The sequence below is a fragment of the Crotalus tigris genome, unplaced genomic scaffold, assembly GCF_016545835.1.
Source record: "Crotalus tigris isolate CLP2741 ecotype Arizona unplaced genomic scaffold, ASM1654583v1 scf7180000017850.1813134, whole genome shotgun sequence".
Classification (NCBI taxonomy): Eukaryota; Metazoa; Chordata; class Lepidosauria; order Squamata; family Viperidae; genus Crotalus; species Crotalus tigris.
In genome coordinates, this window is record NW_024096672.1 from 1,057,864 (window position 1) to 1,162,621 (window position 104,758).

Below are 104,758 nucleotides of genomic sequence, written 5' to 3' on the forward strand. Positions count from 1 at the left end.
TATCCTATCTTGCTTTTCATTCCTCAAGAGGTCTTTAGACTCTCTGTTTCTGACTCTTTAATTAAATCTCAAGGGAAGGCATCCTAACTGAACGTTTCCCACAGGCCTTTTTCAGTGGTGAGTCTACATTCAGCAGAGATGCTATTCTTCCCTTGAGAAATTCTTGGCAAAACTTTTCTTTCCTTAGAAAAGTTCAGAGAAACCATCCCACCAATTTCCTCACCTACATATTGGTCGAAGAATTTCAAAAGGTCATTTACATCCATCTCTAATATTTATTACAAAAAACACAAATCACAAGGATGCCAAAATTATGCTAGCTGAACAGTGATGTCATAACATTGCATTTCTCTGCCAATGTCTATGAACATACCCTATTATGAGAACAATCCTCAAGTGATTTGCAACATAATTTGAAGATGTTTTTTAAAAAATAAAATTTTATTTTTATATAACTATGTATGTTTGCTGCAACATATATATCTACCTAATTGAATATTTTATTCTGAACACGTATTTCAAGTATTTATTTTTCACTTTTTTATTTAACTGTAGCCATGCTTATGCTCCATTGTTCTGCTTACTATTTTTTAATTCCATTACACATTAGCCTCTTGCTTCTAAGTTGTCAAACATTTCCTCAGGATTGATTTTTTTTTAAAAAAAAAAAAAGTATATTTCCCCTTAACTTCAGTGTAATAACTTTTAGGCCAACTAAAAAGTTAAATATAGGTCTGTACTGCAGTATGATCATATGTTTCCTAGGAAGTCAGTTTCATTTAGTTCAATGGACTTGCCTCCAGGTATCAACTTCAGTGACATGAAATACCAATTATTTTTAAACAAAACCAGCTACAAGATTAGCTTCTGCAAATCAAATCATTTTGTTGTTTATGTTCTAGCATTGCCATTATATGCCTGAAGATATGACTGAAAATTCTTATGTGTGCATATTTAGCAGTAAATCCATTGCACTGAATGGATCTGTAAGTAATAGTTGAATATGAAGTTAATGGGACTTGTTAAACATCTTAGGATGACTAAAATAAATGCAATCTACCATAAAGTTGTAAAATACATAATTCCTGGTTCTGCACTGTATTTTAGCTGTTCCTAGCACTGCACTCATTCTCCCAGCTTAGGAGTCACAGCCCCAAATGCTCCTACTACCACCAGGGCTACTTGGGCCTTTACATTCCACATACTCTACAGTTTCTCTTTCAGGTCCTGATATTTCTCCAGTTTTTCATACTTCTTCCTCCTGACGTTGCTGTCACTTGGCACTGCTACATCTATTACCACCGCTGTATTTTTATCTTTGTCTACTAACAATGTCTGGTTGGCCAGTATCTGCCTGTAAGACTGGATCTGGAAATCTCACAGGATCTTAACCCTCTTATTTTCCATAACCTTTTCCATAATCTAGACTCAGGAGGGTCTAAGCCATATTCTATGCAGATATTCCTGTCACAGTACTAGCTACTCGATTGTGCTGTTCAGTGATAGTTCATCTTACACTACGCTGCTATGTCTCTGAGGCCTTTCTGAATAGTCTGCAGTTTGGATCCTGTGTAGAATGGTAGATTCTTGCTTCTATGGATCTGGTGCTTAGTGCCTGTTCTTGTGCTTTTATGATCAGTGCCTCAATGTTGTTTTTTAGTCCATGCCGTTTCAGCTACTGGTAAGATTTTCAAGTATCTGCCACCTCAGGTATCTGTCAATGGCACATCCTATGCAGAACCTTGTCTTGCCATGGCACTTCCTTTGCTTGATCTTTCTCCCACATCTATTGCTGCTTCAGGCATTCTCTCAACAGTTTGTCTTTGGGTGCCATTTTATAGATCTATTCTGGATGCTCTGGATTTCATCCATGACAGTGGCTTGACACCCACAAAACCCTGACTGCGCTCTTTCCATTTCAGGGTATTGGACTTAAGGTAGAAATTTTCATACATTGTAAAGAGCTTCTAGGTCCTCACATCAGCAACTTCCATGTTCTTCTTTGGCTAGCTCACTATACCTGCAAGGTATCTGATGACTGGCAGAGCATATATGCTGATTGCATGGATTTTGTTCTTTTCATTGAGCTGGCTCTTCAGGATCTATCTGATCTTTTTGATGATATTTGGATGTTGCTGTCTTCCTTGCTGTCCTCCTCATGGTTCCCATATAACTGTGGGATACCAAGGTACTTGTAACTGGTCTGTGTGACTTGCTGGTAGTTCAACCCCATAAGTCTTAACTATTTTCCCTTTCTTGACTACCATCCAACTACACTTTTGTAATAAGAAGGACGAGGGGGGACATGACAGCTGTGTTCCAATATCTCAGGGGCTGCCACAAAGAAGAGAGAGTCAAGCTATTTTCCAAAGCACCTGAAGGCAGGACAAGAAGCAACGGGTGGAAACTAACCAAAGACAGAAGCAACCTAGAACTAAGGAGAAACTTCCTGACAGTTAGAACAATTAACCAGTGGAACAACCTGCCTCCAGAAGCGGTGAATGCTCCAACACTGGACGTTTTTAAGAAGAAACTGGACAGCCATTTGTCCAAAATGGTATAGGGTTTCCTGTCTGAGCAGGGGGTTGGACTAGATGACCTCCAAGGTCCCATCCAACATTATTATTATTATTATTATTATTATTATTATTATTATTATTATTATTATTATTAGAATTATATTGCGATGCGATGTCCCCACTGTAGTTCTGTGTCAGTGAGTCAATGTCTCATTCATTCTTTGCAGACAACTTGATGTCATTCATGTAGAAGAGGTGGACTGATGGTTGTTCCACTCTTGAGCTTGTATCCATTTCCAGTTTTTGTGGGGTTCTGGCTGAAGGAGTTCAAGCCTATGCAGAACAGCAGTGGGGACATACCTGATAAGACTGCTGTTGGATGTCTACTACTATGATAGTGACTGGTTCTATTCTAGGAGATTGATGTGGTTTGGTCTCCAGTCCTGCAGCCACTTTGCACTGTTATGTGTCTTATTTTTCTCCCCCATGTGCTTTCAGTATTGTTCAGTTTTGCTATTTCTGGCTCTGCTGGTATTGTGTTTTGCACTGCAACTGGGAGTACACCTTGGAAGGTTCTTTAGAGATCTTGGCTTCTGTTTTTCTAATATATCACCTTAGCCTGGTAGCTAGTGCCATGAGATTTTATTTACCAGTCTCAAGGGAGACGGAGGAAGGAAGTCTTCAGAGGGAGTCAGGGCCTTGTATTTTTTTTTTCAGTAGCCAAGTCTTATCCCTACTCTTCACACTTTCTGTAATTCCACCATCTGACTCACCTCTCACTGAGTTGCCTTGATCTTAGCTTCTAACCTCATTTTCCAGGGTGGTTATGTACTGCTATTCTTCTTAATTGTATAGTCAAGCATTTTCAGGATTACAACAGCTGTGCATATACCAGTTCATTGGTTTGAGTTATTATAGTAGTAAGGATTGTTGTGAGGACTCTAGTATACCATCTGATGGTGTTTCTCTACTGAGCCTTGGTAATTGGTCTCAAGGGTTAATTGTAGCTAGTTTACCCATGATCTTATATCAACAGCTGTACTCTGTAATGGAGAAGATGGTAATGATGTTCCAGCTTCAGGTGTTGGCTGCACATTCAGTTGTTCTTCTGGGTCTTCTTAAGTGTATGGGATGTAATATGTCGTTGATCTATCTCCAATTGTGATAGCAGCTTCATCTTATATTGCAGCATTGGGTAACTGCTTCTCAGTTAGTGCAGATATCATCTTTTGTCCATTCATAGTTCTCTCATACACTTCATATATCCTTCTCATTCCAATAATTTCAAGTTCTCTTGTCCAATCCATGTATGACTTGTTCCAGTAGCCTATTTATCATATAATTGATGCCTCTGACATCAAAAGAGACACTTTAATAACTACACTATCCAGCCACTATGTGTATGGGTGTATGTGCCTGTATATGTATATATAGTATACATATGTGCAGTGGATATACATACATAGATTCTACGAATTTAAGGAGAAGGAATTTCCTGACCATGACAGCTATTAAGCAGTGGAAAAGTTCTGCTTCCTGAAGTCATGGGTGCTTCATTACTAGAAGTTGAATGCACAGGTTGGACAGGTTGGAGTGGAGTAAGCATCTCTATTCTTGCCAGCCATTGGATCAAGACACCACTGCCTTGCTCCACTATCAGAATCAAGTGGCAACGCAGATTGCACTAATTAACTCAGAGGCTGAATCATTTGCTTAGCAGATGGAACAGAATCTATCACAACCAGTGAGCGTGATCTCAAACCCTGAAGCTTTTGCTAAAGCAACTGCAGTCCTTTTCAGTGACTACCACTTGCTTGCCTGACAAATATGACAAGAATTCAAGGAAAGTCATTGCCTTCCTGATTGAGTGTGAATTATTTTTTCCCCGAGTCCCAACAATTTTCTTATCAACCAAACTAAAATATGATTTACAACTAGCCTAATAAGGAGGAAATCATAAAATGGGTAACCCATCTTCTGATTCATAATACCCTGGACTTTGGCAATGCTGTACACAAGGGAGCACCAACAGTGAAATCTGTTACCTCCAAAGGATAAGCATTTGGCATAACACTATACTGCTGAGATACAGCTGTAAACTCTGGAAGGGGCTGGAATAAACACAGCTTAATCTATTCAATGAAATATAGGACTAACTCATTAATCAGAGCATGCCATAATTATATCAGCATAAAACTCTGCCTGGATATTAATGGAAAACTCAAGGAATTCTGGCTGGGTATTGACATGAACATGTAATTACTTTGACTTTCATTGTGGAAAAATTGAATATATGCTAATAAGTTATGGATTGATAAGAAACTGCCTTGATCTTTCAAAGAATTATAAATCGTATCTTCCATGAGTTTTCAACACGTTTTTTCTATTTTGTATCTAAATGGTTTACTGTTTATCTAAATAATTTGTTTTTCTTTACAAGAATCAGTTACATCAATGTCTGTTTAAACTCCAGGGCTTAATCAAAGAGAAGTGGACTTGTGTTTGGATTTGGACCATAACTTTACAGCCATCATCTCAGCACAACTAATGATACACAACAAAAATTGGTACATTTCCAAAATGCAAAAATGGAGCAAACAGTAGTGATTGGTTGAGAGATTTTCAGGCAAAAAAATATAGTTCAACAGCAAGAAATATGCAGAGCAGAAACAGGCAGCTGAAGAAATAAAATTCCTAACATAACTTTTGTAACTGGATCTTTGATATGCTTGATTATTCTGAAAGGTCTTTCTGAATAAAACCGTCTTCAAACTGTTTTATGACTTCTAAAGCTGACCTTAATTTAAGAGCAGGACTAAGCTAATTATCCTGAACATCAAATAGTGTGTAGAAATCTATTCATTAAGCATTTTTGCTTTTCTTCCTTTGTAAAGTAACTCTGGCTTTATTGGCACAGCTTCCCACTTTAATTGGGTACTAATGATGGCGCCTTTCCACAAGAATTTTCGCTGCAGCTATCTTGGGGCAAGTAAACATCTAAATAGAATTAGAATCTCAGGTTAAAGAAATCATTATTAAAAGGAAATATAGTTACAATGTCAGGCACTTGGTTAAGTCAACCTTGTAGCTTCACATTTCAGAGAACATCACAACAATTAGCATTAGAATCCTCCGCATCCCCCCACCCAATGTTTTGCAATGGCTTTCTTGCACTATTTGCTAAAATCCAAGTCCAAAATTTCATAGTGCTGCATTATTTATTTCTAGCAACATCAGCTTCCCTTTTATTTTTAATTTACTGGAAAAAAATACTGAATAAGACCTGCAAAGAACATTATCTGCTTTTGACTGTTCATTGCCAAAACACTAGGGCCTGGGTTGATAAAACACTTTTCTTCACAAATTTAAGTAAGAAAGACACCCAGCATCTCTGGAAGAGAATTTTCTCTGTGTCTTGCATAATCACTTAACAGTTATATGAAATGTCACTGTTTTTATTATTATCATTATTCAAGTGTTTTTGTCAGTCATTACAAGATTATAGCAATACAGATCTCTAGGCTTTTTTTTATTTTCACTTAATGTTCTTGAAATTTAGAGTGTTTATATTGCCACTTTACTACATAGTTGCTGTAAAGATACTTTCAGGATTATTGTCCTATTTGGGAAGCAGGAAAGGCCCTTATTTAATACTAGCTGTTTGTAGTAGATTCCATTCACAATTATTAAGTTCAGATATCACACTAAGCCAGGGATGTTAACTGCAAGCCCACAAGCTGGAAGCGTCACCAGGAAACTGCGCCCACCCAATTGCCGGCAATGGAGAAAAAGCTCCAATACATCTTGCGACATCACATGACATCACGAGTTTGACATGTCTGCACTAAGCCATAATATGGTTTGATTGCTTTTGGCTTAACGTGCAATTTTTAACTCAGACATTAACATTAACTCAGTTTAACTTGGTGTTTGAACCCAGATACTACTTCACTGAAAAAAATAATAAAGTTTCAGCTTATGAATCTAGAGAGCTGTTATGAATTTAAGAAGGCACTATTGTATCCAGACTAGTTTGATTTTGTATAAAGAAACTTGTATATATGTGTCATTGAGTCAGCATCAACTCTTGACGATTAGTCCTTGGCAAAAATTTGTGAGTAGTTTGCCACTGCCTTTTTTCCTAGAGCTGAGAGAGAATGACTGGTCCAAGGTCCATCCAGCTGGCTTCCTGCTGGATTAGAAGCCACAGTCTATGAATTTCTAGTTTTAACCACTACCCTAAACTGCCTCTCATGAGCAAACATATTCTGATCCCATTTATAGGTAGTCCTCAACTGACAACCATTCTTTAGTGACCATTTGAAATTACAACGGCACTGAAAAAAAGTGATTTATGGCCATGGTGGGATTCAAATATGTGAACAACCAGTTCTCTGTGTGGATGCCGCTTCTGAAAGTCCATTCTGGGCTTCAGCAACAAAAAAGTAACTATCAGTTCTGCCAAAGTGGTGCAAACAGGCTGAATCCCACCACTACTTATGGCCAATCCAGAATCTGTTTGACAACCATGGCAAAAAAGTTGTAAAACCAGGCATGACTCATTAATAGCCATATTGCTTAGCTATGGAAATTCTGATTCCAGTTGTGATCTTTAAGTTGAGGACTACCTGTATTTGTTCCTGCTTCTCATGATCCTGGGTGTTAAGATATTTGAAATTTAATAGCTGGAGCAGTGAAGGGTTGGGCAATGAGTAAGATCACACACTTATAGCTAATTAGTTAAAGAGAGCTGAAAATCTGATAGAATCTGAGCTGTAATTGGTTGCTGTGAGAGTAAAAGGGGAGTTTCCTTGTTTCCTGCCTTTTTTCTCCCTCTGTGTGCCATGTATGCTCTCTGTGATTTTACCTCATGTTCCTGCTGTGTTGATTTACCTGACGATGCTCCTATTTGCCAATCTCATTTACTGTAAATATATTTATTTATATAAAACTGGTTTATGCCAATGTCTCTGATTCTATTTGGACACCGGCTGCACAATTCCCTGACACTGAGTTTCTTTCTATTATTTAAAACAGAGTTTTGAAATTTTAGAAGCAAAACTCTGGATATATCTGGATACTATCCCATTCTTTTTGCCTGACCAAATTCTATAAATGTGGGAAACTGTTATACAGGAAAAATGTAATCAGAAAATGTATTCAACCTTTGAAGAACTGCCCATATTTTCCAAACTTGGGCTAGATAATTTATTATTGCTATGTTCCAGATTTAAATTCAGTCTGGTTTTCCAGATTTACCACATGTTGCAAAGAATGGCAATATTGCAGTTTTACATCCAAAGACCTATTAGCCCAATAATGCAAATGGAAAGTGCCTGATTTTTTTTTAAATGGGTGAAGTTTGTGTAACTGATTTAGTTATGACAGGTCTGTCTTCAAATTATGAGGACATTATGACCACACCATGTTTGGTTGCCCCAAACATACTATTTGTGCAAGATATAAATAGGTTTTTAGTTTTCCCATTTGTTCCCTCTCACCAATGCTCAAACTCTTCTAATAAACTACATGACAATTTTTTGTCATGCAAAAAAATTTATCTCAGTTTCTTAAACTGTGGCCCTAGAGTCCCTGGGGTTCTCCCAAGACCCTCTTAGGAGTCCATGAAATCAATATAATTTGCCATTCTATGTTGAAATATAACACAATATTATAAATCCATCACATAATTGTGAGAACCAGTAGTGAAACCATCAATTTTAATTTTTAATAGGGTAAATATTGATAAATGCAACCCAGAAAAAAAATACAAGTCTTTTAGGTGTTCCATAATTTTTAAAAGTTCTTATTGATTAAGAACTTCATTTTTTAGAAGACACAGTTATTTTATGTATGTTTTCATAGAACAGAATGAAGATGGTGCTTGCAGGGAAATGGCAGATAAAAACAAGTAGTTTAGCAATCCAATATGAAAAGCATTGTTATAAGATATGATGCAAATTCACAAAAATGTGTTACTTCTGCAATGTCAAATATGGAAATACAATTTTGTAATGTTCAGAAATGTTCAGTCTCATTATTGTGGCCACCATCTTCACCCCTCTTTTAGAGAATCTTTTAAAAATAGTTATTTTCCTTTTCAGTTTCTTATTTTGCATAAAAGTTCCAACTGCTGTTGATTTTGGTGTGTACAACATCTGCTTCAGTCAGTAGGAGTTGCATTCAATGGTTTATTTCATAGCTGTTGAAGGAACACATGGTCTTAGACAGACCTGAGTGGGAATAAAGTTGAGGTCATGCTAAATGTAACATATTTCGCTCTAGGGCTGTTATTAAATCCCACCAGAATTGTTTTTAATGCTTATACAATAAACTGTAAAGTTAGTCTCTGAGACAAATAGCTTATATTCGGTCAGGATACATAGAGATGATGGTATTTCATCATTTGTAATTTCTTCTGTGAACATATTAAAATATGTACATTATAGTGTGTGCTATCGTTCTAATTCATATGGACACTTCCTAAGGAGTTGTATTTTTTTCTAAAATATAAAAGTTCAACTGTTCATACATATGATGTTAGAATTAACAAGCAAAAAACTCTGCAATTAAAGTATTAAAATAAAGCAATATTACTGTTTTATTTACAATATTTCTAAAAATCCATAACTTGAGTTGCCAGATTTATATACATTTGCACAGTTCAAAAATAAGTAATAAGTTCTTTGATAGGATTTCCAGATCTTGTTTGTAAAAATCAAGGCACCCAGTAGGTGAGAAGAAAAGAAGCTCAAAGCAATAATTCCTTACTAACATCTTTGGCTTATATGAATATTTTTGGCCCAAGTCTAATAGCTTTAGTATTCAGATCATTTAATCTTAAAATGAATTCTAGGAAAATGGACATAAAACTACATATAATAAAAATATAGTACAAAGCCGAGCACCTTAGCAGAATATCAGGGTCTGGAGCACTCTCTAAAAAGACCATAATATTAAATAATTGTTTTGCACTAGTTCTTAATTTAATTAAACCTTAAACCTTAATTTGGATTTAAGAGGAAACATGTAAAGCAATAATTCGTAGTAAATTAGCAGTCACTCTTTATTTCACAGCTAGAATAGCAAAACTGATTACAATAATGCATTAAAGAAAGGCATAGAATAACAGAATACCTGAAAACATACATGTATCATTATGTGAAAAAAGTGAGCTTCTCATTTCTATTTCAGAGAGATCCTAGTTCTCTGATATAGTGATTTTGAGATGCAAGATACAAAATTGAGACAAACATTTCAAACATATTGCACCAATTTCCACTAACGCAAAATTACATCATCCCACAGTGAAGTCAGGGACCAGAAATAAACTGATTTTATTTTATCTTATTACAGAAGATGAACAGTAGGGTGTAAAGTGTGGGACTAAGAAAAAGTACAAGTAGAGACAAAATACCAAGAAATAATAAAACCAAAGCATGGGGCGAGAAGAAACCCAAAAAATCAACTTGCATTGAGATTAAGCATGAAGCAATCCTTTTAAAAAAATCTGATGCATTCCAGAGCTCTATCACACCCACCTCATAATTTTTAAGTAGCAAAAATAAAACACAACAAAATAAAAACCTAAAATTAGATTATGCCAAAGTATCAATACAATGCTGCCATCTAGTGGGCATGTTGGTTGGCAAAAGACTATATTGGAGGCTTTTTATATCTACAGTGTTTCGAAGCATTCCCATCTTTTAGGTATACTGAGAATACAGTTTCTGAAACCTCATGTGACACAGCAAGTCAAAAAAGATTAAGGTTGCCTTAAAATTTAGTATTATGCATAAACAATACATGATACTACATATCTGGAATATAGGCAATCATTTTCACTAATATCGTTAGAAGTCTTTAAGAAAAACTTTCTATTTTCTATCTTTCCTCACTCATGGCAACTATAAAATATATAATATTTTATATTTCATATCATTTTCTGTATCATGGAGCATCTTAAATTAAAGAGTTTAATTTAATGGATTGTAATTTTATACATGAAAAAATAACTGAAATATTTTAAGGGAATATTGCTTGTTAAGAGGAGAGAATCTGTTATTTCAATAGACAACCACCCAGTTGTTTTCTTTTGAAAGTAATATTGTAGTTGTGGTTACTGAATCATTTATTAGAAATCCAGATTAATAAGCATAACAGATCAGGCCGTTTTTTGTGCAACACCTGCTTGAGTTTTAAGAAAAGTAGTTGTGGGGGGGGGGAAGTAGAATCATGCTTTGAAAATATGTAAGTCTGGTGTTTCTATGAGGATCATGCAAATCCATTTTGAAGAAGTAACATTTATTCATGCTGACTATACACTGGTACCTCGGTACTATCATTAATTGGTTCTGGGAGGCTGGATGAGTATCAAACAATTTTTTCCCATAAGGAATAATGTAGTGAGTCACAAGGCAGCTGACACTGACAAATTCTAGCTTGCTCATCAGTACCAAAACAAATGATGAGTAGCAGAACAAAATGTTTGTGTCAAAATGCTTTGATTATCAAATTTGATGAATTTCAAAACAGTAGCAGGATACTACTGTATCAGCTTGTAAGACCATATCTAATTCTATTTAATAGTACAGTAACACCCTATTTTCCTAGCGATGAAAGGAATGTAAGTATTCACCATATGCACCAAAGCACTGTTTTGGTTACATTCTTGTTGTTTTCTTCTCTGGTAAGGAACTCTGGAATTTGCTCTGGTGTAGTGAGAAGACAATGCAAAATCTACTGTCCATTGCTCAGCTAAAAATATGTAAGGATGGTGAACCAGAACAAGCTGATTTATGTGATCAAGAATGAAGTGAATGACATTTGAAAGCAACCAATAAGTGTCATGGGAGGAAGCTTGAGGAAATTATTTAGGGAAGTCAGCAGATCACTCAAAGGGAAATTGCTGTGAATCTTAGCATTTAATAGGAACATGTGGGTCACATTACTGTTGTTCTTCAATAGTTTATATAAGATGGACTCCTCGCTTGCTGAAGTAGAGATCAAAGAGTTGACATTTGCCAGCAATTGTGATGTTACAAGATTTAAAGTGAGGAATTACTTCACAGCATCATAATAGCCAATGAAATAGCCAATGAAATAGTCAATAGTTAATTTTTGAGTCAATTATGACTCAGAAATGAAACATCAGCCCGTATAAGATTATTTCACCTTTGCTGGGGAGACTTCATAAATTACCATTTTTACAGATGCAGATGACATTATTCACATAGATTTCCTTGAAACTGGTAGCAAACTATCAACTCAATGCACTTCCTTTTAACACTTAAGACTGCAATTAAGTTAGCAACTAAACAGAATTGGAAACACAATAAATTTGTCTGGAATGTAAGGTCTTCTGCCTGAGTAGGTGGTTGGACCAGAAGACCTCCAAGGTCTCTTCCATCTCTGTTATTCTGCATTCTGTATGAGAGCATTTGTGAGAGGGACAAAAAAAAAAAAAAAAAAAAGACAATTTAGGCTGTTAATCCTTCAGAATAGTATGTTACTGAAAGGTCTTGAGAGATGGAAGGACAGCAAAAAGAGTTCTAAAAGTGAAATGATCTATACAGCTAGAACCAAGAGATGGAAACATGGATATGGACTGGCTCTCAAAACTGGATCCCATGCCACAAGATCTCTTTTCCATGCATAATGAGATGGAAGAATAAAAGCAGCAGCTGAACATGACATATGCCCAAACATCTTAGTGCCACACCCCAAATGAAAACCAAAGAAGGACTTCCGGTTTTGCTTCATGGCAAGACAGATGCAGGAAGACAGGGCTCTGCTTCCGCGCCCGATTTCACCCTGCTGGAGGCCCTAAAAGAGCCTGAAGTTGCCTCGAAGAGGTGATGAAGAAGGAGGGGTGCCTCATCAATCATGGAGAGATGGTGGTCTTTCTGTTTGATCTGAGGAAAGCCCTCCAAACTGGCAGGGGAAAGACTGGCTACATTCCTGTGGCCAGCTATTAGCTGCTGACAACTGAAGAAGGAAAAAGCACCAATTAACACAGGGGTGTCAAACTGCTGGCCTGCGGGCCAGATGCGTCACGTGGAAGCTGCGCCCACCCCATTGCCAGCAATGGCAAAACCGGCCCAATACATTGCGCAACATCACGTGACATCACGAGTTTGACATGCCTGAATTAGCAGATTGTAAACAGCATGTTTGAAACTGGGTGAGAACATTGATCCTTTCTTTACTATTTTACAATTGAATTTCCTGGGAAAGTCTCCCAAGAAGCTAAAACCTCCGAAAGTGAATGGAAGCAGCATTTTAATTTTTTTATGAGGGACAAAAATACATAATACTGAAGTGGAAGTAACATAAAGCTACAGCTTTGATAAATTTGAGAACTGAGATAATCGTTAACATTTTCACTTTGAAAAAAAAATTCTCTTCGGGGAAAAAAATTAATCCTTTGTCTTAAGAGTGGAAAATGGATTTTGAATGACATCTAGTGGAGAATTTGAGTATAGCACTACAACTGGCTGCTTGGTGACTCCTAGCTTAATGGAGAACAGCTGGCAATAAAGGAAAATATTTTGGCATACGTATCACCCTAACCTTCTTGGACTATAAACACCTACTGAGCTTGGACTTTTAATCTTAAGAACTACTGGGAGAGAAAGAAAAAAAATGACCTTTGACTACATCTAGCTGGGAAAGCCTTTTGAGATGTTTTCAGGGTGGTTGAACATTTTGAACACTTTGAAACATTGTGGATTACAACCTTGCCTGACTAACAATTCTTGGACACCTGAGACAAAAGATTACTACAAAATATTGCTTTTAGGATTGGTTCTACTCTTATGAAGATTGGTGATGCCAGAGGATCTCCAGGAATGATGCCTCAAGAAAAACAAACACCTTTCAAAAGGAAATATACTCTGCTATAACTAATTCACCAAACAATTGTCGCACACAAAGAGGACACAAAAAGAAACCATAATCACCACGATGTAAAAAAGATGTTGAGACTCTAGAAAGAGTACAGAGAAGAGCAACAAAGATGATTAGGGGACTGGAGGCTAAAACATATAAGGAACGGTTGCTGGAATTGGGTATGTCTAGTTTAACGAAGAAAAGGACGAGGGGGGACATGATAGCAGTATTCCAATAACTCAGGGGCTGCCCTAAAGAAGAGGGAGTCACGCTATTCTCCAAAGTACCTGAAGGCAGGACAAGAAGCAACGGGTGGAAACTAAGCAAGGAGAGAAGCAACCTAGAACTAAGGAGAAACTTCCTGACAGTTAGAACCATTAACCAGTGGAACAACCTGCTTCCAGAAGCGGGGAATGCTCCGACACTGGAAGTTTTAAAGAAGAGACTGGACACCCATTTGTCCGAAATGGTATAGGGTTTCCTGCCTGAGCACGGGGGTTGGATTAGATGACCTCCAAGGTCCCTTCCAACATTATTATTATTATTATTATTATTATTATTATTATTATTATTATTATTATTGTTATTATTATTATTATTATTTAGATAATATAAATGAGCAAATCTCCAAACTAAATCTGCAACTAGAAAATTCCCAGACAACGACTACAAAGTATGAACAAATAAACCGGAAATCAGAAGATGAAGCAGAGGAAATGGACCTAGAGACAGAAGAAATAAAAGAAGGGAAATATAAACTACCATATACATATAAAATACTGCAAGACTTATCCATAACAACGAAAATGGAAAAGATGTTTTACCTTTAGGTCTGCAAAACATACCTGAAGATAAGGAAGAAGATTTTTAAAAATGGAATATAGAGCTGTCAGGGAAAATGTCACAATTTGGAAGACAAAAAATGAAAAGAGAAATCGAGGGAGAAGGAAAGTGCTTAAGGAATATAAATGGATGGAATTCCCCCCCCCCCAAAAAAAATACCCTATCTAAATTGTCTTTCTCATGCCAAGCAACTTTTACAAAAATAGAGAGAAAATGCCTCAGGGCGAAAATGGAAAAAAATATGGGGAAGAAAGGAGAAGCAGGGAAAAAATACTGGATTGTGTAGTACTGAACAGATTTCTATTGAAGAAGTTAATGTTAAATATGTGAACTCAGACAACATGTTGTTTACTAAGCACTAAAGACTGTAATTTTTAAATATCAATAAAACATTTTTAAAAAAGAAAGACAACTGAGGAAGCTTGTGCAACATAAAACCCTTGAATTCACTGCTGGTTATCCCATCACCATAATAAGCAGGCAACCATTTCTGGGGGTGCAGAAGCAGAAGATATTGTAATCTATTAATCTCCCACTCACTTTCTAAGTGACCTCAGACTGTGTTTCTCTGCTTGACTTGCAAATTATATTTTTTTCATGTTCTGTAGCATCAAAAAAAATCCTCCCTGCTTGGAATGGAGCATTTCAGTTTGCTGCAGGCCAACTTCAGTAGTTTAGTGGCTATTCTGCAGAGAAATATTACTCCTAAATTAATGCTTATAGACAGTTTAAAGGATGCACATCTTGGAATATCCAACCAAATAAGCAAATAGATCAGCCACTGCTTTCATGCAGTACAGAATTATCCAATGGGGGTGGTAGCCTCCAGTCGTATTTTATAAGGAATTGCAAAAATTTATCAGTCTGGACAAGATTTTTCCAGCATAGGACAGGAGCAGTTTAAATGCTAAACACGAATAGGTCTTAAGATTAATCAATAAAAACCTTCTAACTAAATAGACTTGAGTGAAGTAAACATAAATGATCATAACATTATGATTAAATAAAATATGTTTATTGATTTGTTAATTCATTATTTTTGCTCTTCTGTTTTTATTGTTCATTAGTCCTTTTTATTGACTCTTCAGAACAAACTTGGATGCAGCCTTGAGATTTTTTTTAAAAAAATGAACAAATTATTTGATCTTGCCAATCTGAGCTCTTTTCCCCCCAAATGTATTTTATTAGCCCATTTCATCCGCAATGTTGTGGTCCCAAGAAAGAGAGGATCATCTGTTGCCCCTCTTCTATTTTCACCCAGCCTGCATTTTTCCATGCTTGCAAAATAAGTAAAACAAATTATGAAAAAGATTTTAAGGGGGGATAGGAAGTGAGTAAATATGCATCCAGGGAAAAATTATAAACTTCCTGTTTGATCATTGAGAGAAAGATACGTTTTTTCAATGTACTTTTTAATGAAGAGAAGCAAATATTTCTTTATTCTCATTTTCACTTTGTATGTGTAGTTTCCATTTTTTTCCTTCCTTCTATCCATTTTGTAATACAGCCAATATACACGACATTTTAAAGAATAATTTGGAAAAAAAAAGTAGATTGGTTCCTTGAGAAATTATCCTTAATACTTAAGAGAAGTCTGAAAAAGATTACATACCTTTATTACTTTCCAGCCCTGGGGTATTCAAAGAACAAAAACTCTAATAAGCAGAGCTTAAAGGCTGGTATGGTGAAACTTATTTGAATTCCTTATGAAGAGAAAATGTTTCAATATACCCAGGTTCTAAATCCAGTTCCATTTAAATGGGGACAAAACCTTCCTTCACTTGTGTAGCCCAAGGAACTTGTCATTTCATTTGAAATATAACCACTATTTTTTTGTCAACATGAGTACTGAATCTCAGCAATAAAGACCACTACCTATCTAGAATGAAAAAAATTTCTCCATATCTTCCTTTTGATCAAGAGGCAATATTAAATTCTCCATCCGCACAAAGGTCTAAGAGTATTTTTGGTGTTAGGTTGATGTGATATCCATGACCATTTAGATTTATTTTAATCAGCAGTAGTTCATGCCAGTATAAAAATATCCCTGTCCTTTTAACAGAGTTCAATAAAAATGACTAAATGAGGCATGCATGGAGAGGAGAGCATGGATAACCATGGGTGAGCACAAAGAGTTTCTATCAATATTCTTTACAGTATTTCAATTTCACCCTGCTGGGGACACTGGAAAGGGCCAAAAGTCATCCTGTAGAGGCAACAAGAAGGGGATCCTCGTTGATCGCAGGAGGGCAGCGGCCCTTCTGTTTGATCTGAGGAAGTCCTCCAAACTGGGCGGGGGAAAGACTGGCTACATTCACGTAGCCAGTCAGAAGCTGCTGACAACAGAATAAGCACTAACAAGCAAACTTTCAGCAGTGTGGATGAAACTGGGTGAGACTCTATCCTCTCTTTGTGACTCTAAGACCTCTTCCTGGAAAAAATTGCCCAAATCACCCTCCCTGATGAGAGAGGGAAGGGGAATTTCCACCCCATTCCTTCAGGAAAAGAAAAGCAGCAAACTAATTATTTGGGGGAAACAGAGAAAATTACAAGATTAATTTGGAATTAATACATGTGTATGGCTTTGAAATTTGGGGATTAAAAGTGCTTTTGAGACTTTTTTTAAAGAAATTTGAAAAGCTTGTAATATAAGTTTGGATTTAAAAATCTGGAAAATGGTGCTAATGACGCCTAGTGGCGAATTATGGCACTACAGTTTGTTATGCCTAAAGGAAACTTGGCTTGAAGCCCAGATTTAGATAAGACTCTTGCTGATCTTGAGAAATTTCACTTTTGAAGACTGCAGCTGGGAAAAGGGGAAAAAAAACTTTGGAGCTGCTTATTGGTGTGGTAGAGATGATGAACTACTTTGAAACCAGCCTGCCTGAACTATGAATATAAATATTAACTGACTTTCAGAGTTGTGTTGTGGAACTATTTACCTGCAGGAGAAACACACATCATTGCTTGAGATGATGGAATATTTTGAATTACAAATTTTTGATTGATGAACAATTTTTATTATAAAGATCAACTACAAAAAATGAAACGGAAGTCCCATACTCAGTTTTAAATGGTAAAAAAAACCAATATCTAACACCAGTCTCCAAAGTCTTCAGTTTGATATACCACCAAAAAAATATGAAGATCAGAAAGAAATTCTCTCCATGTTGAAATCAATACAAGAGACTATTGCTTTAGCTTGTGATGAGACTAGAAATAACACAAAGGAGATAAAAGAACAATTTTCTAATCTAAATTTACAAACCCAGTACATGACTACAAAGAAGGAACTAGCAACTCAGAAAATAGAAAGAAAACTGGATTAAGCAGATCCAAAGATAGAGGATCTAAAGGAAGGAACTAACCAACAGATTCAGACAACTGAAAAACTAGAAGACGGAGCGATAATATCGGAAATGGAAAAGACATCTTACCAACCAAGAATTCAGAACACATTTGAGGAAAAGGAAGAAGAACTGATTGAATGGAAAATAGAGCTGTTAGGAGAACTGTGGGGAATTGGAGAAGGAGGGAGGCTATTTAATCAGTATCAATGGGTTCGTTCTTCCAAAGTACTTTAATCAAATGATCTTTCTTATTCCAAACAATATACACAAAAACAGAGGAAAAAATACTTCATGATTCAAATGCATTGACTTGGAAAGTTAATTGGCAAAGGAAGAAATCTAAAGTAAGACTGAAGAAAATAGAGTTTTTGACGCATTAGATGGGATATTATATTTAGATGTTTGAAGATGGTGGCAGGTAGATAATTGCTAGAAATAAAAGTATTATCATAACTAGAAAGGTAAGATTTGTAATTAGAATATTAGATTTTGATATGAAAAGGGAAACAGGAAAATGCTAAGTTTGAATAAGGGAAGCTTTTGGTTACCCAAATATAACTTACTTTGAAATTTTAAACAATAGAGACATTTTGAACACTGAGGGGAAATTAAAATTAAAAAAAGCAAAAACAGGGATACTGATTGAATATATGGATATTAAGTGCAAATGCAATTAAGATATGTTTTGGTTAGAAAAGTGTTCTAAAACTGACATTATTGCTATTATGAGAAAAATATAACAAAGATGTTAATATTCAATTCTATATTTAATAATAAGAATTGTATTTGCCTAGTGTGGGAAAACAGGTACTACTGCAAAAAGAGAGGAAACATTTGATGGTGTAATATTGGTTCTAGATTGAAAAAGTTAATATACACCACTGAATTACTAATGGATGCAGACAGCACATTATCTATTAAGTATTTGACTGTAAAATTAGAAAATTAATAAAATATTTACAAAAAAATCACAGAAAATAGGAACACACTATGTATATCATCCAGAAAGATTTATAGTTGACTGTAACTGTTCAGTTTTCAGGGAGTTGCCCTGCTGATAGACAGAGAAATAGACAGATGACATCCAATGTTCCTTTAAATATTTTCATTCCAAGATTCCATAGGATGCAGAGAAAAAAAAAGAGTAAAAACCAAATTGGAGTTTAGTTTTACAAAGTCAGGTTCTTGGTTCAGCCAATCACTGAATTGTTACTATCATGAACTTCGTGAAACCTTTAGTTGGACATTATGCTGCTATTTCATCCTGAGTTGTAGAAATGTGCCACTAAACACTGAGCCATAGGTGACAATAACCCAATGACAATTACAAATTCAGGACTTTGAGATGCATACATGATCTTTATGGGGGATTATAATCACTGTATTATTGGGTGGTATTATTGGGTGGTTGTTGGGCAAATAATACTTCTTTCTCATCTAAATTGAAGGACAACTTGTCTCTATCAAATTTTTAAGATCCTACTGTATTTGTGTACTGAAGGCAACTCACTCCATGCCCTAGATCAGAGGAATTCTGTCTAGGGAATTCTAGAAGTTGAAATGTACATATCTCAAAGTTGCCCAGGTTGAGAAACATTGTCCTAGATAATTTACTCCAATGGTTGCATGTGAATGTTAAATAACAGAGTTGTAAAACTGAGCAATCCAATGATGGAATTGCCAGTAAGAGTCATGTTCCCCCAATTCATCCTTTGGAGATGGCCATCAGTAGGAAGAAAATCAATGCCTTCTTTTCTGGTGTAAAACTGCCAGTCTTACCTAATGCACTACTGCACCTTCTCCAACTTGATCATCCTTGAAACATGTGGACGTGAAGTTGCAGAATACTTTTGAGTAAGGGATGTTTTTGGTTGCCTAAATATAACTTGTTTTGAAATTATAAATGATTGGGATACTTTGAACATGGATGGGAAATTAAAATTGAAAAAAACAAAAATAGGATATGGATTAAATAAGTGGAAATTGACTGCAAATGCAATTAAGATATGCTTTGGTTAGAAAAGATATTTTAAATTGATATTATTGATACTATTAAAAATATAACAAATGTTGATATGCAATTGTATGTTTATTAAAAAAAATAAGAATTGTATTTGCTTAGTGCGGAAATGGTTATTACCAGAAGAGGATGTACTGGCGGGTGTAATATTGGACTTAGTTGGAGGAAGCTTATATGTACCACAGAATCACTAATGGATTCAGTCATCACGTTATCTATTGAGCACTTGTTTGTGAAAAAATAAAAATAAAACGTGTGTATAAATAAACCATCCCAATGTAACTGCTTCAAAAGTTCTTGGGTGTGTCTAGCGGTGTGCGGGCGAGAATTATCGTGAACCAACACACCAGAAGTCAGCATGCCCCAATGCTTGTTATGGATGGCTCATCTGAGTTTTTGTAACATTTCACAGATGTCTTAATTGATGGTCGAACCATGCTCCATGAACTTCATTAGCAGTACTCCTTTGGCATCTTCACATTTGGCTGGATTTTCTATGACACTACTTCCAGTGTGGCGTTGGTTCATGATAATGCTCGCCCGCATATCACTAGATGCACCCAATAACTTTTGGAGCAATTCCGTTGGGATGTTTTTTATCACCTCCCCTTATAGCCCAGATTTGGCACCGAGTGACTACTAAGGAATTTCAAACCTTGTAAGACGTTATGACAAATGCCTCAATTTGAATGGTGGTTTATGTTGAAAAGTAATGTTGTAGTTTTCTAATGTGAATAATAAATGTTCTATATCTGCGAGTGTCTATTCTTGATAACCAAACGGAGGTTTATTTCTGAATTGCCCTTATATACACAGGGAGATTGATGGAAAACCAAGCTGGCAAAATTCAGTAAACCATAACCATAATGTATCAGTTCATTATCTAAACTATTTTGTATGATCAATTAGTGAGTTCCAATATGTAGAAACCCAGTCACAGTATTCTAACATACCAGAACATATCTGCATGATGTACAGGTAGCTGCAAAGGAAAATAAAAGGTTTCCAGTGCATGACAAAATTGCATTCTCATTAAAATATCATCATATAGATAAAACAGTGCCTTTTTTTCATTCATCCTGTAATGTGTCAAAGAGGAAAATCAGCTTTTATTATAACTGTGAACAGCATTTTTTTTAAAAAGAAAAACTTACCTTCAACAAAATGCTAGCATCTTTTTAAAAAATTAATTCTTCTGCTAAGAGGTTGAGGCATTCTAAGTGACACTTAGTATCAACAAATTAAACAGTTTTGAAGTATTTGTGAAAGATATATCTGAATTGATGTAGCAGTACACTCATTCTGACTGGATAGACTTATCACTGGTAATATGGGTTTATTTAGTATGACTTAGTAAAAACTCTAGCAAGAATGAAGTAGGTATTGTATATAAATAAACTCAAAATGTGCATTAGTCAAAAAGATTTTGAAAATATAATTTCTAACCTAGTTAATTTCTGCACCTTTTGCAGGATCTAATCTGGGTCAGTCACCGGGACCAGAGGTTTAGTCTTCTGAGATTTTGGGACTCATGCTGGAGCCCATCCTCTGCATCTTTTATACAGCTAATTTCTTAATATTTATATTCATTTATAGCTGAAGTTTTGAATTCTTGTTATCAAAGGAAACTTCAAATACTTCCAAGATCCTTCTAGCAATCACACTCGAATATTAGATAACATATACATACAAAACTTGGGTTGTAGCAACTATATGTTTGAAATATTATGAAATATTGCCTAGAGCCTATGAATGTATACATTCTTTATTCAGATCCTTATGCTAAAATGAACTCTTAAGAAGTTGGAAGAATTTCCATCATGATGACTAGGATTCAATGGAAATTCAACAATTCTGGATATTTGGAAAACACTTTAAGGGGCCAAATGCATGACAAAAGTATCATTTGAGAAAGGAATTTTATTTCAAGCTTCTAAGGGGAGGGGGAATTACAAACCATAGGGAATAAAAACATTAGAAACTATTCCAAAATTGGCTGTAGCTTTAAAATAAAGATTCAAGCAGGTTTTACAATGAAGAATACCCAATGAAACGGTTTTAAAAGGTTTTAAAAGTATTGGCTTTACCATATTTGCTAACCCATTATTTTAAAAAAAAGCTGGGCATAAATATTCCGTGCATTCGTATGCATTATTTGGTGTTGCATATTATATATCTTGGTACAGTATTTAAATTATCAACGAAGAGTCCAACGCAGTGCACTTATAAATAACGTAGTCATTATAAATCACATTGAAAACATTGCTATTTTCATTGTTACAAATTCAGTATCCCAGTGAACATAGAAAGAAAGTAGCTACAACAATCAATAGTTGACTTTATTTTTTAATATAAAAGATATTAATGGAAACCCCCCTACCACTTCCTTCCCTAAATGTAATGCTTTACCTCTTTGAAATAAAAATAAAGTACTAATTCTATATACATCACATGTACCATACAAAAATGTATCCAAATTTTCTATTGCTACCAAAGTGTTCTAAAATTAAAAGTTACATAAATCCCCTCACTGAAGCAAAGATTACAAGTTACAAAAAAAGTCAAATTACACACAACCCATCAAATTATTTTATACAACCATTTTCAAGACAACTTTTTCTCTCAAAGCAAATTGTCTTATGTGCCTGTATAAAAATGTATATCAATATACTTTATTTATTTCTCTTTATAAAGCAAAGTAATACATTTTCTATAATAAATATAACACAGGGAGGCACATAAAATCCAGGGGAAATAGATGAGATACGGGTTTGTGAGAAATAATACATTTAACAAGTTTAAGCGTTGTGTAAACACAACAAATGTCTAAAATGGTATCTTGGGCAACAATGGAGTGTTTTTAAAGATTTTTTCAACTGATGTATATAGCATAATTTTATTTTCGTTATATTTCTCACAAAGTACCCTCCAAAATAATGTAATTCCTTATTTAAAATATTTATTTGTTGTCATAAATTTACAGTTTAGGTATGTGGTACTTTGTGCAAAGAGTAATGATTTTTTGCGAAGTCAAACATTCAGAGGCCTTGTTAAAAACTATGGATCACAAAAAAGTTACATAAGCAGCACCGCGTCATAATATATGATCTACTAAACCAATCTGATGTTATTTCCTTAAAAAGTTCCTTAGCACCTAATGCTGGATAGTGGTGCCTATGTATTTTTTTTTAAAGTGAAAACAAATGGAAGCGACAATCTATCTTTTTCCCAAATAAAAGAAAGAAATTTTTAAAAAGCTACATCTAAAATCAGAATAAGTTAAGAGCTGACTATACATATATATACATTTTATGAACACTATGAACAAGATATATTTTAATGGAAATGCTTGAAACAGCAACATAATGATAAAACTTTAAATCAATATGGCAATGGTGATTCAGAGAAGCTGCTCAACCAGTTTAGTCTGCAGAATTCTGCCACTGGATCAATGATTACTGAGCTGTATCTTCAATACATTCTTGTAGACAAAAAGGTTAATTTGTAGTTCTCTATACAAGGTTGTTTTATATCTTGGTGACAACCTATGTTAGTCAATATCACTGAAGTCACTGACTGGCTCTCCATGAACTCTATTTAAATGGTTCATAGCACGATCAAAAGCAACTCTTACAGCTTTACGAATACTTGAGTTTCGACCTTCCATCATTTTTAATTTATCTATTGTTTCGTCGATCCCAAGTGGAATCATTTTGGATTTTGGAAGCCACTGCCTGTAAACAGATTAAAGAAAAGGTTTTAAAAATGATACAAAATAATTAAATACTGAGTGCTTATCCAGCAATCCTTTTTTAAAATGTCTCTCTTATCATTTTAACTAACGGTGTATATCTTTTGGGGGATGGTGAAGCACTGAGTCTTTGCTACAGTTCCAAGTGTGATGGGGCCAAGACAAGAACAAGGTTTAATTTAAACTTTATTTCATTTTAAGCTTGAAAAAATATAATCTGACAATCCATTCAAATTTAGTGGCAACTTTTAGAAGAAATATGGGAAACATAATAATCAATGTTATTTATGGATTATTATTTATTTAACAAATTTATACGAGTCCCCATCCCATTGAAAGTGTCTCTGGGCATTATACTGTACAATTAAAACATATATCATAATATCACAACTGTTGAAAACTTAAAAATAAATAAAAAGAGCATCTAAACACACGGGATATTCCCAAGATTGCTGAAAAAAACACATTTTCAGGAACTTCAGAAAGGCAAACAGAGATAGGACTATCCTCATATGGAGGGGAGGAATCACATTCTAGACAGCAGGAGCTGCACAGAAAAGCGAAGTGAAACAAATGTCAGGGGTGATAAGTTATACATGTCTGAACTTGTCTGGAAGGAGAGGAAAGGAATCTTACACATAAGCATACAGACACAAACACATATTTCTTTTTCTCTGTACTTTTTTTGTATTCTTCTTTATTTGTATCAGTTTGTTAACTTGTACAGGTAGTCCTTGACTTACAACCACAACTAAGCCCAAGATTTCTTTTCTTTTTTAAATAATATTTTATTGATTTTCTAATTTTACAATTAAACGTTTAAAAAGCAACGTGGTGACTGGGTAATCAATGATTCCATAACATACATAAATTTTAGCAAAAATCTCAAGTTACAACAGCAGATATTTCCTCTCTTTATCCCTTAATATCTACTATCTCATATTAAATTAATATTCAACTTAACATTAACTACAACTTAACTATAACATTTGGTATGTTATATTTTCTAAACTTTAGGTAACTAGAGTTTCCCTTATCTCAACTTCTACATTTCCCCTTTTTTTAATAACAAAATCTAATATTCTAAATATACATCTTATCTATTTGTATATAATCTTATTCTATTTTAAAAATTCTTTTTTTCACCATATTAAACCAAAAATCTATTGATCTTATTACACATCTTACCTATTCAGTTATAATATTACTTTATTTTCTAAAAAAATATCTATATTCGACCATCTTCAACCTTCTAATCAACTGTATAAAATCCCCCCTAATAAATCAAAACCCTAAAACAGTTCTCCCTCTATTATTGTATTATTTGAGTTAAGAAAAACCATTTAATTACAATTTTTTTGGAAGAACTACCGTATTTTCCAGCGTACAAGACGACTTTCTAAAGCATGCAAATCGGCGCCGAAGTCGGGGGACGTCTTATACGCTGTTTTATATGCCGGAAATTATGGTAGTTTCTGGCATATAAGACAACTTTCTAGGTATGCAAATCAGCGCCGGTCGGGGGTCATCTTATACACCGAGTCGTCTTATACGCCGGAAATTACAGTAGCCCCATTATTTCTTTGATCGCCTCCCCAGTTTCCAGTTTCCCACAGTTGTCCTAATAAGTTTATCTTCCATTCAGTCTGTTCTTCTTCCTTTTCCTCAAGTTTCTTCTGGTTTATGAAAAAAATCTTTTCCATTTTCAATGTTGTCATTCTCTTTTCTAATTTCCCCGTTGGCTGAATCTGTTGGTCAGTTGGGTTCTCTGTCTTAATATTTAGTTGTTCCATTTCTTCTGTTGCTTTCTGCATTGTTGGGTCTTTGGTTGTAGTCAAAATCTGGGTTTGTATATTTAAGCTAGCATCTTGTTCCTTTATGTTGCCTCTCATTTTGTTAACATGCTGAAATAATGGTTTCATGCATTGATTTCAACATAGAAAGGATTTTTTCCTGATCTTCATCCATATTCTCTTGATAATGTATTAAATTAAGGATTTTAAAATCAAATGTTAAAAGTAGTTTTTATAGCTAGATGTGTGACATCTATTTCACGTGTTGCAAATAGTCTTATACTTAAAATTTGGCAGGTAAGAATTTATAGTCCAAAGTATTCCATCACCTTGTGTAGTAAAAAAGACTTCTTATGTAAAGAAATAGGAAAAGTTTCCCACATATAATTCTGAAAGTAAATAAAGGTTTATCTTCATAGTTCAAACAGGCCAGATAAACCGCCTTGCAGTTCCTTCTTTTATGGTATGTCAAGGTTAAGAGGGTTTTTTCTAATTTCTGGGCTTCCAGCCAAGTCTCTTTTAGTCAATAACAAATTGTAATGACATATTTCACCACAGGATGTCATCAATGCCATTTAAAACTTTTTAAATTCCAAGTTTTAGTAATAGTTTTTCAAGATTTGTTTCTTTTTAAATAAAAGCCAATAACTCCAGTAAGAATAGGAAAACTTTTAGTTTCCAAATTTCAAAGATATATGCATCCAATTAAATATAATTGCTCTTCTCACCTAGGTAGTCAATCGCCACTGTTCTTAAGGGGGTTGGGTAAGAATTCCCTTCCCTTTCTCCTCACAGGGGGAAAAATACTTTGGGCAGCTTTTGCAGGAAAAATATTTAAAGTCTTAAGGAGAACTTCAGATCTCATCCAGTTTCATCCGCGTTGCTTTAAAAGTGCTTGTTTGTAGTTTTGACTTCAGCTGTCAGCAGCTTAATGACGAGCCATATTGCTGTAGCCGGTCTTTTCCCCGCTGGTTTGGAGAGCTGTCCCAGATCAAGCGGAAGAGCTACTGCCCTTCCACGATCAAGCAGGGGTCCTCTCCTTACTCGTCACCCCTACAGTGTGACTTTCGACCCTTTCCAGGGTCCCCAAGCAGGATAAAACCGGATGCTGAAGACAGAGCTTGCCTCCATGCGTCTGCCAGAGCCGGGATGGCAAACTGGAAGCCGAGCTCAAGATTTCTGTTGCTAAGCGAAAGTTATGAAATGAATTTTCCCAATTTTATGGCCTTTCTTGCCACAGTTGTTAAATAAATCACTGCAGTTGTTTAGGAAGTAATATGGTTGTTCAGTGAATCTTGTTTCCACATTGACTTTGCTTGTCAAAAGGCTGCAAAAGCTGGTCACATGACCTCAGGACACTACAACCCTCATAAACATCAATCAGTTGCAAGCATCTGGATTTTGATCAAGTGACCATGGGGATGCTGCAATGGTTATAAGTGTGATACATGGTCACAGGTCACTTGTTTCAGTGCTGTTGTAACTTCAAATGGTCACTAAATGGTTATAAGTCAAGGACTATCTTATAAACTTTATACTTTAATAAAAATTATTATATAAAAAGAAAAGTATCTCAATTTTATGATGTTTCCTTCAGCTGCCCTTTGCTTTTCAGATCTGTGAAAGTTGTAAAGGCAAGGACTGGTTGCAAAACTACTTTTTCATCAAAGTCATAACTGCAGATGGTTACTAAACAAGGCTGTCCTTACATACAAAGTCTGTTTATATTTACAAATAACACACTGCTCCTCTAATACAGCATTTGGAGCAATCTTTTCCTATCAAAGAGTATTTCCAATAAATATCTATTTGTCTTACAAAGAAAAATATTTTAAGGTGAGAGAAAAATTACTTACCAACTTCTTTTATTATCAAAAAATAAAACCAAAAAAAGTTTTTCATCTGATTTGGTCTGCATTTGTTCACCAATTTTCAATACATCAAGGGGTGGCACTGGTATTGTAACACCATTGTGATGACCAGCAACACGAGGCATTTTAGGGTCAATTATCTATAAAATAAAGAGGCAAATAATGCTAAATAACTAGCAATATTTTAAAGATCCAAAATATTTAAAAATTAATATTACTATGAACTTATGAATAAGTGAAATCTGGAGAAGCGTACCAACATTTCTCTCCTGAGATATTCTAACTCAGAATCTAATTTCCATATTAACTTCTCCATTCCCTCCTAATCACAGCATTTCCTCAAGCACTTCCAAATGCTCCAATGGAAATCAAGAGACTGTCACATTAAAGTCTGCTTTTGTAAAGGGATTCTCTGGAAGAAATTTTCTCCAATACTAGACGTAAATTAATTCTGTACAGACTTAATATTCAGTCCAGTAGACATAAACTTAAATACATTACAGGTGTGTAGAATTTGGGATTCAAAGGCAAAATTTGCTACTATCTGGAACTTTCGAACTATTCTCTGTAGTTAGAGAAATTCTGGTAAAATGTATTGATTAATAGAGTTGCAGAAGGTGCTACATGCGTTTTGCCTTTGAATCTGAAGTTCTATAGCAGGGGTGTCAAACTCAATTCCATTGGGGGCTGCAATGAAAAGAGCCGAGGTGGCGCAGCAGTTAGAGTGTAGTACTGCAGGCCACTTTAGCTGACTGTGTTCAGCAGGTCAGCGGTTCAAATCTCACCGGCTCAAGGTTGACTCAGCCTTCCATCCTCCCGAGGTAGGTAAAATGAGGACCCAGATTGTTGGGGGCAATGTAAATATATATATACATTGCTTACTGGTGTACACCGCTTAGAGAGTGCTTGCACTTGAAGCGGTATATAAGTCTCATAAATAAATAAATAAATCAGCATTGCGGTTACCCTCGAGGGACCGGGTGGCCAGGGTGGGTGTGGCCTATTGGGTAGGCATGGAGAGCTCTACATCGTTCGTGTCAAGGGTGCCTGTGGGGGCCTGGGCAGGAGTGGGACAGATCTGGGGGTCCCTGGCAGAAGGGGGTGGGACTAGGACAAGTGCCAAGGCATGGTCCACTGGAGGAGGCTCACTGCCTGCTGAAACCCCTCTGCCAGAGCCCATCAAGCTGGATATGTGAAGTAGGCAAGGGCCATTTGCTAGTCACTTCCAGGAGGTGATGCATTTCTTCATTCCTCACAAAGGGCGACACCTCCCCAGCATGCACCCCGGGGGTGGGGCCAACACGGCAGGGCTGGTTCCTTGCTGTTTCCAGACAGCCTTGTGGAGCTAAGACTGAATGTGTTTCAGCATAGATGGCCACCACAAAATTGTACATTGGCTCCTGGCTGGCTTGGGCCAGGGCCGAGGCAGTGGGGGCCATTCCCTCACTGTTTCCAGGATGGCTTCACGGGCCACATGAAACCACTTCACGGGCCGCATCCGGCCCCCGGGCCTTGTGTTTGACATGTCTGTTCTATAGTATACAATCCTAAAATTCAATTTATTGTAGTTCTTAAAAAATAGCATGTGAAGAAATTATCATATAACAGATTGCATTACTTTCCAGACTGTTGATCTCATATTTAGTAACAAGATATGAAATATAGATGTATATGAATGTGTATACACACATACATATCTAAAGAGTTTCAAATACGTTTATGGGTTTATCATTTAAAGTCAGTGTTTAGCTATGCAATGTATTCCAAAGAGATTCAGAAAGTTTTGGCTTTTTAAAACTTATGTTTGCCTGTAACTGAACAATCAGATATAAACTTGTTATTTCATTAAGCACTGTATTTCCTCCTATGAGTGCAAGTTGGCTTATTTTTATGATATGCAAAATACATATTGTTAAATGTTTGTATAACTGAATCTACATGGCAAACAGAGCTACATCCTGACAACTTCAAAAAACAAGTTATTTTATCATATTAAGAATTAAGAAATTACATACTACATTTAGATGTGAGTAACAGGATAGTTGGTTTTATCCCTAATGAAAGTTGATTCCTATATACAGATCCTTACTTTATAAATTTGGTTTTCCCCAAAAGATTTTGTTGCGGAGTGCTAACTTACCAGTGCTGGATAGGAAGGATAGCCACTACATTTGGCCCACACAACTTGTAGAGGTTCAAGGACAGAATTGGAAGCATCCGTTGAAATCCACATGTTATTGTGTCCAACTTCTAAAATGAAGAAAGTTATTTTAGAAAATAATTCATTGTGATCTGTATACTTAAGCTGATGGAAAGGTAAATTCAGGATGCTTTTTTGAGAATAAAAGGATGAAGAAACTGATAAGCAACTTTAATCAACAACATCTTCCCTTGTCCTATATCAAGCAGGTCAAATTGTCAGCCCACAGGCCGGATGTGTCACGGCGAAACCGCGCCCACCCCATTGCCGGCAATAGGGAAAAAGTCCCGATATGTCACGCAACATCACGTGACGTCGCGAGTTTGACATGCCTGTCCTATATGAACTAAGATCTAGAGATGTAGTGGTTAAAGTGCAGTATTGCCAGCAAACTCTGCCCACAGCCTGGAGTTCAGTTCTAACGGGGCTCAAGATTGACTCAGTCTTCCATTCTTCTGACGTTGATAAAATGAGGACCCAGATCCTTGGGGGCAATGTGTAAATTATGCTTCTACATTGCAGACTGCCCAGAGAGTGCTGTAAAGCACTAGGAGGTGCAATTTAAGCCTAAATGCTATTGCTATTGTTGTCTGGCATGATTAAAAATCAATTTGGTTTAGAAGCTGCCTTAAACCAAATCTTTGCAAGCAATCCTCAACTTACGACAATTGGGACAGGAATTTTGTTTTCCGAGTGAAGTGGTTATTAAGTGAGTTATAACATGACTGGACTTGATTTTACAACCATTTTTACCTGGTCATAAAATGAACCACTGCAGTGGTGAAGTAAATTTCAGCCATTAAATAATCTGGCTTCTCTCATTGACTTTGCATGTCAGAAGCCAGCTGAGAAGGACACAAATCTGGGATCACATGACCGCAAGATGTTGCTGCTGTTTTAAATGCAAGCAAATTGCGAAATGCCAGAATTGAGATGAGACCATGGTGCAATGTTTGTAACTTTGAAGTTAGGTTGTAGATCACTTTTTTCAGCACTATTCTAACTTTGAGCTATCGTTAAGGGAGTGGTCGTAAGTCGAGGGCTAATTGTAGTGCAATATTTGATATTTGAGAAAATAATCAAGGAAAGATCATTTGCTGACAGAAATTTTGCCAGCTGTACTATGGAGCATGAAAATACTCAGTGAACTGGATTCAAATTTTAGCACGCACAGATCATTTATTTACAATTATGTATACATTGATTTGTACAACTGTAGATGGTTCACAATAAAACAAAATTAATAAGCAACCATAAGCACTGAAATCAGAATCAACTGTACAAATGAAAGAGACCTGCCACTGAGAAAGCCTAATTTCTAGCTCCTTTCATCTCCTAATTTCTAGCTCTTTCTGAAAGGAAAGACTTTTATTTGCCCTATCTGCCTATGTAGATTAATGGGGCCATTTATAGGCAACATAGTCTCAAAAGTAGCAAGGCCCCCAAAGTAGATAACCCATAGTGGATTTGAAAGCCAACAGTAACCCCTGCAAATCTCACAAAATTGCTGTTACTCTGCACCAGCTGAAATTTCTGAATTGTCTTTAATAGTACCTGTATGTAAAGCAGAATTACAGTAATTCAAGCACAAAATGGGAAAGCACAAATTACTACAGCCAGAGCATCCTCAACCAGAAAAAAACACAATTGGGACACCTGTTAAAGCTGGGCCAAAGTCTTTTGGGCCATGGGCTTCACCTGAATCATCCCACAATGAAATATCCAAGAGCTTCACATCACCTCCTTTATCAATATCAACTAAAAATGTCCACTCAAGATGAAGCAACACAGCACCAACTTCCTTGCAGGTAACTGCAAAGGATATCATGGTCAAATGCCACTGAAAGAACATGCAGGACATAGAAGGGGATATTAAACCATACCTGGGCCCCATCACAATGAAGCTTTCATTCTATGACTAGGCCTGAACCCAGAGAGAAAAGAATCCAAAGAATCTATTTCATTCAATGCCCTTAGTAATTACCACTCAGCCATATTTTCAGAAACCCCAAATCCTTAAAAAAAAAAAGTGGTCAATAGCCATCTAAAATAATAGGTCTAATCTCTTAAAATGTGAGCACGCCAGTTTTAAAGTCATTTTGGTCTAATGGTTAAGTTCTCTCTAGGGGAGTCCAATTGTCAACTTCTGAAACAAACCTGGCTGAAGCCATCTTTGTCATTCTCAGTTGCCACACTGGCTGGGAGAGGGGGACTAGAAACCAGGAAACCCTGAGTTCTAATCCTACCTTCGGCATGAAAGGCAGCTGGGTGACTTTGGGACAGTCATTCTCTCTCAGCTCAACTTACCTCACAGATTTGTTGTGCGGAATATAGGGGGAGGAAGGAGTATTATTTATGTTTGTGTTATTTACAAAAATGATAAAAGATTAAAAAAAAATCTACCAAAAAAAAAGAGCAGCACTCCCTCTATCTCAGTCAGGTATACATGACTGTAAATCCAAATCCTTGTCCCCTAATGGCTTGCATAATTTCCTTTTTCTTCCTTCCTTTAATAAATGCTACAAAATGTCTGAGAAGAAAGGGAAAATATCATCAAATGATGATCTGATCTTAAATTCTCTTTAGGAATACTGTTCCCCTCCAACAGCTGGCACCACAGGTATTTATAAGAGCTCCCTGACATTTTTGGCTTATGTCAAATCTTCGTGTCTCTATTTAAATCCAACAAATAGGATTTACAGTATATCAAATGAGTGACAAATAGCCATTAAGAAAACTGAGAAAAATGTGGCAATATTAGCAAAACCTTATCACAAGACATCTTAAAAGGAAGGAAATGAAATTTATGAAAGCTGTTGAATGGGTTTACAAAGATAAGAAGTTGAAAATAATTTTGTTATATTTAAAATTTAAGGGAGCTTATGACCATAATTGAGCCCAGAATTAAGTCATAAGTTATGCCACTTATTTAGTGGATCACTACCTGACCACACTCAATTTTACAACCTTTTTTTTCAGCGGTCATTAAGTGAACATGGTGGTCGTTAGCCAAACCCACTGTTTCCAACAGGCATTTTTTGCTGTAAACTGTAAGTAAATACCGATTTCCAGAAAAATTTCATAGAGTGTGGTCACATGATGGGAATGCTGCAAAAGGCCATAAATGCAGGATGGATACCAAGTGACCAAACTATGATCCTGTGATCTGGAGGTGACCACTGTGATATTCAATGGTTGTTAAGAGACTGGCGTAAGTCAAAGAGTACATGTATGGTTATTAGTCAAAAGGAAGCATAAGTGAGGTTAAGAAAACACATGCATATTGAAAAGACTTTTACACACCATGGCATTAAGTGATATATATATATATAAATATACACATGAAGATATGTCAATTACCAGCTGCAATTCTTGCTGCTTTTGCGTAGTTTCCATTTTCAATGCATGATATCAACTCACTTCTGTCTTCTAAGGTGTGCCTTCGTATTCGCGCTGGTTTACCTTTTCCACATTTTGGCAGGCTAAAACTACACATATTTTAAAATGTATTAGAAATCACCAAAATATATTTTTCTCAGAGATCCAAAAATTATCTTAATAGGGCTGTGTTCACGCTACTATCCAGCAGCAAAAGTTGTAAGGGCAAAAGGAATTCTTTCAATTCTAATTCAGGAATTCAAAATAACACAGAGCATTTTTTAAAAATGCTGAAATTTCAAACTATGCCTGCAATCCCTGATGAGAAAATGGGGACAGTGTTCACTAATTTCTTATACACAGTTATGCCATTTCCCATATTGTTCCAATGCACCTGCCAACTGTTTAAAACATATTTTCATAATATAGCTAGCAAAAAGTTGCTTTCTTTGAGAACTAAAAATCCTGTGCTTTATATAAGGACTAAAATCCATCTCAGGGAATATTGCAAAGATCTCTTTCTGTCTGTTAGTACATAAATTCACGCGACATCAGAGGAATTTGATTTTCTAAATTTAACTTTTCAATCTCTCTCTCTCTCTCTCTCTCTCTCTCTCTCTCTCTCTCTCTCTCTCTCGTATGTGTGTTATGGATTACATCTAGAATATTGTAAGTTTCACACTGCTGATCCCTCCACTATATTTTGAGTATCCTTTCATTTAAGCAAACATATTTTTACCTTGAGTTACATAACAGACTGTTACTTGAAGATATGCTAGACTCTGATGCACAACGGCGACGAGGTTCAACTTTTCTTCCTGGAGTATCATCTATTTCTGACTCTTTATTGCCATCTCCAAAACCGTTTGAAAGGCCTGGCAGGTTAACAAAGAAAAAAAAAAGACGCCTAATTTGGAAGGATGCTGCAGTTTCATACAAGTTTATATATGTGTTAATTTGCATTTTTTACTTTCTCTATTAACAGAACTGTAGTATTTGAAAAGAAAGGATAAAATGTTAATTAAAAAAAACTCAGAAGATGTGTAGGCACCAGTGAAAAAAGGAGGTCCAGTCAAAGGAAATAATAATTGCAAGTCATATTAAACAGAAGTGCTCCTGAAATAAGATGCAGAATCAAATCACAGGAAGCAACACACAACTAAAATCCTTCATTCAGTTATCACTTTAGAAAACATGTAATCTCAAACTGTAACCATGTGAATGATATTCAGTATAAACCACCATAGCTGCAAAAGAAAGTATCATTATTCTTCCCCAGTGGCCAGAAGAAAATGAAGTCATTGTCCTCCACTTCTCACCTCATAATTGGATCAAAAGCAGTCAGCAAAGTGTTTATTTCCATAAATTTAAAATCGTCTTCTTCTTCTTCATCATCATCCAGCATTATTATTCTATACACATGCTATCCCATACAAAACAGTACAACACTCATTGAATCCAAACTTCTATAACCTAAACTATTCGATAATTCTAAATTTGAGAAAAGAGGCTGGCAAATCTAATATAGTAAGAAAATATTTGTAGGGTTATTGTGGACATGTTGAGAAAGTACTGAAAAGAATGATGGAATTTTTATGACTAATAATCAAGATACCAAAGTATGTATCATAAATGAAATATTTCCAATATTTTACTGTTAAACTATTTTAAAAGGATGTTACCATGTGGTACTCATACAACAAAATAATCCAAGAATATATGATCCTGCTGAATAAAATTCAGATGTCCACACTGTCTTCTATAATTTCCATATAACATACGCATGCCAAAAGAAATACTCATATATGAGGAAAAAGCAATACAGGAATATTTACCTACTACTATTAGCAAGATATTACTGTTTGGCTTGGTATTTAATACATATTAATGCATGACAGCAGGCAGCAGATACTATCCTCTCTATATTAAAGGAGTCATTTTCTCATAGCAAAATAAACATGTTTTGCTTGTTGCCTAAAAGGTTACCAGAGGTATTAACATCAAATATTTTATATCTATTTTATATCTACACCCATGCTCACTCTATACAACAGCATAAAGGTAAAGTTGTTCCCACTATCAATAACAGTTACCATGTGCATGCATTTTAGTAAAGATTATACTACTAGAAACAGCAATTATATTCCTATATCATCATTGAAATGGGAAAAATTCATATTATTATAATTTCTTCTTAATGCAAAACATGGTACATAACTCTGACCACTGTACAAATATACACATACAGAGAAGATGGAACTGTGGAGGACTGTATATTTCTCAGAAGCCTAGAAAGTAAATCTGCCAAATAAAACATTGTATTTTCAAGCATATATATGCATTTTTCCTATTTAGCCTATTTAGATAAATGAATCTAAATGCATAAAAAATATTTTATTGCCTATGTCTACATAGTATTCTCTACTCATATTATTTTATATAAAGACTGAGTTTCAAAAAAATGCAAAATATAAAACATACCAAATGCTTGAATATTGCTGGGAACAGATATAGTCTATCTATAGTTCCATTCATATTCTGGATTAGCTGACAGGCTATTTAAGAGATTGACTTAAAACAATGAAGAGGGAAAATAGTCTAGAAAATGCATACTGCTGACATTTCAAACAATTTTGGAAAATTTCAAGGACTGCCCTGACAGGAAATTGATGTACTTGCATATCTGAATTCAACTTCTGCCTATTAGATGTTCTGTCACATTTACCTAAAATATGTCCCAATACATAAGTTTTTGATTCAAAGGGTTATTTAACTCCCCATGATTTTTGCATGTATATATGTATGTGTCAATGTGTGTATATATTTTCACATGGTCATCTCAAACAATAGTTCAAGATCACTCCATTTTTTGGTACAGCTAGATAAAACAATATTCATAACAACAAAATCAACTATTAATTTGGTTTTAAGAAAAACAGTTTATGACATTTAAGTGAGATTATTATTATTCACGGTTAAAAATACCCATAGTTTATTTTCCTTCTAAAGAATCAGGCTTTTACTTCTGCAATATTAAAGGTTTATTTTTATATTACTACTGTTCCACATAGTAACTATATTAGCATATAGACATATAAAATTTAACTGGCAACGTATGCATGTGCATGTGAAATCAGGAGGTTGAAATAAGCAATTATATTCTCCTTATCATAGAATAACTGTATTTATTTTAACAAATTGTTTTATTGACATACAACACACACACACATGGAAGGAAATCATTATTTTTTTTTTACTTGAGAGGATGTTACCGTGAACATAACTGAATTGTATTGAAGATGAGAATATGGTGGAGAAGGTTTAACACTGCTAACAAAGCCTTTTGAAATGTATACAACTAAATCAACTTGTTATTACCAGAGTAGTGTTCTCTACTGATCCCTCTCGAAACAAATAAAAAAAGCAAAATAAATTTTAAAAAAATGCAAGCACAGCCACACAAGCAAGCATAAATAATATAGGAAACATAGAGGTAAAATTATTAACATTTGTAAAGTCAGACATGAGATACTGAATTTAGGAAAATTATGCCCATCTACTTTAAATAGCACAAAGCTACTTTACTTGTTTTCTGGCTAACTGAAACACACAGGATTAGGTTATCTTATGTAGACATTAGCTAAGTTATAAAATGTCAGCAATTTCAACAATTAATTTTTTACAACTCAAAAGTTTGTGTAAAAACGTGTATGCAAAAACATGTGTATGCATAAAACCATGCTTTATTTTTTAAAAAAAAAACTATTAGTGACTTTATTGTATGCTCTGTGGATATTCATACCTTAGGCAATGAATAAAGTGGAAAATTGTTACATTATTGGTGAGGTCTAAATCTGGGCCAATGGAAGACTGAATTAGTTTGTAGAGGAATGATAATGGAAAGGAACACTCTTAACCAATCAACCCACAAGTAAAATATCTAAGGTAAGAATTCTGGGGATTGGTAAACCTGCAGCCAATTTATGTCACATAGATTGCAACATACAATTTTATAACTTACGGAGATGGGAAAATATACTGAATGAAGAGCATAGGTTCATATATATCAAAGAGTTCCTCCAACAGTGTTCAAGATACTGATTTTGTTATAAGGATGGCTGATGTCTCCAACATGATCCAAAATAATTACTTGAAATGTAATTGTCTTTCTGCGTTCCAAAATTCATTACATTGAATTCCAGTCCGTGTTCAGGATAATAGAAAATAATTAGGATCCAAATAGATAAATAGTCAGCATATTAGTTAATATGAGAACCTGGAAGACAGTGAAAAAGCCATTTAGTCTCACTGAAAGGGAAAGAGCTTGATATAAATAAGCCCTCCTCCCAGCAGAATTCAGAGCAAGATTAGCAAAAACTACGCAAATTATCCATGTTACTACTTGTTTATTATATGTTTAATCTATCTATAGAGAGGAGTTCTGTGGGTAAATGATAAAGTTATTAAAATAATACAAAATAGTAAAAACAGATACAACGGACTGAAACAGTCTGTTTTGAATCTGCTGCTCATTATTGAAATTGGTATCAACAGAAAATGATAAAGTATTTTAATAAAAATCATGGGCTGATTTTGGAGGGCAGATTTCTTTTTCCAAAACAAAATTCAAATGATACTTGTGCACTTATTTCTATATTTAATAGTCAATATTAGTAATTTGCCTTATGCCAAAATAGTACAGAAAAAATATTAGTGATGAAAACCTAAGAAACTATCCTGAGTATATATGGTGTATTATGGTAACACATTTAAGATTATAGAAGCTACTAATTCATTCAGCATATATGAAGGCAAAACACAGTTGTCTTGAATTTAGCTAAAATTACTTTCTATTTAAAACTTATATAATATTTAAAAATGTTCAAAGAAAGCAGATTAAACCATAGAATGAATGTTGATAATGAACTTCCTAAGAATGTAAATAGATAAGAAAGTGAACCTAAAAAGCAGTTTAAATATATAGGAATGTACCTTGATAATGCATGATTTTAGATAGGATATTTTTTTAAAAAAAATACTATGGACTGATATTGTCAATTGTTCAAAGAGAAGGAAAGGTGCACTTTGTGCACATTTATCATTATTTGCAATTTTTTTTTACAAACGAAAGATGTCATTTTCTATATTAGACACATCATTTGCTAACACTATGTTTAATAACAATGAGTTCTGACAATCAGAACACAAAGATGTAGAACTTTTTATATAAAAATAGATTGCATAGATGCTGGAAATCCAGAGATTTTCATTTTTTTTTCAAGACAGCATGAATCACTGTTATTATATAACATAAATATTTCTTTAACAATCTTGTTTGATAAAAAAAAATGAGAATAGTTATGCTAAATTCATTTTCTTTATATGAGATAAGGTGCAATGGGTATAAACCTTGAAATCCTTTTACTTGAATGCAGATCACAAGCCCTGGACTTAATTTTTATTCATTTCTACATACAACTTAACAATTATGATGTCATTTAATTAATGGGTCTGTTTTAAAATATCTTCCTGTATTTTTTTTTTAATGTAATCAGTTTTAAATGTATTCAGTTTACTAAACTAGTTGAGCTAATCTATCTATACAGGAATGAATAGGAAAATGAAGCTACCTTTCAAGCATCAGAAAAGGTACCAATATTTGCATTCATAGACAATACATTAGCAGCACCCATCAGCAAAGCCTCTGCGCAAGCTCACACATATGGAGGCAAGCAGGGAAAGGAAAAGAAATAAGAATCCCTGGGAGACATGATCATTTTAACGCTTTAAGAATGGGGATTTTGCTTATATCAATGTGCTCTGCAATGTGCTCTGCCTTTCAAATGCTTTACTTTCGCTGATTGTTTTGTGAGCTTATCTCACTTCAAGGGTATTAGAATATTTTGTTTTTGTTTAAGTATCATTTTTCTAATCGTGTATTGTACAAAATAACCTTTCCTTTTAAAAATGTTGAACAAAACATTGCAAGAGACTGTTAGCTGTAACTGCACATATTGCTCTAAAGGATTAGTTTGTTAGTTGGAAGATTAAGTTATTAGAAAGCATTATTTATTAAAATGTCTGCCATAAAGTGTGTTGAGTCAAAAATGCTTATTTCACAAAAAGGCAAACTGATAAGGCTAAACACAAATCTGTTTCCAAAGATCCTGAACACAAAGCAGAATTGAGGTCTAGAAAGTAAATATATTTCATCTTTATCCAAATATATAGGGAATAACCCTACAGAAAACACATGAATGATTCATTAGTATTTATCCAATTCCAGGAGGCTAGTGCTTTATATTGAAGTACTCCCAAACCCTCAATTTTATGAATTTGTTTATATTATCTATCTCCGGATCATACAGTTTAGGTCTCAACTGCTGATGCATTTGTGAACACAGGGAAGCTGAAACTCACCCCGTCAATCTCTCCTCCTAAATGCCTTTTTGGTCCTTTGCCATCCTGTGCCCACCCCAGCTGACTTTTGCCACTGTCTTCTTGATCCTGTTGAAAAGATATGTCCAGTCTGATGTTGGGCCATATGGAGCCGGCTTCACCAGGGAAAAAGAAAAAAAAAGTAAAGCAGCTCCTCCCTGAGCCCACATGCACCAAAATGCCATTCTCCTGGGCTTATGGGGTTGGCTTTGCACTGTGAAAAAGGAAAAAAAAAAATAAAGGCACAAAGCAGCCTCTCCCTGAGCCAGAGTGGAACAAAGGGGTATTTCTTTGTAAAGAGTTTCTGGGCAGGGCTGAGGTTGGCTTTGCACTGGGGGGGGGGGGAACTTGCTTCCGATCCCTCCCGCCTGCAATCCAGCCAGATACAGCCAATATGGTACTAAGGCATTTTAGCACTATCCGGCTCAGGGAAAAACTGCTTTGGGTTTTTCTTTTCAAGCAATAGCATGGGTGCTATGAAATATGTGCTGGCCAAAGTGCCTGAACTGCAATCATGTGATGGGTCTGTGTGTGCTGTAATAGCAACAACTTTGAAAACAGGCGTAAGTTTCCTTTTGATCACTGAATGAATGGTCTGTGAACAAGGGCAACCTGATTTATTAAAGTTTTAGGATGCACTTTATAAATATATTAGAAAACTGAAGTTCTGAGAAAAATAAAATTCTCTTTTACTCCTAACTATATAGTTCATATACTTGAAATATAAATTATGGCTAAAAATATTGGTAATGATAGCAATAATAAGAGAACATTTAAAAAGAATATCTTTTCTCTACACTTCAGTGGAACATTTCTTGTAATTCTCACAAAACCATAGTGCCAAACAACAAAATTGCTTACTACAATATGCATTCCCAGAAACCAAATCCCTACATAAAGACACAATACATTAGAGTGGATTTAGAGTTGTATTTCATTCTAAAATATCATTGGTTCAATGGAATCAAAGCATGATTCAATCCAACATATTACTGGTTTAAATCCAGTATGGTGTCCTGATCACACTTGAGGACTTCTGTAGATTACAGATAAAAAAATGGATTAAAAATCATGTTACTCAAATCATTAACTGAAGCAATCCAATTCACTTAATATACACCATAGCACTGTGTTAGTTCAGAGAAAGATCATCACTCCCACTTGTGAACCTTCTAGAAGTATGTGGTCTGTTACTATCAGAAACACAACAGAACAGATCTTTGATGATTCAATACATGCAGATATGAAACATCAAATTTAAAAGCATTGCTCACCAAGTACAATTCTCCTGCTTTTATATTTTCACGAAGGCAGTGAAAGCTCTGATTATTTTTCACCTTTCTAAAATAGTAAAGCAATTTAAATAAGGAGTTGCATGAAATGTGAAAATTATAACTATATGCAAGAAGCTCATATATTTTAAAAGCTTACCTGAGCAGCTTTTTCAAAATCCTATTATATTAGGTCAAGATAATGCTCATGTGCCATGAAGTTATTATTTTTTAACCCACTTCTATGGCACTTGCAAGACAGTCAATACATGGATAGCCAGACCCCCCAAATTGCAGACAAACTCCAAATCTTACAACCCAGCATAGGAATACTTCTGGCACCAACTATTAATTGTGTTAAGTCCTTGAACAAGTGTAATACGTTCCAATAAAATAAAATAAAATCCCAAAATGGAAGATTAAAAAATGCACTCTTTTGTGTAGCACAACATCTTGTATCCTCTTTATATAGCAAGGTGGAAAAAACCCACTCTTTTCTCCACGTAATTACAGAAAGTGACTCACTCCTAGAGTAGAAATATTTTAACAGGAATTCTAAGAAACTCGTATCATTTATCTTTACAGTTCTGAATTCAATTCAACATGATTAATTCACACCAGATCTTTTGTTTTCTATTTCCTTTCTGTGAAAAACAGTGAAATAATTTAAGGGCACTTTTTGAATGGTTTCTACCTTCTTAAAAAATAGAGAGAGAGAGATGTCTAGATTTGTTGGGTATTTTTCTCTTCTTTTTAAAAAAAGTCTCTTCCTACTTATTTTTTTAACTTTTGGAGAGCAACTGAAACTCTTTTTATTTCAAGAGCTTTTATCTGAATTAGGTTTAAACAGACTAATACTTTCTAAGTTTGACATTATTTTTTTCTGTTAGATGCTGTGTTTCAGTTTGACATGTTTTATTCTGTCTTGTAAATTACTCTGAAATTCTGTTATGAAATTTCTTTTATAAATTCTGAAAATATATAAACTTTCATCTTTAAATAATTACAATGCTATTATCATGTACAACTTATGCTTGATCATTTTCATACAATTGTTCAAAGCAAAACCTTAAGTAAGATCCACAGATTTAGAAGGAACATTCAACCTGAAAATACATACAGTATAAAAACAGTGTAAAGGCAACAGTAGCTGCTGAACAATCAGCCAGTTATTACTATTTTAGTTCATAGCTCCAAATTCAAAGGTAGAATTCATGATTGCTAAACAGGAACTTATGTAAGTTTACATCCAGAAATAAAAAACATTAATCAACTATTTTATCCTATTTATTGAAACACAATATATTTTATATTGATTGGTAGACTTCGAATACTAAAATAAGTGATTTTCATGCTCTAAGTAATTTGTTTTCAGGAATAAAAAGTCAAAGAAATTTGTAGACAGCACATTCGTAGATAACAGTATCAAGAAAACCCATTATATACACACTGTTTCTAACCAAGCATTCTGACTTGAATGTGAGATAAAATTCTTGCTCTTACATCAATTTATATCACATTATCGGTTATGAACAGCGTAAGTTTAATTAATTATCTATGCTAAAATTAAACATAGTAATTAAGACGTTTGCTACCCACTCGTAGAGATTTCAGATTAGTGTTATCAATACTGAGAACACCTATCTTTTAGCTTTCATTAGAAGCACTGCATAAAACATACAGAAAATACAAAATATGAAAAGCACTTGTAGAAACATTTTATATATACCTATATCTAAATATAATAGATGTACACAGATACATATGTATACATTTTCAAATGCCATTTCATGGAATTCACCCCTCCCCCCCAAAAAGAAATAATTATTAAATTGTTACATGGAAATGGATATAATTTGCAGCTGAATTTTAAATAAAGTAATTTCTATTCATTAGAAACAAAGGTAACTATATATAGTCATGAAGCAACAAATTTCAACTGCAGACCAAAAATCCACTGTACCAAAAGCAGAGCTAGACATAAAAGAAATAAAATTAATCTGATAAAGATATACTAAGAAAATCACATTCTGTATTTATATTATTGATTTAGCATAAATTTATTTAATATATTTAATAGTTATCTAGGTTCTACTTCAAAAAGTAGTTAAAGGAAATGTTTACCTGTATCCAGACGCTTTACAGGGGACTCATCATCCAACTCAGAATCTCCACATGCACTCCTTGATCTTTTCCTGGGCTGCAGTAGTGTCTCCAACCTTGGAAGGACTACAGACAAAAAGGTTTTGGTCCCTAGCTGTGGAGAAGTTGGCTGGGTTTCAGTGTTCTTTGCAGACTTTGGGGGGCTTACACTTTTCGATTTGCAGAAGAGAATTGATGTACGTCTGTTTACATCAGTTGATGACTCAGCTACAGCAGAAACAGTCGACTCACTGAGATTACTGTCAAGTAAGTGTTCTGGAGTGTGTCCGTTTATTTCTTTCTGAATAGAAGTACTATACAATTCATTGTCAAATTTTACTCTTTTGTAAAACTTATTCTGCTCTGGATTGAGTTCTACTGGTTTGAGGGTTGGTGGCTCTGAATTAGTCTCCGAGTTTGAAGGAAGAGGTAATGCATCTGATGGTTCAAGTTTAGGGGGAGATTTATCTCCTGAAAAAATTAATAAAGTTTTTTTTTGAAAACTGATAATTATAAGAGCTACTACATAAAACTTAGTATCAAATAGGTAGCCCGCAGTAAATATTGTTTGATACAAAGTAAAGCATCTCATGTATGTAAACTTTAAACAAACTATCTGTCCTAGTTAATGCCTAAATTTATGTGGGAATGATGTAAAAGCAAAAAAGAGTGGCTTTAATATTCAATGTCATTATTTGGGAATAGAAACTCTCACTGGAACTAATATTATGAATTATTCTTGGAGTTATGGACTTCTTATGAATGATTTACATGTTTAAATATTAGATTTAAATATTAGATTTACATGTTTAAATATTAGATTTATACTGCAGTATTTGTGTCTTATGCTGTTATAAAAGTAGAATTCTACTGAATATGTATTTATATGTACTTTATGTATTTACCTTTTTCAACTGTTCTTAACTAAAATAATAGAGGTTAAATTAATGTATTTAGAAAGCAATATTATAATTATGATAAATTTTCACTTTGATTAAATTAAAATACTTTGGAAGAAAACATTAAAATATTTCAGAGAACTAATTCTTATCAATTTCTCTTTTATCTTCTATTTGTTTGTTTATTTATTTATTTAAGTGATATTTTAGAGATTCTTTTCAGAAGTTTTGTAATCAGGATTTTAGAATATTTTAGAATTTTCTTACTTAAGTTTCAAAATACAGGTATTCCTCTCTACCTTTGGTAGAGAACTTCATCACTAAGTGACCCATGCATAAGGTGTGACATTACATGACCATCTGACAGGAGTTCCAGCAATCCGAGTTCTCATTGTTAGGTGAATACCATATTGTACCACAGTCCTGTGATTGCCATTTGTTATCTCCTGCCAGCTTCTCATTGACTTTGCTTGTTAGAAGGAGGTAGTAGATATCACAAATGGCAACCACATGATTGCAGGAATGCTACAATAGCCACAATTACAAGGATCCATCTTAAATCCCCCTCATTCAGTGCATCAAAATTTTGAGTGGATATTAAATGAAGACTGCCTGTATTATATGCATGAATCTGTCTAGATAAAAACATAATCAAGGTAGTTATTTCTATAATTTTCTTGTTAATATCTCAGTCTAACTATATTACTGTGCATGTTTTTTGCATAGACAACAAACCAACCGTCCCCCAGACAACAGTTTACAAAAGTTACTCTTCACATGGTATCTGTCCTATACATACTGAAATTACTGATCAATTTAATCAAATTTACTATTGTACAATTTTATTAATAAATCTATTTGAATCCCAACTTCAGATGTCAACCTCTACGATAATTTGATTGAGAAAATAATTTCAGAGCACAGAAATTTTTTATGTCTTAACTTTGTTTTGCAGAGGCTTTAAAAGCCTCGACTATAACATTTCTTTTCACATTTAAATAATCAAACTGATTATTTTGAAAATTTATGTTTATAAAGGGGGATATTTACATTCCTGCCAATTGAATAATTGGCCCTGGAAGATCAGGGACAGCTGATAGCTTATAAGTAAGTATATGGCCATGATCGATGATGATATTACTATCCAATACACCTTTAGGGAATACATATTTTTAGAGGAATATTAGTAATGGTATCATCTGTGTGACAGAATAAGAAAGGCATAGCCATCTGAATCCCACCAAAGAAATGTAACTGAATTTATTGGCAATAATTTCCATACTATTCTGTATAGTGAACTATTTAGCCACCTTTATGCATATCTGTTTGACCTATTCTTATTGTTTCTATTCAAATAACAACATTCAAGTTGGAATATATTTAAGAGTAATTTTGAGATTTAATCAACATACTTTAAGAAACTTGTGAAGTTTTTCTAAAGGGAAAAAACCTGGCCTTTTCTAGTGAATTAGAATTTGTCACTTCTTTATTCATATGGTAATTCATTTTACTACTATGTGAACTGCAGTTTTATACTATTAATAATGGTTGCTATGTAGAAAGTCACCAGCAGCTTCAGCCTGAAAAAAACTAAACAAGGCTGTGTATGTGTGTGTGTGTGTGTGTTAAAAAGGTCTCATTTATCTTTTACTGTGCCAGAATGCAATTTGATCTGTACATGTTTATTCAAAACTGTGGTTTATAGTTCACATACTATAATATTAAAAATGAAGGTTAAAGGGGAAAAATGTAACATCTTAATCTTTCTTCCTACTCTCCCCATTTGAAGATGAAAATCCTGAAAATTTGATAGAATATTAAAACAACCAAAAAACCCCTCCTTGAGTGTAATCTTTTGTAAGACCATTCTTTTTACTCTATTTATATTATATCAAAATTTTCCTATAAGACAATCTATAGCATTCAATAATTCTGTGTATAGTCTACCTAAAGGATGCTGACTTGTTTATGACAGAGCTTAAAGGGTCTTTGTTACTTTTGTACTTCTGGTGCCTTTTGATCTAATTTGGAAAAAATAAATAGAATAGCTTTCCTGTTTCATGCACTACAATATGCAAACACTGAAATTTTTGCAATGTCAGTTGTTGTCAACTGTTAAATCTGGGAAGTATGAGGTTATAAAAAGGTCTCCTGGAAAAAAATCTTTTGCATCTTCTATCTTTATGACTTAGAACAACAATTTGGATTTTTTTTAACCTGTTCACCTCTCCCATTAAACTGGCTATGACACCACCAACAACCTCTTGCAGATTATAAATTGCTTAGGAATCAACTTAATTTCCAAATATTTAGTACTGTGATTTTGTTTCTGTCTTGGATGTGTTTTCTTTTGCTTTCTACGACATCTAAGGTTTTTATTTACAATATTTTTCCTACATTTTAGAAATAAAATGCAAATATATTGTTATAACATTTTGCATTTCAGTCTCCTCTAGTATTGAACGTATTTACAATTCTGCTTGTAGAAAACTAACATTTTGGAAACTGCACTCTTACATGTATTACCTGAGAGTAATCTCTACAAAAGAGAACAGATTTTTATTTTGGATAAAAATGCATGGAGTTGCTTTGCAAGTTTATTAAACGCATCAACAAATTTATGCTGAAGCGTTAAAGTAAATTTAGGTATTAATAGTGACCACTAAAATATTTCTAAAATCTCCATTCCCCTCCCCTAAAAAGAATATGGGTTCAGAATTTATCACTTAAATATACTGTTTGAATATGGGTAGGGAAAAATAGAAAAAAAATTATTTCAATCTATATTTATGTAATATCAAAAAATACCCCTTATATTCCTATTTAGAACTGTTTTGGACTTCTAAAAATTTACAACTAATAGTAAATTAGCTCTTCTATCCACCCCCAACCCTTTCCCTCTGAATGTACTGTTATGATTTAAATCAAGATGTCTCTTACCTTCTTCCTCACTTTCGTGTTCCACTACTGCATTTTCTTCTTCAAAGCTTCCAATACCTGACTCAATTTGAGGGGGTTGATGATGTTGCTGACTTATCTTGCTGCGAATCAAGTTAATTTCCTTTTTTAGAAGCTTTGCTCGTTTGCTCCGAGACCCACTGGATTTCATTGCACAAGTGAGATCAAGTTTTTCTAACAATTCTTTCAGCTGCTCTTCCAAAGACATGTGCATTCTGTTGGCAGGATTCAGTAACCTATCCACTGAATTAAAACACATGCATTTACAATACTTTTCTATAGTATGAGAAACAGCATGACTCTGCTGCACAATGATACACAATAAAACAAAAGCTATTAGATTGCTATTTCAATTGACTTTCACTGCAAACATTAAAGCAGCAGTATGGTACAATATGGAGCAATATGGAGTATGGTACTACTACTGAGAGCATCACTTTTCCGAATCCATTTCACAGACAAGAATCACACTGCACATAGACTTTTATTCCTGAAGTACAGCACAAATAGTGGCTACTTACTCCATTGCAAGGTAAGAACTGATCAAATCTAACTTCTGCCTTAAAGTTAATGCTCAAATCACCTTTTAATTTTAAGGAGCCAAAAATTGTTTTCTGTATCATTCATGCAGTTTATTTTTGTACCTCAAAGTATTAATTCAATGTTTTCAATATGTACCACGTGGTGTTAGAACACATAGGCTGTTATTCAAGACACTAAGCAGTCTCAAGTAAAGCCCGTCCTTCATTTCATTTTCATCGTGCAAAGTTCTATAGCAGGGGTGTCAAACTGCCGACCCGCAGGCTGGTTGCATCATACGAAGGCCGCAGCCACCCCAGCTCCAGCAATGCAAAAAAAGTTGTGATATATCACGGCATGTCACATGACGTGGCAAGTTTGACACCCGTGTTCTATAACAATAAAAACTTCAGCTATTCTATTAAAAGAAAATGCAATTAATTTTTGGAAGAGACATTTATATCCAATGTATCCCTGAATTAAGTTGAACTTTATTCTAAAAATTATGAAACATTAAAAACTTGGGAAGGGATTTATTTAATGATGCAGAACATAATTTATTTACTGAGAAAGGACTGGTGGAATAATGTAAGATGAATAAGGCAATCAATAATTCTTTGCAAATCTACTAAAATGCATTAGTGTGAGCTGCATTATGCTTTTGTTTTCCATTAGTATTCAAGTAGGAATTCATATTAACTGTATAAACAGTACAATGGTAAGATCCAAGGTTTGATTTAGCCTTGAACAAAAGACATTTCTGAAACATCATTGCAAAGTAATTGATAAATTGTCACCATAGCAGTCCTAGAAAACAAAGAATGTTTTCTGAAAGGACAAATTTAATACAAAATATAATAATACTTATCCTAATTAATGTGGTTCAATAGCTGAGTCCACTATTACATCATGTTGTCATAAAAATCTATGGGAAAGTTCAGCCCTACTTCCATCACTCCCAACTCCAGTTTCACAGTTATGTTGTTCCACTTCTGTTAAAGATATCACACTACCTCTACTTTGATCAAGAAGAGGAGGTTTTTAAGATCAACTGAAAGAAGTTCTTGTTCTAAGTTTTGCAATTCCTCTGTAAAGCTTGCTTTTCCTGCCTTGTGAATTTAGGTTTTGTAACTCTATATTAGAAGAATCTAGTGCATCCCTATTGCTTGCCCAATAAATATATTATGTAACTATTAAATTAAATTAAAAGCTTCTAATTAAAAGTATCTGTAAAGTAAGGTACTCCATTAATTGATCCACAACTGCCTACATCAATCATTCAAACCAGTTTGGGATATATACAGCCATTATCTTCCAACAGAAAGAACAGTAAATAAATAAATATAAAGATGACAATATGGGAAGGAACAATAGGAAGGGAAGTAGAGAGAATACAGGGAAAAGTAACAGACAATGAAGAAAACAGAGAGAAGTTATATTTAAGCATTAGAAAAAAGAATTCCATTCATGAAGTCTCTTCCAAGCAGCAATTCAAAAGCATATAACACAACATAACACATATATACTTCAAACAAATACTGTCTCATCTTTTCCTTTTTTCTTATTAATAGTAGTCCATCCACATAAGTATTCAATTAATTTTAAAATAATTTGTGGTACAGGATTGTTGTTATGTAGAGTTAATTATATACAATTCTTGCTTAAGAATATAGAAGAACATGCCTAAAAGTGTTCATTTACTGTATAGAATATATACACAAAAATATGTCTGTTTATACAAAAACGTGAAAATATTGTTGCAATAATTGACATTTATTTCCTTACCATCTTCCCAGGTAAAAGGTGGAGGAGATTCAAGTTTAGGCCGTTCAGGTAAGTGCATTCCAGTTTCATTATTATATCCAATTGCTTCAGCATCTCTTCTAGCTTGTCTCAAAACAACACCTCCTTGATCTCTTAACCGCACAGCAGCTCTGTAGAATATTGTATCTTTTGCATTGTACTTCATACAGTTCTCAATAATAAGGTTGAAATCTTCTTCAAACTCATTGAGATTTTTATAACCTTGGGCATCTAACCGTTTTCTCATAGTAGAAAAATCCATGGGATGTTTGATGTGATCCAAATAATCAGGAACCTGAAATACAGATTTTAAATGGAAGACATGTAGATAATGCATGAAACCAAAACATGTGTTTTGCTCTACACACAGAAACACTGTAGCCCACTGTATCTCTCTCTCTCTCTCTCTCTCTCTCTCTCTCTCTCTCTGTGTGTGTGTGTGTGTGTGTGTGTGTGTGGTTCAATCCTGATGAACCAAACCCTGCAAGATGTCAATGGTTTTTACCAAGAGAAATATGAAGGGGTCTTACAAGGTTAACAGAACAAGGCCGATACATTTTGTATTTATTGCATGTCTTCATCTTCCTGATCTGAGCACCTTACTCCAATCTTCCCTCCTCCTTAAGCCACATGTTGCCATTCCTTCTGTGTTATCTAAATTCTAGGAGCGAATATTTAACTGATCAGCAACCCTTCCCAATAATCTCATGATTTCTTTTTCTTTATTTCTTTTTGTTGAATGTTACCATTGGAATAGCACTCCTGGTGCCACTCATGTCCAAATAGTCTGCGCACCTTTCCCATAATCATCCCATGCTTTCTCTTTCCTCCCTTAAAGTTTGCATACTACATCAGTCCCCTAAAGATGATTAGGGGACTGGAGGCTAAAGCATATAAGGAATGGTTGCTGGAATTGAGTATGTCTAGTTCACAGGTCGGCAACCTGCGGCTCCGGAGCCGCATGCGGCTCTTTGAGCCTTCCCCTCTGGCTCCCAGCCTCCTCTGCCTTTGCAGAGAGAGATAGAGACAGAGAGAGGCAATTGCACTTCCCTGCTTCTCTCTCTCTCTCTCTCTCTCTCTCTCTCTCTCTCTCTGTGTGTGTGTGTTTGTGTTTTTGTGTGTGTGTATGTGTAAAACAGAGTGTACTCACAGTGTTCTCCGAGGAGCTGAAAAGCTTTCTGGGCAGAGCTCCTCCCTTTGCTGCGTCTCTGCAGGAAGCAGGAAGCAGGAAGGGCCGGAGAGAGCTAGCTAGCCCAGCTAGGCTGACTCAGGAATTCTGGGAGTTGAAGTCCATGAGTCATGAAAGAGACGAGGTTGCTTACCCCTGATCTTGTTGGACAATAGCTTGAAGCTTGCCAGGTGAGCAGCAGATAGGAGGGAGGGGAGAAAGAGAGAGAGAGAAAGAGAGAGGGAGGGAGGGAGGGAGGGAGGGAGGGAGGGAGAGAGAGAGGGGGGGGAAGAGGAGTGGCAGACCAAGGGCAGATAGAGAGGGAGGGAGGGAGAGAGACAGAGAGAGACCCTTTTGACATCTAAAATGAAGATAACACTGCATATATCCTTTTTTTTACCTGTGTGTGTATGTAATTTTATTCTCTTAAAGCATTCTCTTGGTGATCATTGTTTTAATAGTATGGATATTCCCAAGAGTCATATTTTTACTTTTTTTTTTAGTTTGTGTGTGTGTGTGTGTGTGTGTGTGTACACACACACACATACATATATACACACACACGCGCGCGCGCACACACACACACACCTATAATAAAGGTAAAAAAGGATATATGCAGTGTTATCTTCATTTTAGATATCAAAAGGGTTTTGCGGCTCCCGGTGTTTTGTTTTTGGTGGGAAACGGGTCCAAGTGGCTCTTTGAGTGTTTTGGGTTGCCTACCCCTGGTCTAGTTTAATGAAGAAAAGGACAAGGGGTGACATGATAACAGTGTTCCAATATCTCAGGGATCGCCACAAGGAAGAAGGAGTCAAGCTATTCTCCAAAGCACCCGAAGGCAAGACAAGAAGCAACAGATGGAAACGAATCAAAGAGAGAAGCAACTAGAATTAAGGAGAACAATTAATCAGTGGAACAACCTGTCTCCAGAAGCTGTGAATGCTCCAATACTGGAAGTTTTTAAGAAGAGACTGGACAGACATTTGTCTGAAATGGTATAGGATTTCCTGCCTGAGCAGGGGGTTGGACTAGATGACCTCTAAGAACCCTTCCAATGTTGTTGTTGTTGTCATTATCATCATCATCACCATTCCACTGACCTTCTCTTTTTCCTACTGTTCACATTCTGGACAACTGTCCATATCCGAACATGTTAGTTTCAGTCTGCACACAGGCTGTGAAAAACCACCAATTCTATGCATAGAGTATTGTGCACATTCTTATATGCCAGGGATGTCAAACTCAATTTCATTGAGGGCCGCATCAGCATTGCGGTTGCCCTCGGGGGGGCTGGGTAGGTGTGGCCAGGGTGGGTACAGCCTACTGGATGGGCGTGGTTGGAGTGGGTGTGGCCTACTGGGTGGGCATGGCCAGCTCTACATCATTCGCGTCAAGAGTGCCTATGGGGCCTGGGCAGGAGTGGGACAGATCTGAGGGTCTCTGGCAGAAAGGGGTGGGACCAGGGCAGAGCCCATCAAGCCGGATATGTGAAGTAGGCGAGGGCCATTTGCTGGCCACTTCCAGGCGATGGTGCATTTCTTCATTTCTCACAAAGGGTGACACCTCCCCAGCATGCACCCAGGGGGTGGGGCCGACACGGCAGGGGCTGGTTCCTCGCTGTTTCCAGATGGCCTTGTGGAGCTAAGCGTGAATGCATTTCAGCATAGATGGCCCCCACAAAATTGTACACTGGCTCCCAGCCGGCCTGGGCCAGGGCCAAGGCAGAGGAGGCCGTTCCCTCATTGTTTCCAGGATGGCTTCGCGGGCCACATGAAACCACTTCGCGGGCTGCATCCGGCCCCTGGGCCTTGCGTTTGACATGTCTGTTATATGCACTTTGAATAATATACTAAAATTCAAAATATTGTTTTGAAAAGCTGCAACGGATTATTAGAAAATACTGAGAAAAACCAAAATGGCCTGATTTTATTGCAGTGCATTTTTTGACACTTTAGAACTTGACTTTTGCATCTTATTCTAAGCATCCTATATTTAAATGTGTTTTTTAAAACTCTTAAAGTGAGTTTAACCTAATTAAGTTAACTTTAACATTTAAGCCTGGACTTCCAAGGAAGAAACAGTGAACAAAGCAACTTGGTTTGAAGCAAAGCAGATGACCATAATGGAATGAAGAGTCAACGAGTAGACTGCTTCTTTGTAATTCCTCTCCAGACAAGAAGAGAACTTGAGATTATTAACAAGTATTTGAAATAGTTGTTCCTCAGAAGGAAACCATAAAATAATATTCTCTGCTGGGTTTAAAACTCTCGAAGATATAGGAATAGTCATCTTGCTCAAACCATGACTTGATGCCTCAAAAGGTTTTTTTGCATATTTTTTAATCATTTTTTTTAATCTGCTTGTTAATTAATTTTAAGCTATTACAAACCTTTGGATTTTGTAACACTTACCTTTAATCCATAGTGAAAGAAATTTTAAATATAAATTTAAGGACTTTTTTATGGAACAAGCAGCAAAAGGGCAATTACAGGAAATCTTCAATTTATGATCATTGATGTAATGACTGTTCAAAGTTGTAATGGGATTGAAAAAAATAACTTTATGACTGGTTCTCGCATTTATGACTGTTGCAGCTTTCCCCATGGTCAAATGATCGAACAATGACAGATGTTATGTCTGTTACCTTCTACTTCATCAATGAAATTTTCAATATATCAGAAATGTTTCATTTTACCTCTTTAAGATTCACTGGTTGAGCAAATATACGAGCAGAATCCTTTTCCTGTAGCTGGTCCAGTACCGAACGTAATAATACAGTAAATGGAGTCAGTTGAAGTTCCATGGCAACCTGTTCGACTTTGATCTGCACAACAGAGGACAATTATCATCAAAATATGATCACTGGCTACTTTGCTGCTATAATAAATCACAATTAAAGTTCAAACCCATGAAAACTACACTTAGCGATAAATTCTACTGACTAACGAAAGAAACCTTCAGAATGAAATTATAGGCAAAAGGAATATCCATACATGCATAATTTTATAATAGCATAGGAAAATAGATAACAAATTAATTGCAGAATTTATTTATTTAGCATTTACTTGGTCAGTTCAGATTTTAATTACATGCATTATAGTGCATTTGATCATTTATCAAATCCAACTATGGCATTTACTAATAAAGATTATTAAGCCTGATAGGAAGCAAACTGTGTATCTGATATGTAACTAAAATGCTCTCTTAAAAGATTCAATAAACTTCACCATACTTAACCTTGGTATTGATTAAAAAGGAGAGATCTAATTTTTGTTTGGTTGGTTTTTAAAGCTATCACTTCTGAAACACAATTTAACAAAAATAACCATATAATAGCAATTATGTATTGAATATTCAGATGGTTCCCCTCCTTTCCCAGCAAATGATTATGTTTTCTACACTTAAAAAATAGAACTATAAATGATTTAGTAGATATGATGATGCAGGCATCAATATATAGTATATGTTGATCAAAGAATTGTTATTCTTTCCTTCTTCTTTTGAGAATCGGTTATTAAAAAACAATATTTACTAAGCTTAATCAAAATTCAACTTTATTAGAATTATATATATTAAAGCAAACTTAATTCTCCAAGTAGCAATCCTTTATGTTGTACCACTCATACACAAGAGTGAATCCCTATATTTGCAGTAATGGGTAACAATATTGTTGGGGTAAACAACATTATGCAAAATATAGAAAGGAAATAAGAAATAATAAGCCGAAGAAATACCAACATAATTATACTTCCTCATATCTTAATAACCTTGCAAACCATCCATGAATCTATCAGGTCTAATGCCAATTCATATATTGTTTTTATTTTGTTTTTTAAACTTATCTCTTCTGACCGTCTTGAGGATCTTATTAATTCCAGCCAATCATGACTTCTTTCCCCTTTCTCTCAGCTAATTCACATTCTTAAATACATATATAAGTAGTTCTTGTTTAACAACTGCCATTCATAATTATGATAGGGATGAAAAAGTAGCTTTGCAATCCTTGTCTAAATTTAGACCTTCACAGCATTCATCACATTTGCCATTATTGTCAGTTAGTTCACATTGTCTTGTGCCTGACCCATTCCCCCTCCCCAAAGAGCAGAGAGATCACCTAAACAAGCTATCGCTACCTGACAATACATCACATCTCTAAAAAGCACTAACTTCTTAACTGGCTGGCATTAATTGCCTAAAATTAACAATTAATCAGTTTTACACTAAAGGCTTTTGTTAGCTTCCTAGGCATTTGGTGTCTCCTAGTTGATTGGTTTCAATGTGTATTCCTCATTGTGTACTTGCTGTCTTCTAATTCAGTGCTTTTCAATCTTTTCACAGATTGTAACACTTTTAGGACATGCCAATATTCGAGTACCACCAGTGCTTAGCACGGTGTCAAAAACTTGATGTCCAAAAAAAAAATAATAATAATAAAGGAAAAAAGTACCGGTTTTAATTTCTCTGAGGATAGTTCATTTGCTGAATCTCTTTCACTTTGCACTGACGAATGTATGATGAATTTATCCATATTTATTAATATGCACCACTGCCATGATGGATGGGTCGCTGGTGGACCCTACTTTCTTCTCTCCCTCTCCTTGCTCTCCCTTTCACAGCCTCTACTCCTTCGTTGATCCCTCTTGCTTGTCTCATAGAAGCCTCTTCTCCTTCTCTCTTTCTCCTCACTGCTTGTCTCACAGAAGCCTCTTCTTCTCCGTTCCCTTCTTTCTGTTTTTTTTTCTCTCCCTCTCCTGCCAAAACCTCCTTTTATATCCCTTCCCTTTCTCCCCTCCCTCCTTCTCTTTCGATTGTGCCACTCTGGAGCTCAGGAGAGCTACAGCATCTGTCACTACCCCACTCCCTCATGCAGTCACCCACTCCCCAGCTGGCGATTACACACAGCGCTTGATCAGCTGGAGCTGCCCATGCCGATCCTGGGCCTTCAGCAGAGCCCCGGCAGCCCTGCAGCTCCAGCTGATTTTTTGCCCAAAGACTGCGTGCGGCTGCTGGCCATCCCTGATGGAAGGCTGAGTCAACTATGAGCCAGTCAGGATTGAGGGAATCAAAACTCCAGGCAATATGAGCAGAGTTAGCCTGCAATACTGCACTCTAACCACTGCGCCATCACAGCTCTTGGTAGCTTTGTACCATATAATATCAATATATGTATGTGTGTATATGTGTGTATAAAGTGTGTGTGTATGTGCGTATAAAGGTTATCTTATCTATCACCTTTTTCTGAGTAATTTTTCAAAAATATTCATTTCCAAAACTTTGTTGAAGGTGAAGGTGAGATTACAGCATTTGTTTTACATGAAGTATCCTTCAGAGTCTTAGAGTTAGATTCAGAATTTTAATGAGACTAAAAACATAGAGCTGTTCAGACACAAACACAAATAGAAAGAACTAATAAATGGATTTCTAAAAAAAGAATTTTGTGCTATTTTTTAAAAAAACAAAAGGATGGTGAATATTAGAAAAAATTGCTGCCACAATGCCTATTTTTTATTTACATTTAATCAAGGTTCGCAGCAATTTAAGATAATTTTTGGGAGACTGTGTATTTATCAAATTTTCTCCATAATAAAATGAACAATTCACCTATTTCTTTCCAATTAGTTAGTTCATAGTAATCAGAAAATCTGTACGGACATTGGTAAAGCAAAATATAGCTCATCAAAATACATGTAAACTGAGATTGACAGCCTATTTGAGCAACTCTGTAAAACTTGAGCTTGGGCAGAATGAGTATCATAGCAGTATATTTGCTGTATTAGAAGACATGGGGCAGAGAGATTGAAAAGCCTCGATAAATTATAAAGACATTTTCCAAATTCTTGAAGTCAGGGCAAAGACTTATGTTTCTTCATAGCTCCAAACCTAGAAATAATTAATGAATTGTGTTTTATAAATAAGCTAATTGCTTCAAAAATGCAAAAGTACATAAGCCTTTCTCTGATGGGCTTATTCCTCCCTATTATGATTATTACGAGTACTCAAACTTTGAAAGTATGGTAATTAGATATACTATGTTTCTCCGAAAATAAGACATGGTCTTTTTTTTTTTGCCTCCAAGAGGCACCAGGTCTTATTTTCAGCCCCCTCTCTGGCGTCCAGTTTTATACTACCTTCTTTGGAAGACCCTGGAAAGGGTCGAAAGTCGCCCTGGAGGCACGTTCACCATTAAGGAGGACCCTCGCACCACTTGAAAGCCAAAATTACAACGAAGCACGGTGGAGGATTTGGGTGAGACCCTTCCTTACCTCTCTTTTACCCTAACCACTTTCCTGTGAAAGCCTCCTGAAACTTCTCCTCTGCTCTTAATACAGCGGCGTTTGCCTACTTTGGGAATTTAACTCTTGAAAAGAATAACTAATCTCAATAACTAAATAACTGGATTTTTTTTTTTTTTTTGATACTTTGGGGTCCCAAAAAGTTCCTATTATAGAGACCTATCATTTTATCTATTTATTAACTTTTTAAAAAATACTTTATTTTCCTTTTTCTAACTGGAATAAAAACCTAATGGGCGTCTGGAAAAAGAATTCATAGCCTGTGAAGACATCTTGTGGTGAAGCTTGGAACAGAAACTGATTTTTTTCTGCCTGTGAGGCCTGTTGACTCCTCACATTATCTAAAAAAAAGATAAGAGTTGGAAAAGCTGGGTGGTGGAAACAACTTCTAGAAATTGTGGAGGTGGACACTGGACTCTTACTAAGCATAGCCTCCACTAAAAGACTATCTCTAACCACTTACCCACAACTTAAGTATAAACTGATAGTTGAAAAAATCCTTGAACCCACTGAGTTAATGAATTCCAGAAAGCCAAAGATGTTACCTCAAAACTACAAATTGAACCCCAGATGCCAACTGATCAACTTACAAGCCAAAAAACAACAGGAACAAATTAATACTAAAGAGGATTCTACACAAGATGCACAACTTATTGAGAACTTTGATAACCAAATACTGATTTCAACTAAAGTACCTGTAACTCCAAAAGCAACAGGAACTGAACAACATAACACATTGAGAATCTAGACAATCAATTAACAACTACAACACTGGACATGACTTTCTACTCTAGTTAGACGAAATTAGAAGAAGACCAGACTGAACTGACGATAAACACTTTAAACCAAACATGGAGATTGGAATTATTAAGTCAACAACCTAATAACTACAAAACAGTTCCTTTGAAAAATTGATAACTGGCTGTTCTCCCTTGATTCAAACAATATGTGTAGGAATGAAGGGACACCTATTTGAGGACTTAAAGACACTAGTATGGAAACCTGCCTGGCAAAAAAAGAAAGGCAGAGTTAGATTTAAAAATGGGACTTTTTCCATTTGTCTTTTTTTTTCTTTTCTCCTTCTCCTCATAATTGATGATGGAATAGCTTAAAATTTTATTTAACGGGTTAAGGAGATTTTTAGAGATATTGATCAATTTAATATTTAGGACCTAGATTTATAATGGAAATGAAAATTAATTGTTAGATTATAGTTTTGAATTGTAATATGGAAATGGGTTTGTGACAGAAAAATATTTTATTAGCAAATGAGGAGCTATCAGGACAAGAAATAGAATATATTTGTGAAATAAAGTAAGAATTTAATTTTCGGAATAATATGTGTAATCTAGACACGACAATTATTTGGTAATGAAATGAGGGAAATTAGGGTTACCCAAAGTTTAATTATTCTGATTATTAATGGCTAAATTGGAACATGGTAATTGGAATTAAGTAAAACTTAAAAAACAGGATTTGGATATGTATAACTAAAATTTTACTGATAAATGTATTGATTGATTGAGCCCTATCTAGAAATGTATTAACTTGAATATGATATAAAAATTAAGGGAAATAGAGAGGGAAATTTTAATGAGGTAACCTGAGATATATATGAATGATTCTGTTATTGGATTTTTGATTACCCTATCACCACGCTGCTTCCTAATCACTTGGATGTAAAAATTGAAAAATTAATAAAACTTGTTTTTTTAAAAAAAGACAGTCTTTTTTTGCCTCCAAAAGAGGCATCAGGTCTTATTTTCAGGGGATGTCTTTTCCATGGTCTCACCTCACGGCAGCGGCATCAACAGCCTCGCCCAGCCAGCCCACTTCTGCAGCTGAAGGAAATGCCTCTGCAGCTGAGAATGGAGCTTCAGACTGATGCGTGCAGTGGCCCTCAGCCTGCATTTTGCCGACAGAGGCCTTCCAGAAAGGCCTCTGTAGCCGAGAACCAAGTACAGATTGAATCTGTAGCTTGGTTCTAGGCTGCAGAGGCCTTTCCAGAAGGCTTCTGATGGTGAAATGCAGGCCACGGGGAATCCGGAGTTCCATTCTCAACTGCAGAGGCCTTTCTGAAGGCCTCTGATGGTGAAATGCAGGCCGGTGTGTGTGTGTGTGTGTGTGTGTGTGTGTGTGTGTGCGTATGCTGCAGAAGAAGTGGGTTGGCGAGGCGAGGTAGGTGTCAATTCATGGGAGGCCTGGCTGCAACGGTAAGCGGGTGCATGGGGCAGCTCCCTATTGCTGTCCCTTCTTTCCACAATCTTAGAAGATGTCATTAATCCTCACTACAGTGCTTGATATTAGAATAGATATTTTTTAAAAGGGAAAATAAAATCTCTCCCATTACAGGAAAAACAGCCCTATCATTTCTATTCACTACGTGAAACTTAAGGTATATAAACTAAGACAAAATCATCAACAGCTTTATACCTGTTCTCTTTTTAATTTTTCTCGTTTTCGTATAAGCTCTATCAACAACCGTGCTCTTTCAAGATCATGACGGAGTCTTTGCCAGTACTTCAATTTTTCTTTTAAGGCTTGTGTTTCTTCATCATCTTCCCTCTTAAGAGAAAAAAAAATCATGTATTTGTATTTACAATTAATTTAATTGTAACATTAAGTAGCTAGTTACTCTATTACAAAAACAACTGTTAGTACATTTTGCCTGTAGTACAAAATTATTGACAATTGAAATATTTTTTCTTTGTGTAAAACAAGGCATCTCAATCTACACTTTTTTATTTTATTCATATATTTTGCTCCTTGTGTAAAATATTCTGTTTCCCCCAAAATAAGACCCAATTGGAAAATAAGCCCTAGCATGATTTTTACAATGTCATAATATAAGACCGCCCCCAAAAATAAGCCCCAGTTATGATCATCAGCCAGACAGACGCATTTAGTACCATATTTTCCCCAAAATAAGACCTAAACAGAAAATAAGCCCTAATATGTCCTTTGGAGCAAAAATTAATATAAGACCCGGTTTTATTTTAGGGGAAACACAGTAAGAACTCATTCATAATGACTTCCAGTAATGCTTGTAGCACCATGGGTGCAGAAGAAAGAAGCTCCATTTCCTACGCCCGAATTCTACCCGTCCAAAAGCATCTAAAGTTGCCCTGTAGAAGCGATGGGCCAAATGGCGAATCTTTGTAGATTGCATGTTAGCGGTAGCTGACCCGCTTGATCCAAGGAAGCCTTCGGGACCGGCAGGAAGAAAGGCTGACCGACCGCACCCATGCTGTCAGCCATAAGCTACTGATTGCTGGAAGAAAACAATTACAATCAAGTGGAAAGCAAAACAGGTGATCTGGGTGAGACTATTTTCCTTATCTCTCTGACACTGGAAAAAAGCTCTCGAAAAGCAAGAAATCCCCAAAGCTATGGGGGGGGGGGAAGACTTTTCTTTTACTCCTCCCTCCTGAAAAACACAAGTGGCAGTTTAAGCTTTCGGGGGAAATTAAAGAGACTTATAATAACATTGTGAAGATAATTAAGTGGGACAGAAAACGACTACTTTGGGAAGCTTTAACATCCATAAACTTTTCTTTTTATTCTTTGTTTGGAAACCATCGGACTATAACTTCGCAAAATTCCCAAAGTCTGGCTGGGGAAATATAAAATGGACATCTAATGACAACTAGTGGCAAAACTAAGAACTACACTCACCCCCCCTTTTTTTTCTTTATCAAGCTATTATGGTTGGAGTGAGAATTTGGCTAGATGCCCAGACACAGCTTATAGACTAAACTCTTTGATGTCCTTGGAATTTATAGTCCTGGAGATTGTAGCTGGAAAAGAGAAGAATCTTTTTGGGTTGCCCTTCTTTACAGGATGGATTATAATTACAAATAAAAGTTGTTTTGAAGTCATCTGACTTCCCTGGATTACAAATACAGCTTGATCTGGAATTTTTACAAGCTCTTTTGAGACAGAGTGAATAACAAGAAAATTCTACTAGCATTTTGGATTACAATTTGGATTGCAAATTAGACAATATATTTTTTCCTTTTTTCCCTTTTATCCTTTTTTTTAACTATTTATTATTTTTACTATTTACCTCTCCTATTTGTTAGGAACATATTGGATTACAAATTCTGATTTACTTGGTGGATTACAAAGTATGATTAAAAGATAAAGATGAGCATCCCAAACCTATCTAAAGCTGGAAAAAAGTAACTTCTGCTCCCTCCTCTGCTTCTGCAAGTCCAGTTTATCAAAGATCAATTGATACAATGCTCCAATAAGAAAAGGCTAATAACTTCCAAAAAGAAACACAAGCGACACTACAAGCAATTCAGAAGGCAATTGCTACTCATGTGGTAGTTACAACGAGAAACCATGAGATGAAAAGTGATCTTGATAAAATGAATCAAAAAATTAATAACACAGACTCTCAATTTGAAAATTTCAAACAAATGGTTACAAAAAACCAACAAAGAATTCAAAAAATAGAAGATAAATCAACTGAGGTTGACCAGAAATTAAAAGAGTTAAAGATGAAAATCAGAAATTGATCTAAATAAATAGTGAACTAGAAGACTCGACAGCTGTCATGGAAATGGAAAACGCCTCATACTTTTTATGATTTCAAAATATAATGGAAGATAAGGAAGAGGACTTTCTAGACCTGATAACGGAATTATTGGCCGACGCACTGGAACTGGGAAACAAATAATGGAAGGAGAATTAGATCAGATCTATCGAGTTAACATAAACTACACTAGAAGAAATAAAATCCCCAGAGAAGTACACGTTAGTTTTCTTAAAAGATCAGTTAAGAGACGAGATTCTGAAAAGAGTAAGAGATGAACCTCTGAAATACAAAGAAAAAGAAATTGTAGTTCTCAAACAAATCCCTAAGACAGCGGTTCTCAACGTTTGTGTGACGGCGACCCCCGTCACACAAACGTTCTGCGCATGCGCAGTGCGGCGCGCATGGGGGCGGGGCCCCATGTGCGGCTCGCATGCGCGGCGCCACCCCGAGGGGAGAAAATGGCGGATCACCTTCTTTGGCGACCCCCGAAAAATGGTCGATCAACCCCAACTGGGGTCGCGACCCATAGGTTGAGAACCGCTGCCCTAAGAGAATAAGAGAAAAATGAAGAGAATACCAGTTTCTAACTAGAAAATTAATTGAAAAAGGAGTGAATTTCAAATGGCTGATTCCAGAAGGGATTTTAATCTATTAGGACACAAAAAGATATAGACTGGATACGCCACCTAAAGCAATGGAATTCTATGATAACCACAGAGCGTTTCCGGAAGGAGGTAATTTTGAATCTGATACAACGAGAGAAACAAAGAAATAGAAAGAGATGGCAGTAGAAGGAACAGTTAAACCAAGAGAGGAGGAAGAAATTAAAAATACATACATAGAAGGAGCAAAGCCAAGAGAACAGAGACAGATAAGATTGACTAGAAGAGGGCTCTTCAACCTTTTCACCCATTGTACCACTTTTAAGATACGGCAGTATCCGAGTACCACCAGTCGCCTAGCAAGGTGTTAAAAACTTGATGGGGCTTCAGCCATCTCTCGCTCAGGCTTGGGCGGTGCTGCCACCGGTTCAGCTCATTCCCCTCCCCTGCTACCACTATTCTAGAATGGTCTCGTACCACCTGCCAGGTGCCAATGTACCACAGGTGGTACTTGTACCACTGGTTGAAAAGCCCTGGACTAGAAGATTAAGACTTAGATATAATTGAAAGAGATAGAGAAGGAAAATGGGATCTTGTCAATGAATATAAATGGACTAAATTGTCCCTCAAAAAGGAAAAACTTTTTTACACAACTACAAAAATTAAAAATGGATATAATTTGCCTCCAAGAAACACATATTAAGAGACAACACTATAAATTGTTAGAACAACCGAAAATTGATAAACTTCACTTTGCATTAACACATCAAAAGAAAAGAGGAACAGCCCTATACATTAAAGAAACAATGAAACCTAAAAAAAGTTATGCGGATGAAGAGGGAAGAACATTAACAGTAGAAATAATGATGGATCAAAAACAGACACTGATTGTAGCACTATACACACCAAATGATAAACAAGAACAATTTTATCAAAAATATATAAAAAAATATTAGAATTGGTCTATCAAAATCTTTGTGTAATGCGAGACTTCAATGCAATAACAGATGGAACTTTGGACTATAAAAGCACTAAACAAGGGAGGAAAGGAAGAAATATATTACCTGAAGTATTTTTTAAAATGGCAGAAGAACTCTATATCCAAGACATATGGAGAGAGAGAGAGAAATCCAAAGAAACTACAATATACATTTTGCTCAAATAGATAAAAATCATGGTCTAGAATTGATATGATATGGATATCCTCAGATCTTAGCACGATGATACAAGAAATTGAGATAGAAACTAATATCTAGGCAGATCATAACCTAATAAAGAGGAGGCAAGAAAAAATTAAGATGGTCCTTGAACAAATCTATATTGAAAGAAAAAGAATTCATACAACTAGTGACAAAGGAAATGGACTTTTTTTTCAAAATAAACGAGAAAAAAGAGACATCGCTTCAGAATATGTGGGACACAGCTAAAGCAGATTTCAGAGGATTGGCTATAACTTATACTGCTAAAAAGAATAAAGAAAAGAAACAACAACAGTTACAGTTGAAGGAAGAATTCAGAAAATTAGAATCAAAATTACAAATAGACCCACAAAAGAAAAAACTTAAGAAGTAAATGGAAATAATAAAACATAACTGCCATGTGCAGTCTCACAAACAAAAGAAGTGGGACTAAAAAAGTTGTTCAATCAATCAATTTCAACTTCTTACGAAAACAAAAAAGATTTTGCAAAGTTGGAATTGATTGATTGAACTTTTTTAGTCCCACTTCTTTTGTTTGTGGGACTGCCCACAAACGGGTCGGGTGGGGGAGGGGACTGCCAATGTCACTGCCGTGAGGCTTGGCAGAGGCTCCCGAGGGCCATGATTCTCTCCTCCCCAGCCAGCCAGCCAGCCAGCATCGCCTGGCCTACTCCTCACCTGGCCAGCCGTCTTCACGCTCTTCTCCTTGTTGTTCTCCCCACTCAATCGGTGCCAGTGGCTTGGATGGGTCTGCTCCGTCCGAGATGAAGAAAGCAAAGGTGCAGCAGCGGGATTGCTCTCAAACAGTAAGAGCCAGGTGTGCTTCTTGCTCGTGTGCGCCTGACATATTGAGAGCAATCCTGCTGCTGCACCTCCACTTTCTTCAACTCAGATGGAGCAGAGGCATCCAAGTCACTGGTAGCTGCTTGAGTGTCAAAGACGAGCTTTGCTGCTGCTTCTGAGCCACACCTGGGCTACGCCTTGCTGCTGCCTCCCAAATTCCACCTTCGCCACTTGGGGAAGCAATGGAGAAGCGTTCCATCCTGGAGGGAAGCAGCAGCACCAATGGAGCACTCCGTTGGGGGTGTGGGGGAAGCAGTGGCGGTAGGACACTTTGTGCGGGGGGAAAAGCAGCCGCAGCGGTAGAGCGCTTCATGGGGGGGGAAGCAGTAGCGGCGGGGCATTCCATGCAGGAGGGGGGGATAAGCAGCAGGGTTTTGTGGCTCCCGGTTTTTTATTTTCTCTGGGAAATGGGTCCAAATGGCTCTTTGAGTCATTCAGGTTGCTGACTCCTGGGCTAAACAGAATTTTTTTGAAAACGCCAACAAACCGGGGAGATGGTTAGCACATAGATTGAAAAAAGAAAAAAAGGAAAAAAATGATAAACAAGTTGCAAGACTCAAAAGGTGAATTACAATTTCAAAATGAAACCATTAAAAAAATTATCAAAGACTATTACGAGATACTTTACAATGCAGAGGAAATTTCAAAAGAAAAAATTCAGCAGTATTTAAAAAAAAGCAGACTTACCTAAAATCTCAGAGAATATTCAAAATATATTAAATAGAAAAATATCAATGATGGAGATTAAAGAGGCTATAAAAAGGCAAAAAAATGACAAGACTCCAGGTCCAGTATGAATCATTACTAAGCCCAATATTGAAAGAACTGTGCAATGAAATACTGTTGGAGCTAAAATACCAAATACATGGAGCCAATATTACCCTAATACCCAAACAAGACTCTGATCTAACACAAATAAAAAATTATAGACTAATATCGTTATTAAATGTAGATTATAATTTTTTGCCTCAATAATAGCAGAAAGACTAAATAAATTTTTGACCGAATTTATACATACAGACAAAAATGGCTTTCTATCTAAAAGACAGATAAAAAATAATTTAAGAATGATTCTAGATGTTCTAGAGTAGGGCTTGTCAACCAATGGTACAAATACCACCGGTGGTACATTGGCACCTGGCAGATGGTACGCGACCATGCCCAGCCTAGTCAAGTGTACCAGGGAGAGGGAATGAGCCAAAGCAGTGCAGTGCAAGACTTGCTGTGAGAGTCCTCAGGAGCTGCAGGGTTGCCGGGGCAAGACAAAGGTCCCAGGATCAGTATTTCCAGCTCACCCGGAAGAGAAAAGAGGAGGAGGGCAGAGCCAGGAGAGGCTATAAAAAGAGGCAGTTTTGGCAGGAGAGGGAGAGGGAAAAAAAAGATGCAGCCTTGGATGGAGGAGTCAGCTGGAGATGCACCGAAAAGGGGGGGGAGGACAGGAGATCAAACAGGTTGGCCAGGAGCTCATCTACAACTTCGTGGCAGCCATCCATGCCAGGCGCGTACATAGATGGCAGTGAAAAACAGTGAAAGGGAAGCACTTAGAACATGGTCAGCCTGCAGGGCAAACAGTCACCCGGGACACCAGGCCCATGCACTCACTGCCTCCTGTGCGTGCACCCAGGCATCTTTGGTTTCTTGCCAACTTTCCCTCACCTGGCCCAGCATCTCTGTGCAGTTAGGAGAACATGCTGCTGCCTGCTGAAACCGGGCAGGTTGGGGGCTGAACATCATAGTGCAAATAACAGACTCTCATGCTGCTTGCGGTGTCCCCTCCCCGGAGCCCACAGAGCCGGATGTGTGAAGTGGGCGAAGGCCATTTTCTGGTCTCCTTTAGGGGATGGTGCCTTTCTTCATTCCTTGCAGAGGGTGACCCATCCCCTGCTGCATTTCTTGCCTGTTGTTCTCCCTTCCTCATCGTAAATATCTTCCCGCCACTCTGCTCTTAAGGCTGTGCGGCTCTTGTCCAGGAATTTGCAGTGGTCTTTGAAGCCATGGCCACCAGTCTCTCCCCCTCCCCTTGTCCCTTCCTGGGCATGGAGGGATGAAGGAAGGAAGGAGATGGGAATGAGAAAGAGAGGCAGGGAAGGAGGGAGGGTGGGAAACAGGAAGGAAGGAGATGGGAATGAGAAAGGAAGGCAGGGAAGGAAGGAAGGAAGGACCTGAGGGAAATCCTGTCTTAGCACTTGGCCACCAGCAATCCTGCTGCCCTTGGCCACCAACAACCCCCATGCCCCCTCCTCCTGGCCTATCCTGATGGTTTCCCATCCTATTGCTAAGGATGCTTTGGTTACAAAGCCAGGTTTGCTCACATGGAGAGGGAATGGGCCTCACTCTGACCCACGCACTTTGCCCTCCTGCACACACCATGAGCAACTTGGCCAAGGAGAGTGGGCACATCAGGAGCAGCAGCCTTCACAAGGAGATAAGCGCAGCCAGGCGCCCCTTTGGGGAAGTGGGGATGGATTGGGTTGGGCTGCAGAGTCCTGGTGCCACAGGAGCTCAAGGGCTGGGCTAGGTGCTTGCCTTCTGCTGCCCATGGCTCTGGGTAACCCACACCAATGAACAAGAGGTACGGCGAGACTCCTCCAGGGGACCATGCCCTGGCGCCCATCCCAGTCCCACCTCCCTCCACCGGAAACCCTCAGATCCCCTCCACAGGAGCCCTGTGACCTGAGCGTCATTGAGCTGGCCACTACTCCCCCCCTCGGCCACTGACTTTGCTTGTCAAAAGGTTGCAAAAGGGGATCACATGACCCTGGGGATGCTGCAACAGTCAGAAGTGTGAAAAATGGTCATGTCACTTTTTTCAATGTCGTTGTAACTTCGAACAGTCACTAAGTGATACTTTATTTTTATTTTTATTTTGGGGGGGAGGGTCATCAAGTTTTTGACACCTTGCTAGGTGACTGGTGGTACTTTAATATTGCCATATCCTAAAAGTGGTACAATCTGTGAAAAGGTTAAAAAGCCCTGTTCTATAGTACTATGAAATCCACCCAGGGAAACAGATGACTTTAATATTTCTTGATGCACAGAAAGTGTTTGATAATGTAAACTGGCAATTTATGTTTCAGCAATTAGAGAAAACTTTATAAATGTAATCAAAACAATTTATTATAAGCAAAAAGCCAAAATAATTGTAAATGGAGATTTTACAGAAAACTTTGATATCAAAAAAGGTACAAGACAGGGATGTCCACTATCTCCATTATTATTTGTACTAACACTGGAAGTATTGAATAGAAACATCAGATAAGATATAGAAATTAAAGGACTGGAGATAAAAGATGAAAAATATAAATTACAAGCATTTGCAGATGACTTGGTTTTTATATTGGAAGAACCACTTGAAACAAGCACTAAACTTATGGAGAAAATAAGAAAAATTTGAAGAAGTGGCAGGATTGAAAATAAACAGAGAAAAGACTAAAGTGCTAACTAAAAATCAGAAAAACAAAAAAAACAACTAGCAAAAAAAAATCTTCAAATAGTTAAAAAAGTTAAAATATTTGGGAATTTATTTAACAGCAAGATGTACAACAATAAAAGAAGACAATTATGCAAGATTGCTAAAACAAATAAAACTGGATTTGGAAAAGTGGAAAATTTTACAACTTTCAATGCTGGGGAAAACAGCAACAGTGAAAATGAATATCTTACCAAAAATACTCTTTCTATTCCAAACGATACCTGTAAGACTGGAAAAAGCCTTTTTTGATGAACTAAACACAACAATATTGAAATTTATCTGGCAAGGAAAAAAGCTACAGACAGATAATGTTACAAGAAGCGAAAGAAAGTAGAGGATTTGTATTGCCAGATTGGATGTTATACTACCAAGCAACTATATTAACATGGCTTAATGGATAATGCTCAGAGATAAAAGACTATTATACCTAGAGGGGCATCACCTACAACTTGGTTGGCATGCCTTTCTGTGGTATGGGAAGAATAAAATTCATAGATATTTTCAAAACCACTTTATAAGAAATGCACTTTTTTTAGAATGGGAAAAAATAAAAGCGAAAATTTATATCAAAATACCTGGATGGCTTTCAACAATGAAAGCATTTGCTTATCCAAATTTAATTAATTACGGCAAAGTTGTGACCTATAAAGATATTTTGAACAATGAAGGGAAATTGAAAGACAGACAAGATTTACAAGAACAAGGCATTGATCTATCATGGTGGCCATATTTGCAAATCCAAACGAGATATGAAAAAGATGCTAAAACAATGGGATTTTATAAATAACAGACAGAATTCGACCAGATAAAACAGACGAAAAACTGATTAAGAAACTCTATAAATATCTGTTAAGCTTAAGATGGAAGAAGAACAAATAAAAGAAACAATGATAACACGGGCAAAGAATTTGGACATAATATAGAATTAGAGAACTGGCAAAAGTTATGGGAAAGAAATGCTAAATTAACAAAAGCAGTAGCATATAAAGAAAACTTATATAAAGTGTTTTACAGATGGCATTTAACACCAGTGAGATTAGCAAAAATGTTTAAAAATATTTCAAACAAGTGTTGGAAATGCAATCAAAAACGAGGTACTTATTACCGTATCTGGTGGACATGCCCTAAAGCTAAAAGATTTTGGTCAAAAATACATTTATGGTTGGAGAAAATGACTAAAAAACAAATAGATTTTAAGCCAGAATTATTTTTGTTAGGAGTAATAGGGGCAAATTATGATAAAGACTGTATATATTTAATTTTACATCTATTAACTGCAACAAGAATTTTATTTGCCTAACATTGGAAAAATGGAAATTTACCAACTAAAAAGAATTAATTAAGAATGTTTTAGAGTGTGCAGAAATGGATAGATTGACTTTAAAAATAAAAGAGAAGACTCAGTGTATTTTACAACATGGGATAATTTTTATCAATGGCTAGAAAAATGTGTTAAAGAGAAAGGAATGTGATATGTAATATTGAATATATACCAGTAAGAAGACTATTGAGTGATTAATTAACATATTGTTTATGATAATTAGTTACTACTTACTGTTTTTTTCTTTTTAAATACATGTACCCAGACAACATGTTGTTTGCTAAATATTAAGAATGTTATTTTAAAAAATCCTAACCCTAAACCCAACCCCAACCCCGACCGTACCCTATTCCTAATCCTATAAAAACTAATAAAATATATACATTAAAAAAAGAACTCATTCATAATTATAGTGGTCCTGGATAATTGTACCCATACATTATGAACTCAAATATGCCAAATAATTTAATCATAAGTGAAGTAAGGAAATAAAGGTACCTGTTGTGTGTTTCTTTGTGATTGCAAGCTGGATTGTAGTCTCCTCAATAAAGGAACACCATTTCTGGACAACCTTTTAAGTAGCCAGTAACTGTGAACTCTTTCTACAAATTGCTTCTTTCGCTGAATTGCCACCTGATTCATAATTTTATTTAATCTGAAACAGGAAAGAAAGAAGTAGCAATATTTTCAAACAAAAACTGAACATATTTTAATTATAAATCTGACTAGAAGTTATTGTTGTTTCAAAAATATTCTACTATACGAACATCTTTACATGGTTCTGTTTTTTTCAATCCTTTTTCTAATATTGGATACTTATGTCACAAATTATTGGTAGAAATCCTTTCAAGTTTAAAAGATTTATTGTATATTAAAGAAGAATGCTAAACAAACATATAGTAACGTTTTTGGCATGGGGAATCCATTACAATTATTTACATTCATCAGTTACACAGAAACTACAAAATCTAATAATTCATATTATTTAATCTTTTTGTACTTTGAAGTATTTACTCAGATTTCCATAGTAAAGTTACAAAACAAATTCTTAACAATTCACATATTCAAAAACCTGCAATAAGAAAATGAACACACACACACACACACACACACACACATATATTCATTACAAATTTTGTTAATTATTTAACATTTAAGAGTAAGGTGACCAAACAAACTCTTAACACTTAAACTCGTCATATAGACAAAAATCTTCAATAAATAAATGATGCAATTCATTCATCCATCTATCCATCCCCCCCCAGCTTATGGATCTAAAAATCTCTACACCCTGTTTAACAAGCACATTAGGTATTCCCCAAGTAATAACTCATGCTATTTGTGAGCAGTTTCCATTGTAATAACTCATGCTATTTGTGAGCAGTTTCCATCAATTTAATATGCAGAGGAAACTTGGCTACCAGAATAAAGTGTATTTGCTCCTCCAATCTCTTATTATAATGCATTGTGAAACCCTATATCCCCTTAGTTTTACTGCAGACATGTCAAATTTGCGTCGTCACATGATGTTGCACAACGTATCAGAACTTTGTCCCCATTGCCGGCAATGGGGTGGGCGTGGTTTCCTCATGAAGTATCTGGCCCGCAGGCCAGCAGTTTGACACCTCTGTTTTACTGGGTTTAATTATTTAACCCTATCTACAAATACATATTAAGTCCTGAGCATTATTTATCTTACAACCTAGGAAGGACAGGGGGGTTTTTTTGGGAAAAACTAGACTACAAACTATCCTTGTTTTTGAGAAATACCACAATTATTATATTTTAGCTTAAAGGTCTTCCTTTAGTCCAGGACATTCAGAATGGAAATTTTCAACAAGACAACATTCTAAATAATATTTAAAGTGACAAGCCACGCTCCTCATGGAGTATATTCCAACTGAAAGTATTTTATAAATTTATAACATGAAAGTACCACAAGACTGTTTTATTTTAAGACACTTGAAGACAGGGCTGCCTGACATATTTGTATTAGTTAATGCTAGCAACACATTATCATTTAATAGTTTCATAAACATTTTAAAATATTCTTAAATGCTTAATATTAAATTATCTAGAACATATCTATATATCTATCTACATATCTACCTATCTACCTATCTATCGATGTTCTGAAGTTACTGTTATGTTAAACATAATCTGAAAATTGGTAGAAATCAAGTAAGTAATATCATAATACAGTTCTACATAGCTTATTCCTGACTTCAAACTGTGGCCTGCCACAAAGGGAACAAACTATAGATATCTGGTTCAAGTATCAAGCTAAATAAACTACAGAAAGAAATTCTTGGTTTTGTTTAAATATAAGTCATGGACAAGGAACAGCATGCATTAGTTAAAGTTATCTGTTTCATAGCTTATAAGCTCACACTTGAAGTTCTAGAAACATTATGGAAGTCTGAAGAGTTAAATGTTTGGTGTATTTAAGGTATAAGGCACAACAAGAACAAGCAATATTTTTTTTTCCAAATAGCCAGACTATGCAATGCCAATTATGTAGAATTGTGGAAGCTGCATTGCAAAATATTTAAAGGACAAAATTTTGTTTCTTCTTAGCAAGCACACAAAATGCAATACAACTCGCTTCTTCTTTCTCCATAAGATATGTCTACAACTTGGGTAATACCTTAGAAACTGATATCCTTTCTGCAATCACTTTAAGACTGAAAGGACTCTTAGCCAAAAATGTGTTTCTGAAGCAGCATATTACTAAAATCAATTATACACAAGGAAACATGTAATGCTTCACCATTAAACAAAATTGAATAATTCCAAATAGTTGGAATAGGCAGCTGAACAGGGAGATAATCGAAGTATGCATAATTTCTTTCATAGAATACTGAATATAGATAAGGAAAAAATCAAATTAGGATTAGGATCAGCCCACTAAGCTGACTGAAAGAAAATTTAATAGAAATGAAAAGAAAATATTTCCTCTCACAGCATGTAATTAACTTGTGAAATTCATTACTATCAGATGGGATCACGGTCACTCATTTGGATGATATTAAAACAAGAGAGGATAAAGGCACGAAGAACAGGTCTATCAAGGCTTTCAAGTCTTGAAAAGTCAGTGTTACTTCCAGACTGGAAATAACAGGCCTTCAAATACCAGATGAAAAGAAACAACAACAGGATCAGGTTATGTTCCTACCTCTGGCTTGCATAGCTTCAGATTCAAAGGCAAAAAGATGCTCTGGAGCATGATTGGGCACTCACACAGCAACTCCTTAAAGAGCTGGATTGTTTCCCAGGATCATGTAGCTATTCTTTGCAGCTGCAGCATTATCCAAAGAAAAATCTTTATTTTAATGAGTTACAGACAGATGCTGCATATGCAAATCCACATACTCCAGGGCAACTTTCTGCCTTTGAAATATAAACACTGCATACCCTAATACATATCTAGCAGTCTTTCTCAAATAGTCACCAGGCTTACATAGTCCAAACCAATACAAGGAAAACAAATGAAAACTATTTATGAGTGAAATTTATTGATAAAGTAACATCTAAGAGAATGACCATTTCTAATTTCCCTTTAATTGTTAATGATCTGGAGCCTTGTTCTGAAAAAGCCTATTAAGCATTAATTTTTGCTCATCATTAATAAGTTGGTAACACTAACAACTGTAAAGATTTTTTTTTTTAAAAAAAAAAAAACATTTTCTTACCTCTGGGGAGGAATACATGGAGCCGATACTGCAGGCATAACTGCACACGTTTCAGCTTGTTTTTTCTTTGACTTTTTAGCTTTTTTTCTGACCCTTGATGTAGACCTGGTTTTAACAAAGCCCTCTTTTCTGTAGAGGCCATTTTTCATTTCAGCTTCTCCATAAATATTCAGAGGCCTCCGAACAGATCCTGGTGGTGTGTGTATATCACAATATGCAGTTTTTTTCACTGAGAATGTTGTGCCACCACCAGTTAATTCTTTCACGGGTTCCATTTTCATATACAAACCAGCTTTTTGAGCGCATGTAACATGGAATGCTGTATAACAGTTTGCTCTGTGGCACTGGATACAGGCACCAACACCTTTCTGTTTACAGAGGTAGCATGTTAACTTCCATCGGGCAGGGGGAATGTTTTTGACTCCATCTATTGGCTCAATAAAAACTGTATTGGCAAATCCAACTTCTGGAATCCAAAGAGCACACACAACATGTCCCCACCGATCATCATCAGTCTTTTTAAAGGCACCTCCTTTGTTTGGACACAGTACACAGTCTACAGGCCTTGAACGGGATTGCAGGCATTGCCTGCAAAGCCACTGGCCCTCAGGTATATATGGCACCCCGTAACACTCCTGATGCACAGCTAAATTACACATGTCACAAAAAAGAATCACATTGCTGTTCTGACATTCTCCATCCATGCAAATGCAGCAAACTGCATCTTCATCAATTAAAGACTGATGTTCACCCTGTTTTTGAGTCTCACAGTAAGACTCTTTTTCAAAACGGTCCATAAGAAATTCAAACATATTTTGTGATACAACTGAGACTCCATCACTCTTTCGCTTCTCATTGATTATTTCTAACCATGCGTAATCTTCTTCATCCATATCATATTCCACTTCATTATCTAGTTCTTCTGAGGACTTTTCAATAAATTTATAATAAGATGGAGGTCTACGAGGTGCAGAAGGTGGGCTATATTCAACAACATGCACTTTTGGTTCTGGAAGAGTACTTGTAGTGGGTGGAATGCCATGTGTGTTTGGAAGAGTTTCACTTTTCTTTTTAACTTTATTGTTTCTGTGCCTCTTTGCTCTCAGAGAGACCAGTGGCCTCTCACTATTTTCTTTATTGCTGTTGCATTCACTTAATTCTTGGGCTGTAAGATCATCTTCCAATATAATCTCTAAGGGTTCAAAGATACTGATTCGGTGTAATCGACCTTCAATTTCTATTTCTACCATCCTTTGCGCTTGAGCATAGGTTAAAGTTTCTCTAGTAGGGGACCGTTTAATACTGCATGGAGAAGAAGAGTGCCGTGTTGAAGATACTCGATGACATCTTCCTTTCCTCCTCATTTGGTAATGATTACCTACAATTTAAAAGAGTGATTGTTAAAGCAGTAAACTTGAACTATACTATGAAAACAGGAACATTTACTTTTTTTCTCTTGAAGGGTAAGGCTAGTACCTGCATTTTTGAAAAATACTTATGCATTAGAAAACAAAACACATCACTTAAAATGAATTCCACATCTTTTACAATTACAGTAATCAATTTACAAGTAATCAATATTAGTATCTACCTTTATCCTAACATTTGAAACATAGTCTTACAGGAACAATTTTGAGACAAAATGAAATAATAGAAAAGACTGCTTTAATTGAAAAAATGGTCTAAAAATACAAGTCCATTCATATTGTAATTATCTTAAAATTATTAAGCAACTTATTCTGAAATCGTTACTTTTAAAAACTCATTTATAGACATTCACAAATTAGTTTTGTCTTTCATATCGTAGAATTATAGGGCTAGGAGAGATCTTGGGGGTCTTCTAGTATCTAGTTCAATCCACTGTCCAAAGCAGAAGTCCTTATACCATCCTGGACAAATAATTGTCCAATCTTCTCTTGAAAACCTCTAGCAATGGAGCACCCACAACTCAGGAGGCAAACTGTTCCACTGATTGTTTTCACTGACAGGAAATTCCTTAGTTCAACACTGAATTTCCCTCTGAGGAGGTTCTTGCCTTCCTCGGGTGCTATGGAGAACAAATCATCCCTCTCTTTCCTTTGACAGCCCTTCAAGTATTGGTAGATGGGTAAGCCTTTTTTTTTTTTTTAAAATAGGCAAGGCATACCTAGTTCCCTTAGCTGTTTATTGTACAATTTAGCCTCCAGATACCTTATCATCTTTGTTGCTCTGCTCTAGGAGTCTCCACATCTGTTTTTGTATCATGGGGACCAGAACCAGATGTAGTATTCCAAGTGTGGCCTCATTAGTGCAGGAAAGGTAGTCCTCGACTTTAGTGACTGTTTGAAATTACAATGGCATTGAAAAAAGTGACTTATGACTATTTTTCACACTTACAATCATTGCAGCATCTCTTGGTCACGTGATCAAAATGTGAATACTTGGCAACTGGCATGTCTTTATGGCAGTCCTAGAGTCATGTGATCTTCTTTTGAGACTTCTCACAAACAAATCAATGAGAAAGCCAGATTCACTGAACAAGGGCGTTACTAACTGAATAACTGCAGTGATTCACTTAACAACTGTGGCAAGAAAGGTCGTAAAAATGGGGCAATGTTCACTTAACGTCTTGCTTAGCAACTGAAGTTTTGGGCTCAATTGTGGTCGTACATCAAGGTCTACCCATAAAACCAGAAACTTTTCTTTTGGGTTTAATGGAAAAAGATTTGGGGAAAAAATTGGAATTTTGGTGATATATACGTTGACAGCAGCAATATTACTTTATGCACAAAAATGGAAGGACGCTTGAATCTCCACAAAGGACGAATGGTTGCAGAAGTTGATGGTGTTAGCAGAGGTGGCTAAACTGACAGCTTTGATTAAAGACAAAAATACAACTGCTTTTGTTTCTACTTGGAAGCCACTTCTGGACTTTGTGCTTGAGGTAGAAAAAAAATGAAACTTTGATTTTGGATATACTGATTAATAGGTTTGTTGTTATAGAAGTGGCTAGTTTATACTATTATTTAAAAGTTAAACATCGAGGTTTCATGTTATTATCTTATCCTACTGCACCAAAGGGAGTTGGAAGTCAACACCTTTTCTTTCTTTTTCTCCTTTTTCCTATACTTTTCTCTTCCCTTTTCTTTCCTACTATTTTCTTTTGCATTTTTGTATCTTATAGTATTAATACATATATAAACTAAATTTATTCAAAACAAAAAGAAAAAATAAAAAAAAAACCAAGAAAATAGTAAGTCAATGACTACCTGTATGGAGCGGTACTATCATTTGCCATGATTTTGGTACCCTCTTTTGATGTTGCCTAGGACTGCATTGATTTTTTGGCAACTGTAGCACAATGCTAATTCATACTTAACAATGATTCACTAGCTAACCTAGATGATACTCACAGTTATTATGTTGAGCCAAATACTACCTATTCTGTACCTGCGTATTTGGTTTTTCTTACATAAGTGGAGGACCTTACTTTTCTCACCATTAAACTGCATTTTGTTAGACAGGGCCCAATGCTCAAGTCTGTCAAGATCCTTTTGAATCTTTAGTCTATCTTCCAAAGTTTTAGCGATTCCCTCTCCCTCCTGCAGCTTAGTGTCATCTGCAAATCTGATGAGTGAATTGGTTGAAGTTATATTTCTACATATATTTATCTAGAATTAAATTCCAACATTGTATCTGTTGTGTATATCAGAGGCCCCCAACCTTTTGGGCACCAGGGATCTGTTGTGTATATCAGAGGCCCCCAACCTTTTGGGCACCAGGGATCGGTTCCATGGAGAGAGGTTTTTCTGCAGATCGGAGGGGGCATAGTTTCATGTGCTGCCTGCATCCCGCAGATAGAATAGGGATCTTAGAGGTTTTCTAGTCCAGCCCTCTGCTCAAGTAGGAGAATAGAGCTTCGTTTATTTGCACAGACCGGTTTCTGGCATGCCGCGGACCGGTACCAATCCACAGACCGAGGGTTGGGGACCCCTAGTGTATATGTATAAATATATCAAATGGTATGAAATTTTTGGTTTGCTCTTAAATGAAGTCAAAACAAAGACAGTCCTCACATAATTATCTCAAGGGGGGGACTTTTAACACACATACACTTTTGCATTATTTCTTCAATTCCAATAATTATCCTCCTCCTGACACTCAGGTGATGCCACAGGATATATGTTATAGATTTTTCAAGCTCTCACCTTCAACAGGGTAAAAATGTCAGCCTTTTTAATGCAGAGTCATTTGCTGAGATGGGCAGCTATAGAAATCAAATAAATAAATAAATATTCTAGGTTCAAAACAAAATATTTCTTGCTTATTCCAAGTTCAGGACAAAAGATCCTGTGTATGTATACATATACATGTATGATTTTGTTCCAGTTGTCTCAATAAATCAAACCACGGTATGATTAGTTCATTTCATTTACATTCTTTAAAATCAAAGCGACTTAGAATTATAATTTTTGCTGCATTGTCTGATGCCAGCTGAAGAGATGGATGAAAATGAAGGAGTCAAATAAGCACACGTGGCTTGATTTTTGATGATGTAGTATTATGAAACAAAAATGAAGGAGTTAAATAAGCACACGTGGCTTGATTTTTGATTATGTAGTATTATGAAACATCTACATTCCTTTGTTACTATTTTTTTATATTTCTAATCATGTGTTAGCTGTCCAATATTGCTACTTGTGAGTTGGACAACCACATTATTTAAATAAGCACATACATTTTAAAACATGGATAACATTTTGAATATTAAAAAAGACTTGTGAATGCTGAATGGATGTATTAAATATCAGTTTATATTTACTAAGTAAATAAGAATTCATGGTTTCAATGTAATCTTATTGTTCCTGTGTTCAATGGGGACTAGGTTTTCCTTTTCTGTCAAATTCTCAAATGCAAAAATGTATATTGTATAACATGAAAAGCAGATAGTGAAATGCCATTAAACTTATAGATGTTAAATGCAACATTTATATTATTTCATTTGCTGATGTCTACAGATGTATATTTTTATACTATGTTGTTTGTGAGTTATTTGAAGAAAAGCCATTGCTGTGGTTACTTCTTTGACTCAGTTCTATGTTGTGAGGGCATATCAGAGAACAAGAAACTAGCTTTAATTATTGGTCCTATTAGTGGAGAAATTTATTTTTAGCAATTCATCAAGTTGACCAATTTCTGATTAATAAAGTGCATGAAGAATAAATTGTTGACTTCTGTGTTGATGCTAGTATAAGAAAAAAATTGGGGCAGGGAATTCACATGTATCTAGTTCCTACTAGTTTTTACAACTGAATAATAGGAAGATTCACTTTTGAATGTATTCCCAATTTTGTACACTCTTGAGGAACAGTTTAAATAAGCCCCACGGACTATAGCATGAGACCTTAGGGACAGCTGTTGAATGTTAAAATCCTTGTAATATAGTTCAAAAGAATTAGATGTTTTCCCCATACTGTATTGCTGATTAAATTAATGGTAGTTAATGTATATTTGGATGGTTGATGTTATAGTAAAGGAATTCTGCTTAAAAACAATCAACCGTTTAATGTAGCTTTCAGACAAGTTGTGAAAGGATGAGATTCAACAGACTATTATTCCTATGATGAATTGCTGAGGTAAGTTGTAAATTTATCTAAACAAGTAAATTTGTCATTCACTATACTTTCTAAAAAAATCTTTTTTATGTTTACAAATATTACAAACCAAACATTTACTGTTTAATTTAAATGTATTACCTCCAATAAATAATTTTGAAAATCCAGAATTTATAATTACCCAGGGCAGGAAATCCCTTGTAAATTTATCAGATTCCACTGGTACTTCATCATTCTAAGTGTTATACCTGGAATAAAATATATCCTCCTCAGAAACAATTAAGAAAAAATATCCAGGATAGTAGTTGACCAAAAAGTAACTTCCAGTAATGATGTAGATCCCCTATTTCTTTCCAGATCATGTTATGTTGTTGAATTACTGCAGTCAGCATTTAATTTTCGGTCTTGCCTGCCCATTCATGGCAGCAGCAGTTCTTCAAAGAACTTTAGGAACCAATTGTCCATGGAAAACTTTCATTCCCAAAAATACAATGGGAGGAAATTATCTTTGTTGCAATCGATTTCTTATATACACAGAGAGAGGATTTATTAAAAAAAAAATCTGGCAACCTTTTCATGAAGACTAGAACCAAAAACGGCAAGAAAAATGGACCAAAATCACATATTGCCTCATTGCTACTGGTGGGTATTGGTGTAGATATTTTTTTTGGGTGGGGGGGGGGAGAAAAGATGCTAAATGTAATCTAAATGTAATCCAATGAGTCAATCAGAGGTCATTTTTTCTGATTTCTTCTGGGAAGTTTCACTGATGCAGTTGATTTTATTTTAGCAAAAGTGCAAGATAGGACAAATGATAATCCTTATGTACCACACATATATTATGTATTCTATTGGAAAAAGTTGTAAAGTGAAATACATTAGTCTTGAAGTACACATTTAAAACATGTAGAAAAATAATTCACGTTTTGACCTTTCTGATCAAGAATATCCAGATGAAGACTCTACATGAAAACATTTATCTGCTATTACCAGTTAATTCCCCTCTCAATCTTTAGCATATGGATATAAACAGTAATACTTAAGAACACCAAAGAAAACAGGACATTTGTCTAGAGCTTCCTTACACCAATAAGTCAAGGAACATGAGCAAAAAGAATCAAATAAGCTGGTGAAGAGTAGGGCACAAAGCTGAATAATATATTCTCATATATAAAGATTCTGTACCCATTCAGCAAAGAACCGTATCTTCTGATTACAAATAAGCAAAAACAAACTGTTAGGACAGCGGTTCTCAACCTTTGTGTGACGGCAACCCCCGTCACACGGACGCGGCGCGCATGCGCGGCGCCGCCCCGAGGGGGAAATGGCGGATCGCGTTGTTTGGCGACCCCCGTAAAATGGTCGTTCGACCCCAAATGGGGTCGCGACCCATAGGTTGAGAACCGCTGTGTTAGGAGGAAAATATATTTAATTATCTTCAATTATCTTCTTTTCCAAATGAATCTCCAATACACTCTATAAAATACATTTAAATCTTTATTCAAACATTTTGTTAACATAAATTTAACAGCTGTTGATAAGTTAATCCTTTCAAATGACCAGCTTTCTGAAACTTGGCAACTTGAAGATGTGTCTTCAACTTCAAACTCTCAGAATTCCACACATCTTTAAGTTGTGAAAGTTGAGAAATACTGCAGTGGTGTCTTTCAGAAGGAGACTAGATAGTCACCTACTGGAGATGAATCCTGCAATATGCAGGGATTGGACTAGATTTCCTTCTAAATTTCATCTAACTCTCTAAAGTGTATGCTTCTTCCTGTAAAAATTTATATCACATGCAAACTATGTCTTAAGTCGCAGTACCAGTTTTTCTGAATGACATTAACTTGTGCTCATAATTTACTCAGATTAGGAGCTCAATTTCTACTTTTTCAAATTCATGACAAAGCTTTACTAAAAAATATAGAATCCTAAACATTGTTAATCATATAACTTGTTTTTAAAAATAATTTATTTTTGAAAGCATTCCCGTCATAGGTAATGCATACCAATTACTGTAGAATTGCTAAGCAATCAAGAATTGCTAAAGCTGCTATAGACTAAAAATGTCTTTTTAAACAGTATATATTTTAAGAAAAATATTAAAATAGTGGTAAGAAATATAAGCATGTGCAGAGTTCCATAGAATTAACATTGTTAAGCATAAAAGTTTATTATTACAAACCTTGCATCAAAATAAATATTTACAAAACCCCAATATTGTTAGGCTTACTTAAAAAGTTTTTTTTAAAAAATAGCACTTTATAGCCAAGTTTAGTTTCTAACCAAAAACAGTAATCTTTTACTATGAATAAGTATATATAACTATAAAAGTATCCGTTACAAGCAGCAATTTCGAATATAACTTGTTAGATTTCAACAGGTTTCACTCTCAAATATAAAGCGCACTACAGTTCATCCAAACATTCCTACAGCATTATTATCATTGTACAGCCAAAAAGACAAGATATCCCAGAGATCTAAGCATGCAAACATACCCTGAGCCATAATATAGGTACCTACTCAACTTATAACCATTTGTTTAGTGAGTGTTTGAAGTTACAACAGCACTGAAAAAGGTGACTTGTGACCGTTTTTCACACTTACTATCACTGTAGCTTCCCCAAGTGACTAAAATTCAGAAACTTGGCAACTGCCTCATATTTATGACAGTTATAGTATCCAGGAGTCATGTGATCACCTTTTGCAACCTTCTGACAAGCAAAGTCAATGTGAAAGCCAGATTCACTTAATAACAGTTACTAACTTAACTGCAGTGATTCACTTAACAACTCTGGCAAAAAGGTTATAAAATGGGGTAAAACTCAACAAATGTCTCAGTTAGCAACAGAAATTTTGGGCTCAATTGGGGTCATAAGTCAAGGTCTACTTGTACAACATAAGCTATCTACATCAACTTCAGAGAATGCTTAAATCACACATGCTATCCTAATTATTTCAGACCATAGATATGATTGAATTTCTCAACATAATAATCAAGCTGCAGCAATAAACAGTCAACACTTCTTGCAGCTGAAGTTATTATTTATTTATATCTTGCGTTTGTTATTTTTACAAATAACCCAAGGCAATGAACTTATCCAACACACCTTCCTCTTCCTATTTTCTCTGTGGAATGATTTGGGCTGACAAATTGACCGATCCAAAGTTACAAAGCTGGATTTCATGGCCAAAGTGGAACTTGAATTTTGGTCTCCCACTTTCTATCCCTGGTTCCTTAACCAAGAGGTTCCCAAACCTTTGGGCACCAGGGACCTATACCACGGAGAAAGGCTTTTCCATGGATGAGAGGGGGTGTGGTTTTACGTACTGCCTTCATCCTGCAGATGTGGCTTTGCTTGTTTATGCGGCCCTGTAGCTGGCATGCTGCGGACTGGTGCTGGTCCACGGACTGGGAATTGGGGACCCCTGCCTTAACCACTAAACCAAAATGACTATCACATTAAATATTCTAGACAACACTAATAAGCAAACTTTACTATTTGCTGAATTTATGGTTTCTCTAAAAGCATAACAAGAACACTTTTTTCGGTTCATTTAAAAGAAACGTTCAGATAATAATAATTTATTAAATTTGTATGCCAACCAACTCTTAACGACTCTGAGCAGAAGAGAACCCTATCTATAAATGCTAATCTTAAGAACTCCAGCAATCTAATCCTCATGTTTACATTCAAATCTATACCCGTGTGGTCGTCAGAACCCACTGGAGCAAAGTAACCAAGTCAATGGAAGGGCAAACTGTATTTCATCCAAAAAGTGAAAGTGATCTTCACAGAAATTAATCCTCACCCCTGACGTCATCAAGCCTAACCCTTTCAAGGAAGACAATTGATATGAAAGCCTGAAATGAGATCCAGAGAGAAGTTCCCACCCGCTCCCGCACCGCCTCCCAGCTACTGAATCCCTTGCACAGGAAAAAAAAAAAAAACAAAACATTAAGCTACAATGCCTTCCTAGCTTAGAATGGTTCGTCCCGCACGAGTCATCCCCCTGCCCCAAACATTGGTTTCTCCCCGCCCTGTCCGCGCCCATCGTGACATAAACACACACGCTGAATGGCTCCGGAGCACGCCTCTTTTCCCCTCCCACACCCCGCCTCCGCGCCAATAGTTCCTGCCCAGATCCACTGCGCTCCCCTCCCCCACGTTCCCCCGCACTCCCCGAATGGTTCCTTCCGCACCAGGCCCAGCAACTCTTTCTCCAGTCTTCTCCACCGCGAGCGGCCCCCCGGCGCGCCCTTTCCTTCCTTCGCCGCTTCCCCACCCCTGTCGGGACAATACTCGGGCCGCAAACATGGCGCCCGCCCAATGCCATCCTGCCCTCGCACTCTCGCCCCAGCGGAGCCCACTTAGAGGCTGTGCCAGAGCCGGCCAGCTTTTCCCCCGCCCGAGATCTTCAGCGCTCACCTGAGGGAGCCGCAAGGACGCGGCTGACAGGCCCTCCTTTTTACGCGAGACGCCGAGCTGGGTCTGAACGAATGGCGGCGGAAGCGCTCCTCCGTTTTTTTAGCGCCCGGCGGAACGGAGACCGAGGCGGCAGCGGATAGTCCGCGCCGTCGCGGCCGCCCGTGGGCTCCCGGTTGTGGCGGCGGAGGGGTTGGTGGTGGCTGGATCCGGCTGCAGCGACGCATTCGGGGCGGGAGGCGGAGCGCGTCGCCAAGGGCCGCAGTCCGGCTGCGGGTTGGGTGCGGAGGCGCCCGTGGTCGACAATCCTCCCCTCCTCCTCCCCCCCTCGGCACAAACAATGCGGCGGCTTCACCACAGCGCTCGCGCCGGCGGGGGAGGGGAGGGAGGGAGCGCGCTGGGGGGGAGGAGGAACAGGACGTGAGGGCGCCAGGCACCTCCCAGCCCCGCGGACGACGCCGACGCAAACGACAAGCCGAGACGCCGCGCGTTTTGTGGGCGGAGCCAATGGGTCGCTTTCCTTCCTCCCCCCCCCGCGTGAAGTTCGTCACCCCTCTATCAGCCAATCAACTTGGGAAAGTTTTAAGGTTTCCCCTCCCCCAAACATCTCTTGGCGAACGTAAACTGTGCGTCTAGATCGGGGAACCGGAGTTCTCGCGGCTTAGGTTGGTTTGCTGTTTGCCGCCTCACTAATAAAACTTGCCGGCTGAAAAGCAAAACGACAGTTGGAAGCCAGCGCTCTCGGTGTGGTTGACTGCCATTTTGGTTCACTCTTATGAATCCCCCATCATCATTAAAGGATGATGGCTCGGGATTAATTCTGGTTTGCTGGCAAGAGACGCGGATTGTAATATGTGAGCAGGGACTCCCGCATTTCTCTTGCCAGAAGCCATTCTCTTTGCTTCTCCCTATGGTAGAGTCTCTGCAGGACGTCGGGGTCTTATGTTAATAAAATTCGTGTGTTTAAGTTCCAGCTAGTATTGGGTGGCTGCTAGTCATTTTTTTCAATTAGCCTACCCCGCAGGGTTGTGGGGGTAGAGAGTAAAGGAGATGATCTTGACAGAAACGTGCAAGAACATTCACTTTAGTAAAATGGGATAAAACATTGTTTTGATTGTGGGAAGGAAGAATAACAGTGTTGCTCAAGCAAAAACTTCCGTGTCTAGGTTAAATTTTAAATGGCCAAAATGAAGCCACCTTTCTGGATTTGTTGTTGGGCAAAAATAAGTCATTATCGGTACATGTTTCTGAAGCTGACATATCAACAAATGGGTCAGGCTCTGCATTTCCCCACATTTACACAACTTACCAGCTTAAGAGCATCTACTTGAGCATATTGGTTTTACACTCCAACTCTCAACCTATTCAGGGTTCTCCAAGTAGTATAAGGGAGTGGGATATTTCAGCTAGGTCCTCCTTAATGTTACTCCTTGCTTGACAGTCTCCTTCCTCCGTCTTTTAATTCGATGCTGTTCTTCTGTTTCCTCAAGAATATTTGTCCTTGCCATAAAGCTGTTCCCAGATCTGAGTTGGCTGGTTTAGGGCATATGTCCATTCAGAGGATGTTGAGGGTCACTCTTGCTTAGTTCATTTGGCATCTGCTGCAAACTCTTTCCTGATCTTAGATGGGACAATGCCAGCGAAAGGATATATTTTCTCAATTGGTATAGGTTTGAGACATCCTGTCACTAAGCGTACTACTTCTTTGATGGTGATTCATCTTGTTTCACATGTGCAGATGTACCTCACATCGGAGCAGCATACTCTGTTGCAGAGATGCTCAAGGCCAAAGCTAATATGCACAGTGTAGATCGGGTGTCAAACTCAATTTCATTGAGGACCATATCAGCATTGCGGTTGCCCTTGGGGGTGGCAGGTGGGTGTGGCCAGGGTGGGTGCGGCCTACTGGGTGGACGTGGATGGAGTGGGTGTGACCAACTGGGTGGGCATGGCCAGCTCTACATCATTCGCATCAAGGGGGCCTGTGGGGGCCTGGGCAGGAGTGGGACAGATCTGAGGGTCTCTGGCAGAAGGGGGTGGGACCGGGGCAAGCGCCAAGGCATGGTCCATTTCTTCATTCCTCACAAAGCAGTGGTTCTCAACGTTTGTGTGATGGCGACCCCCGTCACACAAACGTTATGCGCATGCGCGGCGGTGCACGCATGGGGGCGCCCCCCATATGCAGCGTGCATGCACGGCACCCCATGTGTGGAGTGCATGCGCGGGGCCATGCGTGGTGTGCATGCATGCCCCCATGCGCGGCGCGCATGCGCGGCTGCGCCCCCTAAGGGGAGAAAATGGCGGATCGCCGCCTTTGGCGACCCCCGAAAAATGGTCGATCGACCCCAAATGGGGTCGCGACCCATAGGTTGAGAACCGCTGTCACAAAGGGTGACACCTCCCCACCATGCACCCAGGGTCTGGTTCCTCGCTGTTTCTAGATGGCCTTGTGGAGCTAAGACTGAATGCGTTTCAGCATAGATGGCCACCACAAAATTATACATTGGCTCCCGGCCGGCCTGGGCCAGGGCCAAGGCAGCGGGGGCAGTTCCCTCACTGTTTCCAGGATGGCTTCGTGGGCCACATGAAACCACTTCACGGGCCGCATCCGACCTCGGGCCTTGTGTTTGACATGTCTGGTGTAGATGGTTGAGTTCCCATGTGTAGTTTTATCAATTTCCTGATATTGTTCCTTGAGCTGACTTTAGCCTTGGTGTTCAGCAATGCTGTTTAAAAGACAGTGTCATGCCGAGATACTTTGGTGTTTGATAGTGCTGTAGTCAGTCCCCTTGCATCTCAGTTTCAGAGGTAAACAGATAAGACATCCCCCCCCAAAATAAGACCTGATCTTATATATTTTTTGCCTCCAAAAGAGGCACCAGGTCTTAGTTTGGGGGGAATGTCTTATCTGTTTACCTTAGGACTGCCACAGCCAGGCCTCCCACACCCCGACACCTGTCGCACTGCTGCCTGAGTTCTGTGGCTGCTTGCGGTTGCATGCCACTTAGCACATTGTGCCAATTGCGAGCTGGCACAATTGGTGCGACGAGCCTTGCAGCCTGCCAATGTACCACATGGCCTCCTGCAAACAGTAGCAGCAGCGGCGCAACGAACCTTGTGGCCTCCAGTTGCAAGCAGCCGCAGCGGTGCGATCAGCATGATGAGCCTCATGGCCTCCTGCTGCGATCGATGCGGTACATGGTGTGCAGCTGCAGAACTCAAACAGCAGCATGACAGGTGTCAGGATATGGGAGGCCTGTATGCAGTGGTCCTAAGGTAAGTGTGCGTGGGATGCATGGGGCAGCTCCACCCACCCCCTACTCTAGCTTGATTTTTACGCATAAACCTCACCCCAAAACTAGGGCTTATTTTGGGGGTACAGCTTATATTGGGTGCATGGGTAAAAATCAATAAGACATAGGTCTTATTTTCAGGGAAACACAGTACTTGGATCTTGTTTGGGTTGGGCTTTAAATTGTTGATGGTGTAATATTGTCCTAATTCTTCAATAAGAATTAGGATAATTAGTATAAGAAATCTATCATAGGTTACCCTGCTACCTCATCAAAAGTTGATCCTCATGAAATCACTGTTATATCATCCACACAGATGAATAGATGTGTGTTGTTGGAGACTGGTTGTTCGTTTGTATATTATGTTATACAATCTTTTAGTACAGTAGTTTCCTGTGATATAATTAAATTATTTAAATGAAACAGCAATTAAATGAATTAGTTTTTTAAAGCTAATTCTCCCCATTACATAATTAATTTGCTTTGAGGCTATTGCAGAAAGTGCCTGTAACAGGTGGTAGTCTTAGAAAAACTGCAATATTTGATAAGTTTATTTTGAATCGATAAACAATGACATATAAATGGTACATATTCTGACCTGCAGAAAGATGTTTTATTTAACTTTCTATCATGCAAATCTTCTCTGTTTCTGCTTAGAGGTAAATTGAAACATACGATATGACCAAGAGTCAAACTATTCCATGCAACTTTATGCAGATAATATGAAGAGATGTTATACTGTAAGCAGTGGTGGGATTCAAATATATGAACAACCAGTTCTCTATATGGATGCCACTTCCTGAAGTCCATCCTGGAAATGGGAAACAAAAAGTTAGTTACCGGTTCTGCCAAAATGGTGCAAACTGGCTGAATCCCACCACTGTTTATAAGGATAAGCCAGTGTGAAATTAAAACATAAATACGTGACTATCTTCATTTTCATTTTTTTTACAAAATCCTGTCTATTATTATTATGTATATTATGTAATAATTATACATGTATTTAGGTATGTATGTATGTATATGTATACATGTACATATATGCCTAATTTTCTTAAAAAAACCATTTGAAGTCACTTTAGAATATTGTACTGATCAAAATAAGGCAGCGATTTTAGTTGTATAATCGGGTGCTTCTTTCAGCTAGTCAAAAAGAAAGTTTGCATTGAACAAATGATTCAAATCTATTTTGGCAAAATTGATCACTCAATCAAACTTCACCCCAAAAATCTTTTAAAAATGACAAGGAAAATGTCTGAAGCTGGAAAACAACTATCTATATACTACTAAAACTCTCATCATGACCTTTAGGTGGAGAAGTGCTAGAAGCCAACAACTTTTGAACCAGGATACCTAAAATGGGCTTACAGAATGTGTCCAAAATCCATGACCCAATGAAGCATGTGTTGTCTAGTATTAGTGAATACTATCTTCATGTTACAATATAAATTTTTTGTTTGGAGTCTTTATTTTTATTGTAATTACAGTTTAAGATAAATGTTAAATTAAATGGCCCTTCACTTTTTATTCTTCTTATTTCTTCAGTTTCTACCTACCCAACTTAGATGTTCAAGATGAAGAATTCCTTTTTTGCATGGATGTCATTCTATCAAAAAAAGCAAATCACTGGATATAGGTGAGAACTACACAAAAAATGTAAAATTTATCAGGATGAATTAAAATCTAGCAACATAATAAAACAAATTTTAACAAGGACTCTTTGAGCTAGATTGTGATCACAATACACATTTACAGCCTTCCTGAAATTTTTGCAAAATGTTCCTACTGTGATCAATTGTTCAAATAATAGATCTGCATATCTGCAGGTTTTAAAATATGCAAATTATTTGAGAACAAAAAAAATACAATATTACCCTCCATAAAATGACATTCTAAAAAACAGAATATTCATTAGAGAAAATATATTAAAAATTAAGAAAATATTATGCACTTTTACTGAAATTGAAAATACCTAATTAGAGCTGTATAGAAACTGTACTAAGTAAAATAACCCCTTTACTTAACGCTAAAGTTTACATTTCAATAACTACAGTTATCAGGTTTCCATGTATTAGGAAATATATTTAAATACAAATCCATGTTGTTACAGTCACTCATGCCCTTGTCACCTCACACCTGGACTACTGCAACACGCTCTACATGGAGCTACCCTTGAAAAGTATTTGGAGACTACAGTTGGTCCAGAATGCAGCTGCACGAGTGATAGCGGGTGTTCCTCAGTACACCCATGTTACACCTATCCTCCGCGAGCTGCACTGGTTGCCTATTGGTCTCTGGGTCCAATTCAAGGTGTTGGTTATTACCTTTAAAGCTCTATATGGCTCAGGGCCAGGCTATTTGCGAGACCGCCTACTACCTTATAGTTCCCTTCGTCCGGTTAGATCCCATAGGCTGGGCCTCCTTCAGGTCCCGTCGGCCAAGCAGTGCCATTTGGCGGGGCCGCGGGGGAGGGCTTTCTCTGTGATGGCGCCCACGTCTTGGAACCGCTCCCACCCTGTTGGTTTTCCGCAAGCTGCTTAAGACCTGGCTTTTCCGGCAGGCCTGGGGTTTATAAAATCTGACCCCTGGATGAATGTTACTGTATTATTTGTCTTGTTAAGTTATATTGTGTTTTTATTGTTAGCCACCCGGAGTCCTGCGGGAGTGGGGCAGTTTATAAATTTTAATAAATAAAATAAATAAATAAATTTAATCAATATTAATTGAAATACATTTCTAAATGTTCTTTTGAAAAGTGTCCAAAGCTGCTTAGATATCCCAGAAAGTAATAGCACACAATGAAATACATTTCACCAAAGAAAATCTAATATTATAATAAATTTTCTAAATATTATCAAAATTCATTCACACCACTTTGTTGATTCTGTAATTGTTTCCAGACTTTCTTTTTCTTTCTCACTTTGTAAATTTGGGGCATTTCAGAATTAAGTGTTAATTTTCAGTTCGCATTATTGTATCTTTTAAATAATGCTTTTGATTTTGAAGTGATTGTGGATGTAGTGCATCTTTACACAGCAAAGATCACTGAAGATGAAAAGAGAACCATACTTTCTAATTTATAGGATTATTTACATTTTTAAAAGTTCAATAGTTACCTTTCCTACCACCAACAAAAAGGCTTACCATAAAAAGAAAGACTATGTGACAAAATAGGTTGCAGCTTAACTACAGAGCAGAGGTAGTTGAATGTATTCATTCATTTTTAGATGACAGGCTTTGAGCAAGTAGACAAAATTGCCATAAAGGGTGAAATATATAAATCTATGAATCATCCAGTTTTTCCTGGTCAGGTTTATCTTCATGATTTCAACAAAACTCATTAAGTATACTTTGAACAATTACACCTGATTTTTCAAACACTAATTAAACAATATCTACATGTTCCTGGACTGCAAGGTGATCAAACCGGTCAATCCTAGATGAGATCAACCCTGACTGCTCTTTAGAAGGCCAGATCCTGAAGTTGAAACTCAAGTACTTTGGCCACCTAATGAGAAGGAAGGACTCACTGGAAAAGAGCCTAATGCTGGGAAAGACTGAGGGCAATAGAAAAATGGGACGGCAGAGAATGAGGTGGCTGGATGGAGTCACTGAAGCAGTAGGCGTAAGCTTAAATGGACTCCAGAAGATGGTAGAGGACAGGAAGGCCTGGAGGAATGTTGTCCATGGGGTCACGATGGGTTGGTCATAACTTTGCAACTAACAACACACTTGTTCCTAGTATTTTAAAATGTATGAAATGCAAAATTACATTAATTCTGCAGAGATCTGTCTCACAAAAATAAATATTGATGTTTTATCTTGGTTTAAGTCCAAAGGAATACAACTGGTCAAACAAGTAAGTGAACAAAAGTTTTTACATATTCTTTTTAATGGGTCATAAGAGTATTAGGCATACTCTTAATACAGAGTCCTTCAAATGCTGAAGAGACAAATGTCTGGGAGTGAACCAAGCAGTAATCTGATAATTACATGGTTCAATCCAGTATAATGGAATTCTGTGTATTTAGTCAACATACATGTCTCTTCATGAAAAATACATAGTTGTGAAATGAAAAAATACCTAAAGATAAAAATGTGTATTACATCTCTGCACCCAAAGTAGTGGTCATAAGGTAAAACACGAAACATATTCAGACTAAGAAGGAACAATTATATATAGAAAGATAAATTTAATATTAACTCAATGGTATTTTCTCATAGTTATAGTACATAACTGCTGGTTTAAACACATTTTATAAAGCCCAATGAATTATTTGTATTGCATTAATATTCTAACTGTAATCTAGTCAACATCTCTGGAAATGGAAAAGCCTAACAGGATAAAATATACATCCCTACTTCATGCTAGAAAATGAATGCCAGTAAAAAGAAATATGTGTTAAATATTGTAGGGGCTCAGGAGACATTTAATAGTAGACAGAATTAGAAATGAAGTTTTTGTTTGCATTTGCAGTTTTCCACACCTATTGCCCTCTATCCATTTTCTTCCACATCCAGTTTACATTGTTAGGGCAGTATCTTTACATAATTTACAAATTTGATTTATAAACAATACATTGACTGGAAAAGAAATTAAGGTTTTTTGGTCTGACAGAATTGACATTTGTATGAATAAGGAGCTTTTGAAACTTTGTGCATGGGATTAGGGTTGAAATACAAATATCAAATTAGCTTTTTTAAAAAAAAAATTAACAACTGAAAAACTTAAGTTTCTTGCCTTTTCTATCAGCCATTTAGAAAAAAAAATTAAAAGTGTTTATAAGTACACTGGCCATGCTGAAACTTCAGATTTTCCTATTACAATTAAAACGTAAATTTGGACAGTTTGGAAGCAAATTCCGATATACCGTTAGGTATTTATTAACCCTATTAAATAAGTCTTTTAAATGCTCTTGTGCATTAAAAATCGGCTTAATTTGCAGCACTAGGATGAATTTTATCAATTAGTAAGGAACTACAAAACGCGAGGCAACTCTTGCATTAATTCCAGTTAGGCTGATTTTTGTTTTTTCTTTTGCATCGAGAGCTTGATGATACTAAGGGGCAAAATGTATGTTTTAAGTGGTTAGTACAGCCTCTCATCCCTGAAACCTCACCTCCACCCACCCACCCAAGAAAGCAGGATATGGCATGAAAATGATATACCCAGGAACCGAAATCTAGGTAGCAAGTTATTCTCCAGAGAGAGCAGTTGAGACGCGCGCAAGGAGTAAGGTTTTCCAGCAGTTTTAGAAACGGTGTCCGTTCCATATCGGAGATTATTTGTGCATCTCTTTTTTTCTCGGCTCGCATCCGTTTCTGAATAAGGGATCTATCGCTTGCAACTTCGGTTGACACCCTCAGTCTCTGAAGCACAAGTTCTTGTCCCTATTCTCCCCCCGTTCCTTGAACGGCAACCATTTTGTCGCGCTCTTCTTCACTTTTGCCTGCCCCCCCTCCAACCCATGACGACAGCATGCGACATCTCCATGACGCGCACCGCTGCGCCGATGGAAGATCGCGTGCGCGTGACGCCTTTACCCGGCCAACGGAGGTCGCGACGCCTTTCGCCGTCTGGGCTCGCCGTTCCGATTTGCGTGCCATGCCCTGGCCCCGCCTTCCCTTGCTGCTATTGCTGCCGCTGCTGCTCTGCTGCCCCGAGCGCTGCACATGCGTAGTACGAGCCGGGGCGTGCGAGCCGGGGGAGTCGAGTTCAGTGTCGCTGTAGCGGGAGACAAAGCAAGTGGGAAAATGAATGGGACCGGGATACGCGAACCTTCCTGTTAACCTCGTCGGCGCCGGCAGGTAGAGAGAGAGGCGCTGGAAGGAGAGGTGAGGAAAGCAAAGACCCGCCCGTGAGGGAAGACGCGCGGTGCTGTCTCCTGCTCCTCCCCCCCCCTTTCCGCCACCGCCGTGGCAGGGACGCTCCCCGCCCGCTGAAATCCTTCCGCTGGGGACGGAGTTCTTTCGTCACCCCACCCCCGTGGCGGGAGCCGGGAGGGTCGCCGTGGAATGTGAGTCGGCCGGACGCAGGAACCAACGCCGTCCGTGGCCCGGATGCGCTGCTCGCTCGCGTGCGCCGGCCTTATTGTTTGAGGGCAGGAACGGAGCCTGGAGAGGGAGTCCCGTGGGTCCCTTCCAAGAGGTGAGCCGGACGACGCGGTCACCGAGATCTCCCTGCCATCTCCTCCTGCCTACCCGCCCCCTGCTTGGGGAAGTCCCTTCGGGAAGGCCCGGAGCCGCCGCACTTTTTTTAATGGTGCAGAACTAATGCCCGGCTTTGTTTCGGCTTCATTTTGTCTTCCCCCCCCACACACACACACACAGAGATCCACGCAGGCCCGCGCTTAACAACCGTCCGTTTGGAGCAGGGCCGCCCCCTTCTTCCAAACAGTGCCTGCCTTTGCCTGCCTCCCTTCAACCGAGGCTTCATCCTTTTTTTTCTTCCTTTTTTGTCCCTTGGCTCCCTCGCTCTCATTTTGACATACTTCATCGCCCTAGAGAGTTATCTCTGGCCATATGGCTGCTGGGGAAACGAGGGTGTTGAGCCATGCTGGGTGGAGCGACACCGCACCTTTCCTTCCATCACCCTTCGTCCTTTGTCAACAACTCAGGGGGACCCTTCGCGTGGCAAAGAGTGCCTGTGTGTGTCTTTTAAAAGCAGGGCAGCTCCCCTTTCCTGGACCAAAGATGAAGATGATTTCTGGGGCCCTGATTAAAAGTCCGGTTAAGAATCCAGATGTGAAGGAAGGACTTTCAGGCCTTATTTCTGTTGATTAGATGAAAAAAAACAACAACAACCCCAGGTTTACCTCTTTCCAGCCAGTGTTTACATAGCAGTGTATGTTTCTGCAGTCCTCAAGTTGTCTCTTTTCAGGTGGAAGAAAGTGCTCATGTAGAGAACTAATGTACGAAGTCACTTTGAAGGACAGAGATTGGAGTGTTAGAAACCAGTCTGATTTTATAAATACAAAAGTAAATCTCCAAATTAAGTCCAGGGCATTTTCAATTTGAATGTCTCACATGTAAAGTTAGTGAAAAATCTTTGATGAGAGCTTTGATGAGGGTAGGTTGTTAGATAAAATCATCAAGAGGATTACTATATTGTTCTAACTGAGCAAATAGAGATAGATCATTTAAAGATACAAGACCCAATGCTTTGATGCAGTCCACAAAATATTCCTGAAGATGCCATACTCACAAAACCGTTTTCTTTTTTTTCTTCAAAAAATCCATAAGAAGTTGCTAGTTATTGATGAAATGACCTTTCTCTAATCAAAGAAATCAGTTTGGCTGTTCAGCAAGTTCTGTCAATTTCACCAACTATTCCTCCATGGTGGGTACTACCTAATCTTTCCATCTATGTGCATATAATAATATCACCACAGTAATCATATATTGAAATAATCTTCCAAGCCTTTTTTCTATACCTTTTGAATCATTCTAATAGCATACATGTGACTAGATCTGTAAGAATTTTAAAGAATGGTTGAGATTATCTGTCAGGAAAAAATAGTTTATTTATGGAGCATATTTTTTCTTAAGTTTTCAATATAAATATCTTACATAATTGTTAAACAGACATTTTTATTTTTCAGGGTTTAAAATTTAGAATGAATGAAATGTGAATTTTTTTCTGTGTGTTGAAATCTAAAGACTGCTACTTCAGAAATATGGGTAAACATTTAGACAAAGATAGTAAAAGATACTTGTTACTGGACTTGGACAAACAAGGGATATACAAAATTACACACTCCATGATCTCAGTCTTGAAAAAAGCAGGTAACTGCTACTAATATATCCTAGCCATATGTTCCTGGACATAGGCACTATAATCAATTAAACCTCCACATACACTTGATTACAACCTGAATTTTAGTAAAATAGATTCGTCACAAATACATAAAGTCTTTTTTTTTTTTTTTTTTTTTTATTAAAAGTTTTATAAATTTTACAAAAAAAAACAAGAACAATACAGAACAAAAAACAACATATACAAAAGAAAAAAAAAAATTAAACAATACATATAAAAAAACCCCCCCCCCCACATAAAGTCTTTTGTCATGTTTGCTCAGAAAAATGTATTGTCTTGCTCAGTAGAGCTTTTGTATAGACAATCTAACCTAGGATTGTAGCCCAGCTGTCTATAATTTTAATTGAATTAGAATTAAATTTAGAAATTAACAAAAACAAAGAATTACATTTCAATATTTTCTTCATAGCTTTTTTATTCAGTATAAATGGCATAAATTAGAATCCTTTCCGGGAAAAAAAGCTTTAAAAATGTTGAAAATATCTGACCTTTCACCATCTTGACTAAATGGCAATGTATATCCAAGAGCGTTAAGACATAGCTATTCTAATTAGCTAACATAAAATGATTGTAGTTAATAATGACTAATACATTCAATTCATGACCAAAAAAAAAGATCAGCTGTGAGAATCTTAGGGATTCTATATAAGCAACTAAAAACATGCAATTACAATCTCAGGATGATTGTGTTTATATTGTAGAATGTGAACTACTTCAGTCCAGGAAAAGTTACGTATATGTGTAGCAAAGGCTACACTTTTTAGCTATATAATTTATAGAAAGTATTCATTTTTGCACTTCATTGTTTATACTATATTCCATTTTTGTCATTCTATTTTCTTGTTTCACCATTTGCACCTTCCGGTTGTTTCTAGATCTTCAATTAAAAGAAGCATCCTTGCATTCTCTAGACAAATATTAGGTAGTAGCTCTGCAATAAATGCAGGTATTCCTCAACATACAACAGTTCATTTAGTGACTGTTCAAAGTTACAACGACACTGAAAAAAGTGACTTATGACCATTTTTTGCACTTACGACCATTGCAGCATTCCCATGGTCATGTGATCAGAATTCAGAGGCTTGGTAACTGATTCATATTTATGATGGTTGCAGTGTCTCAGGATCATGCACCTTTTGCAAACTTCTGACAAGCAAAGTCAATGAGGAAGCCAGATTCAGTTGTGGTACTAACTTAACAACTGTGGTGATTCCCTTAACAAATGTGGCAAAAAAGGTTGTAAAATGGGGCAAAACTCACTTAACAAATACCTCGCTTAGCAACATAAGTTTTGGGTTCAATGGTGGTTGTAAGTTGAGGACTGCCTGTGTAGAGAAACATTGCCTAAATTGACTTATTTTAAAAAGGGGGGGAAATCATTGAGAAGGTAAACATTTATTAATTCAGAAAATAGATCTGCAACTCTTTTTTTTAATACATAACAGTATTTTTTAAACCAACTTCACAAACACCTAATACAACTGTTCTAAGAAAATAATTTCTCAATTTACACAATTATTTTGCATCTATAGTCAATACAGCTACCATAATGGGTTTAATTTGTAGATGAACTTTTATCCTTTCTATATTTTTACAAAAATATAACAACTTTTTGTACTCTACAATATTTGGCATATTAAAATTATATATTAAGCTGATGCATGTATTTACTTCTTAATTATCTTAAATAAATTATCTTAAAATAAAGTGGTGGTGAAAGCCATGTATAATATTAGCTCTAAGTTAGGGGTCCCTAACCCTCTGTCCGTGGACCGGGCCGCAGCATGCCAGCAACCGAGCCGCACAAACAAGCAAAGCCCCATCCATGGGATCGAGGCAGCACACAAAACTATGCACTCTCCGGTCCATGGAAAAACCTTTCTCCGTGGAACCAGTCCCTGGTGCCCAAAAGGTTTGGAGCCTCTGCTCTAAGACATAACTTATAATGATTCTGATAAAAATAAGCTGTAACACAGCTTTGAGCTTGGATGTTTTCCTCCCTACTAGTACAAAAATGACCAAAAGATCTGAAGCTTTTACTTACATATCATAGGTCAACCTGTCAAAACTTTTGCCATTTTTAAACATTTGTATCATTTTAAGCTCTTGCCATAAAGATAGGATATAAATCTAAAGTGAAATAGTTGTATAAAACTTGTATTTTTCTCTTATGAAAAATATGACTAGGATAGTAAGTAGCAATATCTTGTTTGTAATTTCTGAAAATAAGTGTTTAGATTAGGATAAATAATTTGGTATATAAGTATTCTGCCAATAATATTTTCATCTATTAGAAATCTTTTAACTTAAGATAATTATTACTACCTTTAGCTAACATCATTAGACACATATTCAGAAAAGAAAATTAGCAAAGTCAGAAGCAAATCTTGGTACATGAACCAAGCAGTTATAATTGAGAATAAACATAAGCTGCAATAATTCTTTGCCTGGCATATTACAGGTTATTTTGCAGCAAGGTATTCCATAAATTAAAAGCACTATGTACAATTGATTCACAGCAGGAAGGATAATATACCTTGGATAATAAAAGTATTAAAAGAAAAAATGTGGCATTGTATATTGAGTTCAGAAATAAAATGTATGATGTAATAAAATGGATGATGTAAATATTATTTGATCAAAATCAAATACAGGTGCATAGATAAACTGATTAAAACTATCCTTTTAAACTTGGCCCAAATCCAAATATAGTCTTGAATCAATAAGTATTGTAATAGTGCTGTTTTTCATTTTGGTAGCTTAATAAAATGCTTAGAGAATTTTAATTGTTCCAGTATCATAAGAAATCAGGTCAGCCTTTATTAAAAGTTTCTTAAATATTCTACTATTATTGCTCGAGCTTCTTTTTTTACTCAAATATAAATATTCAGTTTTTAAATTCAAATTACTAATTAGTAAAATGTAGGCCATCTTTAGAATGACAATAAATCATTACTTGTGATGAGAATACAATATTTTGTTGTGTGTTTTTTCCCCTATATAGAATGCATGAATGGAGATTTTAATTGTGGCATTTTACAAAGCACAATTTCTTTGTTGTCCAAATATGGAGGATTATATATATTGTATATATTTTTACAATCAGGATTATCAAACTGCAAATTGATATTTTCATAGGTAAATAACCATAAGGTCCAGAAAGTGTGAGAAAAGAGTCTGTTACCCCAGCACCTAAAAAAGATGGTTACCTTTACATCTGAAATGGTTAAATCATTATTGTCAGGAGAGAGATGCTTCCATCAAAAGTTTTCTACAAAGACTAATAATAAAAAAAACACGAAAAGCATACTAACATAAATACTATTTGTCTTTTGTACAGGATTGAAGAAAATGCTGATCTCTTCTTTCAGTAAAGTGTGAAAGTTACTTTGTCTCCTACTTCATGTGAGACCTAATTAGAAAGATGAAACCTACGAGGTAGGTGAAATAATATGGCAAGCATTGTTGAACTGAGTAGAATAAAACATTTATAAGTCATAATGAGAGGCAAATTCCTTTGCTCTAATTTATTTCAGTTAGCTGTATTTTGCAGTTTTATTTGTTCCTTAATTTCTTATTTGTTGAGAAGAAAACATACCTTTTTTCACTTTTTATCTTCCATATTGTGTCAAAGTCAGCATTTTGGAAACTAAAGATAATAAATAAACCATTAGCAAAATATAGGAAGCCTTGGACTGTGGCATGAGCAGACAAGGAAATATTCTAGAGCAGTGGTTCTCAACCTGTGGGTCGGGACCCCATTTGGGGTCGAACGACATTTCACGGGGGTCACCAAACAACGCAGTCCGCCATTTCCCCCCCCTTTTCCTTAGCTGTGCTACTCCCTTTTATTCTATTGGCTTTTGAAAGCCAATAGAATAGACTCTCTTGAATAGAGTCTAATTCTATTGGCTTTCAAAAGCCAATAGGAATTGTCCAGGCTGTCTCTGCCCTGCTGAGCCCGCCAAAAGTCCCATTCTGCAAACGGTGCTGCACCAGTTGAGTAGTCCTCGACTTACGACCGGTTGAGTAGTCCTTGACTTACGACCGGTTGGAGTCGCGGCATTAAAAAGTTGAGAACCACTGTTCTAGAGCTAGTGGAGTAGAAGAGGGGAATAGATCATGAAATTATGCACACGAATGGGATGACAATGATTATGATGATGTCCCACTTTTCTGTCTATAAATCTAATGCATTTCAAAAAAGAATTGAATTCAATTCTTCAGATTACTATAATGATACAAACAAAAATACATTTTTTTCAATTAATGCATTTACCTTATCCAAACTTGCTATGCAGATTGGGCAGGGGGGATTACTGATGGCAGGAGCTAAATTGATGAAGGTAGGAACTGAAATACAACCTCTCTGCTTGCTTCATGTCAGGTAAACTGAGTACTCAGTTCCTGGTCTATATTGTGGTTTAAAGACACGTTTGCACAAAGGTTTAGGTCTGGCCTGCCAGAAAATTTCATATATTCTTGTTTGACTGAAGGGGATTGGGAAGAGGAAAACAATAATAATTTAAAAAATCTCAGTCAAACAATCATTGCAATAGTCCCACTATTTTTTCTTTCCTTTCTACAAAGACAACAGCTAATGATAGTTTGGACCAGTGATAAACATTGTTATTATTATATTTGTTGAATATATGTTCAATATTCAGGGAGATTTGTGTTTTACATAACTAACATATATTTCTATCTGTCATCTATTTAACGGTTAAATGTACAAATACATAAACGGATATGGTACTTTTAATGGAAACCTGTTCTGAATGCAATTTCCAAATCGTCCTATAAGCACAGGCCTCAATAAAATTTACAGGATAAACATTAAGGAAAAAAGAATGTTTTCATAAATATAGAATTCTAATAGCAAAATTCATTGCCCATGAAAAAATCTGAACTATTTGGATGCAAATAACTACAGTGCAAGTTTTTAAAATTATACTTTGTCTCAAAATGTTATTTGTTTTCCCTTAAACTAAAGAAGTAAGCAGATTATTATTTATTTAAGGGAATAAATCAAACTTTGAAATGCAACATTTAACTTGCTTTTTTTCTGTTATTTCTAGATGATAGAAGCAGATAGTAGAACTGAATGTATACTCAACTACTTCTTGACTTCCCACCCTGCAACACAAAGGACATAGTGCCAGCTCTATAAAGAATGATATAGAATCTGGAAATCTAAAGATCCTGGGAGTCAGACAACAGGGCCTAAAACACAACGTTTTGTTTTACTTTTATCTTTTTACATGATTTAAAATACATTTAATTTGAATTCCAAATCTTCATTAAGATATGAATACACAGCAGAAATAACTGAGCTTAATCATGGATACAAATATAGCGGAGTCTCCACAAATCAGTGATAATTTGATGATGGATAAAATCAACAATTTAAAAGTGGAACCAGAAGACCATAGTAATTGTGTTTTAGAAACAATAGATATAAAAACTGAAAAAGAAGATCTAAGACAGATTGACAGCAGTGATGAACAGGATGACAGAGAAAAGAATTTTGCCCGTAACAGCTCAGACAAATTCATCTCTGCAGAGAATGAGGATGATTATGGTTCTCTTTTTTCCCAATATAGCAGTACTCTCTATGATGTTGCAATGGAAGCTGTAACACAGAGTCTTCTTTCAAGCAGAAACATAAGCTCTCGAAAAAAGTCCCCTGCTTGGAACCACTTCTTTATATCTCCTAGAGACAGTACCAAAGCAATATGTATGTACTGTATGAAAGAATTTAGCAGAGGTAAAAATGAGAAAGACTTAAGCACAAGTTGTCTAATGAGGCATGTGAGGAGAGCTCATCCAACTGTACTCATTCAGGAAAATGGAAATATACCAGCTATATCTTCCTTTTCTTCATCTCCTACATTACTATTGCCACCTCAGCCTGCAGAGGCTGGAGATTTAACTCAAGTGCTAACTCCTATAAAATTAATTAAAAGAACTTGTTCTAAGATTCCATCCCCAGATCAAATTATGGAGGACTCTGTTCCTGTAGTTTCTATTGAAGAAATACCTTCAGATTTGTCACATACTGAAAACAATAAAGAAGAAGCTGGTGTTGGATTATCACTACACCTGCCCAACAGTCAATGTGAAGAAATGGTGGACAGTGTAGCAGAGAAAACTCTTCAAGTTCCTAAGACTACATCTGGCTCAAGGAGACGATCTGCTGTATGGAAACATTTTTATTTATCTCCTCTAGATAACTCAAAAGCTGTTTGCATTCACTGTATGAATGAATTCAGCAGAGGAAAGAATGGAAAAGATCTTGGAACCAGCTGCTTAATACGGCACATGTGGAGAGCTCATCGTTCTATTGTTCTGCAGGAGAATGGAGGAGGTTCAAGCATACCCCCTCTGTACTCTGCTCCTCCAACTTTATTACCACCTTTATTAGCTTCAGATGGAGACCCAAGTTCTGTATCATCTGGAAAATTAGCTAAAGAACCAACATCTGTTTGCTCTTCTCCAGACAGAATAGCTGAAGAAAATAATTCCAATCTTCCTTTGGGAGATACTCTGATGGAGGATTCCTCATTGTTTTCATCAGCAGAAGATATAGGGGAAGCTACTTTAGTTTCTTCTCCTGAAAAAAGCCCATTGTTATTGGAACATAGCTCTGTTTTTCATCAGAATAAACGCATAATGCGAAAGCTGAAATCTGAAGTATGGAATCATTTTTCTTTGTCTCCAGGGGATAATCTAAAAGTTATATGTAGACACTGTAGCTGTATGTTAAACCATGGCAGAAAAGGTGATTTGGGCACAAGTTATTTGACAAGACACTTATACAGGAGGCATCCTGAAGTTATAGGAATCCAAAAGAGCTTTATAGATACCAGTTTAGCAAATTCTCCTTATGCTACCTTGGCTTCTGCAGAACGTTCAGCTTCAAAACTGACTGACTTGCCCAAAATGGTTACTAATGAAACTCAAGTCATATTTCCTGTTAGTAGCAAAAAGACCTCAAAACTCTGGAATCATTTTTCAATTTGTTCTGCAGATTCAACTAAGGTAATATGTATGCACTGTGGACGTACAATAAGTCGAGGGAAAAAGCCAACCAATTTGGGAACCAGTTGCCTTTTAAGACATTTACAACGGTTTCATAATCATGTCCTAAAACCAGATGCCTCAGAGCCAGTATTGTCCTCTTCTAAAAATAATCATGTACCTCTGAGCACAGATCTTTTGGGATCTTCATCTTTTGATGAAGCCACTGACAAGTTTTCTGACACGCATCCTGTTGCCAAAAAAATTACAAGTCTTGTTGCTGAAATGATTGCACTTGATCTTCAGCCATATTCTTTTGTAGATAATATTGGTTTTAATAGATTGCTTGAATACTTGCAACCTCAGTATTCATTGCCTTCACCATCTTATTTTTCTCATACTGCGATTCCTGATATGTATGATAGTGTGAAAGAAATAATTGTTTCACATCTTAAAGAAGCTGAAAGTGGTGTAGTCCATTTTACCTCTGGAATATGGATGAGCAATCAAACTCGGGAATATCTAACTCTCACAGCTCATTGGGTAACATTTGGGTCACGAGTTCGACCACAGTGTGAAGATTACCATTGTTCGGCTTTATTAAATGTTTCACAGATTGATTGTGACTATAATGGTATCAGCATTCAGAAGCAACTAGAATATTGGTGGGAAGCCTGGATAACATCAATTGGGCTGCAGATTGGGATTACTGTTACAGATAATCAGACAATAGGAAAAACTTTAAATGAAGGGGAACATTCAAGTGTGCAATGCTTTTGTCACACCGTGAATCTCATAGTGAATGAAGCTATTAAAAGCCAGAGGATGGTTCAAAACCTGCTTAGCATTGCCAGAAAGATATGTGAACGTGTTCATCGCTCGCCGAAAGCAAAAGAGAAATTGGCAGAGCTACAGAAAGAGTATCATTTGCCACAGCATCAGCTAATCCAAGATGTCCCATCAAAATGGAATACATCATTTCATATGCTTGAAAGGCTAATTGAACAGAAAAGAGCTATTGATGAAATGTCTATAGAGTGTAGCTTCAGGGAATTAATAAGCTGTGATCAGTGGGAAGTGATGCAATCTGTCTGTCATGCACTCAAACCATTTGAAGTTGCAAGTAGAGAGATGAGTACGCATATATCCACCTTAAGCCAAGTAATTCCAATGATTCATATTCTAAACCGGAAAATTGAACTACTGTTTGAGGAAACAATGGGCATAGATACTATGCTAAAGTCCTTAAAAGAAGCTATGGTGAGTAGATTATCCTCCATACTCCATGATCCAAGATACATTTTTGCTACACTTTTAGACCCTCGATATAAGACCTCCTTATTCACAGAAGAAGAAGCAGAACAGTATAAACAGGACTTAATCAGGGAGCTAGAAATACTAAACGCTACCTCAGATGACAATAAACCAGTTTCCAATGGTTGTGGTATAGGTTCATCATCTAAAATCTCTTACGGGGACAATAGTCTTTGGTCGCTAATGGAAGACATGAAAAAAGCAAAACTTACAAAAGAAAAGACTAAGTTGCCAGAGGAAATGGTGCTTTTATATCTGGAGGAAGAAGTGCTTGAACATAACTGTGATCCCCTCACTTACTGGAATTTTAAGAAATCATCTTGGCCAGTATTGTCAAAATTGGCTGTTCGATTCCTAGGTTGTCCTCCAAGCATCGTTCCATCAGAGAGATTATTCAATACATCCAATGAAAGCATCAGCTTTAGTCAATCAAGACTAACAATGGAACACTTTGAAAAACTTATATTTTTGAAAGTAAATCTTCCTTTGATATACTTCCAGTATTGAAATTAATGAACAGGCTGCCAGTCTAAACTTGTTATTCACTGGATAATTACTATATTTGTAACTTAATTGCTCCATTTAGGGGCCATGTATGACAGCTAATCAATGCCTCTTGTTTGAAACTTAGTTATATTTTTCAGTTTTCTCTGTGTCTACATGTGCCTTATCAGTAGTCCTTCAGGCCAGATATAGTGTACATACATCTTTTTTTAAAAAAAATCCTATTAGAATTAGCCTTGTCTTTGTCCCAACTATTAAAAAATGTAGCTTTTGATTGAATATTGTAAATGAAATTTTAAAACATTTTGAATAGAATGGCAAAATGGATGTAAAGAGTTCTATTATGTAGCTTTTTATTCAATTATGTAAAAAAACAGAAACCAGGTACTGTATATTAGCTGAACATTGCTTTAATTGCAGAAAAAGCTGTATATAAAGGTGGAAATGAAGCCATCTTCCTATTTAGCAGGTTTTAACTGCAGGCTTAATGTTCTTATGTTCAACTATGTATGTACTAAAGAGGGCAGTTGAATTAGTATTTGACTAAACTTAAGAGTTATTAAGAAACCAGTTATACAGTAATCTAAATTTGCCATTCATGGTCTTTATTCAGGTTTTTTTTACACTGTAACTGAATTAGAGCTTGAGTATTTATAAGGTTTTTGGGTGTTTATTTCCAAAATTTTCCAATTAATGTTTGTTATTTAATGCAGTGCATTGAAAGATAAAAATATAAAGGGGCATCATGCCAAGTCTTTTACAATTGAATGAATTAAAACATTAATTACTTCTTGGGAAAATGTAGTTAAGGGTTCCCATGTAACTGAAAATTATATATGGCATTCTTCTCTTATTTCTGTTACACGAACTTGATTTTCAATGAATATGCTTTCTAAGGTTGTGCAAATACTTTGGAAAAGGTGCTTCAGAACACGCAGGACTTGCATCGGATTGTCCTTGCATGCACAGGCACTTCACATGCACCTGAAGAATTTGCACAGCCCATAGACAGGAGTCCTACATAGAATGTTATATAGTAGAACTGACCATAATTGATAGTGTCTATCAGCCAAGTAGGATATTGTAGAATTTTAATAATCCTCAGACAGCAGGTAAGAATAGCCAGCATTTACATTTGCTGTCCACATTTTAAAAGAATTTAAAATAATATTTCTCCCCCTCCTCTTCCCATCCCCCCCAATGCATTGATAAAATTCTTTGGGAAAATAAATTAACTACAGCTTTTAGGAAAGATGTAGTTTTGTTGAAATACTGTACTGTATGTCTGCCTAATTTTTGCATTTATTATGTTTTAGTGTATTTATAAATGATGGATTCAGTTTCTGAAATTAAACATCTTATTTGCAATTTTTAGAGAACGAGTCTGCATCAGCCATTTTTCCCCCTCAGAATGCAATGGGGACTTAGTGATTCTTGAAAGTGTATGGGCATAATCTGGATATAACAACTTTTGGAATAGGAATTAGAAGGCAAGTTTCTACAGTCTGTCAATGAAACATTTCCTTGTATTATTTCTGTCTCCCATACAGTGAGACATATAATGGAATGATGCAATATGGCCCAAATATATTTGAAATATCTTCAGTAAGTACAATATTGATCTACTTTTTTTAAAAAAAAAGTGATCATGTAAACCTTAATATATATATATATATACACACACACACACACATACGTACATATATACATACATATATATATTTAATGAATTTAAGTTAAAACTAGACCATGTTAAAAGTGGTCAGAACTGTGGGCAGCAGTGGAGAGAAGACACTGAAAGTGGTATGTTGTAGACAGCAATTTGAGATAAGGTCAGTGGGTATACATAGCTACGGGCCATTGTTATACCATTGAGATGTTGTTCCAAACATCTTGGGTGGTTAAACTGGTTTTCCTTTCTTCTACTAATTTAGCTTACATATTTGAGAAATTGATACCCACCAGTAATCACAAATGTGTGGGGTATGTTTATAGAATGCATGTGCTTATATAATGAGTGAGTCTCACATAGTTAACAAAATGAAATATTTACATTTGCTATGTACAGTTAAACATTTTGGCTAGTTAAAAAGTAAGGAAGCTGAAAATATGGAAGGCTATTGGGTAACAGCATTCATGACCACAAGAGTTCACTCTGTGTAACAAGGTATGTTGAGTTGCTCTGATAGAGTTTGGCTAATGTTAACATAATCTTCACAGCTCAAATGTAATAATATAGAAAACAATACTTTCAGATACTTCAGCTAGTGTAGGAAACTAAATATTCTGAAATAATAAATCTTAAAATGAGGTCAAAGAATACTGCATAGAACCTATGGTTTTAACACTTCTGGCTAAAAATAATTTTCAGTAATAGGAAATAAAACATTTATTACCTGTGCCTTAAGGTGACATTTGAGGGCTAAAAATATAATTTTAGAAGAAAGATAAAGAAGTGTTATTTAACACTTCACAGGTATTTAAGTACCAATTTTAACTATGCTATGACCATAATTATAAAAATATGGGTTTCTCTTCCCCTTCCAAAAAAACTTAGTCTTGTGTTATCTTACATAATGTCAATCCAATTATAATCTTTCATGGATTTTTTTTTTGCAGTAGCTATCATAATGAACATGTGTTTGTTTTTAAGGTTCCATAAGACTATATTCATACCATAGTTGAGTATACATATAAGACATCAGGTATACCTCCATTCACATTAAATAATTGCAAGTGGCAATTGCAGGAAGGGTAGTACAGTACATTCTTCCAGAAGGAACCAAGCAGTGTTTTAAAGAACTTCCAGTAGCTGACTCTTGTTTCTACAAAACAAGATGATACCTGATAGGTTTTGCAGGTTTTGAACATGAGAAATTAATGTTTCCCTTCCAAATAGTAGCAGCTTCTGTGAATAGATAAGTTGTACATCAAGGAAGACATTGTTTTCTTTGATGTAAAAGAATAACAAAATTGATGAAACTTGTACAATAGAGTACAAGAGAACACAGC

The 104,758-nt window shown here is 36.4% G+C and overlaps 2 protein-coding genes and 1 long non-coding RNA gene across 14 annotated transcripts; 1 reads left to right on the top strand and 2 right to left on the bottom strand.

Moving 5' to 3' along the window:
• Window positions 1–21,524: 21,524 nt before the first annotated feature.
• Window positions 21,525–82,235, bottom strand: BRD1 (bromodomain containing 1). Of its 7 annotated transcripts, none has more exons than XM_039343417.1 (13): window positions 81,803–82,229; window positions 71,779–73,156; window positions 68,585–68,741; window positions 58,540–58,671; window positions 52,509–52,637; window positions 48,628–48,940; window positions 46,306–46,566; window positions 42,449–42,937; window positions 33,355–33,490; window positions 32,598–32,725; window positions 29,178–29,287; window positions 27,023–27,177; window positions 21,525–23,356 (listed from the first exon to the last, which is right to left on the bottom strand). In XM_039343417.1, exons 2-13 carry the CDS (start codon window positions 73,140–73,142, stop codon window positions 23,173–23,175), a joined length of 3,558 nt encoding a protein of 1,185 aa, XP_039199351.1. In that variant the 5' UTR covers window positions 73,143–73,156; window positions 81,803–82,229; the 3' UTR covers window positions 21,525–23,172. The 7 variants fall into 7 exon arrangements, with proteins under 7 accessions (XP_039199351.1, XP_039199353.1, XP_039199352.1 ...); XM_039343419.1 differs by having other exon boundaries at window positions 42,449–42,553; window positions 81,803–82,227; XM_039343418.1 differs by lacking the exon at window positions 81,803–82,229 and adding an exon at window positions 73,969–73,988.
• Window positions 82,236–85,739: 3,504 nt separating this feature from the next.
• Window positions 85,740–90,759, bottom strand: LOC120308017. The gene is made up of 3 exons (XR_005556721.1): window positions 90,637–90,759; window positions 86,649–86,698; window positions 85,740–85,903 (listed from the first exon to the last, which is right to left on the bottom strand). It is a non-coding gene; the product is annotated as an uncharacterized LOC120308017 (long non-coding RNA).
• ZBED4 (zinc finger BED-type containing 4) lies at window positions 90,657–103,120 on the top strand. Of its 6 annotated transcripts, none has more exons than XM_039343427.1 (4): window positions 90,657–90,927; window positions 92,335–92,431; window positions 96,249–96,346; window positions 97,987–103,120. In XM_039343427.1, exon 4 carries the CDS (start codon window positions 98,249–98,251, stop codon window positions 101,747–101,749), a length of 3,501 nt encoding a protein of 1,166 aa, XP_039199361.1. In that variant the 5' UTR covers window positions 90,657–90,927; window positions 92,335–92,431; window positions 96,249–96,346; window positions 97,987–98,248; the 3' UTR covers window positions 101,750–103,120. The 6 variants fall into 6 exon arrangements, with proteins under 6 accessions (XP_039199361.1, XP_039199362.1, XP_039199358.1 ...); XM_039343428.1 differs by having other exon boundaries at window positions 92,338–92,431; XM_039343426.1 differs by lacking the exon at window positions 90,657–90,927 and adding an exon at window positions 90,936–91,240.
• The last annotated feature ends 1,638 nt before the right edge of the window (window positions 103,121–104,758 follow it).

What these genes read in the sequence shown, in the direction of transcription:
- BRD1 (XM_039343417.1), bottom strand. Translation starts at nt 73,142, where the DNA reads ATGAGGAGGAAAGGAAGATGTCATCGAGTATCTTCAACACGGCACTCT. An exon ending in AAAAATTAAAAAGAGAACAG is followed by an intron (nt 52,638 to 58,539) that starts GTATAAAGCTGT and finishes TCTGTTGTGCAG; the next exon opens with ATCAAAGTCGAACAGGTTGC. An exon ending in ACCTTTTACCTGGGAAGATG is followed by an intron (nt 46,567 to 48,627) that starts GTAAGGAAATAA and finishes GTTTTAATTCAG; the next exon opens with TGGATAGGTTACTGAATCCT.
- ZBED4 (XM_039343427.1), top strand. Translation starts at nt 98,249, where the DNA reads ATGGATACAAATATAGCGGAGTCTCCACAAATCAGTGATAATTTGATG.